The sequence below is a fragment of the Oryzias latipes genome, chromosome 19 (genome assembly GCF_002234675.1).
Source record: "Oryzias latipes chromosome 19, ASM223467v1".
In the NCBI taxonomy this organism is placed as follows: Eukaryota; Metazoa; Chordata; class Actinopteri; order Beloniformes; family Adrianichthyidae; genus Oryzias; species Oryzias latipes.
The window spans coordinates 6665198-6809376 of NC_019877.2; the positions used below are offsets into that span (position 1 = coordinate 6665198).

Genomic DNA, 144179 nt, shown 5'->3' on the forward strand with positions numbered 1-144179 from the left:
GCCCCTCTCACACCCCCAACCTAACATTACTGTTGTATCAAAAATGGCAAACAATATTTGAGCAATCCAGCCGTATACAGTTTTGAGCCAGATGCCCACTCAAACAAGGAAAATAAAGACGTCCATTGATCTATGCCTACGAATGGATGCATCAGAATGAAGCAGAGCAAGGAGCTTGTGGTCCACCCATTGTATTTTCTACATCACATCTACAAGCTTTTTCAAAAGACATGTTTCCTCTGCTCCTGATTCACCACAAATTGAATAAAGAAATACTCAGAAATTTTATTTTGAGCTTAATTTAAACTTGCACAAACATGTTAAAAGTGCCATTTTTATCGGAGTGGGTATTTAAAGTACGAGAGGTTGATTCAAAGGATGATCTAAAACTCTTCACATGTAACTCTTGACTTAAACCTCAATCAAGGAGATTCTCACTGTGGTTTTGGATAAATAGAGTTATTCATCACACATTAAAATATACCTAAGTAAGGAGTTTACAAGATAACAATTAGATTCCCTTGTTTTTTTTGTTTTTTTTTTTTGGATCTTTGCTGTCACCTGGGTTCTCTAGATGCCTCGCCTCCTGTCCTCCTCATCATTGTCACAGTAGGCTTCAGGGGATTTTCTTGTTCGCCTACAGCATTCTCGGGGGTCACTATGTATTCCTCCGGGGTTTTAAGTTCCAGAATCTTTTTTGGCATCTTTATCTGTCAATCATTTATGCACAATGCACAAAAGAAAACTTGTTTACAAAGAAAATCTTTTGTGAAATCATTTCCTGTTTAAAAGAAATCCACTTCAAGTTTTTTCTCTCTTTGTATCAGACTAATCCATCCTACAAGAATGATTTGAAACCCCAGTAATTGTATTTTTGACATATGCTTGATTGCAATATTGTAAAAAAAACACTTCAGTTCATAAAATTGTAATTAAGCTCATATTTCACAATTAAAGTAGATAAAAATCAAATAAATTTGCACGTAGTTATTAAAAGAGACTGTGCAGTAAACTTCTTTCATTTCAATTAAAAAGTGCTTTTTAAGATGAAAAGTTATTATATGCAATATGTGAAATCTGGAAAACACCTATCATTTGTTGGACTGCTTTTCAGAAAAGTTTTATCGAGTTAAAATGTAAAAACTTCTTTTGGAATTTTGTAAAAGTTTCTCTTTCTTAAACAATCCCCAAACTCTCTGTAAATTAATGCCTTCCCTCCATCTCCGTCAGCAAATCTCAACGCCTGTCTGTCCCTCTGGACCACTGATGCTTCAGTCTACAATATCTCTGCACGTATTAACAGACACTGAATCCACATGGTGCATATGGGACCATATGGCACCCGTTTTTATTCCTTTTTTTTTTTTGAAGATGACAACAAATAGTATGGATGCTGGCTCCTTTGGGGATTCCGTACTGTCTCTGAGTCAGAATGTAGGGAGAGATCAAGGCTTTACAGGCAAATTTATATTTTTTTAAAATCACAGATTTTATTCGAAAAGAGATCATTAAAAAATATTCAAAAAAAGGAAGGTCAAAAAAGGGCAGTGAGTGCAGAAAACTCCATAATTACAGTGAAAGAATGACTGCACCGAAACTATGTTGACCATATGTTGCCAAGCCAAATGTGAAATGATATCATTTTTATTGCCCATATTTGGAAGAAACATTTTAGGAGGAAATATTAAACAAGAAACTGCAAGCATGATATGAATGCAAACCACTGCCTCATGAAGCGTCTCGGAACACCAGAATTTGCCTTCAACAGGAGACGTAACTTCTGTTTTTCAGTTAATATCTATTCTCCTGTCATACCTTTTCTTTCTATTGCCATTTCAGTTGATCAACAATGAGAGAAATCTAGAATCAGAGTTGTTTCTAAATAATCACTTGTGGAGCATTAGTTCAAAATGAAAGAGCTATGGGAAAAATATTACTGGGATGCAACAGCTCTCCCATTTATTGTCAGATTTTCTTATTTGAAATTTTTTATTAAAGTTTTGAAAGTTTGTTTTCTTATTGGCCAATGTGGTTCAGGCTGAAAGCCATTGGTGCAGCTTTAGACGGTGAAACTTATGTTTAAAAGGAAAGGTGACTTATCTAACTGCTCATCTGCACTCCAACAAGGTGTTAAAAGTTAGTATTGATAGTATTTTCCGATCTTATTGACACTTTGTTGTTTTAGACATGTATAAGAGCTGGAATACAGTGGTGAGGTGTTCTGTAGGAGTGACAGAGGAATTCAAGGTGGAGATGGAACTACACCAAGGATCAGCTTTGAGCTCTTTCTTATTTTGGTGGTCATGGACAGATGAGGTTAGGTAGGAATCTCCATGGATAAGGATATTTGCAGATGACAGTGTGATCTATAGTGAGAACAGAAATCTGGCGGAAAGAGATCTAGATAGGTGAAGTTTTGCTTTGGAAAGGAGAGGAATGGCCTACAGAAGTAAATAAGAAGAATATAAGTGTAATGGTGAGGTTACAAGGAACCCTGGTAAGGAAGGACTTGAAGTACCAGAACAACAGAGTGTGGGGAAAGAAGTGAAGAGTCATGTCTAAGCAACTTGGAATGGGTAGAGGAAGCGTACAGGTTTAATTTGTGATTATAAAGTGGCATCACGAATGACTGGAAAGGAAAGCAGTCATATTGTTGCTTCAGAGAGGCAGGAGAGGCAGAGCTGGAAGCAGCAGAGATGAAGATTGTTGTTGAGGTTCTCTTTGGGAGTGATGAGGATGGACAGGATCAGGAATGAATCCATCTCAGGGAACAGATAAGATTAGATGTTCTGGAGATTAATGCAGGGAAGCGGATTGAGATGGTTTGGACACATTGAGAGGAGGAACAATTATGATGTTGGTAAAAGGGTGCTGAGGTTGGAGCTACCAGGAAACAGGCTGAGAGGAAGACCAAAGAGGTTGGACACAGTAAAGGAGGACATGAAGGTGGTTGGTGTGAGTGAGGAAGATGCAGAGAAGAGACAGATTGATGACTCACCCCTAAAGGAATCAGCCAGAAATCAAATGAGATTTCAGGGACTCATCTCAGCCTCCACTTGTTGTCACTTTGTGTTTCATTTTTACCTTTTTTGTCACATTTTTAGTTCAGTTGTGAGTATAATTCTCATCCACAAGCCAATTCTCCTGCATTTGAGTAACCTCAATTAGTAGCAAGAAGAAGTCTAAAGCAGTATAAGATTTTAAAAAAATAGACTTGAATGATAACACATTACCTACTTTAGCCAGTCATCAGCAGTGTTAATCAAATCACTTTATTTGATACGGTATCCCTCCATTTTTTTTAATTCTCCTTCTTTTTCACTCCCAAGGGAGTATTGCCTGTCAAAATAAACATGTATTTTAGAAAATTGATTGCACCAGTGCTTCAATTCTAATAACTTTCATAAGAGCTACAGGCACATTTTATATACTTGGTAATCCTTCAACTCATAAAAACAACACCAATGGCAAAAACTTTATTATATTGCTGTTACTCTGTTTTATACCAGGCTTTGGGGGAATCAGATTGATTAAGTTCACCACAGCCACCCTAAATAAATTCATGCCTCCAAGAACATGTCTACTCTACAATTAAATTGAACAATCTTCCTTCTATCGCCATCTATAGGCCAAATTTTGCACATGTCTTTACATACAAAGCACAAACTGTGATGTCATGCATCCCGTTGAGAGAACCATTTATCATTGACAGCCTTCTGACCTTCAATGATGCACTGAAGACGTGTTTGTGCTTTATAAATTATTGATACAAGGGGATCAATAATGTGACACCTTTTTCCGTGATACATTGCGGACATGTAGGTATGGATTTCATGACATGGAACCTTCTGCCAACTAAACAGGAAGTGTTTCTTTTTGCTTTAACTAAAGTAAAAGAAAATTAGCAAACCACTTTAGTTCATTTTTCTTACTGGATAAATTCACTGTCTGCTCTTGTGCAATACCAAACCATGCCTTTATAGAACTAATACCTGAAACATCAGAGGTTGTTGGTTAAAACTCTTTGTCATGCTACCAGCAGACACCAATGGGTAATAACCAATAAAACAGAAAAAATGAATTTTACATTTACATTTTATTAGAGGGAAAACTTACAGATTAAGTCACTTTTGCTTTGCAGTGTTGCATCATCGCCATCTTTGAGAGTCCATACAAGTTAACACAAGAGACTTTTAATATATAATGAGGTAAATATGTATTTAAACACCCTGCTATTTTGCAAGCTCTCCCACTTAGAAATCATCGAAGGATCTGACATTTTAATCTTTGTTAAATTTGTCTTTTGAGTATCTCCAAGGTGGCTCCCATGGGACACGATGACAGCACTGTATTAGGAAGAGGACGACAGAGGCCGAGTATTACAACCTCCATCCCTCAGTTAGAGCATTAAAGATGGGTCGTGGCTGGATCTTCCAGCATGACAATGACCCAAAGCACACAGTCAGGACAATCAAACACAGCAACAAAAATCATCTAAAAAAAAAAAGAGTGTTATTTTGTTTGAAGGAGTCACATAAAAAAAGGTATGATGTAACATGTAATGGACAAAAAAGTGGGGTACTTTAAAACACAGTGTTTAAAAGCAGTACTAAAAGGAAAATTAAACTAAAAGCATTTTCTTTTATAGACATTCTGTTGTATTTATGGTTCAAACAGTTGTTTAGTGTTCAATCCAGGTACAGAAAGACTAGATTTAGCTCCGCCGCTGCCAAGTAAATGCAATACATTTTAGTAATTATGTCAATAAATGTTTTCATAAGCCCTAGGAGTTGATGTAAGGTACAGCTTAACAGCTTTTATAGACTCCCTTAAATTGCCCAACATATTTTTCTACTTTATTTCTCTGAAGCTCTTAGTGTAACAGCAACATCTGCTGTTCAGAAAGTCTAAAAGACGTGGCGTATGAGGATGCACTACCAGCAGCAGTTATATTCCTAAAAGTGCTACTTCAGTTGTGTGCTGTAAGACACAAAAGTTCAGTGTTTTGTGTTGCGTTGTTTGCGCTCTGATTTCTCCCTCTCGCCCTTTCTGTGTCTCTGTCAATAACGGCTAAAGCTTAAAAGGCTCCTCCTGTCATGGCAGACGACAAAAATTCCTCCACACTCCACATCTGTTTTGTTCCGTTTCCGTCTTCCAAGAAGGAAAAACAAAGCTGTCTCCTGCGGCATTGGCCTCTGTCTGTAATGTCTGTGCTTTTCCTCTACAACAAAAGTACACCTCTGCGCTATACTTTCCTTCATTTTCAGTCCTCTCGCAGGAGTCTCAACATCTCCTTCTCTGTATTTCACAGATCTGAGACAGACATTGGTGTGCTCTGAATGTGGAGTGGAGTTTGTGTTTGGGTTTTTTGAAGCAAACACGTCAGCGGACCAAATACAGACCAGGATTTATTGATGGCTGCTTTGGATCAGAAGTTTAATCTGTATGCCACACACAAAAAAAACAAAGACACACTTGTAAAAAGTCTTGTGTTTAGTGTGGGATGTGTTCCTGTCATTACAGTAAAAGCTTGTTTAATGCAGTTTATTTAATGCTCTCATTAACTGCCTTTCCATTGCACATATGCGCAAAACTATTGATTTTCTAGAAATGTCAAAAAACACAATTACGCAACTACACACTGTTTCTATAACCAAAATGGTACGGTTCGGTTCAGTCTGGCTTAATGGGTCCATTTTATAATGGAAATGTTCAAAATACCGGACTGGACCCCTCAGTGGAAATGATGCTATATTGTACTGACACTGGAGTTGCTTCTTTATTTTTGAACTTGTTGTATCAGGAAAAATGTAAGTTTTAATTTTAACTGAAAAAGTACTTAAGTACTGTTAACATACAATTAGAGTTTTAAAAATACGCTTTGAAGTAATTCTTGCTTATCTGTAAATTTACTTTAAAAAGGTTATTACCTGAAAACAAAAGGTACCAACCAAAGCTCACCTTCTCCAACTCTTTTTCAAGCAAAAAAATTAAACCTTTTTTGAAAAACTTCACATTTGATGGATTCACTCTGCCATATATTGTATGTATTATTACTTATGATTAAGAATAATTATAATGGACATCTACATGTTGATGTGTATATATATATACATGTATATGGATGTGTTTACCCTTTTAATTGAATGTATCCTTTTTACATTTTTTTTTCTTTTTCCAAGTATGCCTGTCACAGTTTGAGTTTCTTTGCTTTTGTTTTTGGTTCTTTTTTGTTGTCATGTTTTGAGTTCTGCTTCCTGTTTTATTTTGAAAGGTTTACTGTTTCGTATCATGGCTTTGAGTTTTACTTTTGGTCCCCATCTGTCCTGATCGTTGTAACCTGTGTCTCGTTTGTCTGTATGTATTTAAGTCCTGTCTTTCCCTTCCTCCTGTGCTGTTCCATATTGTGCTGTTCCCCTGTTTCTGTGTAGTTTGCCGTTTTCCCTTTAGAATGTTTTGAGTTTGGTTTGCCTGCATAGCAATGGTTTTTGGTTTTTAGTTGGGATTCAAGACTTTGTTCACCTGGAACTCCTGCCTCCTCTTCTCTGCGCTTGGGTACTCCCTAACTTCCTTCCGTGACAACGTCTTGTGGTCAGAAAATGTGAAGAGGATCACCACAAACACACATACATGTGTGTGTGTATATTATTTTATTGATCCCTCGTGACATCACATTACCTATCTACTGAATTTGTGGCATTGAAATAAGCTATTGCTTTTCTTCGCTTGATCTGCAATGTGTAGCAATAATTAAAGGTTAATGTGCTCTTGAAATGAAGATTACATATCAGTTGCCGTCACTGTGTACTGAAATCATGAATGTTTTCAGAAGGTAATCATCAAAACTTTGTAAAACCTATACAATGAATTAACTCAGTAGGGGTGGGATTATATAAGCTCACTTCTTCCCACTCCTTTTCAAGCAATAAAACAAGCTCAACATGACTTCAGTTAATGATCACCATATTTAAATAAAGAAATCTGACTTTGTTTTTTTTTCTGTTTGTTTTTTTTATCGATGCATGTCATTTCTGTAATGAGTTTGAAAAATCTGTAAATTTTTACTGTATTGACTACAAATATGGAAGTAAATCAAATGGTCCTATAGCACCTACTATAGGATCAAAACGTCTAATAGTAGCAATAACATCTTTTATTTTGAAAAGTAGTCATGTGAACTTCTGTCAAAGTTAAAATATTTCATATTTTTTAAAAAGGGTATTTCTCTGTTATATTTTATTTAAGGCAAAAAATAACAATAGTTCATTTATATGTATCATAATAATAGCAATAGCAAATAGAAATCTGGTTTTGGTCGATGAGAAATGTACCTGAATTGCTCTTTATGTGTTTTACGGTTACAGAAACTTTAGTCATTCAGTGAAATTTAATTGAACAAACTTTGAAATGAAATAAATATTCCAATTTTAGTTTCATTATGGGTTAATGCACATTGTTTGCTGCATGAGAAGAAGAAAGTTGATCAATTTATTCACAAGAGATTTCACTGCAGGCATAAGAGAAGAAGCTGATTGACATCAATACATACTTGTTTATTTGTCTCCCGCTTTACATAAAGCAGTAGAAGCTCAGATGAACATTTTCTTGAGGCTAAAACAATTCACTGTCATAACTAAAAGAGAAGAAAAGATCCATAATGAATGTCTAGCTTTTGTCTGTTAGGGGTATTTGTTTTGCATCTTGCACAAAAAAGGCATTAAGTGAAATTCTAATAAAGCACTTGTTAATGATGGAAAACTTACAAATATCCATGCATCATCCAACCACACAAACTCGCCTACTGCGTTACTGCTTCCCTGGCAAATTTGTTTCAGCCTCTTTGGATAAATCTCCCACAGCTTGACACTCAATAACACCATGGTTTCCAGATTACTTTTCTTTAAAAACATTCTTTATAAAATTCTTTTTAACACTGCAGGGGGATAAATAATTCTGAATTACCCCATTAAAGTCAGATACTAACAGATTATCCTACATTTTCACCTTGAAGATTACTTTTAAACCCCATTTATAAATAATATGGATGACTGATTTGATTATTAGTCTTGGGCAGAATAGCAGAATTTCTAAACCAGAATGGGTGAGTGTAGCGAAAGCCAGGTCTGTCAGATGATTGCATCTTTTGTTATGATGATTTCTGATGAAACTGGGATGAAATTGTGGATGAAACCTGACTTAAGCTGTCAGTTTGACCCTAAGGTGGCTGTTACTGCTGGTGGTGTAATTGTTTCTCAACCCGGCCATTCTTTTTTCAAAACCCCAGTTCTAGCTGTTTTGGTTGCATTCTTAGGTGTGGGGTTGATGTTCTCCAGCTTTAATCAAGACCAAAAGATAGACCAAAGAGGTCTTTAAAGTCACACTTTGATCATTTTTAGTTCTATTTTAAAAGCGTTCTCAGTGGTATTTCAATAATGATTATGCCGTTTTAGTCAAAATCAAAAAAACTTTTATCATCCAATTTGCCTCTGAGTTTTAGGCGGGTTGTTGGCACAGAGTGAGCCTGCCCCCATTTCCCATCATCCTTTTGTTTACACTCTCTCCTGCTTGGTTTACAACTCTTCACAACCCCAACTGCATGGCATGAAAGGTCCCCTTGACTATAAAATTGATTGAAAAAAATTATTGTGTTTGGAGGAGGTGGTTTTTGGGGCAAATCGAAATTGACATTTTTTGCAAAACTGCAATGGAAACGCTTTTATCGAATAACCACAGGTAGCCAGGTTGTAGAAATGGCAACGCGATGGCATCACGATTCTTTTTAGGAACTGGTTGCATTGGACCCTGCAAAAGTTGAGCGTGTCATGCAGAATTGTTGGATCCACAGCTCCTCTGTAAAATCCCCAATCACAAATTCCCAAAATGGCTTCATCTGTAGCCGCTCCCACGTGTAAGAAACTCGCTGCTCCATGGCCTGAATAAGACGCTGACATCTCCTTTGATAGATGATGATGAGCGCTAGTGCTGTGGCAGAAATTTGAATGTATCTTCTGTGATTCAAAGTTTTGTTTACATCCGTCACCATGTTTTTAAACGATATATGGCGCAAATTGGTTTGTGTTTATTCCAGTAATTATGATTTAGTGAAATCAATGTAATTGCGCAATTGTGTTTTTACAACTTTTCTAGAATTTCGATAAAGTTTTGCTCATATGTGTAATGGAAACACAGCTAATGACCATTTAGAGGTTCCCAGGGGGTCATGGGAGAAAGTCATGTGGTCAGATGAAACCAAAATAGGACATTTTGGTCTTAATTTCATAGGGGTGTTTGGAGGAAGAAGGATTAGTACCATCCCGAGAACCCCATTCCTACTGTGAAGCATGGGGGTGGTAGCATCATGCTATGGGGGTGTTTTTCTGCACTTGGAACAGGACGACTACACTGTTTTTTTTAATTTGATTTGAAATGGTTTATTTCAAGCAATTAAGTAGAAATAATACACAAAAGCAATAAAATCATCAGTCATACATTCATACAGTAACTACTCAAACTTAGGATAATTAGACATATTAATAAATATTGCTTGGAAGGGAGTGGAAGGAAGCAAATTTATATAATCCCACCCCGTTATACTATAACCATTTTATTACATAATTTATCAATATCCGGTTCCTAGCTTTTATCAGACAGAATTAAGAATCATAAGGTATCGATAAAGCACATGACAAAGATGAATTACTTAAGTATTATGTAAAAAATAACTATTTTAGAAATCAACATGGCATTAGGGAGAGGATGACCGAGGCCGTGTATTGCGAGATTTTGGGGAGCAACCTCCTTGCCTCATTTAGAGCATTGAAGATGGGTTGTGGCTGGGTCTGCCAGCATGACAATGACCCAAAGCACACACCCAGGATAACCAAGGAGTATCTCCATAAGGACATCAAGGTTCTGGAGTGGCCCAGCCAGTCTCCAGACCTCAACCCAATAAAAAAACTTTTGGATGAAGCTCATTCCGTTTCTTAGTGACAGCCCAGAAACCGGACTGATCTAGAGAAGGTCTGTGTTGAGGAGTGGACCAACATACCTCCTGCAGTGTGTGCAAGTCTCGTGAAAACCTACAGGAAACGTTGGACTTGAACATTTACAAACCCGCAAAATCACAGTTTTTTCAAATACTTGTTTGCCTCACTGTATATGTCCTCTATCATAAGAAAAAGGCCACAAGAACATGTTAAAAAAAAAACAATTACATTACTAAAAAACATTATTTATCAGTGTGAGTCTTTAAATCTTTATCCAGACCTCTCATTTTCAAACCTATAAAAGGAAAGTTTAAGAGGTTTGTTTTTCTTTTCTTGTTTTCATACAAGATTTTTCATCCAATCATCTAACAATATCAGCTATTTTATTTTAAAAAAAAAATTTCAATTTACCTTGTAAAGCATAAAAGATAAAGCAGGTTTTTGTTCTGCAGAATTGTTCTATGAGGTGTTGTTTAGCTTGTTTCCAACTCTCCCTTAAGATAGCTCACAAACAAGCAGGAGAATTAGAACTTGCTACTAAACCCAAACTGCTGTTGTCAAGCTGTTGTGCACTGTGGCAGGAAGCCAAACCTGCAGACAGACGTTTCACTTAAAACACAAAATTAGCTTGGCTGCCGTAATAATAAAATTGAGAGAAGAATGTTGGAAGACACAAAACCCCTTGTGGCCACAGTCCAAGAGGAAAATTGTTTTCGCTTCCCAAATACGACTAAGCAGAACAGAAATCATAAAGTTGGTTTAATAGACAGTTTCTGTTAACTTTGTCTCCATGGTTACAGATGATGAGCATTTTTATAATTGAAATTTCCCACACACCAAAAAACAAGTTGCTCTGCTAAAAAAAATTCCTTAGATTTTGCAACTAAAATGTTTGTAACTTACTGAGTGAATGAGCAACCACAAATTTCAAAAAATTTGTGGTTTAAAAAAAATACAAATAATGTTTAACTCTGTGGCATTGGGTTGCATAATAACCAAGTAATAACAGCAGCATTAATTCTTTCAATAGCAAAAAGGATTCCTATAAGTATCAGGCATCAGGACTCTGGAGGGCAAAGATGAAGATGAAAGGCTTTTTGGCTTGACTAAAAATAAAAAGAGAAGAACATAGGAAAATCCCCATGGATTCACCGATTGATTCAAAAACAAACCTGATTCCAAGAATGCACAAATTTGAGCTTTAATAAAATCAAAACAACCATTAAAGTCATTATCTATTGCTGCGGTCTCATTCTAAGCTTTTAAATAAATCAGATCTCTGCTTATTGAAAAGTGTCTCTTCTCACCTTGAATAACAGAGATCGGATTGTCTTGCAGTCGAAAACAGATCCATAAATGACAGACGTATTAACGCGTGACAGAGCAGGATGTCAGTAAAGAAATATGCAAGAAAGTGAGTCACAGAAGCGACAAGACAAGTGTCACCACAGAGGAAGAGAGCGACTCATTCATCCAAGCTCCCAAACAACAGAGTTACAGACAGCGAGACAAACGAGTGAAGTCTGACAGAGGAGCAAGCAAGCTGTCGTTCAGCTGAAAGATCACAGCTACACAGATCTATTTACAGATTAGTAATGGCTCTGACTGTGCGGTATGCATGAGTGTGCTGCCGGTGCTAACAATGTCACGCATTTACCCATGCTTGCTGGAAAAACACACAAACACAGCATCACCGCCTTTGCCTTGTTATTAGGAGAGCAGCATAATGCATTCTGTGCTTGATAATCCACTCAAGGAGTTTCAGTTTAAATGCAAAGAGCTTGTATTTGTAACTCCTTTATTGCTCCTTTTTTATTTGTTTTTCTTGACTCTTAAGCAGCAGTAAAACATTTGGGAGCATTTGACATAAACTTGAATGAAACCTAAAAACTAGCAATAGGAACTGGTATTAATCCCTTTGTATTTACTGACTGGGGGGGGGGAGTGGAAAAGACAGTTTTTTGCATTGACCTGTGTTGTTGCATGTTGGTGGCATGTGCAACATTTGCATGTCAGAATTTCATGGGAAGGGAAAAAATAAATATGACCAAAAAATAAATAAAAAAGAGAAAATATGGATTTCTAGGTTAAGTGAGGACAATTTGAGGACCAGATGGGCACTTACTTTTGAATGTTTTATGCTAAAATAAAAATCTGATTTTATAAAATTAACCTTTCACGAACATTTCTTTTAGTTTAGCATTTGACAGGGCTCTGGACATAACATTAAAAATTAGTTTTTTTCTCTGCAACCCGGCACCAACTGTCCCTCAGGCCATTACCGGGCCGGAGGTTGAAGACCACTGGTATAAACCATGGCGAGGGCTGCACTCTGTTTAAAAAAACAACCTCTGACATGGAGCAAGCAGACACATCTTGCCCCATGCCTCCGTTTTCTTTCACATAGCTCCCGTTCAGTCAATCAACCAAAACTTTTTTTTCTAAAGCAAATTTCAACAAGTAACATGCAAAGTGCTTTATTTACATGTGCCTTAACACTTTGCTAATTGTAGGCATCTCTAACGAACACATGCCATCAATAAAGTTGAGTAAATTAATTGACGCGGCTGTTTCTGAGTGGGAGAATAATTGCAATCCAGCATCCAGTTGTGCCAAAATAATTCTTGTTAATCCATCCATCCATCCATCTGCCATATTTAACTCACCAAGTCAGTGTAATTTTCCATTAAATAATGATATTAATTTCACTATTCTCGCTAAAGAGGAGAGGTCTGTCTGGCTGTTTGTGTGCAGGGGGGGCGTGGCTGTTGTTCAGACAGTACGCGGCGCGAGCGTAAAATGAATTAAATCTGCGCTGGAGCGCCCCGACTATCGTGTCAACCTGCTGCTATGATCACTGTATTTTGCGCTCTCTGTGTAGAATACACTGGAGGAAAAAACGACTCGCTGCTGCAGAGGATGTGAACAGGTCAACAGGTAGAGAGGAAAAGATGGTAGAGAGGCGGGGGAGGGGCTTTGGCTTCAAACTGTCAGAGAGATGGAAACACGGGCGTCAGATCAAGACGCAGCTTTCACTGCGGGAGTTGAAGCAGAGACTTTTGTCTGGGATGATCTTTTGAACTCAAACATTTATTTAATTTGTTTTATATTTACATCATTGACAGCAATAAGTCAAAATATTGCTGTTTATTTTTCACTAAATAACTTCTTTCATGTGTTTTACTTTTCAAGCTGGAAAAATGTATAAAGTAAGATGTTTTGTTAATTTTTTTTTTGCCTAATGAAGAAATAAAACACTTTATGTTCTTATTTGTTATTTATTTATTTTTTGTTCTCAAATTATCGATAAGAGTTTTTTGAAATACTGGATCGATAAGCAGTATCATTAAGAGTAGTAGTACCGTTAAAACCTTAAAGATACCCATACAAACAATACTTGTCTGTATTTTCCATATACATTCATTTTTTCGGTTGTTTAGTTGGTGATAGTAACATATAAATAAAGACAGCAGGTAATGCAGGCTGGAAAACAGCTGCACTTTTTCAGACCATAAATAAACAATCGATCATTTGTTTATGAAAGTATTGAGGATTGGAGGATTTTTACTGTTGGTGTTGCACAAAATTAGGAAAATGCCAAATATTTTTGGAGTAATCCCTGTGATGAGTTCTGTAATTTCGTTTTTAATGTTTTATGAGCCCTAAACATGATTTTCTCAATAACAGGTTTTTAAAAAAATCAAATCCCTCTGATACGTTTCACAAAGGCACGCACAAGACCAAATACACACACAGGACTAAAGACACACACAGGACCAAAGACACACACAGGACCAAAGACACACACAATCACACACAGAACCAAAGACACACACAGGACATCAAACACAGGACCAGAGACACACACACAGAACCAGAGACGCACACAGGACCAAAGACTGTCACAGAACATCACGCACAAAACAGAAATGAACTTATTGCTAAAAATGATGTCAGGAGTTCAACTCTAAAAAAAATCACAAACGAGCAATTATTAATATTTCCTGATTTTGTTTGTTCATATTTGCATAATTTTGACAGAATGTGTTTATTATTCTGGATAAATATTCCTGTCTATTTTTATTCATATTTATGTTTAAAAAGTTAAAGTTAAGTTAAAGTTTTAAAGGTTTAAAAGTGTAGCTTTAGTGTGTTCAATAAATGTTTATCTTGTTCGGCCCGCAAACTAAAATGTGTTTTGAAGTTAGGCCCCCTCTGCAACTGAGTTTGACCCCCCTGTAATACAAGTCTAGAAAATTCATGCATGTTTTGTGTAAAAGGAGCAAATACATATAGGGCACACAAAAGCATGTTGTCAAATTGTGTTTGTGTGTGGGGGGGCTAGGAAGTTTTATTAAGCAGGTCCCTTCACTTAGTGCCCATGAAATAGCGCTCAGTCTCAAAAAGGTTGGTGACCCCTGCTTTAGGGGAAATTAGCCATCTCTTTGAACCTGGAATCTCCTTTTTAGCAACACATTTTTCACCATTTCTTGGAATGATAAATGATTGTAAACATTTTTGGTGCTCTATAGAGCACTCACAAGCACAACAGAATGAATTGGGCCAAACTCTCTGATGACTCTCATAAAAAAAAAACATAAATATATGTTTCAAAATCCCTTAACAAAAACAAAACATGTGTTGGGGATATCCAAAGGAAGTTTGGAAATTATTAAATGATGGCCACTGGACGTTTGACTTGGTGGCAAAGTATGACATTTTCGCACAAAATATTTTTGCACAAAATGGGGGGAAAAAAATCTATGAAATTTCACACACATGCTGCCAACTTAACTTTACAACCACAACCAAAGTTTGGTTGACCTTTAACCTCAGAAAGAGTCTGCCATCTTGAATTTTAAAAGAAAATCCCCTTTAGCTCTGGGCTAAGTGTTGGAATTAGAAGTTACAGAGTTTTTATAAAAGTCTGGCGAACTTGAAACCGCAACAGAAAATGGCTCCTACACCTCCAATTTTCTGACAGCTGCACCCATTGTGACTGGCTCTAGAAATTGGAATTCCCAGATAAACTCTCTTTTGCATCTTATCCTCCAAACACAGGATTTTGATGTGATTGGAAAGATTTTAATACAGAAGATTGTGAAACTGAATGATACAGGATTGAAATAAGGAATTCTAATCAAATCAAATCAAATCAAACTTTATTTATAAAATAGCGCTTCTCATGCACTTTGTGCAGCTCGAAGCGCTTTAACACTAAAAACAGTAAACACACAACATTACAATAAAAACCCCAACCCACCCTTCACCCTTCCCACTTCCCTCCATTAAACCACATGACCCATGGCTCCCACGTACAATGAATTATGACTATGTAACTGTAAAATAAATAAATAAATAAATAAATAAATAAATAAATAAATAAATAAATAAACAAACAAACAAACAAGTATGGCTTGGCTCTGCTGCGAGGAAACAGTATCTGGGAATCCTTTCATACCAGGAGCCAGCCCGGCCAACGGAACATCGCCACAGTGCCCACCCAGACCGGGACAACACCGGGGTCCCCCTCACAGCCATAAAGCTGTAAAATTAGACCCCAGCCGCCCCAGCAAGGGCAACAACTGCAGCAACAACCGCTGACCAAGCCGGCAAGCCCTGGAGGAAAAGATCCCCTCAAGAAACACTGGGGCTAAAATCATAAGATGCTAAAATTAAAAACATAAAAAAGAAGGAAAAAAAAAACAAAAAAAAAAAAAACATAAAATTGAGAATAAGATGCATAAAATTAAAATAAATACATAAAATAGCCTATACTAAAACTAATAGAATAAATTAGCAGTTAAAATCAACTAAAAGCTAAATTAAAAAGGTGGGTCTTGAGCCTCTTCTTAAAAACCTCTACAGTCTCTGCGGCCCTGAGGCTCTCCGGAAGGCCGTTCCACAGGCGAGGACCATAATGGCAGAACGAAGCCTCACCATAAGTTTTGGTCCTCACCTTGGGAACAACTAAGAGGCCAGCACCGGAGGACCTCAAGGTCCGCGAGGGCTCATACTTTTAAAGAATATCATTTAAATAAGAAGGCCCAAGACCATAAAAACATTTATAAACCATTAAAAGATAGACCATGATAGAATATATCAGATAATATTGTCAGGGTTTGGGGGGCAGGAGAGCAGGTAGGACCCAGACGCAGAGGCGGGAGGCAAATGGTTTCCGGGCAAGGTGTTTAATTACAATCAAAAGGCGCTGCAGAGCAGGATAACAAAACTAGAACAAAACTTACTATGGCAAAACATGAAACATGGCACGAAAGAGTCAGGGAAAAGACGTTAATGGACCAGGACAAGAGGAAGGGAGAGACGAGACTTAAATACAGGCAGGGCAGACAAGACACAGGTGAACATGATCAGGACAGATAGGGACCAGGAAGTAAAACTCAGGAACATGACCAAACAGAACACCTTTCAAAATAAAACAGGAAACAGAACCAAACATGACAGAACAAGAAATAAATCAAAAACCAAGACAAAAGAAACCCAAACCATGACAAATATTATGTTAAACAGATACATTTAGTGTCAGACCTGTAAGGAGGAAGCTATGAACTCAGTATATATACTGTTCATTTCTTTTGAAATTGCCCCAGTATATTATTCTAAACTTTAGTACCAAAATTTCTGCCCCTGGACTATCTGCTCTGTGTGGAATTGATGCACCGCTCAGACGTCTGGCTAAAGTTAAAACTGACTCATTGACTAACAGAGATAGCGTTTTTCTAGAATATGAACCATTTTGAAGCTTGTTCAATCTCTCGGATTCAAGTTGCTCCACTGACATGTTGTCTCTTCCGGTCTCCGTGGGGCAGCAGCTTCTCTCGCTGTCCCCGGCTGTCCCTAAGTCTCTCTGGTTTGATAGAATACTGGGGGGATTTTGTAGCTGTATTTTTTTTGTTTTTCAGGTACATTTAACAGAAATATATTCATGTTAATCCAATAAAAAAGAAGGGGAAAAAAACATAGGGCATTTCTTATTACAAGGCAGAAAAGGGCAGGTTCCCCTAGGGCTATTTGCCTATTATTAGGGTTAAGTGCCTATTTGGGTGCACGTGCCTGTTCAAAATGTTTGTGATTATTTTGTTCTAAAGTGCTAATTAACAGTTTAATATCTTTGCCACACTGTTTTGTCAATTTAGTATTGCAAATCATGCAGGGAGAACTTCATACCATAACACTTGGAAATTCTGCAACTTGTAAAAAAAAATTTGTCATATTAAAAAAAGGTTTTGTGCAAGACTAACAACTATAATTTAGCACTTTTCAAAAGAATTCATGCTTAATCAATTACAAATAAAGCAGCTGTTTGAAGTTATCCAGCATAGTAGCAGTGTGGCATTTGAAAAGTTATTATACCCCTGAGTTATCTCTCGACCGGGTGGGAGTTGGGCTGGGTGGCTGAGGTGATCACTCTCCTCCCCTCTCTGCAGGCAGAGATAAGAGCCGAGCAACCGCAAAACATGCCAAAAAAAACAGCCCAGTTCATCTGCATCTTCCCTGAGTCACACTTGTTGAGAGGACTTATTTGAGAACAGAGTTCCTCCCGCCTACTGACTGAAATGTCTTTTACAGATGAGGAGGGGAATGAAAGTCTTAAAAAGAGTAAAAAGAAGCTGAAGGGGGAAAGTGCTTGGAGACCGGAGGGACCCCGAGACCCATTTGCATTGGTTAGTGGCCTTGTGTGAGACAGCGTATGTGCTGCTTTGCAAAAAAAAAAAAAGCTTTAAAAGATATTTCACACTTTTCTAGCTGTTTGTTTCACTGTTTTAAGTAACTAATACATCCTAAATTGTTGTCTTTTCTCTGCTAATTTTTGTGAAGCTGCTGTGCATTGTGTTGCTGTGGGGAAAATACATTTTCTGTTTTTTCTTGGGTAAAAATAATGTGGATGTGATCTTTCCCTTTCCTGTGCGGTGCCAGCTGGACTCTCTGCCCGAGAAGAAACAGCAGGAGATCCAAAGAGCCCTTCATCTATTCTCCTTGGGCAGAAGTCTGCCAAAGACTTTGCAAGAGGCCAAAAAACACACCTACCGCTTCTGGGGCACACAGCCTGTTCCCAAACTAGGTGAGAAGAATGTCACCGTTCTTTGCGTTTTTTATTGGCTGGTTGACTGACAATGGAAAAAGCAATTATTCTTTGTGCTTGGTGTAAACAAGAAAAACAATTAATGTATGTGTTCTATTGATAATGTCGTTGTTGCTGTTGTTTCATTTGAAGTTTTGCTTACACTCTTCTAAATTTCCAGAGGCAGGGTTATGAACTTTTTTCCACAAACTTTGAGAATCAGACCCCTGACAATGACTTATCAATAATTTAATTTAAACTGACAAAGAAAGAAAGAAAAAAGAGAGACAATGGAAACATTTGTTAGACACAAAAGAACCAAACTGCCTAAATATGAGGCATTCACGTGCTCGTATTCATAAAGCTATATCTAGCCTTAATATTAACTTTTCACTTTAATTTGTTTAAGCCCCTGATCATATATTTATCATAGCCCTATTTTAAAAATTTTATATAACCCTAATTTTAACTGGAATTAAAAAAAAAACTTTTCATTTGGGTTTAGCCTCTAGACCTGCAACTTTCCTAACTTTAACCTGCTATATTTTCTATGGCAGTATATTATACTTCTGGCTCTAAACAAATCCTAACCTTAACAAAACCCTTACTATGGCCCTAACCTTAACTAAAAGTTTGGTTTGAGTTACAGGCAGGTAAAGATTTTTCCATAGAAACAATTGGCAAAAATTGGACTTATAGGTTTTCTGCCTGTCACTCCAGAACGTCAAAAAAAGGCAGCTGTCTCTTCAATCCTGACAGAAGACATTCTCTCTCTTCACTATGTCTGCTTTTAAAAAAATGACCGCTTGTTTTTTTTGTGTGTAACATAATAGTGTTTCAAAATTAAAAATATCACAATGTTTTCCATGCACCATTAACACTTGAAAAAAAGAACAATAATAACGACAGTGCTTCTTATATTCCAGAGCCCGTTCAGGAATCAATTTTTTCGTTGTGCTTACTGATATTGAAACAAATTTGAGAGCTACATGAGGCGATCTCAAAACGTTTGGTTGGGTGCTATCATAATTACGGTATCGTGGCTAACTTGCATGCCCGCAAATAACAGTTTTTGGGAGTTTTTTTTTACTAGCAAAATTGGGTATTAGCGTAGTCACAGAAATCTCTGTTTTAGCTGTATGAGTCTGTTTTTTTTTACGTGTTGCAAACAAGGCTGAGAGTTGCACACATTGCGAACACTAACATGTACTAACATACTAACATGTTGCTTTTTTTAACGTCTTACTAACAAGTCAGAAGGTTGCTTTTAATGTGGCTAATGTGTTAGAGATACTGTTAACACTTTACAGCAACTCACAGGGAACAGATGACATTTGCACGTTCTTGCACATTTTTGCCTGCACTGTCGTAAATAGTATTTAAATTATTATTATTATTAGACCACCTTATTTGTTTACATTCACTTGTTTTTATTGTATTCTGTTTTCTTTCTATGATTACAAGCTGCTATGGCAATGGACACATTTCCCACATGTGGGATCAATAAAGTAATTCTGATTCTGAAGTTATTGTAGTCGGACTGACTGACAGACTTATTTTTGACTCTTGTCTCGATTAATGCGCCCTATAATTTGATGCGCCTTACAATATTTCAAAAATAGACCGTTCATTTACTGTGTGCACCAGGAATAGTTGCATTCTTTTGATAACCATCCAAACAAAATGTGATCACATTTGAGAAACGTAAAATACCTTACATTTATTTTAGAGAGTGGATGAGAGTTTATTGAAATAAGGAAGAGCGAAAAGAAAATGTTCAAATTAGAATATCTTTATTGGAATCATGTGTCAAAATACTGATTTAGCTGTTTATTCAGCAATCAGTAATTTAATTGCCAGGCTACTTAAACTTTACCTTATAGAAGGAAACAAATACACTTTTGAAAGAAATCAATTATCCAATAAAATATAAAAAAAAAAACATTGAACTAACCTTTTAAAGTTGCGTTTACACAATGGTCACAGCTCCGACATCCAATAGTTCAGTTGATTTAATTTAGTGTCCTGAGGCATCACAAGTCCAGAGTTGTGCAGTAAATTATGAAAACTTCAAAAACATCCATGCTTGAGGAAGTACAGTGTGGCCAAGGCCAGATTAGTAATTACCCTCTAGGAAAAGAAATGCGGGAAAGGTTGACAAGACTGAAATGAATGTCAAGAGAGGAGGGAAGTGGTCTGCACCAGAGGCTTTAGCACAGGCAGAGGGCACAGTCAGGCTCAGAGACGTCTTTGGACTCATAAACTATATGGCTCAGAAACTCACAAAACCAGCTGTGGACTTGTTTAAGTGGGATGTTAGAGCTACGTGGAAAAGATTTCAGAATAGACACCTTACTCTTAATATATAAAGGCTCCCACTTCCAAAATGTCATTATATGTCCAACTGACTTAGTTTTTTTTTTTATCAAACATAAGATTAATTTTGGAGAAGAACTGTGTGATTTCAAGAGACTTTATGTGTCCTATTCAATATATTTTTATTGTCTGTGTCCTCAGGTGATGATGTCACAGCTCATGGTCCGATAGAAGGAATTGAAGCCAGTGTTAGGGATGAACCCTACACTCTGCCTCAGGGTTTTTCCTGGGATACTCTGGATCTGAGCAACCCCTTTGTTGTAAGATACTTTTTAGAGACACCACACATTTCATCAAACTATCCTGGAAAAAAAAAACACTTAAAAGTTTGTGAAAATGTGTTGCTTCATGCTAAACATATAAATACTTGGTAAAACCTTTGAAACAAACACACACAGGGCATATTAGCAGCTGCTCCACTTTTTGGAGGCTGATCCTAAATGTGAACACTTTTCTGGAGTTTAGCATGAAGGAAAAACTCCATATCTGGCAGCGGACAATGGCATGTACTGTAGTTGAACACGCATGTGCAGTGACTTATCAGAGGATGTTTGATTGGCTGCTCTGCGTGTCAATCAAGCGACATAATTCGAAGATGATGATCAGCTCAAGGCAAATTTTCACACACACATTGCCAAAATTAATAACAAAAAAGTATGTAAAGTATGTTTCCTTTGGTTTGGTTTCACATAGAGGTGTCAAATTGTCACATTTTAGCCCGTCGTTTTATTTTTATTGTTGGTTTTATTTTCACGTCAGACAGTTGCTTCCGTGTAATCCATTCATGTCTGATAGTGCATACCTGGAAGAGCATTATCCCATTATACCATGGTCATTTTCAAAAAAATAAATATGAATAAATTATTAGAATTTTCAGTCCGAATATATTTTTGAATTTTAAAACAATTTTCACAAAAAGTGGACAGGCGTCGCATTGTCATCATAACGGCTACAGCACGGGCAGCACAGCACACGGTCTGGCTCTTCCCTCTCTGAGCACAGTGATCATCATGAGAAGTTCCCGCTAAGAAAATGAATGACAAGTCAGGATTAATCGCACATTAATCGCATGACAGCACTAGTTTTACACTGCACTTTCAGGAACAGAACCACACCATCTAGAAACGTAACACCATATGCCTGTATGGGGGCGCTGATGCACAAAAAAACCTGACCAGAAAAAAGCAAGAAAACAATTCTGGCTAGTTCTTACTCTACCCTTCACCTTGTTTACTGATAGGATTCACTTGTTATCTCCATGCCAGAAATCAGTTGAGCTTCATCATATCAAAGTAGACAATCCAAAGTGTGACATTAAATTAGTGTTTTTAACTTTTAGTTCTTTAGCAATGCTCAAAAAATGCATTTCTTATTTCAGATGAAAGAGCTGTGCAGTCTGCTAAATGAGAACTACATGGAAGAAGATGACAACACTATCAGACTCGACTTTTCCTCCGAGTATCTACAATGGTAATCAGACATGAAAATGTGACGGTAAACTCTCATGCAAACCTGCTCTGTATCTCAAAAAAAGGGGGGTAGTTGTAACTTTCTCTGCAGCCCTCAGGCTCTCCAGCAGGTTGTTCCAGAGAGGTGGTGCTTCATACTAAAAAGCAAACTCAGGGTGGGAGTCTTTGTTGTACTTCATATTTGCTTCACGCCTTGACTTTTCCTTCGTTTTGAAGGTAGTAGCAGGGCTTTCTCCAACTACTGCCACGAAGGCGTGAAGTTACCCCACTGGCTGGGCACCATGTGGATCTGTCAGACATGGCATGCCAATTCTTCCATCATTGGAGCAGACAGCAATGGAACTTTGCAGCATGAGAACCAGATAGTTAGCACCAATGGGGGAAGATGGATGGAAGAGGAGCATTTTTATAGTCCACAGCAGTCCTGCAAGAACCACATTTCAGGACTCTCACTGTGCCTTTGAGCAAAACTATAGCCCCCTCCACAAACTCGAATGTGCACTCACCTAATACGCAGTGAAAAGGAGTTTTGGACATAGTGAAAGAAAAAAAAGATGACATCACACCGCATAAACTGTCAAAAATGAAATGAGGCCAAAATCTCTTAATGGGGCTCAAAAAAACAAAAAAAAGTTTCAAAATCCACTAACAACACTAAAACACACACATGCTATTGATGTCTGAAATTTTTTTTAAATTGTTATAAGATATACGGGGGAAAACGATTTGTTGAAGTGATCTTAACAAGCCTTCACACACACGCCAAGAGCTTAAGTTTACAACTCCAACCGAAGGTTCTGCGATCTCTGATCTCTAGAGGAAGTCGCTATCTTAAATTTTCCAATATTGTTGCCAGCTACAAATTTTAACTCTTCCTGGGGAATTTGAGCTATCACCTCCTCATTCATTGAGAAGCTGCTTTAAAAAGAAAAATGTCGGATTGAGAAGTTGTAGATTTTAATGGCGTGAATGTGGCGAGCTCGCAAAAGTGGCGTGTGCATTTTTTCCTGGAATATTGTGAAAATGTAATACATGAGTTGTTGGCTTGAGCTGAACAAAACAACGTGACGTACTATATGAACATATAAGGTTAACAAAAACCATCAGTTGTCAATTTAATTTTGCCAATTCTACTGAAAATTACATGGATGTGTTCTTCACTTCCAGGTGACAAAAAAATGTTGTTCATTTGTTTTGTACAGCTCTGAACCTCGAGGGGCGTCTGTCCTTTCATCCCTTTTCATTTATTCTACACATATACTTACAGTTTCTTTTGCATCGAGCTTGGTTCATAATCACCAAGACGTGAATACTATCATGTCCCACTCTGAACCGGATGCTTCCACATCTGTGCAGCCATATTTAAACTGCTGTCCCTCTTTGTGCATCCCCGAAGAAGTGAAGGACTGAGCACCATAAAAGGCCATTTTTTCCATTTGAACTTTTCGCTTGAACCCAATGCATCATATCAGTAACAAGCCAGCTCCTCTAATCGCTTAGTTTAACTTTCCAGCTTTTTCTGTCTTCCTCATCTCCATAAACGACATTGCCACCCTCGGGGTCTCTTGCATGAAAGCGTAATAACATTTACTTTGAAATGATTTATTAAGATTTGCCTCCCAGGAGCCAACACTGATCTTTGTTCCCTGAAGATAAGGAAAGCTGCTGTTTTCATTTAAGCAAGTTATGATCGTTTTTGCAAATGCGATTAATCTGAGTTTATCAGTTTGTATCATTGTACACCGTCATTTGTCTCCTCCTAAAGGGCTTTGCAACCTCCCAGCTGTCAGTCACAGTGGCACTGTGGAGTGAGAGTGCAAGCCAACAAGAAGTTAGTGGGCTTCATCGCCGCTGTCCCTGCAGATGTTCGCATTTATGAGACGTGAGTGGCTCACTGCTGTTTGTTCCAGCAAACATCCTGAAGCTAACACAGAAAATGTGTCGGACAGGGAGAAGCAGACGGTTCACGTCAAGCTCCTTTGTGTTCATAAAAAGCTTCGGCAAAAGCGGATGGCTCCAGTTCTGGTCCGAGAACTCACCAGAAGGGTAAACCTGCAAGGTCTCTACCAGGCCGTCTACACAGCTGACATCGTACTCCCAACACCGCTGAGCTCCTCCAGGTAGAAGCTGCTTCACGTAATCTCTAAACATAGATCAGTTAGGTTTAACATAATCCAACATTGAATAAAAGATGGAAAAAGTATTTGTTTTATCACCAGTTTGCAAGAAATTGAGGTATGGAAGGTCATGTGCGTTTTGTTTTCTGTGAGGTCTTTGTTATTCCCTCCAAATAAAAGAAACAAATCCTTTCAGACTTTGGCATCGCCCTCTGAATCCCCGTAAGCTGATGGAGGTCAACTACCCGCGTTTGAGACAAAACATGAACCTGCAGAGAGCACTTAAGTTCAACCGTTTACCTGAGGTAAACATGTGCTGCCATCTACAGACATAAAAAAAAGATAGAACTGGCTTTTGACAGTCTTAGAACTGAACATAAACCCGAAAAATACTTGGAAAGTTTGGGATTTGCATGAATGTTTAAAACTGGATTTTTCATTAAACCTTTTTTTTTTCTTTTCTCCCCAAGACGACAAAGACAAACGGACTAAGGCCTATGACCAAAAAAGATGCTCCAGAAATCCTCTCTCTGCTCCAGGATCATCTCTGCAAGTTTAAGCTTAGCTCCATCTTGTCTCTGCAGCAAGTAGAGCACTGGTTGTTGCCAAGACAGAACGTGATTGACACTTATGTTGTGGAGGTTTGACTCTTTTCCATCACAACCTTTCTCTATATGGAAAAAAAACATTTTATTCTTTTTTTAAGCATTAAAGATTGTTTTCTTGGTGGTTTTAGCATGTCACATTTTTCTCGTGATGGAGGACATATATTAGAAAAGTTAAGCTTAAAATTGCATTTCTGAGTATTTCTTTATTTAAATTGTTGAAAATTAGGAGAAGATCCAAAAATCCTATGGATTGGATGAGGACGGAGAAGTTTCAATTGCTCCCTGCTCTGCTCCATTCTAATGCAACAGTCCTGCCAACAGCATAAAAGGCGAATTTCTAATGAACTAGTGTCGCTCTGCAAAAAGTAAAGGTTTATGTTTTTAAATGTAGCTAAAAACAGCATAATCGCAAATAAAAGAGCTCTGGTTTTACAATCCATCAAAAATGATCAGAGTGGGACTGGAAGCTGACACTTTGCTACAGTGGTTAAGAATTGTTCTGCTTCCTCTTTTCTACTTGCAGGGTGATGATGGCTCACTGACCGATGTGGTTAGTTTCTACAGCGTCACCTCCAGAGTGCTGAATCACCCCGTGCACACCGCTCTCAAAGCAGCTCATCTTCTTTGCATGGCTTCTACTGGCTCAGAGTTAACCGATCTCATGGGAGATGCCCTGATACTGGCCAAATCTGTGAGTTAATTTTGCAGCAGATATTTTATCATTTTTCATACATGCTCGTATTAGAATCCATCAATCAATGTCCGTATCCTTAATTTGAGATATTTGAGGAAAAACATCAGTCATATTACATGGTTATCGAAAAGCTTGGCCTATTGAAGTTTTTGCTGGATGACAGCATTAATGCTGTTTTCTCTCACTGACAGAACGGCTTTGACATCTTCACTGCCTTCGACGTGATGGATAACGCCATCTTCCTGGAGAAACTCAAGTTCACTGTCAGCGACAAGAGCCTTCATTACTACTTGTACAATTGGATGTGTCCTTGGATGAGTCCAGACAAGGTACTCCATGCACTAATGTCTCCACCTGTCAAAACCCATCCGCGCGTCTCCTCCCAAAGATCTTTCACATCGGGCCCTTCTGTTGACAGCTCCTTGAACTGCAAAATCTCCCTGTCAAATCTTTATTCACTGAGGATTCTTTGAGTGTGTTTGTGACGCTGCAATAGAAGATTCTGTACCGTTTGTGAATTATTTTCGTCATTTATGCACACATACCCCAAAAAAGAAATATGTACTTTAAAAAATAATTGGGGGGGGGGGGGGATTACAATTCCACATGTCCAAAGCATAGAGTACTTTTTTATTTGAGAATCCAATTCTTTTTGGAGGTATTTTTTTTTATCTTCCCATCCTTCTGGAACAAAAGAAAACATTCCTATACATTTGTTTCAACTGAATTTAACAGAAAGAATCAAACTGCATATAAAGTTTCTCAAAGAACGTCTTCATGTCCTTTCATAACCCTTTAATTTTAATTTCCTATTTTACATTATTTATTTGTTTTTTACTTTTGACAAATTAAAAACCATCAAGTTAAGCCAAACAGGAAATTGTTACTAAATCAATGAAAATATCCATAAATGCACAAATATCTGCAGAAAGTAAATTAAAAAGAGTCTTATGTTAAAATGTTGCTACTAAAGTGACAAAAGAATTCATTTTCCACAATAAGTAGCAGACTAATTGGCTTCAAGATAAGAGTTTGTAGCCATTTTACATGTTAAAATCAAGTACTTTGGAATTTTCTTTGGCAGCTCTTGAGTGAGGTCAGTGAATCCCAGACAAAAAAAGGATTGGAAAAAGAAGAATATAGAAAAAAACACTAAAAGAATTCAAATGAGAAAAACATGACTTGAATAACTCATAAAGGCACACTAAACTTTTTTTTTAAAGCCTGAAAAACAAATTGCTACATTCTCTGTGGCCTACACTGCAGTTCAGTCATTTCTAACATCTAACATCTAATCGAGAGGTCTGCACCCTGAGGCCCCGGGGCCACATTCGGGTCCTTCATCCCTCCAGTCTGGCCCTTTGCTTGACAGAAAATGTTTGGGTTTGAAAATTTGGTTAGATGTAAAGTTTTGACAGTTAGGTTTAGATTTAAACATGTTAAAAACTGAGCAAAATTGTGGTAAAAGTTTTCATTTCCTGTCGGAGTGGTTCATCATTCTAAGCTTAAAGTATATAATCTTTTGCTACACAACAGTGTCTATTTGCTGTTTAGAGGCTCTGAAAGTTTATATTTTGATTTACATCAATAGATTTTAAAAAATTAATAAATAAAGATTGAATTGTACGTCGGTTTTGTCGAAGGTGCACGAGTCAGAATGATAGAAAACGTCATGTTCGATTCAGCTTTCCTGATTTTTTTTTATTCAAGTGAATCTGCTGCAGAAGAAGGATTTTATTTAACACAGGATGCAGGATTTTACTTTGAAAGGAACTTGCAAGTACTGCTGTCAAACGTAATATGTGTGTTATATTCTTATATACCTTCATATATAAGAATATAACACTGTTATAATTCCATTAACCTATTTTCTTAACCCCCGTATCCCTTTTGGGGTCATGGGGCTGTCAACCTGGCTATCATTGGGCAAAGGTGGGGTATGCCCAGCCTGTCGCAGGACCCTGTTATAATTCAATTATTATAAATATTTCAAACCTATATTTAATAAATGAAGGGCTTAATGGTCACAGAAACATAAATAAACAAATTAAATGGGTATCCCAAAAACACTGACTTCTCCCCGCTTGAGAATTCAGTTTAACTATTACAAAAAAGGATACACAGGGTCCTGACCCTTGACCCCCTCCCATCCAATGCTAAATAATAGAATTATAGACGATTCTTTATACAACTTCACTAATTTCCTTTTTTATTTTACAGGTTGGTCTGGTGTTGCCGAACTGAAAAAAAAGAAGAGTTTGATGAGCACTACAGCTGCAACAAACTTTAGGAGCATGTTCTTGTCTTTGTGGCGGAAAGAAAAAATAATAAAAACAGTTTTTTGTGGGTTTTATTTTGTGCCACCACTGTTTCACCTGATGAAGTGCACCATGGAGGTGTGATTTCTTATGCAAGTACTTGCCATGATCCTTCATGAAATTTTAATATTGCAAACCCTCTAGTCCAATATCAGCAAGAATTTTGCATGATTAGAAACTTGCTCAATGTTGTTGCTGAAAACCAGTTGTCCTCATGCAAGTGTAAGCAATGTGCAACCAAAACACACTTTGGTGTTAAGAAAATGCAAAGTTGATTGCAGATTAAATAATGTTAATATAAAAGCTAACATTTTTTTATAGTTATATTTTTTTAATATATTTTTTCAACCACAAAATAATATGTACTAACGTCCACTCCAGACAAATATTCGTTTTTTACTGAACAAAACAAATCCTGAAAAACTGATTATACTTGATGCAGAGTGGTGAGTTAGCACCAGAGGGCGCTATAGTATTGCATCTGTATAAAACAAACTCGTAAATCAGTTCCATGTAAAAGAGACAGGACAGACGGCCTGCATATTGTTTTGCAGGAGAAAATGATAACAAAGCAAAACAAATGCAGTAAAAACAAAAGACAAAAAAATAAAGGGAAGTAGAGTAAAATATGACTACTAAGCGCTTTGAGCGTGTGGAAAAGCGCAGATAAATCCAATGCATTATTATTTCTTACTACTGTTCTTACGGATATTTGTAAACGTTTTTAGGAAGTGGTAAATACGTAGAACATTTACTTATGTGTGACGTATGTCATTCAGTCGTATATTTTCTGAAAATAATGCATTTTTTAATTAAAAGTAAATACCTTTTAATATATCAACCCCAAAAAACTCTTAGCACAAGAAAATTAAAAAGAAAAAAAGGGGGAGGTGGAGTGTCATTTTTACCAGATTCACTTGAACACAGCACAATCCGGGGATCCGACCAATCACAAGCGAGCTGGCATTTTAAGTTTGAAGAGACCGGACATGCACCCAGCAGTCACCGCAGCCTCTATACGTGTTAACGTACCGTTCCAAAAACGTTTTTTTTCTCTGTTTCGCCGGAGGAATTAATTCGTCAGAGTGCACACCAGAAAAAGGCAAGTTATTTCATCGGTCTTTATATCCTTTTTATTCCGACAGCGAGCTCTCGTCGGTACAAGGTTAACTGTCTACGTGCTGAAGTTGACCTCAATGTTACCACCAACTTTTCAAAACAAAGCGCGTGCACTTCGTACCAGCTGTGAAGCCACAATTAGATGTGTAAGCTGGGGTATATAGTCTGTGTAGATGTACATTGAAGTGTAGTTGTTACAATAAAACTTCTATAAATTTGGGGTTTTTGAGGCATTTCATAGAACAACACGCTTCCTGTAATCTTTTTAAGGTTATTTACATAGGTTGTGTACTTTACAATAACTGCAGTTCCTGCAACTCACTGTGGTCATGATTTAGTTAAAAATACAGCAAAAGCCACTTAGAAGTTCTTCTTTGTTTGAGGAACTTATAACGCATGCCATAGTACTTTGTATGGTTTTTTCCTTTGACCCCCCCATGCTTTACTGTAACATACTGCTAAACCTGTTCAGTGGATTCCCAACCCTTCACCTGAACAGTGCCTTTTGCAAACACTGACACAAGGAGTGAGGGGTGGGGGGTCAGTTATACTTTCAGAATAATATTAGGTAATTTGAAAAAAGTTAGTTAAAAATCACAGATTTTAAAATGTAACCATATCAACCAGACTATTAATCATTTTAAAGTCATTTAAGTCACATGGTTTGGATGTTTTTGTTTTATTATTATAATGAATTTTGGTTGGTAATCTAAAAAGTTAGAGCATGACACCAAACGCTCAAACTGCCTTTCACTTCTATAATAACATCAAAATGCTGATGGGGTTTGCGAGTTGGTGGACAATTTCTACCAACTTAGAATTGTTGCTTACCACTATCCATTCCTAAAGAAAGTAGCTGGAGCCAAAGAGCTCCGTGCAGGAAGTGGTCCCGCCCAAATTATTCTGTTCTTTCACTGCCTTTTCTTGGACTATGTAAGGAATCCAAACCCAAAACAGAAAACTTCATTGTTTTTTTTTTTTGTTTTTGTTTTTTAGCAGAGATGATATAGTTTTAGCTACCGTAATAAATCTGTGGTAGAAGGGTCTCATTGTCCTTGTATGGTTGTGGTTTCTACTTGTAAAGTTCCTTTAGAAGGAGGTGGATTGGGTCTTGAGAAAGAGCTGCACAAACATGTTTGATTCTGCACTGGAACGTATTTCCCCTCTCCTGGACGAAGTTCATTCTACCTGATTTTTTTTTTATGCTTTTTTTTTTTTTTTCAGGAAATTTCCCTTGGACCCTCATGGTAAAGTTTTGAAAGGTTTTCAAAGTGCTGTTTGAAGACTTTTTTTTTTCTTTTTTTTAACCACAAACCGTTTCCGAGAATAGAAATTTACATTTTAAATCAGTTTATTCTAAATGGATCAGCTCCAAGAAGTTAGTAGTGGGATCTTATTTAGGTGCAAGATGTGTATTGGCTGCTGGGTAGCTCGGTTGGTAAGGTGAGAGGCTACCATGCAGGAATCCAGGGTTCATTTCCCGGAGGGGGATAAACAATGGTACGTAGACAATTACCATATCAATGGCGAGCAATGAACATCAACCAGTGAGGCCCCTTAGGCAAGGCCCTTAATGCTACTGCCTCCCAAACATGGTTAGGCTGCAGCTCACCGCTCCCCCATGGGATGGGTCAAATGCAGAGAAGAATTTCCCCATTGTGGGATAAATAAAGTATTAATTATTATTATTATTATTAATTAATTATTATTATATTGGTGTCTCCCACTTGACGCAAGAGGAGTCAAACCTTTCAGTTCAGCGTAGAGGATCCAGTAAAAGTCAAGAGCTTCAACTCAATCACGGTTGATGTAACGATTCTGCTACAAGCTTGAATTTTTTAGGCAACTTTTTGAAAACTAAAGGACATCTGTAGATCCAGCATTTTTGCTCTTCAGCATTGGTTTGCTAGTAAATTTGACAGTTTTACACACTGTAAAAATGTATGTGTTTGATTTATGCTACAAATGCTGAAATAAGTATAAGCATAACATATTATGCCTTAGCCACAAGGGGTAGATACAGGTTTTCTTTTGGCCGTAAAATGAGTGACTCTGTACTGGACATGCAGGAGGTCCACGAAATATCAAGGTTGTAGACCGCTCGTGAGGCCATAGATCATGCACATTTTTTTGACGGGCGTGCTGCAGACGAGAGGACGTAGTAAACACTTATACAACATGTAAGGGGGAAGTGGGCTAGACCCTTAATGAGAACTAGACCGAGCAACTCTTTCTTCCGCTTGCGTTCCAAATTGAAAGTACCCGCTGGTCCCAAAAAGCCAAACTCTCACAGACTTCTATAGAGAAATAAACAACTATTACACAGTCATTATATTAGTCACATTAATCATTCTTGCTCTTTGGTACCATTTGTCAATATGTTCTTGCTAATCCTAAATTTTCCTTATGATATTTTTGCTGTAGTGTAAGTTAATCAAGATATAAACTGACCAATCAGATGCCTCAATGAGAGTAGGTGGCCTTGCGTCGAACGTTCAAAGCGTTTGAAAGATTCCTCTGAGACGACTTTCAGTGGAAGGGATGTGGCCTTCTAACAAGCTGATTGGAAAGAAGGGTTGGCACAGAAATGTAGACCCAGACCAACACGGACCAATCACGGCTTACTCAGGACGTCTCGCGACGAACATAAAAATGGTGACTGAATTGACTCCATCTTCTATGGTTGACGTCACACGCAATCCATCCAGTTATCGTATACAGTCAATGGGTTAGCCACATTTTTCAACCCTCCTCAGTCCATACCCCGTGTATAAGGTGAGTAAGGAGCCACTGTCTATACCTTATTAATGACTGGATGTGGCATAAGAGAACCGTATGACGGCATCACTTGTGTGTCATAAGTGTGTGTAAAACTTGAATTAGCCTCATAAATAAAAATTTAAAAATGGCGTATACTTGTATAGCGCTTTTCTACCTACAAGGCCCAAAGCGCTTTAAAGTCACAGTCCCATTCATCCATGCACACACACATTCACACACACACATTCACACACTGGTGGAGGCTCTGCTGCCAAACACTGGTGCCAACCTACCACCAGCGGCGAGGTGGGGTCCAGTGTCTTGCCCAAGGACACTGAATACTTCACGATACACTTATCACAGTCGCAACAATTGTACTTTCCATTTTCAGGACATTCCTTAAGTCAGGGGTTTCAAACTCCAGGCCTCGAGGGCTGCCCTCCGGCTGGTTTTCCAGAAACCTTGCCTTATCTGCTGCTAATTACTTGGATCAGGTGTGTTTAGCCAATAAGGAGTTTCAACGGCAGGTTGGTTGGAAAACATGTTGGACTCTGGCCCTCTAGGCCTTGATTCTGACACCCCTGTCTTAAGGTGTTTGCATGAGTCTCAAGGAAACTGCAAGACACACCTACTCTCCTTTTAAGATGTAGCCCCACCTGTCTACAACCCTCTATGGGCCTGGACAACCCAAAAGCCTGGAGCACCCATTCGTGTGTGTGACTAAGGCAAAAGGAAAATAGTCCTGATTGGGGCTTTAACATGCCATTCTTTCCTGTATTGCATAATAATGAAGTAACAAGCATTGAGATAAATTGGCTGCAACAAGTCAAACGCAAGTTTCACCTACTTGACTCCTTTTGGAGCTTTATAGCAACTCCACAGCCAAGAAGTTCTGAAGAATAAATATTTAGAAAAAGCAGGCGGGATGTGACTGCGAGCGCGATAGGAACTCCAAAGCGACCTGTGTGAGGGTTACTCTCCAGCTTATCTCCTATTGGGACATATTTATAAACTGAGTTGGCGTTTGCAGTGAACCACGTCCAGCCTCTGCACCATAACTCGAAGTGGATTTGGTCTGCAGCGCCACATACTCCTCTGTGTGGAAACTTTGAACGGCTTTGCAGGGCGTGTAGACAGCTGGTCCTTGGTTTGTTATGCACAAATGCTGTACATTCTAGTTTTATTGAGGCTGTGTTTAACTTTTAGCTCTGTATTTAGGCAGAATTTTACGTCATAGCAAGGTTTTTAATGGGAATTATGTTTATGGAAAAAAACGCTTTCTACTTCTTTCCATTAGGGTTTTACTGCCTCTATAGCTATGAAAGATTCTTATGTTTCCATGAAATATATGTAAATAAAACATGTACAGCTGGATCTATAATTGGTATATGTGGTGATTGTAAAAGACTACATCACTTTCTTTTCAAGCAAATTGGATCAAGGATGCAATGCAATTTTGTTTTTATCTGAAGCAGATGATACTTCAGGCAAAGTTTAAATAATACTTTAACTTTTATCTTTAATGTGATTCAATAGCCTTTCATTGAAACACGATAGATTTATTGTAAATTTCATGGAACAAACATTTCACCCAATCCCAAAGCAAGTTTTTGGCAAACAGTAGTTTTTATTTTCTTGGATTTGAAGTAAATTATTTTCTGTTTTGTGGCTGTCATTACATGGGTCGCTGTTAATGCTCCATCTCAGCCATCACCCATCCCCCTGCAGGACAGCAGACCCCATAACTCCTCCAACCCCCTGCTCCGTTGCATTCCAGATGGCCAGATGGTGTCTGCTCTCCACAGTGGACACCGGAGAGCTAAGAGGGAAAAACCCCACCAGCAGGATCCTGTGGATGAGACATTCCACCCTGCTGATTTCACCCCTCCTTGTTTGGCCCTCCTCTATCTCTGGTCTCTCCATTCTGTATTTATGAGGAGTCAATGTGGGAATGAAAGGTGTTTATAAGATGGACTGGTAAAATGTTCTACTAGTCTCCTGGAGATGACAGCTTTGTAGATATTCTGAAGTGAATTTTGAGGAGAAAAATGATCAGGAATTGGGAATTTTTAAAACGGCTAATGCTGGTGCATTGATAACAGACATGTACCAATAATTTGTGTCAAAAACAAAGACTAACACAGAGACTCAATTAGTTCTAGTGTGTCTTCACAACATGCTTTTTGTACTTTGATCATGTACGTTTGACCTCAAGCCACAGTTTGTTGATGGCCATTGCTCCGTTCTTAGTTACAGAACGCTTGATCTGCTTGCAGAGTCGTGCCTTGGCACCCACTATAAGTATGATCGTGTTTTAAGCGTGTAATGTGACAAGAGTACTTTACGGTACGACTATACGTTGTAATCCATGACCAGTCTTTGGAAAGCCCCAGGCTATGTGATCATTTGAAGTGTAACAACAACAAAAAAACACGCAAGTAGCAACAAAGGGATCCATCCAGTCTGAAGCTGGAGATAGGTATCAAACGAGTTTGAGATAAATAGACCATTAATAAGCGAATGTTGGTGTTGTAAAAAAAACATACACTTGGTGTTCCTTGTAAGTGTGTTCAGGAATGAAAAGGAAAGAAAAAGTTACTTCTGTGAATTAAAAAGCATGCTATCCTTACTAACTACCAAATCCGAGTCCTTTCGTAGTCAAAGTTCCTCCTAGTTTAACTAGGAACACGCATTCAATGGCCCCACGTTTTGTACTTGCAGCCCAAAATGGTCTGAAAAACTTGTGTAGCTATGCCTAAAAGCAAGAGTTTTGAACGCAAAACCCTGAAACACACGTTTATGTACGTTTACATAGACTTTCCATTGGAAGTTAGCGCTTGAATGCATGTTGCTGAGGTAGTGTGAACGTAGCTTTGGAGTAACCGGTCTTGTTACCGAGAAGGAGGGTCTAAGGGCAGGTAGGCCCAGTTTAGCTTACTCTGTTCAACTTAGTGTAGCAATTATCTGCTGTATTTTATAACATATTTTAGGGCTGCACTATATGAGGTAAACTCGCAAAATGCAACATTAGTGAGCAATATTGACCGGCTAACTCCTTTATTTTGTTTTGTGTTTTTGCAACAATTATGACATCTAGCTATCCTCTGAACCTGCGGAATCAATCTATTATTGGCCAAAGGTCGAGCACATCCTGAACAGGTCAACGAAGATCACGGTTCACATAAAGTAATGTGCATTAGCTGTATCTTCTACAACACTAAAACAACGCTGGGCTTGTAGGATTTTTCTAACATCAAAATATCAAATGTATGGTGTCTCTGCCTTCATGTGGCTCCTATATAAAGATCTGTAAACCCATCTAATATACTGTAACCACGTGTTTGATTGGCAAACTGCAGCAGCTCTTGGGTTACTGGTTTTGTACCATGTACAGGTGGCTACACTTTCAGTTAGTCATTGATTCAATTCCTGTATAATTTTAAAAAAAAACAGCTGCATCAGTTCAAAATGGAAAGGAAATGACAGTTTTAAATGGAAACATACTTTTTTGTTGTTAAAGCAGGAAAGTTCCTAATACTGGTTGGTCTGGTAGACTTCATCCGGAGCTGTGCAAGCACTAATGTTGGCTGAGGTTTTCTGCAAATGGGCTGGACTTGGATCCATAAACTCCTTCTATCTCAATGCCTCTGACTGCTGCTTTGCTGCACACAGTGAGCACTCACGCCTGCATAAATCAGTGTTGACAACAGTGTGTTGTAGGGTTTTTTTGGGGAGTTTCCTGTACATTTAATGTTTCCTTTGAATCCAGAAACTGGTAAGCCGGAAAACCAGCAAAGAGCAGGTTTGTATAAATAGGAAAACACGTGTGCTCTCCTGTGTTTACCTTTTTTATAGCTTTTTTTTTTCTTTTCTCTGGGCAGAAGAGGGATCCCAGTTAATTCAAAGCTTTATAAACAGTTCCAGTAGAGCAAAAAGCAGACATGAATACCCCAAGCGTGTTATGGTTATGTCAGCTGCCTTTGGGTGAGTGGCCACAGTCAACAGGGTTTCTGGTAAAAGGGATTTAAGGGAGTTTGTGTCTGCGAGATAGAAAGGGAAGAGAGGGGAGGGAGAGGGATTAGACTAGAGCCCAGTTTATGCCCCCCACCCACCTCCTTTTCTTTCTTTCTTTTTCCTTGGCAGCAACTTGCTTCTTTCCTCCATAAAACCAGAGCAGAGCTGCTTCACACCCTGGAACCGCTTGCCCTACAAAGCCATCACATCCACCCCCACAAAGCCCTGCTTTTTGTTTCCCATCTCACTTTCTTTTTCTCTGACCTCTGCAGAACAATTTGCAGGAAGTACCATGTTTTTCCTCCGACCCCTTGCTATCCTTTCCTTTTCAGCCTGCACTTCCACTCTTAGCCTTCCTCTGTTGCTGAGTCCCTGCCACCCCTACTTTTCCTCCTGCCCTATCAGCTTGAAGAGTTGAGTCATGCGAGTGGGCCGCCTGTGTCATGTTGGATCATCCTTTGAAGTCGTCCATTAGTGCAGACACTGCTTTTTTTTTTTTTTCTCCTGAAGGATGAAGTGTTGTAAGCCCAACGATTAAAACTTCGCTCTGCCGTCGGTTAGAGGCCGCACGCTTAAACCTCCTTTAGTGCTTTTTAATCAGAAACATGCTCGCCACTCATTATGTGGGGGCCTGTTTGTTTGAGGTTGAGCTATAGAGAAGTGGGACACATCAGCCCCACCCCCCACCCCCCGCTCAACAAATTAGTTTTAAGCCAGTATTTGATTTGGGGCAGTTAAACTGGTATTATCGTAATAAACTTCAGGGACTTCTGTTCAGGTAGATCAGAGTGGGGCATCATGCATAAAGATGCACGCCATTTTTGTCGTTTAGATACTATACCGCTTGCAAGTACGGGTATCAGCGGCATCACAGTTTATTTGGAAATGTGATTTCTGATAATATATAGTCAGTTGGGTCATCGCATTGAGGTGCCGTTTTGACCCTTTTTCTTGAAATCCAGTTGTTTGCAGCACTCACTGACTGACTGTATATAGGAGCTGGACATATTAACACCCCCCGTCGTGTTCCAAATACATAATACCTGATGGTTCCAAGAAGATCTTTTTGTCAGTATTGGTCTGAATAACCATTTTTCCTCCCAGTTAAGAAATCCAAGACTATTCTTCATTCTTCTTTTTGTCTCACAGACATCTCATCTACTATAAAGCAAACCATTTTTTTGCATGGCGTGATGGATGCATAAATTAAGACAAATTCACAACAAGATGTCCTTTTCTCCCATCATGCATTTCCTGTGAAGATTATTCATACTTTTTATACATCTCATACCCAACAATACAACTGTTGTCAACAGCAAATGACTAAAATTCCACCAAGCTTCCGCTTGATTGAAAAGCAGACTTTTTTATTTATTCCATTCACAAGGTGAAGTCGTTTTTGCAGTTGTTAAAGTATCTGTCAGATTCATTTTTAACCAAACGAGTGTGGTTTTCCTTTCAGACAAAGTCAAAATAGTACTTGTGTAATTGAATTTGACTGTAGAAAATCTGCAGGAATGCTGCAAACAAAAAGGACATTCTTCTCATAAAGGCTTTCAAACAAACATTTTAACCCCAAACCTCATCCTCAAACTGTCATGACTGTAACTTCTGTGTTGTGTTGCATGTTTTTGAGGGAGTTGTTTTTTTTCATCCATGTCGCAAGTTCAGAATTCTTATTGGGCAACGTGTGCATAAGCACATTACTAATCTTTGGCAAGAACTAGATATTCAAAACTATGAACAGGACATTATTGTTAGAAGAATTAACTAGTCATTCAAAACTGTTAACACAATTATAATAATTTCTTACTCTTTTGAACGTTTGTCAGTAACTTCCACTGTAATTTGTTTTTATTAAAAACATTGGGCACGGTCAGGAAGTGACATATTTAACCAGATCTTCCTCTTGTATCCTGTAATGGCTCATAGAAGAGCAAAAGAGGAATAAAACCAGCTTTTAGTTAAATCCCATCATTGTAAACTGATACTTTGGTATGAAATAAATGCACCCATTTGAACTGACTGTAACTTAAACAACAACACATAGCAAAAGCGATAAGACTGAAGTTCTAAGATGTTTTGTCAATGTGACCTTTGTGATTTAGCGTAAAGCTGAGGAACAATCCAGCTGAACCCGCACGTACACCATCTCTGATCAGATGCAGGTGGTAGTTTTCCTTTCAAAACCAGGGGGGGGGGGACAATTCATCTTTCATTGCTATCTCCAACCAGTTATACCCGTCATAAATAACAGTCAGTAGAGAGGGACACTGTGGGGGTTTTGGAGGTGAGCACCATCTAGTAAAGATAAGCCTTCATATTTGCTGCTAATATTTATCAAATGACTCAACACTGTGCTTTCAGCCTCCCCTTGTTGCTTAACAAAACAGTGACAGCTTCCAAACAAGGTACCCTTGATGGGTCCACATGGACGTGTCTAACTACACTGCAGCGCTCCTTTTATAGGTAAAGACCCTGATGATTATGTAAGGGTGTCCATAGTCCTGAATCAGCATCCAAGCGTCCTTTTTGCTTCCCCGAATGGTGTTGCCCTGGATCAAGTGCAACTGTTAACATTTTATTATAAATATTTTAAAGCATTTTTGTTTCATTTCAAATTAAAGTACATCTTAAAGTGCAACAATGTTTTTATTTTTATGGCCATTGGACTCTAAAACCTTAGACTCCCTAATAGAAAAGATTGTGCCAGCAAGTGTGGGACATTATGGCTTTTGTATTATTCAGTTTCAATAGTTTACACTGAAAAGCCCATGCATGTTAGGGGCTTTTTATTTCAAAATAAAACATCTGTTTTTTTGTGTTTGTCAAAGGCAGAAAAATAATAGCATAGTAACTTTTCAGTTAAAAATAATTGTTTTGTTACATAAAACGGTAAATTATGTGTACTTATAGCACAGGCCCAAAGCACTTTCCAGTCACAGTCCTATTGTTCCATGCATGCACACACATTTACACACTTTATGGCACCAACGTGTAACACCTAAGAGTGTCATGAGGTTAAATGTCTTGCCTAAGGACACAAAAACAGGAACCAAACCTGTGAACCTCTGATCCGAAGTGTTTTCTCAAACTGAGGACTCTGGCCCTTCAGTGTGTCAGTAAACATGGTTTTAATAATCAAAGAATGGACGTTCACACACTTCGCCACTCAAATGCAGACATTTGCAATATTAGGTTTTGTGACATCAAAGCTGTGCTTTCTTTTAGGTTGAGCCAAGAGAGCAGGGCTTGTCTGAATTTATAGAGCAGCAGATACACTACTGCTTTGTTAAGGTAGAAGTCTACATCAGTGGTACATGCGTAAAAAGTCTGTTAGACATGTGTGGAACGGTCATGGAAATCCACACATTAGTGTATGAATCTAGCAAAAGTCAGGCACACTTGCGTAAGTTTTGCATAAAACTGACGTATAAATTACGTAAATCTTAACACATTTGACCACCTTAAAACCAAATTCATGTAAAGAAACCCTCGACGGTTATCTCCGCACATCGACAAAAGACGAATGCAAAAAAAGACCAAAATTTCATACGTGGAAAATGCACAAAATGTACGTAGTGGCTGTGTGACACGGCCTTTCCTTCAGCTCGGACATGCTCATGTCACGGTGCAGGGAAAGGCTCGAGAGCCGGTAGGACCCAGACGCAGAGACGGGAGGCCAACGGGTTCAGGACTAGAGGGTTTAATGTCCAACAAACAAAAGGCGCTGCAGAGCAGGATGACAAAAGCAAAAACAAAACTCACTGTGGCGTGGCATGAAACAAGGAACATGGCATGAAGACGTGAACACCGAGACAAAGGCTAATGGACCAACACAGGAGGAAGGCAGAGACAAGACTTGAATACAGGCAGGGCAGACAAGACACAGGTGAAAACGATTAGGGCAGATGGGGACCAAAGGAAGTAAAACTCAAGAAACAAGACAAGACAGGAAACCTTTCAAAATAAAACAGGAAACAGAACCAAACAAGACAGAACAAGAACTAAAACGAAAAACAAGACGCATCAAACTCCAAACCATGACGGCTCATTTCCAATTAATTTTGTCTTGGAGGTTATTAAAATAATGTTCATTCAATCAACTTTTATTTTTTACGTTAAATATGACATCACCCATTTGCCAAAGTAAATAATGAATAAATATGAATATTTATCGAAGACCATTTATGTATCCACTGCGTTTTGACAATGAAAACGTAGATAATTTCTTAAAAATATATTTACTTACATTTTTTTTGAAATAGTACTTGTTCAAACGCAAGGCATTGTGGTCTACATTCACCAGTGAATACTCTAGTGAGTATCGATGCACACTAGTTTTTCGCAGATTTCCAGTGCACTGGATTTGGGAATTGTAGATTCAGCCCCCCAAAACGTCAAATGCTCTATATAGTGCACTAAGAGAGAAGTGAATTTGGAAACAGCCAAACTATCCAGAATTTGTGGGGGGGTTTTTTTATGTGTTCCACTATTCCCTGTGGATTAGTACCGTACTTATGTGCTCTTTAATTGCATGATTCCAAAGAACTACGCGTTAAAAGGGAGGGGGGAAAAAAGTACTTTCCTTGGCTTTTTTTAAGGACCATAAGCATACTTTTGAGGTGAGAAATGTCTGTGGAAAAGCCCCAGTTTTCAATGTGTGAAGTGGTCAGAAAATGATGATGATTGGTGTTGTCGGATGCATTTAAGTGAGTGCAGTTTTTCTTTCATCCAAGTCGTTTGTGCTTTTGTGCGCTCAAAGCTTAGAGGGTAAAATCGACCTCAGCTCTGCTTCAAATCTTTCTGCTTTCTGAGTTGAACTCAGTGGAATTGGAAAAGAAACAGGAGATTGCTGTTTTAGTCAAAGAATCAAAGCGTCAATGGAACAACTTTCAATTGTTAAGAGACCTTATAACAACTTTCTGTAAGGATTTGCACCATACAAAAAACTTCTGAGTCTAAAATTAATTAAAAAGTCCCATAATGTTTTTTTTTTTTGTTTTTTTGCAATTTCTTTATATGCTTTCTTTTTCATTGTTCAATTAAGAGTTTTTCTGCTGAGGTCAGCTGTTTTTGAGTTGGCTGACTTCATTTTTACACAAGTGTTGAGATTAAAAGATTGGCCAGATTTCCTTAAAAGTTACGGGGAAAAAAAGTTTGTTTTTCTATGAGTCACTCATAAGAAACTGTTGTGCAATGATGTAGTCATGATGTTTCTTTTTATTTGCAGCCCTGCGATGCTTTTGATGTGACGTGCAGCCATCAGCAATCAACAAAAACGGCGTGGAGACCATATCAGTTGTAGAAATCCCTCTGGGCTCTTTCACTTGAACACAGCTGGTCTGCAGAATGGATGGAGTAGAAAGTTTGCAGAACTCTGCAGAAACCAAAGCTGAGCGAATCGCTCGCTACAAGGCGGATCGAAAAAGGGAGCTGGCTGAGCGCTATGGCAACACAGACGAATTCACCTCCAAATATGTCCGAAGGGACAAAAAGATCCAGGAGCCAACTGAAGCAGTGTCTTCAGCAGCCAAAGAGAACAACAAAAACCAAGACGGACCAGAGAAAGAATGTATCGTAAGGAGCCGCAGGAATAAAGAATCAGAAACTGTGGGGGATGCTGGTGATGTACCTGTTCGGGAAATAATCTCTGCTTCTTCTTACAATATGGAGTCTGGTTCATCCACAAAACTTTCTTCTCATTTGAGGTGAGTTTTGTATACATTCTCACTGGTTTGAAACACTTTATATCCTTCAAGTAATGGTACGAAACTAAACATCATCAACTTGGGTCACTCCAGTGAAAGCTGATTCACAGAAAAGCAGTAGTCCCGAACCCCCAAGGAATAGGTACTGGGGGAAAAAAAAGATGACCTAAATGTTTGTTTCCTTCATAAACTCTGAAGAACATGCTATTTTTGGAAAACTGGATTCGACCTCTTCTTGATGTATGTCAAGTCGCACGGTCACGTGTCGAAAACACAACAGCTCCTTTCTTAATGTGGCTGCGCTGAATAAATTAAAACCCACTGGCTAGCAACAACAACAACGTGACCGTGCGACTTGACATACATCAAGAAAAAGTCGAATGTGAGAGGTAGAGAGGAAATGGAATAAAAACCTTTTTGATTTATTTGGACAGTAGTTCGTCCAACTAATATTAAGCAACCGGCTGTCTAATGTTACGAGGATGCTGCTAATAAAGTTGATCAAACAGTAGATTCACTTTTATAATTGTATTTAGAAAAAAATAATTTTAGTGACTGTTTTTCTTTTTTTGTTTGTCCATTCCACCTTAAAAGTCGAACGAAGCCAAAACTGGGGTCTGATTCTTTTTCTTTAATTTTTATTTATTTATTTGTTTGTTTTTTCGAAGGGCCTATATCATGCAAAATCAACTTTTTGAGCTTTTAAATGTATTATATATGTACTATAATGTTCATTCTGACAAAAAGCAACCTCAAAGCAGTATTTTTTTATCTATTCACATTTCTGAGAACTTCTCTAAAAACCTCCCAATCCATGAAAACAAGCGGACTCTCACATTGTGATGTCACACAGTGAAGAACAGCCCCTTCCAGGAGGAGTCTGCACTGCCGGCACCACCCCCAGGCTTACACACACATCCACCCACTTTCTCCGTGGAGTTTAGAGGTTATCGGCAAAAGCTTTCCTTTTATATGCACATCCATCTCTGCAAAAATTCGGATGTTTGTTTTCGTGGGCGAAATGCAGACCTAGGTTGACATCATAAAATGGGCGGCCCCCACACGGAGCAAAAGGGCGGTGCCTCAGAGATCGCGTCGTTTTACTTCGGGGTAGAAAAAACAAGCTGGAAATATAACTTGTATTTCATAAAAATATTGTTCTTAAGTGTGCTAACTGTAATATATTATCATTAATATGGATATAGTTTACTCTGAAGGGCTTAAGAAAAATCATGATATAGGCCCTTTAACCTCCATTTTGGCCGTCATTGTTTAGGGGGGATCTATATGACATTTTAAGGCTTCATACACAACAGGTAATGTACAAATACATTTTAAACCAGCTGCAGATTTTTACAGAGGATGAAGATAAACGTTACCCTCTAAAAGGGAACCTGAGGGCATAAAAAAATTGGATGCTTACTTCAGCCAGTCTGTGAAAATATTGTCTGACTTTAACCGCTCCACGGCCTGAAATAGGTTGGGGACCATTGCTCTACAGGACACATGAAATGAAAAAATCCTTGTGTTATCCCTTTGTCAGGATTAGTCTAAAGAGTTACAGTCATAAACACGGATGGAGAGATGGCTTGACCTTTTAAGGAAATTCTTCGTGGTCCTTTCAGATAAATAGGACTACAAGGGTTTGTTGTTGTTCAAACAAAGGCCCACATGAGCAGCACCTAACCATGTTCCCTGATAACAAGCCGTGACTGTCAGGGCGAGGTGAAAGACTTCAACCATCCTTTACTGACAAATGCATTCACGGGGAGGAACGTGTCCACTCAAACCCCCCTGAGCTGTAATCAAGCAGAGAATTGTGCCGGAGGCACATAACTAGACAAGTCTGCTCCTGAAGAAGCTAGAAACAGGGAGATGCGTGTGGAGGGGGGCGGGTTCTAATGAACGGAGTTGAGATAACGTCAAAAATTTGAGGCTTGTAGGCATCCAGCTGAGCCAGGTTTTTGTGGTTGTTGCCCAGTCAAGTGAGATGTGAAGATACTTGTTAGGAATAGATTGTATCAATAGAACCTTTTGTAGATCTCTGCAGAAACATTGCTTATTAACATTGAGAAATACAGGAAACATTCCTAGGTATTTTCCAGTTACTAACACCCAACAGTTGTTTGATCTGCAAGAAAAGTACAGTTTTGGTGGTCCCAAATTTACAGTTGGGTCCACCATAGGTGACTGAATATAATAATCTATTATAATCTAACATAATTAATTATCTTAAAACGGCTAATTCAGCAAAAAATAAACGGCTTACAGCAACTATAAACTCTTACTCTCACCAAACGTCAACACATCTTCACCTCCAAACCTGCGCCTCATGCTACGTTCACACCGGGCATATGTGACCCGCGTTCAAGAATTTACATTGAAAGAGTTCGCTTGAATGCCTGTTTCCTGAGGCTGATGTGTAGGTAGCTTCATAGTGGTGAAAAACAAAAATTACATTTTCAACTTGAGTGCATAAAAACCCTCCTAAAGCTATCTTAAGAGAGACGACTGTTTGCCTCACGAATAGCATAAAGGAAATTGGAGCTCTGGCGTCAAATAGATATTAAAAACTGTCATTGTTATCCGTCTCACCCTGGTCTCCTTCACTGATATAATTCCAGTTGAAGGATGGTATTCTTTTTGTATCAGTAAAGAAAACGCTTGGAAAGGTGGGTTTACTTTCTGCAGTTTCTTTTACATAACTTGAATGTGACTTTTAGTCATAAAAGTGTTTGCAGTCTGAATCTCTGAACCAACAATTTGTGCTTCTTGCTTAACGGGCTTTGCCAACTTTGGAGGATAGAGAGCAAACAGGAAACTACGAGAACAGGAAACCGCTTCTAATTACTTGTTGTTTAAGATAACAAGTAACTGTAAATAAGTAATAAGGGTTTCCCATATACAACTTTTTATTTTTAGAATGAAGTTTGATCGCTAGCGGAGTTCAGTCTATATTACCAGACTTGTTTTTCTTCGAAGGTTCAAGCTAAGAGATTTTGAACGAGAGAAAAGCGTGAAAATATTTTTCTGATATAAATGAGTAACATCTGTATTAAGAGGGTTTAGAGCCTTAAAAGATAATAATAAAAAAGAAAGATGACTACTTCCCAGCTTTCACCTATTGCAGGTTATTTTTAGAACGTAATTACCGCGATAAAATATCGACCCGTGAATTCAAATTTTCCTTTTTGTCAAGTTTTGCAATGGTGATAGGGACAAATTACTTTTCTGCAAGAATGTTTTTAACCTTTTAGTTTTACTTCTGAGGTTTGGCTTTATTTAGGTATTTAGTCCAACCAGTAATGTGTAAAATAACCACAGCATTTAAAGTGGAGTAGGCGAATGTGGTCAATACTAGTCTAAATCCGTGTTTCTCAACCCTTGGGAACGCTGTCCTGCATGTTTTCCATGTTGCACACCTCACTCAGGTGATCGTCAAGCTCTGCAAAAGCCCGATCCTGACAGTCATCAGAGGCAGGTTTGTTCTGAACAGAGACGGCTTGAAAAAATGCAGGCCAGTGATCCTCGGGGGAACACATGCCTGCTCTAAATGACCTTAAATGCCCCCTGATTTTGACAGTGAAGCTTTCCACTCACTGTCCCCTTCAGTGTGACCTTTGACCCCCTCCCAGATGTCTACTTTGGTTTCTCCTTTTTTTGTTAAAAGGTCTCTCCTGTTACATCATGGCTGTTACCCCACAGGCAGCTGCTGTCCACATCCATTTTTAACACCCATTACTTAGAGATGACCGCCCACCTTCAGGTCCAGCACAAGCATCTCAGCCACATCCTGCAGTCTTTCACTTCATAGCGCGTTTTTAGATGATGGATGAGTGAATGTGATAGTCACACTTGTTTGTTTCTACTTGCAAAAAAGCATTTAATTTCTTTCTTTGTTTCACGATGTGACCTCATTTGTGTCTGCCTCTTTTTCTCTGCCAGGTTGATGGAAACACAAGAGCCTGAGGGTAAGACGAACCCTCCACTTTCTCTCTTAGATCATCTATTGTTCCACAAGCTGCTTCCTCATTCAAGAGCCGTCTATTACCCAGTCTGAAAGGAATAATGAGAACATTGCTGATGTCAGATCACCTACATTGTTTATTGATTTTGTCTTTTAATACACCTATGTAAAGGAGGAGTAAACTAAAGTAATGAGGTGACTAGCTTGGCTTAGTTTTCCTGATAAGGTTTTTTTTTTTTTTTTTTGCTTTGTTTTGTTTTTTATGACCTCCAGCCATAGTTCTTTTAAAAAAAATGAATCAGATAAGGGTTTTTTTGTGTGTGTGTCTTTATTGACTTTTGGCTTCAGTTCTATTTTCATTCAGTCCTTTGAGGCTCTCGATCTGCTCTGTGTGGTCTCTGACTGCAGGGTTATGAGCTGCACACATCGATATGTGGCTCAAGATGAAGCAAAAAAGGCTTTCTGATATTAATTTGATCATTATTATTTTACATCACAATTGCAATTTTAGTCTGGGGGAAAAATATAAAGACCCAACCATTCTTTTTTTCCATATGTTGTACGTTACGTACATACCGTACGTGTGACGAACATTCAGGAAGACGCTCAACAGGCATTCTTGAAAGGATTATTTTTAAACAGTTGTCGCTTCCGTGTTTTGGAAAGGACACCACCCCTACGTCAAAGTTAAACAAGTTTAACTTTGAACCCAGGTTCAATTGTCGCATCGTTTGTGCGTAGCGCCTGAAAACAGATGGAAAAAAACTTGCATACTGATGTTTGAACATGATATTTTGTACACAGAAGCCCGAAATACGCATATAAACACGTTTAAATAGACTTTTCACTGGAAGTGGCTGCTTGATCGAGTTTTTTGATGCCAGTGTGAACGTAGCGTCATGGTTGAGCATGGTTGTTGCTTCCACCATTTTTTTCCGATTGCTTCTTTTTTTGGAGCCGCAATAATTAAGATCATAGATTTTTCCCTTAAATGGGAAATCATAATTTTGTAATCTCTCTGTGGTTGTAAAGATTCAGCCGATCGAGGGATGATCTGGTGTAACATCAATTAACTGACAGCAAATTGTCTTATGTTGGGAAAAAAATCTCTTTCTAGGTTGAAAGTTCTTCAAATAAATTCTCAGCATGAAGGACCAGTCATGTAAAACGGATGCAGATACTTACAGAGTGAACTTTTAGCTCAAGTGGAGGGTTTTCCATCTCTTGACCTTTTTTTCTTGTAGTTTTGACTTTTGGTTGGCGATTATGTCAATGTAAAAGTCTTGGAATGAGCTCAAAATTACGAGTGCTGTCTGAGTGGAGTCATGAGGCTGCGATCCTTAACGTTTTATCATCTGGACTGAGCAGCAGAAGAGTTGAGAAAAATAAATCAAACTAGAATATTTTTTTTTCCCCTTCCATGGAAAACTCTTAGTTTCTCAAAAAATATATTGCTTTTGGGGGCATTTTTTTCTTACAAACTGTTGATGAATGATGTTATGAACATACCAACAAACTCTTTTTTTATTTTCCTTCCTCACCCAAATGCACCTTTTTTTTCTGCATTTTTCTATCCTTCTTGGTTTGACCCCAGAGTGAGCATGTGTATGTCTTGGTTTCACTATTGGTAGTTTTGATTATTTTATTCTCTGTTATGTTTTTTTAATTATTAATATTCTTTTAGCTGATGAGAAGCCAATGGAGACTGCCAAGAAGAATGCAACATCTAAGTTGGATTTTAAGGTAAACTCTCTTCTTCATCTTCTTCCACGCTTGAACACCCAGATCTCCTGGCAAAGACTGCAGTTGGTCAAGGTTTCTACAATGTGCACGCAATTATTTTCATTTCACTCTGAATTCCTCGCTGCCTTTTCCAGTGCAGCTGGTGCTCCCCTTTTTTTTTTTTTAACAGTCTTCCGTGAAAATTTGCTCCATTACTTACAAATTGAGCCGTCGGTTGCAGAACGGAGCTTTCCTGTACGTGGATGGAAGCCCGGCCAAAGCTAAGACTTGAACTCACACAGTCGGTGGAGGTCATAAAACTGTTGTGGGAAGATTTTTTTCAAAATTAAAAGATAAGCTCAGGGACAGAAAACTTGAGAATGTTCCTGGTCCGATGTGAGGTCTTCTTGAGCGAGCTTCAAAATGAACCTTGAAACCGGGTTTTCCCAGGCTGCTTAAGTTTCAGAAGTGGTTGGGTTTCGTTATGTTTGATGTAAATAGCCGTTCAGTTTGGCTTTTACAGACCAGGAGCAGTGCCAAGCTCCAGCAAGTGAACCCAGATGGTTGCATGTTGCGCCATCCAAGTAAAGGATTCCCTAAAAGAACAATTTGTCTATCTGTTATTCCTGACTTTTAATGTTATTTTAAGGCATCTCATCTGCCTGTCAACTCCACAGACGAACAGCATGTCTCTGTCTTCACATTACCATTTATCCTTCATTTTTTTCTCTCCATAAAGCCAGTGGAGTGGAGTGACGTTATTGTATGTTTGCTGTCCAACACAGAGGGAGAGAATGAAATGTAATTGTGGAAACTTTTGGGAAGAAACAGCTGTTTTTACTGTGAATTCCCTGACTACACTTTCTGAATTTGAAAAAAAAAAAATGTCGTAGGCGTTTTAATCCTGCTGGGAGAAAAACAAGTTGCTTCAAAATCCCTTAGATTTCTGAGTCAAACTGAAGTTATGCAATTCTTAGAAAGGGTTTTATGAGTCTGAGTTTATCTTTAAAACATAAAATTGATGAATTCCCAAGGAGGAAAACTTAAGCAGTTAGAAATGACGTTACCATTATTACCAATGTGATCCAAATGTATAAAACGAAGGTTGTTTTTCCCTCAAATATGGAAAACATACACTTTACAGCAAGAGATCTCTAACCAAAGCAGCACAATCTATCACAGAGGAGGGTCCCCTATTAAATGCTCGTGAATTTTATTCCACAGCTGCTTTCCAGCTATTTTATTTTTGGCTCACAGTTGCACGTTGGAGCACCGACCTTTGCGCAGGGCTGCTGGAGCGCTGCAGGAGTCTGCCTAAGTGAAGGGGTGGAGCCCTATTTGTTCACTTCCTTAATCACCATATTGTTTACAGCCATGGAAGACTTCAACAGAATTTCCTTCAAGTGTAAGTGTAATCCAAAGCCAACCCATCTCTACTTTTAGGAACGGGAGAAAGCGGAGGATGGAAACCAGTGTCTTCATGATGAATTAAAGCTGTTTACCAGGGACAAAAAGGAAACTTCTGCTAGGTAAGCAACTCTAATTTGTTTTTTCTATACCCAGGGTGTCTTCAGGCTGTTTCGAACTGTTTCCTATTTGCTTAAAAATTTCTGGACGCTGCCACACCAAACCCTTTAAACTAGAAGGATCCACCTCGGAAATCGCTGAAACCCAAAAACTGCAAACCGGGCTGAAGTAATGGAACACTCCGATAATTATAGATCAATTGAAATGCTGCTGAACGTTGTAAACAGCTGAACCAGATAAACCTGCAGAGCTTGCACACATCTCCTAATTCATGCACACACATGGGCACGAACAGCGGGAGTCGTGCAGGCTGTATTCAGCACTCTAAAATGTGTATTTATGGGGCAGATTTTCTACATTAGCTTAAATTTCCTCCAGTCCTTCATGTCTGCTTGTGGATTGAATTAACCTTCATAATTAAGTTCAGATTCTTTGAAATTCATGTCACGATTCCTGTCTGGATTTGGTCTCTGACCTGAAGACCAAAACTTTGAAGGCAACACTCATTTTGAATACTAAAAATGTCAGCTGTGTTGCTCATACAAGAAGAAACAGTCGATTGAGAGAGGAATATAATGAATCTGAGGAATACTAACTCTTAAGATTCATAATCAGAATCACATAGGAGCTCCTTTAAACTGTGGCACTGCCTCAGTTCTTTGGCTCTGAGCTAAAAGGCTTTCTGCCATCCATTAGAGGGTTGTATGGAAACATTACAGCACTTTATGGATGCACATGTGAATTGTTTCATGATGCAATGACTATTGAATGGTCAATAAGTAAATAAAAAAAGCTTTTATATGTACAGTCCGTTTACTGCTAGCATATATTACAAAGTGCCTTCTATTACTCAGCTAAAACTATCTTAAAGGGCCTATTTCATACTTTTTCAAGCCTTTTAGAGTAAACTATTGCCATTATTGTCATGATCTTTTCACCTTTGGGACACTAAAGAACAGTTTTTTTTTCATGAAGAAGGATGGATGTACATATTGCGCATATAAAATGAAAGAGCTTTTGCCGATCACCGCTAGCTCCACAGAGAAAGTGGGGGTTTGTGTTAGCCTGGGGGCGGTGCTGACAGCGCTGACTCGTCCTGGAAGGGGCTGTTCTTCACTTTGTGACATCACAATGTGAGAACCCTCTCGTTTTGTGGATTGGGAGGGCGTGGTCCTCGAAGAGCAGGGTTTAAGTGGAATACTTAGAGATGTGTAATCAGATCAAAATTCCGCTTTATTTTTTAATTAATTTTTGTTATTATCTTAGTCTTAAGCCACATGATGTTACTCTGCAGGGACAGCCTGTTTTAAAAACATTGTAGTTGCAGTAAAATTCCTTCTGAACAAACGATGTTTTTTTTTTTTTTTAAGAAATGTAAAACATTTTTAAAAAAACATAGAAAATTATTAGCCTTTTATTTATATCTTTTTTAAGACTGCAAGACTGAGCATTAGGAAAATACCTGCACTTTAGACAGAAATGTGACCTAAAAATAACTTTTATGACACATTGAAGCACATTTTGCTTTTTACTCACCAACTGATATCTAGCAGTAAAAGCTATAAAAATATGTAAACATGCTACTGTGTACTTACGTTCTTTAACTTTGTACACAAGGTCTGTACCCTATTGCACATATTGCACCTAGAATTATCTTAATTGGTTAGTCTAAGGTTGTTTTTTTGTTTTTTTTCAATATTTAGTTGGTTTTATGGTCATGTCTTAAGGATAATTCTTAGCTGTTGCATTATGCAATAAAATTCTATATTAATATTCCTTCTTCAAATCGTGTTTTTAATTTGTTATTTTGGCATTTTTCTGATGATGGAAGACATTCATTTGAAAATTAAGCTCAAAATTATATTTCTGAGTATTGCTTTGCGACTGGCAGAACTACTGCCGCTCTGCAGAAACTATGTCCTAGAAAACAACAGTTTTTTTTAAAATTTAGGCTAAAAACAGCATAATCCTCATTAGAAGACCATGGGGAAGTCTTTTAAAATAGATCAAAAGATGATGACTTTAACACTTTAAAGGACAAATAATACCTCTGAAACACATATACATTTGTATAAACATAATATACACTTCCTTGGTTTTAGAAGTGCTGATTTCTGTAAAATCTCCAGTGGGTATTAATTTCCTCCTAGGAGAGCAAAGAGGGTTACTGCTTTCGTCTTTCCTTTTTTTTGTAGTTTTGGAATCATTTCATTTCTGTAATCCAGCTGTGATTTTATTTCAGTTTATCTACTGCAGATGTTGAAAAGGCAATGGAGGATTCTGCAGGGGAAACTTCCACAGATATCGAAAAAGCTGAAGCCTCTGCCAAAGAAAAGGTCAGTTTTCTTTTATATATTAAACCTAAAATTTTAGCAGGAGAGAAACAGACACAGTTATAAATGTTTCCTTGGCTAAATCATGAATCTGTAGATTTTTAAACTTTTTTTTTTTTTTTAAGGATTTTTGCTCTTCTTGAAGAGCCATGTTGATTTGGTCACATCCACTTCTCTGTTGACTTTTCTTTATCTGCTTCCGTTTAGTGTTTTAACTTTGAACTCACTAATTTTGAAGTGCAAATACAAACGCACTCTTCCTCACTTGCACAAAGCAACTGTAATCTTTACCGATCTCCATGTGATGAAATTATTACCGCCTAGACCTTTTTATACAGGCGTCGCAGTCTGGAGTTCATTAAAGCAAAGCACCTAGCCTACATGCCACCCTCACACTCTGCTAACCCCCAAAATCTGCTCCTGCACTTACACCAGCATGCCATCTTGCCCTTTGGTGGGTTTGTAAGCAACCTGGTGCTGCTGCTTTTCCATTTCTTTATTGATTACAATGAAAATATGCAGTCCGTGCACAATTATGATGTGTTTTTGTGATTTCAAATTGGCTGATTCATCTGATTTCTGCAGCTTCCCAGTTCCATCACAGACAGAGATGTTCCACTTGACCAGGAAAGAGGCGCCTCGCCGCCTCCCAGTCCTTCCCCTTTGTCCTCACTGCAGCACCAAGACTCTGGAGCTCAAGGCATCAGGGGGATTTTGAAGAAAAGCCGCTCCACCAGCGTGGAGTCCGACCAAAGTGAGGATTTCACATCTGAGCATGTGCAGTCCCAGCAGAGACGCATCAGCCTAAGTCAACTGGAGAGCGAGGAGGAGGAGGAAGAGGAGGAAGAAGAAGAAGAGGGGGAAGAGGAGACCAGTGGGGAAAGTGAAAAAGAGGATGAATCATTAATCGATGACCTTCCTGACGGTGGGGGCTTCAGCCGGGTCAGAGCGCCGAGGGACGGCAGCAGCAGCAGAGAGAGCTCCGAGGAGATGCGGAGCTCCGAGGAGATGAGGAGCACCTCGCCTGATGAGAGCCTGGAAAAGAGCTCTACCATGTCTGAAGACGTGGACGAGCTGGAAAACAGTCTGGAAGGAAGTATGGGCTCGTCACTTAAACAGAGGTCAGAACGAGTGCCAGGATGCATGGAGGGGGGAGGTTCATGGTTATTATTGTTCCAAAAGTTTGTTCAATTTGACAGACCTGCAAAAGTTGGCAATTAAAAAAAAATAAATTCCTTACATTATTTCAGTAAACCACAACACCTTCAGATGTTCCCACTAATCATGCTTCCTTTAAAGAATAGTTTTTTCATTCATCGTTTTATTCACTCCCAGGTCATTATTGTAAATAAGAACATCTTCTTAATTGCTTACCTGGTTAAATAAAAAAAAATCTATGACTTTTTTTCCCCAGACTGGCAGAGCTTTCTAGTGGAGAAGACGATGTAAGGGAGAAAAAAAGCAAGAAACCAAAATCGACTGAGCTTATCCAGACGCCGCTGGCTGACCGCTACAGCAAACTCCAGGACTCTGAAAATGCCTGGAAGAAGAAGGTTGGTGCAAGCAAACATTTGGGTTCTACTAGATAAATAAGCTCTCAATAAGAAAATAAAAAAGAGGAACTCAAATGTAATCAGAATTGCAACAAATATTTTAAAGGTTTAAAGATAAATCCCATTTAATAGAGTCTCAGTTTTCAGTTTTGAAGTGAAATTAGACTCATTTGAAGCTCAAATCTACTTTTTTCTTTTCTTTTTTGTATTATTTAGTGACAAGCATTTAAAGACCAAATGTTTTCAAAGCTGTACAGCTTGATGGCTCCAATTTAGCTCAAATTTAAGCTGGTCCATCACCTCCTGTGTTGTGTGGGGAGTCTATCTCATGGCCGTCAGTTAATTTGCATGTATTTGTGCTTCTTGAAACTTGTGTTTCATGTTTAGCTGTGGTCAAATAGAAAATGAGGCTTAGACCACTACTAAACTAATTCCTTCTGTATTTGTACTTCCTCTTTCCTAAATTAAAGAAAGGGTTCCTCCGTAAGCAGTGGAAGATTCTATTCAATGAAACATATGAACATGTGGGATTTCCCAGTGGTGCTGAGAATCACATGCTGTACAGTAGCTCATATCCTGGATTTTCCCAAAATTGGAAATCCAACACTCTACTATAGGATATGTCCAAAGTGAAATAAAAAAATCCAGAAATATGAACACTGAGATTTAACTGCAGTGGATTTAAACCAATCGACTTTCGGCCTGTCGGTATTGGATGAAGTGTGAAGCCAAACCAGAAATCCCCTAACCTTAAATCGACTTCACGTCTGGGAAAATGCGAGCCAAATCCTTAAAGATGATGTCACATAACATTTTTGCCAAATGTCTTCATTGTTATAAATCTGTCTTTGGGGATTTAGTGCTTTTTATTAAATTATTCAGGATTTAAGGCCAAGCTTTTGTCAGGGACATCGCACATTTTTCTTCCTATATGTCTGAGCGCGCTCCCTATGGATCATGGGTGTGGAGCATGCATCAGCTGTGGCTGCTACTGTGCAGAGCTGGGAGGTAAACTCCTCACGAATTTGGTTTAGCCAAATTTTTGTGGTTTTTATTCTTTGCCTCAGTGTGACCTATATACATTTTTTCTCAACAGCAGGCTGTTGTTTTTCATATTTCATTTGCACAATTAGAGCAGACGTTTTTGGTCTTCGCCTGAAAACGCAAAAGACCAGAGAAAGTGGTCATGATTACATCCAGATGCCTCCAGTTAATGCCGCGTCGACTTTCCGTAACGCCTGGTGTTGTAAAGTGATGCCGAGTCATAAATTTGATTTAAGGACGTCTGTGTTCCCTGACGGCAAGAGTCAAAAAGCAGTATCACCATTGAGCAGTACAAATACATCACAAAGTCTGACATGTATTTAGGGGGGAATTATGGAAAGATTACTTAATTAAAATGAGTTTCTTAAATACCTCAACTTTCAATCATTATTGTGTGCATTATGAATTAGAAAGTCTTTTCATCAAGTGTAATTCTGTATGATTGAAAATTTTTCTATAAAATTTGCTAAGGAAAAAAATGTAGTTAATGGCCCACTTTTTAAATTACAGTTATGCAGTTTTTAGCTCAAATCAGAAAGCCTGGGCGGGACCGTTGGTACGGAGCAACCCCGACTCCTTTACCCTCCATGTCGTAAAGCGGAGCAGGGAGAATGTTTTTACCTCACTAATAAGCTTTTTTACAAACAAAATGTTTTTGTCGGCTCCTAATTTGCAACAACTTGAATAAAGAAATGGCACAAAAGCATCTTAAAAACACCAATCGGACGGGTCTTTATATCAGATTAAGATAATGTGAATTTCTCTTTGTAAATGTGTTTCTAATGCACCTTCATCACCTGTTTAAATGACCCACCTCTGCATTAGTCCTCTAATCTCAATCTGGGTATCTCGCTGCTGGATTTGGGTAATAACCCTGCTACTTCCTCCTTCCTTCTCGTTCTCCTCCTTTATCCCTTATCTCTTAGTTCTTACTGTCCTCCCTGCTCCTATGGCTTCTGCAGACCCCCTCTCTCTGACTTTGACACCTGCCTGTCAACCTTTCCCTCTTCCTCCAGGTGAGTGTGTGTGTGTGTGTGTGCGTGTGTGTGTGTGTGTGTGTATACTCAGTTGCTGCTTCATGGTTTAACCCTTCCTCTTATTTTTCCTCTGCTGTGAAATCCGAGCCGTCCCTTTGGTTGCTGGTTCCCCTTAAATGGGTTTTGCTGGTCCGCAGCTGGTTCATATCTGTCAGTGGTTCAGCTGTGCTCACACTGAACAGTTATAAAAAAAATGTGTTTCCTGCAGTGGTTTGGGGGCCTCTTCTCTCTGGGGTCCTGTCAGGTGGAGGTATTTTCTTCTGCCTGATTGACTCTAGAGACAACTCTTTAGTAAAGAAAAATGACAACATGTACTTCTGCGTAGACAAATGCTCTGGTTGGGGCATTTTTAATCATCATTCTTTTGACTATTATGAATTAGATAAGAAAAATATGCATTAACAGAAATATGTCTCAAATGAGCAGATTTGCAGACTTACTTGAATGGTAGATGCCAGTCTTCTTGTATAACTGTGGGTCAGGATGTGGATGAAGTTGATCCCTGGTGTCTTGTTTTAAAGTCTGAGTGAAGGAAACTCCGACGTCAGCACCTCTCACAGCTTTGTAAAGCATTTACAGGCTGCACAGTTACCATGGTGCAGAAATCTGGTAAAATAAGCAAAAACCTGAGCTTTCATCTGATGTCAGGCAAATATTGGATCTCCAGTGGAATAGTTTGGATAATAAAGTGTATCAAATCTGTTTGAAGAGGCAGATGCAGGGAACAAAAAAAATCTGCCAAAATGGTTACTGTTTCAGGTTTTGAAGAGGCTAAAATGTGTTTTTTCTGTTTTGAATTTGAATTAGTTTTTACCTCCTGAAATAAGAAAAACTGAATTGAAAATGAAATTGAGACACTCCAAAATAAGTCAACACATTTAAAGTAAAACATCAAAACAGCTGATTTAAAAGTAAATCATCCACATTTGGGGTTAAAAAATGAAATGCATATCAAAAAGTTTTCCTACTTGGCTGTATTGTATCCTTTCTGAAACGAGCCTCTAGTGGTCATTTACGGAACTGCAACAATTGTACATCCTTGTTGACTTCAACAATTGCAATGTGGGGACTTAATTTTATCACCGTGTCAAATAATTACTGCTGGGAACTTAGCATAACAATAACAAGCATAACAATTTCTCATGCTGCAGTGCTACTAAGCACAGTTCCATTCAGACATCTTTTTCTCTTGAAAGCTGCAAACATCTGTAAATGTTTAAACCGCCTCAGTGGGACACAAAGATGACGACAGTCGGCAGATCAAACAGATCATCACTCATTCCCAAAGAAAATCTGTTTTGACTGTATCAAGTTTTGAGTGTGTTGTGAAGCAAAATGTACTAAAAAATGGAGTTTGCCTTTTGTATTAATGAATAGTTTTTTGCTGCTTTGATGATTAGTTGTCAAACTGCCTTTTCTTTTTTGGTGAACTTACTCAGATAGATAGATAGATAGATAGATAGATAGATAGATAGATAGATAGATAGATAGATAGATAGATAGATAGATAGATCTAATCTTTTTTTGGGGAAAAACACTTATATATAATGAAAATGAAATGTAATATACAAGGAAAAATCCAGGAATCACATTTAGGATCATAGGTTTCCAATCTTTGGGGTGGAAAAATAATGATCCGTAAACATAAAAAAAGACAAGTAGCCTGCATTAAAGAAAACCTCTCACTTATTTTTAATGGTTGACTATGAGTGAAAAAAGGAATAAATCACACAGTGTCATCAAGTAAACTACAAAAGTAGTGTTTGTGTTTGGACTATCTAACAAAAGCTGAAAACTATTGGTTTTGAGCAGAAATGCGACAATTTGACAAAGCACCATGAGCCATGGACACATCTTTATCCTCCATTTTTCACTAAAATCTCTCATTTTCATGCAAATCTTTGCATCTGTGTAAGTGTGTATTTTGTGAAAACCATAGTGTTTAGGGGATGTTTCACATGAATCCAACAGAGGTCCAACGTGGACCCGGAGCCCAAGATGTCCCTGGCAGAAAGGATGAAGATCCTCAAAGAGAAAGAGGAGCAGTGGAAGAACAGAGGCAAAGGAGCCGCCAACGACTCCACCCAGTTCACCGTGGCTGGACGCATGGCCAAAAGAGGTTAGTTTGTCTTTAAATATTTAAATGGAAACAAAACATTCAAAGTTATTTTGAAGTTGACTCAAATAAATGAAATAAAGGTGAAATTAGGGAGTTGCAAATTTCCATGTTTATTTCAATCATTATCAGATAAAAAGATACAGATCTTGTTGTGTTGTCTACCAGGTCTAGTTTCAGACACGGGAAAGGACGCCTCACCAATCATCTCTTCTAAGAAGGCGAACGCCACGCCAGTCAAACCACTTGAAGGTGCCTAAATGAATGTGAAAATTGCTCGTTTCCAACTTGAGGGAATTTTAAAAATCTCCTTCTGGTCTAACTGGTTGGTGGTGCGGCGATTGTCTGCTTGAAACAGCAAATCAGTTTTTAGCTGCTGATAAGAATGCTCATAATGTATGTATGTGTGTGCGTGTGTGTATTTGCGTGTGTTTGGACAGAAATATCCAGCAGAACTGACGTCAATGTGGAAGGAGATAAACGCCTCGACAAGCTGGAATCATTCTTAGACAAGCTCCACAGTAAAGGTGTTACCCTCATACTTCTTGTTTTTTATCTTGATAAAAAAGTTGTACACTTGTGAAACATTTGTATTTAAAAAACATTAAAAAAATACATTTTCTGAGGATAAAAGTTTATTTTTAAAGAGACAATTTTTCAGATTTAGATCCTGGGTTTAATTTGTGAAAGGGTTCCTTTATCCAGGCTAGAAGTGGAAGAAAAAAACATATTGAGAGTTAAAAGAAAACATATTGGCTTTCTAAAAGTAGTTTAGATCTAAATGTCCCTTAGATTGGAGGAAAATATTAAATGAAAGCGATTTGATCACTTAGAGACGCCCTGAGACTGAAAGGCTGAGTCATACCTAATGCTCTAAAAATGCCTCTCTGCTTGACACTCAGGGGTTGGGTTGGCGGGTTAAACCATCAAATGGTTCCCAAGCGTGGTGGTGTGTGCAGCTCACCGCCCCCCAGGGGTTGGACCTAACAATTTTCACACACAGGTGTGTGACCTAATGTGACTCCAAAGCCTCATTTCTATCTTTTATGTTCTTTGGGTCCCAATCCGCTTCAGAGTCTTTTGATTTTGAGGATCTATCAATAGCAAAAATATATAGGACTGATTTATAACAATAATCAAATAAATATCCAATCATTGATCAGGATACAACAAAAGGTTTCAATCTAGTCTGAAACTACGTGATCAAGCCTAATCATCTGACTCACTTCCTCTGTTAAGTTACTCTATTTGCTTGAGGAGCATCTCTGCAAATCTAGTTTAACTTCAGAAGGCTCATAATCTGCAGTGAACACTACAAGAAAGTATTTCTTGGAAAAACTGTGCAGATCTCGTTCTAAAATAGGTTTGTGGTGTTTATCCAGGCCATCTCACTGCAACCTTGTCTTTGTTCAGTTCAATAAAAGCTCGATTAGGTTAAAAAAAAGCATCATTCATCAGAGAAATGATCCACTTTTTGTTCCATCCTCTCCGTTTGCTGATGCAGGCGCGGGCAAAAGCAAGACGTCCACCATCGAGGTGACTACAGAGAACGAGAAGGAAGTTATGACGCTGGACGATGAGGAGACCTTTGGAAACTTCTACAAACCCGTCTCCCCCTCAACACTTCTGGACTCTAGTGTGATTTTGACTGAGGAGGATCTGAGTCAGGTTCAGGCCACAACGCCAAAGTGAGTTTTATTCCTCTGTCTGATCATTAATACCTGACACATATGGCTATTCACAGCAGAGTCACCTGCATTTTCTTTTTAAATATCGGTACGTTTGTATTGTCGCGGTGAAAGGCTTACCTCAACTGTAGCGGAACACAGGCGAGCAGTTCGGCCGGCCAGAAAGAACCAAGGATCCAGAAACCCTCTGCGGGCGCTCGCTGCTCGCAACGACATCCGACAGGTCTACACTGAACAGAGGCTGAATGTGGCCTCAGTGGAAACCAAGAGGATCCAAGTGGAGCGCAGTAAGATCAGCTTAACTCATCTTTGGCAAGAACGTTTGGAAGATAAAGCTACTTTAAAGACCCAAAAAGGCTACGGTTATTTGATTATTGCTCGTATGTTGTGCAAATATACTAGATCTCTCCTGTTTTTCATGAAGCTAAATGAGCATCAATCTGTTACGGTAGTTAGGCGTGAATATCTATTATTGTTATCTTTTATCATTAATATGATTTGCTTATCAACATAAAACATCCATTGCTGTTCCCGTATTTTTTTAAACAAATTTCTCCCAAAATTGCGGCTTAAACTCCAGTGTAAATTACATATGATTATTTTCTTCTTTATAGTCCCAAAAATACAATCTTTCTTTATTCAAATCATTGTGAATCAGGAACAGACGAAAAAAGGCCGTTTGAAAAGGAACTTAAAAACGCTGGGCGGTCCATAAGCTCTCTGCTCCGAGTTCTCAGTAATGGGGGAGTAGAAAGGGGGGCGGGTTTTCTCCGTCCCAATGACCCCGCCCACAATTTAGAGGCAGATGTCTAACTAATGTCTGGAAAAAAAACTTTATTTTTTAATTCTTACTAAAAACTGCATAATTATAACTAAAAGACCACTGGAACGCTTTAAAAAAAAGAAAAAATCAAAATCTTTAGCAAAACTCAAAAAAGAGATGTGATATTTCTATGTTCAATTTTAACTTACTGTCAGTTCATGCAGTACAGTCTACATGAGGAGAAAAAAACTGTTACCCAATATGAAAACACAGTGGTTTTAAAAAGATTGAAACATTTCAAAGTAAAAGCAGCTGCTGCTATGCAGACTTAATGACCGTATTGTTTTGCTTGCAAATTTTCCAGTCAGTTCCTCTTTCTGAACACTCAGTCGAGCTGTGACCTTTCCAATCTTCTGTCAAGACTAAACATTTTGAAGTTCACCTGAAGCTCCCCCCTCCCCCCCAACTTTACTTACAGAGACTGTCTGGTTTGGAGTCAGAAATCTGTCTGTGCTTGCTAGCAGAGCGCAAATTTACCGTGAAATTTTCCTAAAGCTGTTGTCGTTTACTTCCTCCTTCAGTGGCCAAACACTCCAATCTGTCCGATGTGGCCTTGGCCGGCCTCGCCAGCAAAGAGAACTTTCGCAAGGTCAACCTGCGCAGTGTGAAGTCCACAGAGGTCGTGACCAACAACAGCACCCTGCCTTTCCACAAACTCATGCTCATCCGCATCAAAGGTCAGAAAACACAGAGAATGTCTTAATTACGAGGCTTCATCCATAGAACCCATGAATTGGGTTGTAAAGCAGTGGTTGTGGTCTGCAGGTCGGAGGCACGTGCAGGTGCGCTTGGTGGAGCCCACAGCGCACTCCCTGAACAGCGGCGACTGCTTCCTCCTCATAACCCCAAAACACTGCTACATGTGGAGTGGAGAGTTCGCTAACGTCATTGAGAAAGCTAAGGTACCTGAACGCAGCAGGGCAGCTTCTAGACTTTGCTCTGACAGGCTTAGGCAGGTGGTGTTGCATTAAGATAAACGTCTTCTTAAACAGGAAGGAAAACTGCTCCAGTAGAAACATGTTGGGGGTTTTTTTGACACCCAACCAACCTGTCAAACAAGATTATTCGTTTGTATTTATACATCATATCAACTGATAAGGGCTGATATTTACCCACCATAAGAAGATGGAAGCTTTGTTGTCTTTTTTTCTATGAAAAATCCACATTTTGCATCAAACTGAAAATCCCTTTCACTCTGACAAATTTTGACTTTCCTCTCCAAAATAAAATAAAAATTCTGTGTTGCATTTTCACAAAGGCAACACACATGGTGTGCATGTGGCTCTGAGCTTTTTTTTGTCTCTTAAGCAATGGAAGACACCGTGTGCCCATTGTGCAATTGCACATGCCTCAAAGCAATAGCAGACAGTCAGGCATTGATCAAGGCTGAGATACATCACTAGATCCAACATGCATTTGAAATGCGTTCAATCAGCTGCCTGATTGTTTTTGTTTGTTTTCGTCCTGTCATAAGGCCTCAGAGATGGCGTCGTTTGTCCAGACCAAGCGGGACCTCGGCTGCAAAGCCTCTCAGGTGACGGTGCTGGAGGAAGGCATCAACGCTGAGAGCAAATGGGCCAAGGAGTTCTGGAGCCTGCTGGGAGGAAAGACCAAATATAGAGGTAAACACCTGAAGCTGTAAGGTGAACCTCTCTGCTGCACTCATCCCATCGTCCACAGTGGGGACTGAACTGATTTGTGTGCACGGTACAGGGGCGGGGGAGCCGGAGGAGGACGAGCTTTACGAGAGCGGGGTGTTGGACTCTAATGGAGTTTACAGGCTCCAGGGAGACAAACTGGTCCCTCATGAAGATGCGTGGGGCTCCATCCCGAGTGTGTCCCTGCTCAACTCTAAAGAGGTAACATCATGCGTGGAAAGTTAAAAAAGCACAGTCATTTACCGGCTGCTGCGACTCATTTCAAACCTGATCTGTTCCGCCCTCCTGCTGCTACCAAACAGGTCCTCGTGTTTGACTTTGGCAGCGAAGTCTATGTGTGGCACGGGAAAGATGTGCCCTTGGGGGACAGAAAAGTAGCTGTCAAGTTGGGCAAGCAGCTCTATGCCGCTACCTACGACTACAGCAACTGCAGAGTCAACCCGTTAGACGCCTCCTCCACCAACCAGGAGGTACCACAGTGAGTATGAGACCCCCTTATCCCCTAATCCAAAACATTTCTAGAAGAAAAGGAGCTGCTTCTGCTGATGTTCTGCTTTGCCTAAAATGTTTTAATTCCTGTGTATTTAGAGCCCCCTAGTGGATCTACAGTGGCAGTGCAGCTGCACTGGTTTGGGGGGGGTAATCATTTTCATGTCTCTGTGGCATGTAGGAAGGGGGAGGGACGTCCGAGCTGGACTCTGTTTGGGCGACTCTCGGAGCACAATGAGACGTCGCTGTTCAGGGAGAAATTTCTGGACTGGGCAGAGAGGAAGAAGGAGGAGGGGGCTCAAGCAGAGGAAGTCAAGGTAGATGAGCCTGAACATCTGGACTGTAACATGCTTTGAGACATATTTCTGTGCATTATGGGATCATTTTCTTATTTTTTAATGAGAGGGTGCAGAAAACACCTTTTCTTTGCATTTTTACAATCTAAAAAATACCTGCAAGGTGTTGTTATGTTCAAAAAACAACCAACAGACGAAATACATGAAGTAAGATTTCAGATGTTTCAGGGCTGTAAAATAATAATAATACATTTTATTTATAAGGTGCCTTTCTGAGCACTCAAGGTCGCCGTACAACATATATACAGTAATTTAATTACAATGAGGAGTTAAAACAACAACGATTTAAATACTCATTTAAATAAAAATATAAAAAAACATGTAAAAAGTTATTATTACAGTCAATTGGCCATTTGGAAGAGATGAGGTACTAGAATTTTGATTTAAAATCCTTCACTACACACTATACATTTTTTTCAGACGCACATTAGCATTTTTTTAACTTTTCTTCAGTTTAAAATCTCAAAGTTCAAACTTTCTGAGGAAAAATAAGTCCATGGTTAAGTCGACTAAAAAACGTTTCAAGAGTGACGAGGTCACGTCTGCCACTTAAAGACCCACTCTGACGAAAAACATGTTTTTAGTCTTTAGCGTGTTCTTGTTGCATTTTTGTGATTTTGGAGGACATATATGAAGAAAATTCAGCTTAAAATACCATTTCTGAGTATTTATTTATTTAAATCGTGTGAATCAGGATCAGCCAAAAAAAAGCCTGAGTTTATCAGTCGTGTATAGAATACGCGGGGCGGGCCATAAGCCCCCTGGTCCCCTTCCCTGTACATCTTAGTTTCTCTCATCCTGGAAGACATCTGGCTCTTTTTTTGGACTGATACTGTTGGGTTGGGGATGTGAAGAAATTATGTCCTAGAAAAACAAGTTTTTGTGTTTTGGGTAAAAATTGTGTAATCATAATCAAAAAGCCACCGGGAACGTTTTGAGAAAGAAAATAATCGCTGTGGGACTTTTGAGATTTCATAGAAAAAAATGTTCAAACTAACTAAAAGCTTTGTTTTATCAGAGCCCGGACCACTCCATGCCTCGCTCCCCCCTTGACTTGGACCTGCAGCCCTGCGATGCCAAGGCCTTGCTGGATAATGAGCCGGAGCCCGGGAAGACGGTGCTGGAGGGGGTCAATGTCCAGCGGGGCCACGGCCTGGTGAGGACGGAGGATGGAAGACAGGCGGAGCTGGCCACCGTCGCTGTAGAGGCCTGGCACATCAGGGAGCACGGGGAGGAGGAGCTGCCTGAGGAGAGCCTGGGCCAGCTGCACGAGGGGGACGCCTACGTCATCCGCTGGAAGTACTCCATCACCACACTCGGTGAGTCAGGCTCCTGCTGAAAACATGACTGTTTAAAATAAAAGAAAACATTTAAGAAAGTCAAACTTCTTGTTTCATTATCTGAATTTCAGTTATACGTTTATGTTTAATGTAATAAATGTCAAAGTGATTGCGAACTCAAGCACTTGAAGGACAAGTTTCCTTTTTTCGTGTTGATAAAGTCATAAAAACTGCTTGTAGTTTTACTCCTGTGACTCCTTGGAATCCTGTTCTTCCATTCCAGTCGGGAAGCGGCAGAAACCCGGAGAGCTGAGCGCTGGAGCTCCAGGTCGGGAGAGGACGGCTTGTTTTTTCTGGCAGGGCCGTCATTCCAGCATCAGCGAGAAAGGAACGTCTGCTCTGATGACGGTGGAGCTGGGCAGCCATCGAGGCTCCCAAGTGAGTTTCCTTCATCACAGACACACAGTTTAAGACCCACTCTGTTAAAAATGTGTTTTTAACTTGCTTTTGTGGCATTTTTCTGTTCGTGCAGGACGTGTATTTAAAAAAATTAAGCCCAAAATTGCATTTCTGAGTATTTACTGAAACTGATGCAAATCAGGAGAAGAAGAAAAAAATGCAGTTTTTTTTTTTTTTATCTTGTATTTATGTAGAATCAGTAATACCTGTAGGGCTTAAACCAAATCAAGTTTACACTTCCTTATATTTTCAATGACTACCTTGTAGGTTTTGGTAAGTCAGGGAAAGGAGCCGCCCTGCTTCCTGCAGCTTTTCCAGGGAGGCTTAATCATCCACAAGGGCGGCAGAGAGGACAGCGCAAACAACACAGGTGCAAATGATGGCTGCTAATCCTATGGCTCATTTATCTTCTTTTAATCCATTATTATTAAATTTAAAAGCTGTATTTTTTTCATCAGAGGGCTGGAGGCTGTTTTGTGTCCGAGGGGAGGCTGAGGTGGAGGCCTCCCTGGTGGAGGTGAGCTGCCAACATGCCAGTCTGCGCTCGCGGGCCAGCTTGGTGCTGCTCAACGCTCAGAAGGGCCAGCTGTACATGTGGCACGGGTGCAAGGCGCATGCAAATGCCAGGCTGGTGGCCAAACGCGCGGTGGACAAACTAACCCAGAGGTGAGCTGAAAATGAGCGGGTGAAGAGCTTTCATGTGAGTTCGACTGCAGCTGGTGACCTTCTTTATTCATTTATTTATTTATTTATTAATTAATTAATTTATTAATTTATTTATTTATTTCCTGTTTCAGGTGTCCTGTGGAGTTGGGACTGAACAGCAGCAGGAGGGTGAAAGTTGTTGAGGTGGAGGAAGGATCTGAACCTGAAGAGTTTGTGAAGGCTCTAGGCCCACAGGATAAAAAAGCTTACGACTGCATGCTGCAAGGTCAGGCTACTCGGACAGCTTCTTGGTTTGCAGCAGCAAGAAAAGCTTCACAAATGAGAGTCTGTGTGATCTTTACAGATCCAGGGAAGTACAACTACACTCCTCGACTCTTCAGACTGAGTGCCAAGTCTGGACTGTTTGGAGGAGAGGAGCTTCTGTATCCTGCCAGGGTTATGGAGGGTGTCATGGCGATGCCTTTCCTGCAGGAAAACCTCTACTCTGTGCAACAACCAGGTAAACACAGAGAGGAATCATTAAAGTGGAGAAATACTTCCAATATAACTGCTGCATTTTTTAAGCTTTTGTGTCTCTTTCTGCTTTTCCTCAATCTGACAACAACAATGTTTCATTTATTCAAACAAAATAAGGATTATTGACATCGCCTTCAACTTTTTCCCGACCTTTTTCAAGCCTTGTTTCTGCTGGACAACCGCATGGAGGTGTACCTGTGGCAGGGCTGGCAACCCGAAGACACGCAGTGCACCGGATCAGCAGAGATACGCTGGGACACCGAGAGGAAGTGTGCCATGGAAACCGTACTCCAATACTGCAAAGGTTTGGCCTGTCTTCTATGGATGTCCTGTTTAAAACTATATACATTCATTTTAAATCAAAATTAAAGTGTGTTTTCGTCCAGATTCTGCTGTATTTCTTTCTCTAATTAGGTGAATTACCAAAACATGCCACTGATCGGCTCCCAGGCCAACCCTTCTGTCAAAATCTAGAACTCCTTTGTGTAAAAGTTTGCGCACCACTGCATTAGGCTGCAATTTTAATTTTAAAAAAAAAAAGAAAAGAAGAAGCTTAGTGTAGAAGTGTAGTTCATTTGGCTAGTTTGTTCCTTTTTAAGAGTCCAATTTCCTGCTCTATTTTTCTCTGAAGAGAATACCTTTTTTTCATAGCAGTATCTTTTATTTTATTTATTCAAAGGCTCCCTGCAGCTCATGTTTGGTTTGATTTCCTAATCTTGAAATCACTTTCTTGTCCCACACTGGCGTTTAGTTGAAGCTAAAATAGTTAAATGAAATGTTTAGGTTTACTTCTACAAAGACTTTTAGTTCGATTTTGTTTTTTTTGTTTTTTTAAATCCATATCTAATGTTTTTCTCTACATTAGTTTTAATAAATAATGTATGCTGATTTACAGAGAAGAATCCTCGGCGCCCCCCTCAGGCCTACCTGGTCCTAGCCGGCTGGGAACCTTTGACATTCACCAACATCTTTCCTTACTGGGAGAAGGATTCTACTATTCCCACAAAGGTGGATGATCTTCGTCTTGTTGTGTTGCAGGTAGGACAAAGGTTGGTGGATTTATTTAAAAAAAAACTGTTGTGTAAATGCGTTTACAGGCCGTAGGCTCCAAGACCAAAGTGGTCCTGGTGAAGGAAGTTCTCTCCAAGCTCAGTAAGCAGCAATACTCCATTGAGGAGCTGACCCGGAAGCCTCTGCCAGAGGGGGTGGACCCCCTACGCCTGGAGGACTACCTGTCTGATGAGGATTTTCAGGTAGGATGCAGTTGCAGCTTCTGATAAATAATCCAACACAAAAAAAAACAAATAATTTATAATAAATGACATTTATTTTGAAAGACCCACTCCAATTTTAAAATGATGTTTTTGGGAGTTTTTAACATCTTTTGACACTTTTGTGATGATGGAGGACAGACATTGCATTTCTGAGTATTTCTATATTACATTTGTTGAGAATAAGGGGAAAAAAAGCTTATTTATGATGTAGAAAATACGCTGGGCGCGCCACAAGCTCCCTGCTCTGTGCTGTAACAACAGGGAAAGGAAGGGGGGCGGGGTTGCTCTGCCACAATTTAGAGGCGAATTATTAATAAACAAATGCTCTGGTAACGCTGTGAAAATAGATCAAAAGATGACCGGAGTGGGTCTATAATCTTTTAAAAAGTGATTAACTTCCCTTTTTTTTTTAAAATATTTTATCATTTTTGATTTAAACAAAGAAAATCGTGTCAGATATATTTCTTCCATCTTTTTGCAGACGCTTCTTGAGATGAGTCGAGTTGAGTTCAACGCTTTGCCAAACTGGAAACAGAAGAATCTGAAAAAGAGCAAAGGTTTGTTTTAAAAATGACAAAAATTGAGCTTTTAAGTCACTTTGTACACCTTTTTATTTTTATTTCCAGTGGAACACTTCATATTTCTGGCATAGAAATCATCTCATTTTTGTAAAGACCCTCTATGTACAATTGTGTTTGAATGATTTATGTTTAATATTTTAACCAGTTTTTATGTTGCCAGAAACATTTTAAAAAACACTTATTCAATTATTTCTTTTTTTACTCCTTTCGGTGTGATTATTATTGCTGCCTTTACACTATAAATATGTAATATACTGTTAATGTTTTAGATTTCTCAGACATATTCATTCCTGTCAGTGTTTGTGATAAAAAGCTAAGCTTAGAAATTACTTACGTTTCAGATATCAGTCAAGAAAAATTTTAAACAAAGCAAAAATTAGGTTTTTGAATTCCAAGGCATTAAAAGAGGAGATCTGAGTCGTCATTTATCGCTGCCTGTGATTTTTTTTATTGTTTTTTTGTAAACAAAGGTTAGCTTTTTGGGGATCTTACACACTTCCTGGTTCAGTGCCTCTTTGTTATTTGGGACCAAGTGTTGACCCTTTAACACTTGTTATAAATGTTTTTTTGTGAGCTCCCGTGTGCACGTCGGGGTGCATCTTAAAAAGTATTAGGTGTAAGTATGAGTGTGGATGAGTAACAAAACCTGCCCTGTCTGTAACCGCTTATTCCTTCTGAAACTGCCTGTGTCGAGTAAAGGAATACGTATCTGCAGTATTGGACTCATTTGTTGTATTAAGCATTTTTGGGGGATTTTAAAATACGGAAAATTCCACCTGAATTAAAAAACCATTTGTACAAAACAGTCTTCTTTTTTTTTGACGGATTTGACCACCAAAATACATGTCTCACACACACTGATCTATTTTAGAATTTTTGATCATGCATTTTTTGTCCGAATTGATTTTGATCATCATTTAACATTTGCTGTGGCGAGGATGTGCTTTCACTTTATGCGCATTTGTCTGATTACCTTGGATCTTAATGCCTGTCTAAAGCAGAAGGACAGGGATCATCAGGTCCGGTTGCTAGGCAATATTTATTCTTTGAGATGTTTACACAAAATCTGGTCATCAGCTCCTAATATGAGAAACAACATTTCCAATTTTTCCTAACTTAATGCTTGGGGACACTTTGATTAATGCATTATATGGATGACATGTTATAAACATCTAAACAAGCTGAAAATAATGATATTGTGGCTTTTTTCATAACATTTTTTTATAAAATGTTCTGCTAAAATATCTGACAAAACTAGGTTTTTGGGTGGCCTGGATTCAAATGAACCTCCAAAGTATGGATCAATCTTACCGGTAACACAATCGAGTGTAAAAGACTTGCTCTGACTAAGAATATGTTGAAGATATTTATTAATTGTTGGTTATTCTAAAAATGTTAATAGTTTATTTATTGGTTCTAAAGTTGATTTTATTTGTTCAAATAATTCATCTAATCTATTCACCTGCTTTTTGGTTTAATCTGTGGGAAATCAGGGATTTTTTTAAAAATGTTTTAAAATAAAACAAATTAATATATAACAACTTGTTGATTCTTTAATCATGTGGATTAGATAAGAATAAAATGCAACTAAGACTGGAGTTCAAAGGAAATGCTTTTCCCCGAATTTGGTCTCCAGCTTAAGGATTTTTCCCAGAATGCAATGCCTAAATTGAGCCACATTGAAGGTATAAGTGTGAGGTTATTTATCTGCAATAGTCGGGTTGGAGCGTCTCATGTCTTTCGCCAAAGCACAGGTATTAATGATGCTCTTTCCTAATATTCCTCAAATCTTTTGAGTGTTATTTGTTATCTTTATTTAACTACACGTTTGATGGCTTTCACCGTAAAATTGTGAATATCCAGCAGGAACACGGCTATTGCTGCAAATTCTATGGAGCCAAGGAAGTGACAAAAAGAAAACTGTTCCCACAAATGAGATATTTGACTACAAATGAGTATTTTGTACAAAAAAATTAGTACAGTTTCCTGGCCACAAATTAGGTTTTTCTTTGCAATTAGTGTGCAAAAATTACTATTTTGTAACCACGTATTAGTATTCTATTGACACAAATGAGCATTTTGTAAGAACAAATTAGTATTTTGTGGCCACAAAGAAAATTTTAATTTGGTTTTTTTTTAGACATATTTATATTTGCTGGGCTCAAATTACTACTTTGTGCACACATTAGTATTTTGTGGGTACAAAATTGCATATTTGACACAAATTAGTATTTTTATAAGTTTCTACTACTTATTTGTGGCCCCAAGAAACTAATTTGTGAGCACAAAATGCTAATTTGAGAGCAATAAAATACTAATTTGAGCACACAAAATGCTAAATAGTGAACACAAATTATTAGAGGGGCCTATATCATGCAAAATCAGTTTTTTGAGCTTTTAAATGTATTATAATGTTCATGCCTCACAAATAATACCAAAGTGGTATTTTGATCTGCTCAGGCATTTCATGAGTAGTTCTCTAACATTCCTCTCACATTGTGACTTAGACCAGTGAGAGTAGCCCCTTCAGGAAGAGTTTGCACTGCCAGCACCGGCCCCAGACTAACACACACACACACACACACACACACTTTCTCAGCGGAGATGGCGGTGTTTGGCAAAAACGCTTTCCTTTCATATGCACAAGATGCACATCCATGTTTGCAAAAGTTCCGATGTTGTGGGCGAAACGCAGACGTGCTGCAAAAGCCAGCTCTAGGATGACATCATGAAATGGGCGGCACCCACACGGAGCGAAAGGTGGCGCTTCAGAGATTGAGTCGTCTCACTTCCTGTTTCGAAAAGGGCTCAGGAAAAAAACAAATTGTTTTAAATTGTTCTTTAGTGTGCCAAAGGTAATATATTATTTTATGTATGGGTATTGTTTACTATAAAAGGCTTGAGAATAGCAGGATATAGCCCCTTTTTAATTTGAGGGAATGTCACGTCCAGGGCTCTTAAATCCAGCAGAGGGTGATGTCTGACAACATTCATTTTCTTCTAAATCTGCAGTCTTTTGGGCCATAAATGACAGACATGAGTGTTCACCATTCATGCTCCAATTGTCCATGTTTACCCCCTTCATGCCTGTCTTTATTTCCAGTTATTAAAAAAAAAAAAGTCTTTAATGTTTGTTTTTTCATTAAGGTGACGCTGAATAAAGTGGGGTCCAGTATTCAATGGTATGTTTTAAAGCAGTGACGTGAACGGGTTACATTGCTCTCACATTTTTAAAGATATTTACAGCAGACGACCAAGATCATGATCGTGCACGGTTGAAAACGCACCAGATTTCCTCACATTGATTTCCAAATCAAGCGGTTCTGCTCGCTGTCATTGTCAGACATCCGGCAGGAAAGTTGTTTCCACAACAGATGGCAGGAGGCCCTCAGCACGCCCTCAAACAGCAACTGGGCATCCAGTTTGTTTATCATACGTCAACTCTGTCCTGCCAGCATTAATCAACCGTCTCGCTCTGCCTTCTGGCTCAGGTGCCACAGCAACCCACAGCACAGCCCACGTGTGGGAAAACACTGAGGCTCCTAATACAAAGCAGATTAGCTTGAGGGACGCTTTTCTGGATATGAGATGAATGAGCTGGTTATGCAGCTTCCACGAGAAGAACAGCCGACCCATTCGATCAAGCTGATGATAAACAAGCCCGAAGAGTTCCCCAGCCTGTTCAATACTTTATGAATAAATTTGAGCTACAGGGCATGATGTAGAGAGGACGGGAAGGTTTGCTGTCATCCATCCAACCCTGAGTGTGTGCAGAACGGCATCTTAGCAGTTCCATGCAGACATGTTCAATATTATAGCCAGAATAATTGCAGATGGTAAGGTTTCCCTATGGGTGGAATAAAAAATATCAGAGAAATTGAATTTTGTAACAAAAAGAGTTATTTCAAACGCCAATGTGACCAAAATAAGAATACCGTCTTGGCCCATCTTAATAAATCCTCATAAAACCTAGAATTAAGTAAAACCATGAATTTGACGAACCAAAATTGACAGTGCAATTTGAATTTTTTTGAGTCTTAAATCAAGTTTTTCTGTTGTCAAGAGTTTGGAGCAAAAGAATGTTGACTCATACTAATAAGAGCTTCCTTAGTTCTAGAGATTAGCTCCTAATGAGACAAAAAAACTCAACTGTGCTGATTTTGAAAGAAGATGTAATGCGAAAAGGAGCTAGATAAACTGCTAACCAATACACCACTATGCACCTTATCGTCCATTTCAAATGTATACTTTTTGGTGTGAATCCAATTAAGAATGTTGTACCAATATATTCAGCATATCTGCTTAGTTTAAAATTAGTTTTTTGTCTTGCTGTGATCTGCCGTCCATCTTCGTTTTTTATCCTCTTCCACTAGAACTGAATCACTTTGGTCATCTTTGCATTTGAACTCTGACAAATCCCCTCGTTTCAACTTATTAATAAAAAATAGAAGTTCTTTTGTTTTAACAAACAAAACTGAGTCCTTTTTACAATTTTTGTTCAGTATCCCCCAATTAGTGAGGAAAAAATATCCCGATTTGTGTGTAGTCGGCTATACAGGAGTTTAGATTAGATTCAAGCTCACTTTTTACTGAACATGTGTGAGTAACTCAGCAGCACATGTTCAGCGTAAAAAACACCAAATATTCTTGTTTCCAAAAGGAAATCCATGGCCTTGAAAAATTCATTGTGTACTCGAGAGTGCGGCACTGCAGGAATCCTGCAATAACCTTGGATTTCTGCACGTGTCGATGTGTTTGCACTGCGGACACTCGGCAGGTGATAATGTTGTTAATCGATGCTGCTCCCTGGTTTGCACCCCAGCAGCGCTCCAAGTCTCATCTTTGCTGCTGAGTTGAGACTTTTTTTCAGGCCAAGAAATACTCAAACGTGACATTTTAAGCTTAATTTATGTTCTCCATTGTCAGAATTATGCCACAAGAATATTAAAACACCATTAAATCAGCGACATAAGCACAGAAATGCTATCAAAAATATCTTTCATGCTTAATGTTTGAAACTAAGTTCCTCAAAATCTTTGAGTGTATCTAAAATGTCTCAACCTTTCTCCATTAAAGCTTCCCTCACAGAATTCCGACTTTCAGAACTGATTTTCCAGGTTCAGAATGGGAGAAATGAGTTTTAGTTCCTGTGGAAACATATCCTAAATTGGGCTTGTGGTGTTAAGAGTGGGGCTGTTTTAAAAAAAAAAAAAAAAAATACAGTACATATAGCTTTTCAACTCACTAATTTGATGTCAGAAATAAATCTTCAAGAAAAATATACAACAAATCCCACGTCCCTGCGCTCAATTTGCTTCTCGATAATGAGCTTAAAATCCTGTAAGCAGTTTGTGATTCATTTATTGCTGCAGAGGAAATAGAGATCATATTTATGAGAGTCACCTCGACACCTGAACACTTGTCATCAGAGAAATTGCTGGAATTGCTCTCTGTAGACAGGAGTCAAAAAAGTTTGTCGAAACAGAAGCCCTTCCATGATAAAATGCCAAAAAAAGGGAAAATGAGACAATTTTCTCAGCTATTAACGTCAAATCTTTAAGTTTTAAACAATTTTGAATGGGATGCAGTGTTTAAAACAGCAGTTTCAGGTCACTTTGACTTAAGACCATCAAATTCTGGGTAGAAAATGTGAGGAACGTGAGTAAAAAAAGGCAAAAACTTCACGTGTTTAGTTTTGCACTTTAATAGCAACAAAGCATGGTGGATATTCTCCAAAGTCAGTTTCCACTCAAACAGCAGCTTCATGAATCTTGAAATACAAAAACAGACAATTTAAGCATCCGATGCCCCAGCATGCATTGCTTGCGGACACATATTTAGGTGTACCCTGTTCATATACCTTAAGAGTTTTTTTTTATTAGAACAATGTCTGCTATAAGTAATTAAGATGGCCTTAAAGAAACTTAATTTGTTTTAGCTGCAAAAAATCTATAAAAATATAAAAGCTAAATGCAAAGTCAGAAGATTAAGAGGGTAAAGCAAAAATAGAAAGTCAAATCAAACTTTATTTATAAGCTATTTTTCCTTTCCCATACATAACACAAAGTGCTTTCAGCTTTCAACTAAAAGCAAAAGTACACGCACACACACACACACAAAAACTGTCAAACTCTTTAAAGCTTTGTTCACACGCGTGCTGCAAGCGACCATTGCTAATAGAAAGTCTGTTGTCAAGTCCATTGAGGGCGCGTTAAAGTTAAACCAGTTCAACTTTCGACCAATCAGGGACACGGGTTTGGTAGTGACGTATGGGTGGTCTCCCTTTTATTCACATTAAATAAGTCAGTAGATAAGTCAGTAAACCAAAGAAAGAAAAAGAAAACAGTCAGTCAAGTCCATTTTTCTACAATTTTTTTATCATATCAAACCCAACTTTATTTATAAGGCACTTTTCATACATGTATAGCCCAAAGTGCTTTACATTAAAAAAAGTTTTTTCATCTTAAGAACCACAAAAGACTGTCCAACTTTGGAAAACGTTATATTTTTGATCAAGCTTGTTTTTATCACATCGTTAAAAAGTCACAACTAACAAAGGTAATCGATCACTGTAAGAACAGAATTGCTCCAAAACTAAAGAAAATGAGCCTGCTTAATTGCAGGTACCCACGTTTTCATGTACAAGCATGTTTAGATGCAGTACGTATGTAAAAGATGCACAAAAATTAATTTTGAATTTTCCGTTGCCTTTAATTAATTTCCCAGACATAAGATCTTGTGTACAATCTGTTGTTTTTGTTGAATGAATGAATGAATGAATGAATCTGCACATGTGGACAGGATGAAGCGAGATACCACAACCACAGAGAGGTGAGAGGATGTAAAATGCGTGCACTCAGGTAAGCCAGCAGGCGTTTCAAAATCACCTTGTAAATATTTAAAGCCGCAGCCATGAGGTTTCGCTCTCCTCAAACTGGTTTAATTATTCAGATCACACGGAGATGTACAGTAAGGTGGGGTTGAGTACTTTTTTTTTTTTGGCTGTAGCAGTAGTTTCTGGAAAGATCTTCAGGAAGAAATAGTGAATAAAAGAAATGGTGCCCACTGATGCGAAATCCCCCTGAAACAGTGGCATGACAATGTGAGTTGTTTGCTCAAGAATACAAGGAATTCATACAAGCACCATCTGCTTCACTTGACCTGGAAGCACATTCAGTCTTCTGTTTGCCTGGAATAGGATTGTGTGCTGCGCAGCAGAGGGAGAAGGGGAGCTCTCTGAGCTGCTAATTACTGGCATCAAGCTGCATAAGTCAGTTGCTGCTTTAGATATTAATTTTTGTCCCAGGAGAAAAAAGACTGTTTGGATTATTATGTCAGTAAAATAAAACAAGGGATGGCTGTAGCTCTCTGGACTAAATTGGTTGAAACCCTATTTTATATAATAATTTTGTGTATTGTATTTGATTAAAGTGTGTTATGAATGCTATGGGATGAATACAAATTGAAATTTAAGATTGCCTAAATGTCATATCTAATTGGAAACAACACCCAAACCGTCAAAAATATTTCTCAGACTGGAGAGAAGCCAGAAAACCCTAAAAGCACAGCTATAATTCAGTCCTGGGCCTTCCAGCTGTGAAGAAAACACAAAATTCAACAAAATGTGGTTAGTTTTGCTACCTTTTAGTAAATGTCCACCGACAATTGACATAGATAAATCAAATAAAAAGAAAACCCCTATAACTCTAAAGTAGACCTCTGCTACATTTTTAACTCTATATAACTATTTGTATTATATTTTAATATATATATATTTTGAGATCTCTGTCTCATTATCAAATAGTTGCAGGTTTTCTCCCCGTAGTTCATCATCCTTCCACTAGGGGGAGTGAAGGGCTTATTTAAAACTGGCTGCTTCCATGAAATTCTATTTGTCGGGAAAGGTTTTGTTAATTTTTTTTAGAACTTTATGGCAAGAATTACTCATCTATTGTTATTCCTTTTGTTTTTTATTGACTCCTTGGTATATTGAAAGAAGGCTAAATCTGTTGATAATTAAAATTATTGTTAATACAGTTACAACATGTTAAAAATGTGTGGATCGTATTCGAGACATTGGTTAAATAAGGTGCTTTTTTTCCTGAACACTTATGTCAAAATCTTTGCATCTTAAACTATTATAATTGTGAGAAAGGACTTACTAAATCACACAAAGTATCAAAAATGACGGTAACTATATCTCATATAAAAGATTAAATTACACATTTTTTAGTGGATTTCATCAAGGAGTTTAAAAACATCTATATTCCAAATAATAAACAGTTTCATTTTTTTTTCTTTTTTAAATTTCTTACTGTTAAATTGTTTGTGCATCACCTAAAGATTTAAAACGCCCAAAACGGTAACTTGATAAGAACCAACTGTAACCTATATCATCAGACGTTATTGATTATAACGTGTTGTGTCCTGACAAACTATTTAAAGATAAAGATAAATCATATTTCTCACCTATATTTACTAAAAACAGCCTTCATTAAAAGTGCAAACTGTCATGCCTTCTGTACAGATCTGAGCTCAGAAGAAATAAGAAATGATTTAAGGTGTTTTGTGCTTTTGTTCATCTCATAATTGTCTTCTTGGCTCTTCAGAGAAATGACTGTGACAGGGAGATGGTTCATCCAATTCTTTTCCAAATCTATTCTGATACTCTTTGCTACTTTCCAGAGCATTTTCCAGGATGACCTTGCAGATGGTTTTCACCAAAATCACCCAAAAACCTCAGAGCCCATTAGTGAACTGGACAGGCAATCAGTGATTAGGAAAAGCACCCTCATCACCAAGGGCGTTACTCATCCTCATCATCACTATTTGCTTCCATAAAGCAGAAGATGCAGGGTAAAAACAGGACAGTCCTTAGAAGGGGTCCCCCGGACCCCATGTTCCCAGAACACAATCGAATACTTTCTCCAAATGCACAACGCATATATGGATTGGATGGATGAACTCCCTTGAATCCCCAAGCACTAAAGCCTCAGTCACAACTGCCCTAACAGCTAAATACAGGCTGTCTGTGGGTGACAAATGGATAAACCTGTAAGGGGCATGCAGGTGACCAAGGTCTTAGACCGCTCGGATAGCCCATAGAGCAAAAAGTCCATGTACATTTATACTACGGGCATGCTGTGTCATGGTTTCAGTTTGTTGTGTCTTGTTTTTCACTTTAGTTCTTGTCCTGTCTTGTTTGGTTCTGTTTCCTGTTTTATTTTGAAAGGTTTCCTGTCTTGTCATGTCTTGAGTTTTACTTCCTTTGGTCCCCATCTGTCCTGATCATGTTCACCTGTGTCTTGTCTGCCCTGTCTGTATATAAGTCTTGTCTCTGCCTTCCTCCTGTGTTGGTCCATTATCCCTGTCTGGTGTTCATGTCATGCCATGTTCCTCGTTTCTTGTCCCTCGCCACGCCACAGTGAGTTTTGGTTTGTTTTTGTCATCCTGCTCTGCAGCGCCTTTTGTTTGTTCGCATTAAACCCCTTGCCCTTGAACCGTGTGCCTCCGCCTCTGCATTCTGGGTCCTACCGGCTCTCAAGCCACCCCCGCACATGACATGCTGCGAGCGACAGATCAACACGTGAGGGTTTTTGGGACTTTTCAAATCTCTTAGTGCTATTCACGTGATAAGTGTGCAGTCTAGATTAAAAATGAGAAAATTAGACAGAGTATGGTGTCCATGGGCATCCTCCAGGTGGCCTATGGGTGCCATGTGTGTCACCTGCACACCTAGTGCATGTAACATTTGTGCAAGGTCAGTAAGGGGGCATATTTTGCGTTTTACTAGCAACTAGAGTGAAATGTACTGTAAGGGGACCGTTTAATAGTGGCACCCTTATGTCATAAGTTTGCAGAACTTAGATTAGCCTTACAAATAATTCACAATACAATTCTCACACTCACGACAATCGTACGTTCCATTTTTAAGGCTTCCCTTGTGGCAGACATATAAACCTTAAGGCAAGACCCACTCTCTGCAACCCTCCCGGACACCCCAAACCTGTACAGTTCAACCCCCCCCTGCATGTTACCATCTTCAGATGTACAGCTGATAAAAAGGATGAAAAACCCACTGTGTCTCCTGTATCAGAGGTTCTAATATTGGACACACTCCTCACCAGTTTCTTGTAGCAGACTTTTCCATGAAGGCTGAGAAGTGTGATTTTTCCCCCCCATAGCTGGAGGACACCTTCCGATTCCCCCCTCTTGAAAATGGGGAACACCGTCTGAGTTTGCCAGTCAACCCTTGTGCTATCCTAGGCACTTTAAGATTTGGAGTTGGGTCATCTAGACCCACTAGACAGTGCGCAGAACCTTTTTTCTTCAATGATTTGTGATCTTCACTGGTGTCCATGGATTACATGAAATCTTTCCACCTTTATCCACCTTTGTCATGGTAGGGAGAGCACGTCAATGTAAGGGTGGGGTCATCTAAGATAGCACAAGGGTTAAGGTAACGTCCCAGACCGCCCAATGATACAACAAAAGCTCATCACCAGGGGTGGAGCTACAGGGAGGCAAGAGGAGGCAGCCCCCCCCCCACTACCGCTACCACACACTTGCCCCCAATTTTGGGGTCAATATTAGTATCCTTATTGACAAATATTAAGAAGTCATCAAGATTCTTTAAGCATTGCAAAAATAACAAAATAAATCACTATTTTTAAAATAAAATCTAGTCTACGCATTTTTTTAAATGCTGTTCTCTTATGCCACCATTCCAAAGACTTCTGGCCCCCTCACACCCCCCCATAATGATTGTTCCTGGTTCGCCACTGACGCCTCCTGATTTGTTGCCACCAGGGAGCATTTTGACCACCTCTGTGACTTCAGCCTGGGTGATGAACTGGCCCACTTCTGGCCTCTGAAAAGGAGTGGAAGATCAAAGAGCTTCTTTAAGAAGTAGTGGCATGTCGATGAGGGCCATAATTTTGCTTGTTTGAAAGCAATAAAAACTTATATTGCCGATCGTACAAATAGATTATTTAAAATTGATACAATTTGATCTTTTGGATTCTTTTTTTACATTCTGTTTCTCACAAATGAAGTGAATCTGGAGTTTAAAAGGTTAAAAAATAACAGTTTAAAATGTGTTAGTTAAAGTAAAAAAATGTATAAATATGAGAATACGTGAAAGAAAATGAAAAAAAACAGAAAAATGTAAAAGAGGAACTCCATAATATATAAATAAATATTAATGAACACAATTCAGCCTGCAAAGAGACTAACCAATTTGCCATCTCTGTAAAAATACTTACACTCAGATTCCCCCCCAAAAAAAAAACAAAATCATCAAAAACAAGGCATTTTTCCATCTCAACTTTTTTTGCAGTATGCTTGTCTGCGTGACCAAATAATTACACAAATACAAATGTACCCACGCACACACGTCTGAGTGACAGAAGCCCTGCAGCATCGACCATGATATCAGTCCTGTTTCCCACAGATGAGACAGGAACTGCAGATGACAGATTGATTGAAAGATCCTCCTCCGGCCCTCATCCATCATGTTGGCCTGTTCATCATCTGCTGCTGCACTCATTTCATTTTCTGGAAGGAGGAAGAGAAAATCCCCTCCTGCCAGCCCTGACCGCCAAGACACCCAGAGAGGCTTTGAATAAAACACAGTTACAACTGTATTACAACTACCCTTCCATTAAAGAAGCAAACCACGACTCATTCGGCTTGTAATCCATCAATGTGGTTTTCTTGACTAGAGTTTACTGAACATTAAGCTGGCAGAATTCTCTCGGATTATGAAGATGGCTGAATCTCAGCAAACACTTGGCTTCTTGTCAGCTGAAAGTTCTGTGAAGGTTCTTTCAGTCTCTTAGAGAAACTAAAGGGAAAGAGACATTGTATTTATTTTATTATATGTAATTTGAGCTTATAAGTGTCTTTGTATTAAAATGTTAATTCCTCACCAAAAACAACACCAAAGCGGTATTTTCGATCCATTCGCTGTTTACGTTTTTCAGTTGAAAACGACAAAAACAGTCCGACTGTCATATCGGAGCAATGAATTCAGGATTAAAACCTTCAGTCTTTGCTTTCTAAAGCTGCAGACAAAATGTTTTCTTTATACAACAATAAGCAATTGTGCTTCTCATGAATGACTCTTAAACGAAGGCAGAGAGGAAGCCCCTACACACTGTTAAAAATAAATCACAAAAAAGCTCTGCCAAAAAGATTTTTTTGTTTAATTTGTCATCACTTTTCTCTATTTTAATTATTTACATCTTTTAAAATTCACAAATTCAAATATAACATACCTCTTTGATTAAAAAAAGATGAAACGAGGAGAGGACTTTGCTTTCCGGGAATTAACATAAGTCCTTCTGGTAAATATTACAATGCAGTGAAAGAGCACAAACGTCATTTCTCAACCACAATGTTTTGTGGGGAATATTAAGTTAAATCTTTGGGCTGTTGTTTCTCAGACTCAGGATTTATTACAGAAAAACATTGAAGCTACTTTTGTTAAAAACAACACACAGGTGAATATTAAAAATATAAACTTTTTATAGTTTTGACAGATTTGTTTCCCAGTGATTTCAAGTCCACTTTTTTAACCACAACTTTTCCCTAAAATTAGTAAATGGGGTAAATGGGAGCAAAAAAAAAAAAGATTGACAGTTTAAGAGATTGACATTCACGTAATTTAACAACAGAAAATGTGTTAGATACAAAATTCTGCACAGCGAGAACATGCAAACTCCACACAAGGCACAGCCAGGTTTGAACCAGGGCCTGCGAGGTGAGACTTTTAACCAGACAGCACCTGGTGTGAGCTACCTGCTAAGTTACCCCTTGTGCTATCTTAGATGACCCCACCCTCACATTGACGTGTTCTCCCTACCAGGACAAAGGTGGATAAAGGTGGAAAGATTTCATGTAATCCATGGACACCAGTCTTTTTTCTCTTTCGGCTTTTCCCATCAGGGGTCGCCACAGCGAATCATCGTTTTCCACTTCACTCTATCATGGACATCTTCTACCCTAACATTAGCCAACTTCATGTCCTCTGTTAAGACATCCATATATCTCCTCTTTGGCCGTCCTCTTGCCCTCCTGCCAGGCAGCTCCATCTCCAACATCCTTCTACCAATATATCCACTATCCCTCCTCTGAACATGTCCAAACCATCTCAGTCTGGCTTCTCTGACTTTGTCGCTAACACAGGCAACATGAGCCGTCCCTCTGATGTACTCGTTCCTTATCCTGTCTAACCTGGTCACTCCTAAGGAGAACCTCAACATCTTCATCTCTGCTACCTCCATCTCAGCCTCTTGTCTCTGTCTCACTGCTACCGTCTCTAACCCATAGAGCAGAGCTGGTCTCACCACTGTCTTGTACACCTTTCCTTTGAGTCTTGCTGGCACTCTTCTGTCACACAACACTCCTGACACTTTCCTCCAACCGCTCCAACCTGCCTGCACTCGCCTCTTCACCTCTTTTCCACAATCCCCATCACACTGAACTGTTGACCCCAAGTACTTAAACTCCTGCACCTTCTTCACCTCAGTCCCCTGTAACCTAACGCTTCTACCTTGATCCCTCTCGTTCAGACACATGTATTCTGTCTTACTACGACTGACCTTCATGCCTCTTCTTTCCAGAGCAAACCTCCACCTCTCTAGCTGTTCCTCCACCTGCTCTCTACTCTCACTGCAAATTACAATGTCATCCGCAAACATCATTGTCCAGGGAGATTCCTGTCTTACCTCGTCTGTCAGCCTGTCCATCAGCATAGCAAACAAAAAAGGACTCAAAGCTGATCCTTGGTGTAGTCCCACCTCCACCTTGAACTCCTCTGTCTGACCTACAGCACATCTCACCACCGTCATACTTCTCTCATACATGTCCTGAACTACTCTGACATACTTCTCTGCCACTCCAGACGACCTCATACAGTACCACAGCTCCTCCCTAGGCACCCTGTCATACGCCTTCTCTAAATCTACGAACACACAATGCAGCTCCTTCTGACCTTCTCTGTACTTTTCCATCAACATTCTCAAAGCAAAAATGGCATCAGTGGTGCTCTTACGGGGCATGAAACCATACTGCTGCTCACAAATCTCCACCTTCTTCCTAAGCCTGGCTTCCACTACTCTTTCCCACAGCTTCATTGTGTGGCTCATCAACTTTATTCCTCTATAGTTGCTGCAGTTCTGCGTGTCACCCTTGTTCTTAAAGATCGGGACCAGAACGCTTCTCCTCCATTCCTCAGGCATCTTCTCACTCTAAAATCCTATTGAACAACCTTGTTAGAAATTCCACTGCTGTCTCTCCTAGGCACTTCCATACCTCCACAGGTACGTCATCAGGACCAACGGCCTTTCCGCTCTTCATCCTTTTCAGAGCCTTCCTAACCTCATCCTTTCCAATCTCTGCTACTTCCTGCTCCACAACAACCACATCTTCCTCCCTTATTTCCCTGTCATTTTCCTCGTTCATCAGCTCCTCAAAATACTCCTTCCATCTTTTCTGTACACTCTCTTGGGTTGTTAGCACCTTTCCCTCTCTGTCCTTAATCACCCTTATCTGTTGCACGTCCTTCCCATCTCTGTCTCTCTGTCTGGCTAGCCTGTACAAGTCCTTCTCTCCTTCCTTTGTGTCTAACCTGTCATAAAGCTCATCGTAAGCTTTCTGTTTGGCCTTTGCCACCTCTCTCTTCACTCTACGCTGCGCTTCCTTGTACTCCTGTCTACCTTCCTCAGTCCTTTCTACATCCCACTTCCTTTTAGCCAACCTCTTCCTCTGGACGCATTCCTGTACTTCCTCATTCCACCACCAAGTCTCTTTACCGTCTTTCCTCTTTCCAGATGACACACCTAGCACCTTCCTACCCGTTTCCCTGATAATTTCTGCTGTAGTTTCCCAGTCCTCTGGAAGCTCATCCTGACCACCCAGGACCTGCCTCAACTTCTGCCTAAATTCCTCACAAGTTTCTTCATTCTGTAGCTTCCACCACTTGGTCTTCTTTTCTGTTTTCCATCTCTTCTTCTTCCTGACCTCCAGAGTCATCTTACACACCACCATGCGGTGCTGTCTGGCTACACTCTCTCCTACCACCACTTTGCAGTCATTAACCTCTCTCAAATGACCTCGTCTACATAGGATGTAGTCCACCTGAGTACTCCTACCTCCACTTCTGTATGTCACTCTATGTTCCTCTCTCTTCTGGAAGTAAGTGTTGACTACAGCCATTTCCATCCTCTTCGCAAAGTCCACCACCATCTGTCCCTCCAGATTCCTTTCCTTCACACCAAACCTGCCCATCACCTCCTCATCACCTCTATTGCCCTCACCAACATGCCCATTAAAGTCTGCTCCAATAACAACTCTCTCTCCTCTGGGAAAACTCTCTATGACCTCATCCAACTCACTCCAGAATCTCTCCTTCACTTCTAACTCACAGCCAACCTGTGGCGCATACCCACTGACTACATTCACCATCACCCCTTCAATTTCTAACTTTAGGCTCATCATCCTGTCTGAGACTCTTTTCACCTCTAGAACACTGTTCACAAAGTCCCCCTTCAGAATCACTCCTACCCCGTTTCTCTTCCTATCAACACCATGATAGAACAGTTTGTATCCTCCTCCAATACTACGTGCCTTGCTGCCCTTCCACCTTGTCTCCTGCACACACAGTACATCTACCTTCCTTCTCTCCATCATGTCTGCCAGCTCTCTGCCTTTCCCTGTCATTGTGCCAACGTTAAGAGTCCCTATTCTCAAACCTATGTTCCTGCCTTTTCCCTTCTCTCTCTGGCCACGGACCCTTCTGCCTCCCCTCTTTCTTCCACCAACAGTAGTCAAATTTCCACCGACACCCTGTAGGTTAACAGCATCGGTGGCGGTCGTTGTTAACCCGGGCCTCGACCGATCCGGTATGTCTAAAGTGTTGTGGATGATTCGCATGGTTATTTTGGCAATTTTTTACGCCGGATGCCCTTCCTGACGCAACCCTCTCTATTTATCCGGGCTTGGGACCGGCACAGAAGTTACTGGCTTGCAACCCCTGTGGCTAGATCCATGGACACCAGTGAAGATCACAAATCGTTGAAGAAAAAAGGTTCAGAGCACTGTCTAGTAGGGTCTAGATGACCCAACTCCCAATGTTAAAGTGCCTAGGACAGCACAAGGGTTACATGTGTTTAAGTTCAGAAAATACACTAGACATTAAGATACAGAGCTTTTAGGCATGTCTCACAGAATTCTGACTCTGGATATAAAAAAAAATTCTAATAAATTCTTGCATTAAAAAACTTTCTTTACAAGAACAAAATGTATTAATGTACTGTACCCAGTATAACTAAAGTGAGCTTTTCTTTGACAGCAATCCACTTTGCACACAAAAAAGCCAGCTTCAAGTCAAAATATGTCAAAGAGACCTTTGTTTAAATAAATAAATAAATAAATAAATAAAAAACTTTGTAATTGACCCATTATTTCTATTAGATGCTGGAGCTCAGCTTTTTTGGGATGTTTTTGTGCTTACCATCTAATCTTTGCTAAGCCACTGTGTCCTCTAATGCAGAAAAATGAGCCTCACAACTGTTTCAGAATGAGTGTCTTGATGTGGAAATTGAACCTGAATCATTTTTATGAAAAAGTCAACCCTATTCTGCTGCTATTTTCCTCTTTTCTTTGCTTCCAATCCACTTTATATTTTAAAAGAATGCATTTTCTTGCGTTTAAAAAAAAAGCTTCCTTTTTTTTTTCTTTTTTTTCAAAATGAGAAATGGGAGCATTACTAAAACCATTGGAGGCTTTAAAGTAACAGTGTGAGCTTTAATGGCCACAAGTTCGCATTTTGTGTGCACAAATTAGCAGTTAATTAGCCTTTTATAGGCAGTAATTAGCATTTTGGTATCATCACCACCTACTACTAACTTGTGTACAAAAATTTACTAATTTGCAATAATGCAAATTACTTCCGCACACATTGCTAATTTGTGCACACAAATTGCTGACTTGTGCGCACAAATTGAGCATTTTTAACTGTAACACTAACTAGTGTTTTTAATCAGTTCCTACTACTAAATTAAGTGCAATAAATACTACTTTGTGCACAAAAATTGCTAACTTGCGCACTTTAAAATGACTAATTAGTGCGGACTAAATGCTAAGTTGATTACAGAAAATACTTCTCTGTGGCCACCAATTATGAATTTGAGTGAACAAATTTTTTTATTTTTTATTTTTTTATTGTCATATCCAGGGCTCTGTCTTGTTGCCCACTTTTCTTTGCATGAATCCATATTTCCATATCCAGTGAAAGTTTGAAAGAATTTTCCGTTATAGTTTTATTTAGATGACAATTGGGACACAATAATTGTAAATTTCATCTTTGCCATTAGTCCTGTATGAAATTTGTCATTCACCGGTTTACACAGAACTTGAAGACGATGTGCAATAAAAGGTAAAATAAATGTCTTTGATGTTTAGAAAGTCAGAAGTATTTTGATATTTTCTGTCAATTCCTTTTTAAGAGCAAACCCATAACTGTTACATTCAAGAACAACATTGATAAAGGAGTTTGTGAACAATTTATTGTACATGGACTCTAAAAGTATCTCTTTTGTCAGCTTACCTATTTATTTATTTATTTAAGTTAAGTTAAATCAACAAAAAAATGTATCAAAAATGTATGTATTGATCACAGCCATTACATTTTTTCTTTTAATTCACAGGGAGGTTCATGGTTGTGCCAAACACCAGACTACTATGTTCTGTAATGCATCACAGATATCTAAGTAGTTTTAAAGCTGATAATTAAGGACAATTGAGAATGCAGGCAGGTTGAAGCGGTTTTTATGATGCCTACAACTTGTGATGAAGTGAAGTGAAGAAGACTGCTGGCTGAGGAGTACAAACAGTAAATGTAGGTCATGAAAATTGGCATAGATTTCTTTTGCCATCCTTCATCTAAAGGGAACCAGCAACCTTGAAATGTTCTAAACAAATCAGCAATACAAAAAGGAGTGACGTTAATACATTAATAAATAAAAAATTCAAAACCAGAGCAAAGAAATTGAAAGCTTGTAAGTGGACGAAAGTGTAAAGTTTCATTTGATTTCAAATTCTAATATCTAATAAAATCCGAGTTTAAAATAAAAAAAAAAAAACCTGCTTAAGGAAATCATTTCCAAGGAGAGGACAGATGAATGACAAACTCAGGTCTTTTCTCTCAATCCCCTTAACTATTTCAAGAATTGGACATTTCTGGCTGTCAATATTTTATATCACTCCCCCTTGGAGCATCAGTTATGTTGGAAAAAGAAATATTTGCTTTATTATGTTCTTTCTTTCTATCTTTCTCTTTTTGTCTCGGGTGCTCATGGGATATAACAGTCACTGGTCCACTGGTTAAGACACCTGCTGTCTTATTTTTTCATATATATTTTTTTCATTCATCTCCATATATTCTGTGCAAATATGAGTTATTAGTCATTGAGCCAAAGAAGCCCTTAGGCGAGTCTTCTTTTCCTCCAGGCATTGGTTGAGATGAGTTTGAAGAAGACCTGAAGAATAATTAAAGTCTGTTTAAGGATTTAATCAATGTAGTCCATAGAGGTTGGATGTAAAGTGCAGACAAAAGGACATGTTTTCATAATTCATCATTCATAGGGGTTGCTAACTCCGATCCTAGCCAAATATCAAATTCCTTCAATTAATGACTTAATTTGTTTGCATTCATTCTAATATATCATCTATTTTGTCATATTCCACCCTTTCTTTGTACTGACAGAAGTATTCTCTGTTTCAACTGAAACTAATCAAATGTAGCTCATCTGAATATCGCTAAAAATAGATCAATAGCAGACTCTCAGCAACTCCTGCTGCTTTTCAAAAAAAGTGGCTGTTGTTTAATTCATGCAAAAAAAAGCCAGTTTTACAATCGGCGTACTGTTGGCACACATTTCCCACATAAGCTTGATAAAAATAAAGTTTGACCCCAGAGTACTTGTGTTTTAAATTTTTAGAGGAGGTCTTGCCCGAATATGGAACTACTTTGAGTTTTTTCTCTGTTGATATTTATCACTATACAACAATCTTCAAATGTTTCTCATCTCACTGTCTATATGTGCCTCCTGTGATTTTTGCACAACCTCATTCTCCTACGCAGATGCTGTGAAATTGCTTTTGCGGTTATTTACCTTTGCCTGAGATGTTCTCTGCACACACATCCATACACAGACATGAAGCACAGGCATTTCCAAAAATGATCTCCAAATGTTCAAAAGATATAAATCATCCACGCACTCTGACCCAAGTTTCAGTGTCTTTGGCAATAGAGCGAACTATGTCTCACTATCTGAACTGGTCTTTTGTGTGGTTTCAGCTTTTATCCTTACCTTAATTGCTGTCTCTCTGTTTGCCTTTCTTTAGTTTTTCTACTTTTTCCCATTTATTCCTATTGACAGTTGTTCAGAAACAGTATCTCTTTCACTGCATCTCTACTCTTTTTGAAGGAAAAAAAAAAAAAAAAAAGTTATTTCTAAGCTGGTCCCCTACATCTTTATCTGAAGTTGTTAGGATCCTGGGCTCATCCTCACACCTGCCACCCATCTTCTACTCAGCCTGCAGCCTTTATAAGGAACCACCGCCCTTCAGCCAACATCAGTCCATCTGCTTCATGTGGTTGAGTAGTGACTCCTTAAGCCAAGTCTTGAGTCTAGTTTTCATGCTAAGTGCCTCGTATTTTCAGAAGATCTAATCCGCCTTTATTTCTGCCTCTTCAGGGATTACCACCAGTTCTACCTTCACCCCTGGTCACCCATTGCAGTTCATCCGAACATCAAGTCAAGCTCATCTCTTCTTCAGTCATCCATCCAAGCCAAGAACCATACTACTAGTATGGCAGACTATTAGTTCGCCACCAGACCCCCCTGACATGTCTGGCGTCCCACCCAGGTACCATGACCTTGCGGCTGTTTTTTGTGAACAGAAGGCTTTTGCCCTTCCACCTCACAGACTCCACAATATTTCCATTGATCTTCTCCCGGGTGCCACCCTACCCTCCTCCCAGCTTTTTAGTCTTTCCAAACCCGAACTGAAAGCAATGGAACAATATATCAAGGAGTCCTTAGCTGCAGGCATAATCAGACCATCTTCTTCTCCCCTGGCAGCTGGCTTCTTCTTTGTAGAAAAGGACATAACTCTTTGTCCCTGCATTGATTACAGTCAACTCAATAACATTACTTTTAATAATATTTATGGATTGGATTTATCTGCGCTTTTCAAGACACTCAAAGCGCTTACATTGTGTCCATTATTCATTCACTCCTCATTCATACTTGGTGATGGTAAGCTACGGTTGTAGCCACAGCTGCCCTGGGGCAGACTGACAGAGGCGTGGCTGCCATTTCGCGCCTACGGCCCCTCTGACCATCACCGGGATCATACATGCACATTCACACACCAGTGGAGCCACACTGGAGGCAAGGAGGGTGAAGTGTCTTGCCCAAGGACACAACGACATTTTGGCTGGTGGGAGCGGGGATCGAACCGCCAACCCTTCGATCATTGGACGACCCGCTCAACCACCTGAGCCACTGTCGCCCCAGAACAAATATCCCTTACCATTCTTAAATTCTTCTTTTGAATATCTCCAAGGTGCTTCTGTGTTTACCAAACTAGCCCTCCGTAACGAATATCACCTTGTGCGTGTTCGGGAGGGGGATGAATGGAAGACGGCTTTCAACACCCCCCTTAGGTCACTTTGAATATCTGGTTATGCCGTTTGGGCTAACCAATGCTCCAGCAGTATTTCAGGCGCTGGTAAATGATGTGTTGAGAGATTTCCTTAACCGATTTGTGTTTGTCTACTTGGATGACATTCTAATTTACTCCCCCTCTTTGGATTCACATGTTCAGCATGTTCATCAGGCTCTCCAAAGACAGGTGTTGTTTAGGTGTCGACAGCAACATCTCCGGTGTTGAAGGATTAAGTCCTTTTCTTATTGGGATTGTGGTGTTGGCTTTGGTCATGGCGGTGTTCTAATGTCATCTCATGACTATAGTCATGTTGTGGTCGTGTCCATGTTTTGATTGGGATTTGGCCCTGGCGTGCAGCCCAGAGCAAAACACTTTTTACAAAAGATCTTTCATTAGTCTATTTAAAGACTGTTTTCTTTTGATGCAAATCAATGAAGCATGTTGCCATGTTTTTGTTCTTTGTATTTTTTTCCCTTTACCACCAATGACTATAAGATGTGGAAGAGAAAGAACAATTGTAGAAGCTATCAGGTATTTCTTGGCTTTGATTTAATGGTTTTTCCGAGAATCGCACTGTCTGACCTTCAGGCGCATTTAATGGAACATCCAGTTCTCTTTTTCTAAGTAAAAAATGACAAAAGTCATGTTCAGAAATACTCTTTGAAGCCTCTGCTGACTGGGTTGCTGCAGAATTTGCCTACCTAAGATCCCCACAAATACCTTCTTTTATCTAAATGTGGAAAACGGTCACAAATCAGTTGCAACCTCTGTCTCCGCCCTGACAGGAGAAGCTTTGAGAGTGACGGTTAACTCTGTAATTTTGACGAATGATGTGTGTCAGTGAAACAATAGACACAGAGTTAACTGACATGTGACATTAACCCACTGAAGGATAACCGATCCTTGCTGGGGCCTAGAGGAAAAACTGAACTGAAGAAGCTGACATCATCCATAATATGAGAGTTTTGAAGATAATATTGGAGGTAATTCCTACAGTTCAAGAATTAGATCATAAAAAATAGAATCTTCACAGATTTTCAAAATGTAGCCAGAGCTTTTTCATCATCTGGAGACGACATTCGTGACATCAAAGAGCTATATTCTTCACTCAGCTCCAAACCTTCTGTTTATTTTCTCCACTCAAAGCCAATTTCTTTCCTCAGGAGTGTCATCTCCTCTGTGCAACTAATGTGTTGCCTTTCATGTCGGCGGAGACGTTATCTGTGAGCTAGTTTGTGAGTTTAAGCAGCAAAGCTGGAAAAATACAGAAAATGATTAAAATGGCTAATTATTTGGCTTTTGACTTAAATTTTTCAAAGTTACTGGAAAAATCTTTCTCCTTTTTTTTTTTTGGGTACAATTTAAGCAGCTAATTCTATTTCTTTCTTCTTTTTTGCTTCTCATGTCATAAGCCAGTATGGTGCATTGCAATTGTTTACCATCACAGGACTTTATAACAGCCCCCATCATCACAGCATTTCCTCTCAACAAAATGCCTTTCCCATAACTGTGCAATTCCATGTCAACATGTTTCGGCGGTAAGATAATTTGCTGTGAACCCTCCTGTCAAGGGGGTTATCGAAAAATTAAGGGAAATGTTTTGCAGGCGTCCTAATGATTGCTGCATCTGCAGCCTGCCTGCCGTTTTTTTTTTTTTTTTTTTTTTTTGTGACCCTGATCTGTCTCAGCATGACCTCAAGGTCATCTCAGAGTGCCTGTGCAGCGCTTTCATGCACAGGGAACAAACCTAAACTACTTTGCAGGTTGCTTTGTGGATGAGAATGAGGACTTTACATGCTAGGTGGAGGATTCTGCATCGAAGAGGAAAAACTTCCCTTTTTTTCAAATACTTTGAGGTTTTTTTTTAATATCCAGTTAACATTTCTTGGATGCTCCTGACCCTTGACCTTCTTCACGGTGTAACCCTTCACATTGCAGTTTACAACTACTGAAACAGTTTAAGTGTTTTTGTTTTTCCAGAAAAATGTAATTATAAAAAGAAAAAAAGCAAGATTATAGTTTTCAAAAACAGACTGTTCCTAGATTTTAAAAAAAGGAGCATCCTTAATATATATTTTTTAAATTACATCTAAAAAAAATGTATTCTTTGCTGCAGTGACCTTGTTAATGCTTGGGATGTTTCTGAAGAAATTCTTCAGCATTTTGTAAAACACTTCCATCATCCTCTCTGCTGCCCATATTTTCATGGGAGGACCACTCAGACGATCATCAAGTGTTGCGTGTGGAGCTGATGTGATGGACCACTCCAGGAGCGATGTGTCCTGTTGCCCGGCAACATCAACACAAGGGCTCAATTTCATGATTTCATTTCCTACACATAACACTCCATGAAATTGCAAATGGACAAAGACATTGTCCTTTTCCCCTTGAAGCCAAGCAAGAAGAATCAAATGGACCATGTTAATCTTGTTTTTATCTTCGACGAGAAGCGGGGTAATTATTTTTAATTTGTTCTTATCCTTGATGCCCAGCAAAATTGAGGGGAAAACAATATTTATAACTGCTCATAAACTTTAAACGTTACCTTTCCTTGTATTAGTTAAGAAAACTTGGATGTAAACGTGTAAGCATACATTATATTTCCAACTTCAGCCCTTCCAGAAAATTGGATTATGAATCCGCCCTCCAGGAGTCAATCAAATTTGTATAGAGTGGAAAATTACACAGTATGACCGAACTCAAGAACACCATAAAGAAGACCTTCTGCTTTGGACTTTCTTTATTCTTTATTAGTATTATAGCTTGTTGTGACTCTGAAAGCTTACAAAGTCAAAGCTTTGTTGGCTCATCTTTCAATCTGTTTTCAAATTCCCAGTTGCCTTTTCATTATAAGTATGCCGTTTCTGGCCACAAAAAAAAAAATTGAGTGCAAACATTTTATTAGAAGAAAGGAAAAAGATTCCTTTTTGTTTTGTTTTTTTTTCTTTACAAATAATTGCCTTATTTTCTGTCTAGCAAGAAACGTACTCTTATCAATAAAGTTATTTCAATGCAAATTATTCTTAGCAGGGGCAGAGCTACAAGGGGACAAGGGGTGGGTTGCTGCCCCCTGAGGAAAAAGCTTTGCCCCCCCCCCACCCCCCCCCCCCCCACCATTCTTGATCTAAAATTAGTATCACTATTGACAAAGATTAAGAATTCCTCATTAGGAGTTTGAAATAGCATCTAAGCTAAAAGAACTGCTGTTTTAATACTAATAACAATAACAATGATAAAACACATATTTTATCTTTTCATTTGTAATGACCTTCCACTCTGCTGTTCTATTTTGCCACCCTTCTGAAGTCTTCTGGCCCGCCAATGGCTCTTGGTTAAAGAAAACATGTCTTAGTGACTCAGTGAATTTTTTTCTTAAAGATAGAATTCTTGTTAAGACTATTTTTCTTAGCCCATTAGTAGTTTTTTATTTATTTAAACATTTATTTATTTTTTGCTTATTCAAAGAAAAAATCTGCCAATGAGGCATGACGTTTTGTTTTATTAGGGGGCCTGATTTTGTAATATAGTTTATTAGAAATTTACCCATGAGTTTTGGGCGGGACTGTTGGCGTGAAGCACCGTAGTGCCCCTTCCCCTCCCCAATGCCGAGAGCTCTCTGTTTACATACTCTACCACTAGCTTATCCCTAACCTAAGATTACTGATGCAACAAATATGGACAGGTGCTAACATCTAAACATCTCTTCTTAGAGTTGCACCTGCTTGTATTTTGTATCTTTATCTTGTATCTTGCATCTTTATTGGAGTGTGACTTAAATAAAGGAAATCTGTCCCCATTGCTAAAAAGCACATTTACATATTTCCTTCCTGATAGTCAGTTGCGTGTATTTTTTATAATTTCCTTCTCGTTTAAAGTTTTTCAAACAGATTTTTAACAGAATTCCTCTTCAAGAAAGCCTAAAGTGATCCACTTTAGAGAAATATTCTGAGCAAACAAGAGCTGCAGAAATATAGAAAATACAAATAAAAAAATAAAAAAAATACATAAAAACAAGTTTTATAGTTTTTTTTATACACTATTACGATCAAAGTACGATCCTAAAAATAATCGCTAAATAGGTCGTTTGACAAATGTGTCATTTCCCCCTTGTCTTTGTAAACATGCAAACCCATGAAAGGTCACTTGCTCATGCATATGATGCATTTACGCTGGGTTTTACAGCTCTCATGGACACCTCATCCCCTGTGGTTAACCACTGATCCTGCCTCTCTCCTCCGCCGGCCTACAACCCATAAAACATAAACATGCTGAAATGCACAAACCACGCTTCAGCGAACATCCTGTGTTTCCTACTTCCATCCACTGCAGGGATCCATGCACAGACACGCACCAAATCAATACAGCGTTCTGCAATGACACTCAGACACAACTTGCAAATGTACCAATGAAATTTCACTCTGTTTTTTTTTTTTTTTTACTGTACTTGAGGCTGCAGCATGTACTGTATACTGTTTAAAAATCCATGCACGCTTTAGGCTCTTGGGACTTTATGCAGGTATACTACAGAAACACTGTAGATTCAGAGGGACTGCAGTGGTTGGAGTTTTAAAGAGATGCATCACCGACCGAGCTGTAAAATATCTGCATCACGAGGACAAGTCGAATTTGGGGACTTAAGATCCTACACGTTCAAAAATTCCTGCCTGAATTCCACCAAAACTGATGTTAGGATGTTTGTGACAACAAAGAGTTGAACCAAAACCACTTTTATCTGCAGGGGCAACTGCAAAGAATCACACAAAAGTTTCTGAATTTTAAAATGTCCCAGATATTGCAGCCATAATAGAATTTATTAAAAATCCCTCATGTACATCAGAAAGCGTCTTTTAAAGGGCCTATAATATGCAAAATCAACTTTTTGAGCTTTTAATGTTCATTGTAATGTTCATTCCTCACAAAAAACAACTCCAAATCGGAATTTTGATCCATTCACAGATTTCTGACTATTCCTCTGAAAACCTGCTCTTTGGGCATCAGCCCCTCCCAACCTGGGTTCTCACAATGTGATGTCACAAAGTGAAGAACAGCCCCTTCCAGGAAGAGACTGTGTTGCCAGCACCGCCCCCAGGCTAACACACCCACTTTCTCTATGAAGCTAACGGTGATCGGCAAAAACGCTTTTATTTCCTATGCACAAAACGCACATCATCTTTGAAAAGTTTGGAAGTTGTTTGTTTTGGTGGGCGGGATGCAGACAAACTGCCCATGATGTTCATGAATGGCATCATGAAATGGACGGCAACATCACAGACCCAAAGCTGGTGCCTCAGAGATTGAGTCATCTTACTTCCAAGAAGGAAAATGAACTGTGAAAAGAACTAATATTTCATTATTTAGTGTGCCAAAGGTAATTTATTATCATATACATGGAAATAGTCTACTCTGAAAGGCTTAAGGCCCTTTAAGTTGCTTTCTTTCTTCATATATATATATATATATATATATAGATATAGATATAGATATAGATATAGATATAGATAGATATAGATATAGATATAGATATATAGATAGATATAGACATAGATATATAGATATAGATATATATATATAGATAGATATATAGATATAGATATATATAGATATAGATATATATATATGAATGAAGAACCACCACTGTCACCTGGAAAGTGAAGGTGACAGTGGTGCCTGTGGTAATTGGAGCACTCGGGGCAGTAACCCCCAAGCTGGAGGAGTGGCTACAACAGATACCTGGAAAGACCTCAGACCTCTAAGTCCAGAAAAGCGCAGTGCTAGGAACAGCTAAGATACTGCAGGACCCTCAAGCTCCCAGGCCTCTGGTAGAGGACTCGAGCTTGGAGGAGAAACCACCCGCGGAGTGAGAGAGGGGCGCGTTATATATATATAAATTCTTTATTTTGAAAATAATAAACTATAGTCTCACTCATGGTGTTTTTAAACTTACTTTGAAACCCTTTCTCATAGTTTTTCTGCATTGCTTAGTAGCTTTGTGGTGATTATAAGCACGTCTGCAAACAATTTCATGACTTTATGAATATAGAATATGAAATATTCTATAATGCTGGTGGGAGATATCGTCTATAATGCACATGTTGATCTTTTTTTTTTTCCGCAGTTCTTATAAAAGATTTTTGATCTATTTTTCCTCCCATTTCCCTTTTTTACAGCACGTTTAGATTGCCCCACTCTTGAAGCCGCTCGTGATCAGACCGTTCCCTCTGCTTGAGGATGAAGAAACAACAAAACCTTTTGGTTTCCAGCTCCTGCGTGATTGGCTGTTTGATTGCAAAAGAAATTTCTCTGCAACTATTTATGGCTTGCTATAAAACTGTGTAGTTGATGGTGGTTGCCATAGAGATGACACCTGTTGACCAGCCTGACACATTTTTACTGTCAAACTGTCAGACAGACAGACAATTTTCAAATACAAAAAAAGTCATATTTACAGATTAAGGTTCTGTAATTATGTGCATGTTGTTTGCATTATGTATAAGTAAACTGAATGCCGATATGTTGTTGATGCAAGTTCTTGATACCCAAGTGGCTGCTGCACATCATTGTACGACGGTTTCATTTTTTTTAAATCATCTTTGACATCATCTCCACTTTTATTAACATCACAATATGAACATTTTTCATTTCCATCAGCACCTCAGATGATCCTTCACCACAGCCTCATTCATAAAAATGTGTAGTATCTTTTAATTTAGGAGTGTGCATACTGAAAAGGTTGAATCCGTTGATAACACGTGATCACATGTTGGGGAAAGATTGATAAATTACCCAACAGTACTGACCACTTCAGTCAAGATCCTCTGCTTGTGATTGGAATGGTAAACATCCTGATTTTGAAGGTCTAAGGGCATATAGTGGTGGTTGATTTGTGTCTGAATATGACATATTTTGCTTCAAAGCTGCACTGTAAATGTTTTTATTGGGTTTTTGCGCTGTTTTTTATTTTAAAGATGTTTAGATCGTTAGAGATGATGATCATTTTAATTATGGATTTTTAAGCAAAAGAGGTTCTCAATTTTATTGTTTATTCACAATTGTTAATTTTATTCATGGACTTTCTACTTTTTCTTACTAGATGCACTAAATTTATGATTTCTTTACTTTCTGTTAGAGGAAAAAAGGCACAGCAATTCTGGAACTGGTGGTTTTGCTGGGTAATTAGCACAATAGACTTGGACTGCTTTGACCTGCTTTGAAAAGTCCGTCGTCCATCTGTTTCTTGGTGCTTAACTCAAGCCTGTTTTGCAGGAGATAACGGTGAAAATCTCAATTGTTGAAAGTAAAAAGGCAAACGTTTCACCATTCAGTTTTCATAATTTCACATTTTCCTCTTTTATGCATTTAAAGATTATTGAAAAGTTAATGAATTTCAAATGAATTCACAGAAATTATGCATATTTGGAATTTTTGGGCTTTTACCTCTGGTTTGCTTTTCTGCAGAATGTCTTCATGTCATAAATGACTGTAGAAGGCTGATGATGCACTCCTCTTCTCTGCAAACACTGGAAAAAAGTGTCCTCCTTTAACCCTTGTGCTATCCGAGGCACTTTAACATTGGGAGTTGGGTCATCTAGACCCACTAGACAGCGTGCTGAACCTTATTTCTTTTTTGATTTGTGATCTTCACTGGTGTCCATGGATTACATGAAATCCTCTCCACCTTTATCAACCTTTGTCATGGTAGGGAGAATACGTCAATGTGAGGGTGGGGTCATACGATAGCACAAGGGTTAAAAATATGGAAAACAAGATAGTTTTCCCTTGCTATAAGTGAAAATTCTGCCAATGGAACTAGTAGAATTAGAAATCTTGAAATTAACTATAAAGAATCATATTCAGTTATATTGCTGAGATGATCAAAAAGATTATGTCTTAATATGGTTTAAAAAGTTGTACATCTTTTAAGTAAGTGCATGCTTATACTTTTTGCCCTAAAAAATGTCACTTTTTAAGTGCTACTGTCAGGTTTTAATAAGCTGGACACGAAAGTAAACAGGGATTTAGTTAGAAGTTGTGCAGTTTCTTGAACGTAAAAATGGAGGACTGGGTGGATGGGTCAGGTGATCAGGTGAAGCGGCTACTGGCAGGTGGGTAGTTCGTCCAGAGTAACCTAATTTTCGGATTATAAGACGCTACTTTTGTCACACGCTTTCAACCCTGCGGCTGATTCAATGATGCAGCTAATTTATGCATTTGTTTTCTTTTTTTTAAATGCACTTTTTCTAATGGCCGCTAGGGGCGCTTGAGCAGATAGTGTAAGACTTATACAGGGGGAATACGGTAAATGTGTCGAGGGAGGGCACAAGTTTAATGTAAATTCCTGCTTTGTGAATGAATGGTACGAAGAGACCCTCATCATGGAAAATGCAAGAAGAAATGCATATGACGCAGCTTTCAAGTTAAAAGCAATCGTTGAAAGCAGTGTGAAAAAATCCACCATCACCAACGGGTTTGGAAAAACCAGTCTGCTGCATGACGGACAGGACAGTGCAATCTCAGGAGAGTATTTGCCTCAGGATAAGAGTGAAAAACTGACAACAACAACGAAGGAGACACTGAGAGAGTGTATGGAGAAGAATATCTGACGCTATTCCAATCAGACACTGAGGAGGAAGACTTCCATGGTTTCAGTGCACAGGAGGTGCGTGCCGCGTGTTAGTTAGTGCTGCTCTCAGTGACTTTTAAAGGGATGTTTTTTTTAAACCAGCCCTGTTAGTGCTGTTACTACCATATTGCTGCTGTGTTACTCCCACGTCACAGGCACTGTTTGGAATAGAGCTGTGACGTGTGTGATTTTTGATCACCGGAGTGATCAAGCAGTAGGAGTTGCAGTGTAGCCCCCACTAACACAAAATACCCCGGCGGCCTCTTTGCAAATGAATACTGGTACAAGTAACAATTACAACGCAGTATTCTTTACTAACAAATAACAGTAACAACTAACTACTAACTAATGAACTAATAGGTGTTGTAGAATGAGTATGTGTATGTGTGTCATTGCGCTCCGTGTGTAGGAGGAAGGAGCGGAGCAGCGCCAGAGTGAATGAGTGAGAGCGCTCCCTCTTGCTCTGCATGAGCTCTCCCCTCATTCTTACACACATCCTCATTCTACAAAGCATGTTTCAATGTGGGCACATTTGGCTTATAGACAGGTGCAGCTTATGTATGTACAAAATGTTTTATCCTTTAAAATGTAACGGGTGCGGCTTATAATCAGGTGCGCTCTATAGTCTGGAAATTACAGTAGTTCTTTCTAGGGGAGGTTGATGGCGCTGAGGAGGAGAATCCAGAAGGTTTTGGCGTGGCTTGGCTTGACTTAGCTTGATGTGACTTGACTTGGTCTGACTTGTCTTGGCTTAGCTTAGTTTAGCTTAGTTTAGCTCATTTTAGCTTGGCTTAGCTTGGCTTAGCTTGTTTTAGCTTGGCTTAGCTTGGCTTAGCTTAGCTTAGCTTGGCTTGGCTTGGCTTGGCTTGGCTTCCACACGGCTGAAGCAGAGATTGGTGTAATCTTCCATAGAGTAGCAGACGAACCGACAATAGCTGGAGGACGCAGATGAACAGATAAAGGTTTGTCTGATTAGATGCAGAACAGATGACCCAATCCTCAGACAGGTGCACGAGGGCGGTTCCAACACCTGACAGCTACAACAGTCCAGATCCATTTTTCTGGAACAATTTAAATAAGAATAGAAAAAGTTGACGATAAAGTTGTATAAATTATATGCAAATTTGTCCAAAAAAGAAAAACTTGTTTCATTTCTTAAGATAAAATGTTTTCAAAATTAAATGACTAAGCAAGATACAGAAGAGTTCAAAAGTTGTTACATCTTACTAAAAAGATACTAGTAAGCTAGTGTTGTCTTATATGTTGTGGTAAAAGATGTTCAAACTAGAAACTAAAACTAAAACTTGAAACTAAAAAAAATAATTTTTGTGCAGTTTGAATGTAGACTTTTTGTGACAGTTTTCTTCTACATTTTCACAAAAATTCATCCATCCATCTTCCTCCACTTATCCGGGAGAGGGTCGCGGGGGCAGCGGTATAAGCAAAGACGCACAGATTTTCACAAAAATACACTTCAAAATGTATGACAAATGCATGTTGACTTTCAAATTCACATGGAAAAAATGAGTAGCATTCTATAATAGCAGTGTTTAGAAGGTGTTTCTGGAAGAAGTATAACGAGTTGATGATGCAGCCGGCTGGTAACGACCAAAGCTGGACCTTGTACTGTATCTGACGTGCGTGGGTCACAGTCGACAGAGCTGGGACGCAGAAGCAGAAGAAAAAGCCTGGCATGAACAGAATGCCCGTGCCGTATGTTGGCGATGGAGCAGCTGATTAACATCTTGAATGTGTTATACAGACGAGCGTTTTGGTTTTTTTGAAACTTTGACTCACCGTGAGAGTTCTGTTTGAGGATGTGCTGGGACACAAATGTTTGTGTGTCATGTCTCTACCAGATGGAGCTCTTGACAGTGAGCGGCTCTGTGTGGGGGTGTGAGGCAACATTGAAATGATGTCACAGAGTCCTCTTCCTGTCTATCTTTAATTAAATAAACTCCCTCTGCTTGTCTTCCTAATTCCATCAGATCCGGATCCCGTGGCGTTCATTGCAGGGGCAGTTGGAGTGCTCGTGTGTGTGTGTGTTTGTGAGAGAACGGGTTAAACGCAGGGATGAGACGACCAGTGCAGGGAATTCACAGCCTTCCCCGTTTGACAAATGACTCTGTCAGCTTCTGGAAGGGCAGCGGCCCTCCATCGACCCTCAAGGTGCCCTTCTTCCAAACATTCTGCTGTGGCTCTGACGTTCTAAACCCCAAGTGCAGCAGTCTTCATGGGGCAGATCTGCTGCCGGGGTCTCAGGGGAGCCCACTTAACACATTTATGTTTTGCAGTGTGCACCCTCCTTTAATAGGGTCAAATAAAAAAAGGGCTTTTTTTTCTACTCTCATAACGTTTTAGCACAATTTGTAAAAAATAAAAAAAAACAGTTCTGTTTTATAATTTTTTAAGTTAGATGCAGGTTTAAAATTAACAGTGTAATTTTAAATGTGACAATTAAAAAAATAAATAGATAAACTTCAAGATAAAGTTGTATAACTTATATGTATATTTGTCAAAAAAATCTTCAATAACTTATAATAAAATGTTTTCAATATAAAATGACTAAGCAAGATACTGAAGCTATTTCCTTAAAACAAGTTGTTACATCTTACTAAGAAGTTACTAGTAATTTATTTGTGTCGTATATATGGTGTTAAAAGATATTCAAACTAGAGACTACACAAAACTAATTTTTAATGCGTATTGTTTGCAAACTTTTCGTGACACTTTTTCCTACATTTTCACAAAAATACACTTTAAAATGTATGAAAAATGCATGTGGATTTTCAAATTTATGTAGAAAAAATGAGTCCTAAAATAGCAGTGTTTAAGAAGGTGTTTCTTCTGCAGAAGTATAAAGAGTTGATGATGCAGCCGGCTGCTGAGGTTTTTTTCTGTAGGGATATAAAAGGTATTTTGCTATTTTATTTCAAAATGTTGTATTATTTAACAGAAATCTTTGTTTTTGTGCAATATTAGCACTGCAGTGAGGTCACAGGACTTTAAAATAATAAACCTTATATTAATCTTTAGAGAGAAAAAAACCTGACAACCTGAGGAAAATCTTTAATCAATTTTCAAAATTGTATTTAAATGACCAAAAACTACAATCCCTACCCCTTTACTTTTGGTAACATTAAAAAGCCCCAAATCTCCTCCAGCTTACAGCAATCCAAAATGAGTTAATTCATGCAATGATTAGGAGATATTCAGGTTTTAACATTTCCTCTACAGAGCAGTGTGCCTAATAATTTTGAAAAACAATTAACAAAATTCAAAATATGTTTTTACATATTTAATAATTTCACTGTTGGGGAGGTGTTTGTTTTGTTTTTGTTATTTATTTTTTTTTGGTCATTTTATGCTTTCAGAATTTGACATTAAAGTAAATTATGACGTTGGAGTTTTAGAGAAATTTTAAAAGAAAGAACTTATTTTAAATGTCATCCTGACACACATTTGTGTAAAGTTGTTTTTTGCTCCAAAAGGGGCTCAGTTGAATGTGGGAAAGAATGTAATCTAAACCAGTGATCTGAGCTAAATGGATCTGCTTTAATAAGCTCATTAAAGGACTTTTTAAGGCCCTCTGATGCCTATGGGTTCTTAAACACACACATAAATGACAGTTAATTAATGTAACTATACATTTGCAAGACAGATCTGTTTGGAAAAGTAAAAACTGTCAGGTGCAGCGAGAAGCTTTAGATTCCACTCACTAGTTGTGGTATTTTACTTTTCCCTTGGAGAAATCCTAAGTTGAGAGAAGGCTATTTTTTTCTCCCTGCATGGGAAAGAAAATGGCTGTGATACGAGGCTTGTCAGGGCCTAAGAAGGCTTTGAAACAAAGCTATACCATCATCTTTATCAAAGAAAAGCAGAAGCTCCGATGACGGGGGAAGCCAACCAAAGCCTCTTATAGTCAGAGGACGTCCCGGTTCCCACAGGCGGTGCCATCCACAACACTGAGCTGACACTTGGTGCCAGCCTGTGGCTTTGAAGAGGGTGAGAAGTACTGGTTCAAGATTGGTGAAAAACTGCTTTTTATTTCACCTTTTTCTCACTTGACAAGTTAATATGGAGTCCCCATTCAGATTTATTAGAATTTGGAAAAGTATTTAATATGACTGATTTTATTTTAATATTTAGGAGCTTATCTGAGTGTTTGTGTTAACCTGGAATCGATTTTCCAGGTTACATTGATCGGTTGTTCACATAAAGCAGTGACAAGATTTATTCTAAAAACTTTATTAGCATCTATGTAATGTGGTAGTTAAACCTGCATTGATGGATGGTGCACAAGAAAAGAAAATGGACAAAAATCTAGAAAGATAACAGCAATATAATGTTCTTGCTGATCAGAAGTCAAAAAAGCTGCTAAGAATAGTTTACCATCCAGTTGTTCAGAAAATGTATTAAATTTTTCCCATAATTATTATTTTTTATAAAAGATATAACTACAGTAGCTTCTGGAATTGAATTAAAAGAAAGCTTTATTTTTTTATTAAACCCATTTCTGTAGATTGTTTTTTTTTTAGTTACTTTGGCTTTCCAGAAAGTTTTGATTATTATTGCAAAAGTAATGAAAAGCCTGAGATGAAACCTTTGGGGAAATGTTCCATATTTTTAAATGACTGTCCCATAAGGAGTTCAACAGAGACTACGGTCGCGTATCCCAAAATGCCATATTGTGGCAGCCTACATTTTTTTTTTACCGAATTTGGCAGCTAGCCAGCCATACAGGGACATTTGTAATCAAGAGGCGGCAGTTGCAATTTTACATGCTGTGTGGTGGCTGCCTAAGGAAAAGTCAAAATTTTACTGCAACCGGTCGATTTTTGTGACATCGATCAATGATCGCCCGGGGACATTTGGAGGTCGTGCAGTGCCAGTCCAGTTACAGGAAGGCAGCAGTGTGATATTTGACTGATAGGAGGGTCTCCAAGGTCCCAAAAATCGTCTAATAATTGGCCGATTTCAGACTGCCACCCCCCTGCCCCGTGCTGCCGTCCCACTGCCTTCATCCGATTGTTAGAAATCCTACCGTAGCAGCGCAGGCACTCAACGATGGCTGTTGAAACCGTGGATCCTGCAGACTTGAGGAGACGCCATTGATGCAGCACTGATGCTCTCCATCCGAGACTCCTGCTGAAGTTGCAGCACTCAGACCTGCATTTTGGGTGCTGGGGCTTTGTCCCTTCTGGGTTACTTGGGAGGCGTGTTGCATTTGTATATTCGTAAACTGAAGACATTTGCACATCGTCAAACCAGAGCTGCTGCCAGCCGTTGATCCGGCGGCCACCGCCCTACAGACACACAGCTGTCGCCGGATATCATAATGGTGTCATCCCCGCTAAACTGACGCCTGACGGCTGCCATCTACAGTTAATCTAGAAGATTCTGCCGATGCCTCCCCATCGCTCAGTAGCAGCTGTATTTGTGAGCATAGCATAAACAAGCAGTTTATTAAATTTATAATCAGCTGTCAAGTGTTACTAAACCTTTTCATAGGCCACAGAGAATTTTTTTTTAATAAACTATTTCTGTTTTTGCTGTTATGAAACAGCATTTTAAAAATTTAAATCAGAGCTTTCATTGTTTTAGCCCACTAACAGTACTAAAGCATCTCATCTGCAGGATCTCCTGTTGTGAGGAGCATTTGTCAACAGAAAGCTGTAGAAAAAAAAAACAAAAAAAAGGGGGACAGCACTCCCCCACTCGCTCTCTGGTGTTTATCTGTGGAAATGACAATTTTGACTGATGGTTTGACTGGGACAGCTTCATGCTCATATGAGCTTCTCCCACCTTACAGCTCTGCTCTAACATGATGGAGGAGGGGGTTTCTGACACAAATCGATCATCCAACAAGCATTCCAGCTGAAGCATCCTGACATCGTCATACAGAAAATGCAATGTGAGGCATCGATAACTTCAGGAAAGTATGTGTTCTTATTTCCACTTCCTTTTCTTTAAAAAGATATACACATTAAACACATTTTTTGCCTCTTTCCTTCCAGTAAAAAATAGTTCCAGGGTCACTTCCATTTTGAAAAGGTAGTTTGTGTTGGCGTAAGCGTGACTCCCTGTATTGTAGAGGGATGGGGGGTCTTTGTTTGATGGACTTTTGGTCAAAGAGATCCGATGGAATTGAGCTTAGCAGTTATGAAAGCAGATGAAAATGGCAGCATGTAGGCGCAGAGTGGCTGCTTAAACACTCTTATCTAATTGCATGACGATGAGCAGGCAGATACGGGAAAATTAGCTGCAGGCATGTCTGAATGCGTTGATGCATGCTTTTCCCACAATGCCATTGCATCCTCTGCCCACAATGCCATCACCTTAACGGGAAAACTAGTTTATTGGTTGTGTGCTTTGCAGCTTTCGGTGCCTCGGTGTGCTTTTGTTTGCACATGCTTTACGAATGTACGGTAATTGACATTTTTTTCAAATACACACGCAGTACTAGCGTGTGATACTTCACTGTCTGTGGAAGAGCCCCTGCTTGTGCAGCTTTGCAGTTGTGGTGACTCACACTGGAAAGTTTGACATGGAATATGTTGTGGAAAGCCAACACAACAGCCCACTGATATACATAACCAAGTCTCTGACTCAACTTTGAGGCACTAACGCACTGAAATTGCACTATTCTTATACTGAAAAGCATAAGTATTTTTCATAGCTTTCATAGTATTTTTTCTAGTATTGCTTGTGGCAATACTAGAAAGAGCCGAGGATCTAGGGAGGGGGTATGGAAATTCTTTAGCCGCACTATTTTCTAAACAGTTTTGAAGCACTTGCCCCCTCTGGGCTCCAATCTGAAAAATTAGGGATGTGTCCTGTGAGCTGTTGCTGCTGGCAACTATGGCAGTTGTCAAAAATTTCTTTAAAAAGTTGGAGGGTCTTTCTCCATTTCCTTGCATCAGTTGCAGCGCCTTGCTTTGAGTTCAGCTTTGAAATCATGAAGACTTGCATGTCTTCTCTCATAGCAGTGGAAAACATTTCAAACCAGATTCACAAATTTCTGTGATTCAGGAGGTGGGAGGTATAGAACACACTGTGAGGGATGAATGACATTTTGGTGTTTTTAACATGTTCTTGTGACAATTTTCTGATGCTGGAGGACATATATTAGGAAAATTAAGCATAAAATTACATTTCTGAGTATTGTTTTATTCAAATTGTTGTGAATTAGGAGCAGACAAAAAAGAGCCATTTGAAAAAGCGCATATCTGAATAGTGGGTGGGTCACAAACTCATTGCTCAGTTCCATTCTGACACATCTACTTGTAGAGACTTAGATCCATGTACATCTTCATTGTCCTCCATCTGGCTCAAAACTGCACGGCTGGATAGCTCTAATATTCTTTTTGTTGCACCAGTAATGTTAGTTTGGGGGTATGGGGGGCTGTAAGCTAGAGGGAGACCATATAAACAGATGGATAATGCGAAGTGGGGGCGGGGTTGCTCTGCACCACCGTACCCATCACAGCTCACTTTTAAGATAGCTCAAAGGTAATTAGTAGGTTGGGGGCTGTAAGCTAGCAGGAGACAAAAAAAAACAGAAGTGGGGGCGAAGTTCCTCTGTGTCACTGTTTCTGTATCAGCTCACCTTTTAAAATAGCTCAAAAATAATTAGTGATGTTAGATTAGGGCTTTGCGGGGCTGTAAGCTGGAGGGAGACTGTATAAACTGATGGATAATGGTAAGTAGGGGCGGGGTTGATCTTTGTCAAAGATCAGGTTCAAAACAACTTAACTCTTGTGCTATCTTAGATGACCCCACCCTTGCATTGACGTGTTCTCCCTATCATGACAAAGGTGGAAAAAGGTGGAAAGATTTCATGTAATCCATGGACACCAGTGAAGATCACAAATCATTGAAGAAAAAAGGTTCAGAGCACTGTCTAGTGGGTCTAGATGACCCAACTCCCAATGTTAAAGTGCCTAGGATAGCACAAGGGTTACAGATAACCACTTTACACATTTTATGGATCTGTTTAATAGGTGGGTGTCAGATAAATGCATCTAGACATTAAAGAAAAACACAATTAGAAACAACAGACCACAACAAGAATCAAGTTTCTCATGCACGAGGGAGAAGAAGCAAGTATGACAGAAAACGTCCACCACGCTTCTCTTCTCAAAAGATCTGCCTCTCCCCCCGTGCTGCTTTTATCAAGAACACAAGTAGGAGGTACAATTTCCAGACAAAGAGAAAAGTTCCTTAGGGGGTGTCGTATAATGACCTATTTAGTGGATTCTAAGTTCAAACAGTTTTCCTTATCAGCTCAGGACAGTGTGTCGTAAAACCTCCTCATCCTAGCTGGGATGAGAAGCAGATAAACAAACACAACAGTTTTTTTTGTGAAAGCATCTGATTATTTTCCTTAAATGTAAAACTCGTCTAGTATTCGTGATAGAAAAACAATGTAAATCCTAACACTTTATTTAAATAGGTTTTGCTGTGATCTGTGTATGGTACATGGTGGGCCATATACATAATTTAATCGGCTTTGTGCGTGTGTGTGCTCATGCATCTTTTTGGGCCTAATGAGGGCAGATTTCAAAAGAAGAGCCATGCAAAGTGGGCAGTTGTGTTTGTAACTGCAAACATGCGCACCCAGAAAGATTGGCTCTGCTTACAAAAAGCAGGCGTGAGTCTGAAAGCTTGCGGTGTGTTATGGCACCGCTAAAGCCTCTGATTATTCATCTTGTTAAACACACAGGCCTTGATTCATTTGTTTAATTAATTAGTGAAGGATTCATCTGGAAAGAGCCTTCAGCTGCGGGGAAACAGATTTAAAACTTTTCCGTTAACAACGCTGCAGCACATTTTAAAAAGTTTGCATTTGTTCTTGGAGTTATAACAAATCTTTAAGACCTTAATATAACTCTAATCTTTTACAATGTTAATTCTTTGTATTCACAATGTGTGACAATATAATAAAATCATTGCAACGGATATTGCTTCATCATTTAGTAGATATTCATCCTACAATAAACCCCATAGAATACATATTAGTGGATATTAACTCAAATTAAGACTCCATGTCAGTGACTCAGACAGCTTTACAGCTCTAGGCAATTTAAAACATCAGTGCAGTCCTATTGCATGTATTACACTAGTTTTGCATCATATTTGTGTAGATGCAGCAAAACGTTAAACAAAACTTTTGCTTAGCTTTTTTGCCTCGTGTTAGCACAATATATATATATATATATATATATATATATATATATATATATATATATCTTTTTTTTTCAAAGCTGCATTTTTTGTTTTTTGCAATTTTTATAAAGATGAAATGTTATAGGTTACAGGTTTTTGTGGCATTTTTCTTATGATGGCGGACATAAATGAAGAACATTAAGCTTAAAATGTCTTTTCTGAGTATTTTTCTCTATTCAAACTGTTGGGAATCAGGACCCAAAATACCATTTGAAAAAGTTCCTGTGACATAGGTGCTAAAATCAGCGGGCCATAAGCTCCCCAAGAGAGTGTGAACAATGGATGATGGGAAATGGGGAAAGAGTTGTTCTGCACAAAATGTCCTGCTCACTACTTAGAGCCAAATTTCTAATTAACCCCTTCCACTCTGCAAAAACTCTTTTTAGAAAACAATACAGATTTTTTTCAATTGTGGCAAGAAGTGGCATAATCAATAGAACACTGGGGTAATAGATCAGAACGTGATCAGTGTGGGACTTTAAGGATGTACAAGAGAATTGCTGCCAATTTATTGCTAATTTTCTTCCAAATATGTGGTGTTTTAAGCATTTTATAGAAATCAAAAAGCTGGCTCTTATGAATGAATGATAATTAACATTTGGCTAAAGGGTGAGTACATTTTCCAAGCTTCACACCTTCAGAATGAGTAGGTTCATGTTTGGATTTTAGCCTTTTTCTAGGTTGATGTCTTTGTCTTTTTGTGCAGCATCTCATGGACAAGCACATTTTTTCATCCTTTACATTATCTTATCCACCATGACCCCGAAAAATAGGACAGAATATAAATGACCAGAGTAAAGCAGTTGTTTTTCTCACAGTCGTTCTGCTCCTGGTAGCAAAGTAATCATCACTTCACATAAGCTGATCCTCTTAACGGCCTCTTAAATATTTAATGCTGTAGCCTCAGGTCAGGTTTGTTAAAGAATATTTCTCTTTAAATGTGGCTGTAGGAACTGTGACAGCATTGAGCTTAATCTCACTGCCAGGGTTTAACCAATCAATCGGCTCTCACATTATCACCAAAAGGCTTGGTCACCTCTCCTGAGCCGCGGCCCTGTGCAGTGACATATCCACCCCGCGCTTTCATTTACCAGCTTGCAGAAATCCAACAATGGCTTCTCAAATAGATTTTCTCAACGAAATGAAGCAAACCCAGCGTCAGCTGAAATTCTGCTGTACTCGATGATTTGCTCGAGCAACTCTTTATTTCCTATCGAGGGAGAGTGATGCTGCTGACACAGAGCGCTCAGCGGTAGACTTGTCTGCGCCAGTGGTGCCACAGAACATGGTTGGCCTTAATGGGTTGTACATTTTTTACCATTTTAAAGAAGTTTGCGGTTTAATTGAATTTATGTTTTATGACACTGAACTGAATGCAAGTTCAGCTGCTTTGATATTAAACTACAGAAATGAAGGGGAAAAAAGTCAGTGTGGATACAGAAGGTGACTTGGTGCTGTTTAGCACTCAGTATACCAGAATTCCACAACCACTAAAATGATCATGACAGTTATTTTGACTTCTCAAACAATATATGCATATAACTTACCGGTATATTATATTAAAAAGTTCAGAGAGTGTTTGGAAGAATAGTTAAAACAAATCAGGACGAATAAAAACTATAAAATCTGAGTCCTCCCCTGTCACCAAAAAATTATATCTTAATTTTTTTCATTCAGGGGTGGAGCTTAAATATTTTATATACATAAAATATATATAATGTATATATACAAAACATACTAAAATGTGAGGGTCCTATTGTTCCATAGTTTGTTATTACAAAGAAATGAAACTATTTAGGGAACTTCTAAGAAACTTTGTGCAGGATTTGGTGACTCCCTGCTGTGTGCATTAAATGTCTCTGCAAGCTATTAAAAAGACCACACCACAACGATGTGGGCCCTACTCTAACATTAGTAGAAATAACATATGTCATAGTATAGAAATCAATGCCTTAATGGGTTTGAGGAAAAAAAACAAAAAAAACACTATCATATTTCTTTGTTCCAACCCGACTCTTTACCCCATTCCTATAAATGAAACTTTCAGCACTTTTCATTGCTCCTTTCATTTTTGAACCCTTTAACACCAGAGATGTTGCTGGTGATGCCTAGTTACCACACATGAACAGTTTATCCTCTGATTCTGTCGACGAGAAAAGTGGCTTTTCATATCAGCTTTGCACCCATGTGTAATACATGACGGCGCAAAGCCATTTCTCTCTGTGACAGAATCTGCCGATTGACGTTGATTGCATGAGCACTTTACGTCTTTAAAGTGTTGCAAGAATCATTGTTGCTGGAATTACATTAAGTGCAGCATCCTTCACCTTCGACATATCCATGTGTTTAGTAGAGATTTTTAAACTGTAGAATGTGTTTTTGTACTTTTATTTTCTTCGTCTTGTTTTTTATGTCTGAGTTAGTCGAAAACGTGCGGCACAAATTACATTAGATTAGATTAGATTAGGTTAGATTAGATTAGATTAGATTAGATTAGATTAGATTTGCTTTGCTTTGCTTTGCTTTGATTTCATTTGATTTCATTTGATTTCATTTGATTTGATTTGATTTGATCTTATTTTATTGCAGTGCCTTCAAAAATAAGGTTGCAAATAAAAAGTTTAACCCTAGAACACTTTTGCTATAAGAAGTTGCACCATCACTTTTGCCCGGTAATTTTTACTCAATATAACATACCCAACAAAAAGTTCTAGAGTGGTTATCTTTTATTTTTCAACTGTGCTATGTGTAACAAAATTAAAAAAGTAAAAACATAGGAAGTTCCTAAAAACATGCTAAAAAATTACAGAAAAATTAGGAATTTGAGAACAAAAAAATCCTAAAATATAATAAAATGATATTAGAAACTTGATCTTTGGTCCACCCACTTCTGGGACATGTGAGACTTCCCTGGTGAAGGCACAGACTCCTTGACACACGAAATATTGAAATTCATGTAAAATGTTTTTGGTGAAAATCATCCGGCGATAGATGTATAAGGCTGCCATTTGTGACAGGAAAGAGTTAATGCCGGGGGTCTTTTTGTTAGCATCTTTAATTCTTCCCTACATTGCCTATGATTGATTTAAAAGAAATTGTTAATAAAAAGGGGAAAACAAGTTTCTGTTCCTTCCTGGGGTTAAGAATCAAGACCTTTTTAACATTTAGCTGAGGCAAATCGTTTTCATTGAGAGAGAAAAAAAAGTAGAGATCTGCAGAGTGAGCACCTCCAGAAGGTCAATTGAGACTTAAACTTACTTGAGGCAAAATTCCAGAGTATTTCCCCTGACAGTCATGGCTCTGCAATTTGAAACAGGCAGTTTCTATGGAATGAGCCAGCAGTGGTAAACCTGATGAAATCTGAGGTGGTGATTTGTGTGAGAAGAATTTGTAATTGATTCAGAAAAAAGAAATTAAAAGGTTAAATTAGGGTTACCTGTATTTGTAGGGGTAAAATGACTCTCTGACATTAAGCTCACACCAATTGACCATTTTTGGGCTGTTTAGTTTTGTTAAACATATTTAAAGCTCCCTTGAAGTCTTGTGAAGATCACTCTATTTTAGCGAACCCTGGTATGGTTCAGTACAGTGTGAATGCAAACAGGCTGCAAACTAAAAAGCACAATTTGAAGGACACTTTGGGTGAAATCAGCATTTAGTGGTTGGATTTAAAATTGCCATCCTCTACTCCTCATTGGTCATTTCCTGACCACTCCTACCAGGTTAGACCTTTCACACCAGAGTTGTTGTATATTAGTGAAAAGCTACTTTTCTCAGCTTTAGAATCGGTTGGAATTCCGTTCATTGCATCAATGGTTAAAACGGTACAGTACTTTAAAAAAACATCAACAATGAAGCTTAAGTTCTGACGTTAAAAATTTCACCAGAAAAATTAGATAAAATCTATGCAATGGTTTTTGGAACAACATATACTTAAAGCAAAAGAACAGCACAGAAAAAAACAAAAATCCTGACTCACAGATGAGAACTGTCATGCTGTGTCAAAGGACGCGTAGATCTTACTTCAGTATAGACATTTTCATCAAAAACACTACTACTTCACTGAAAGAAAAATATATAGAAATATTTTGGATACATTTTAAAAGAGGTTACAAGCATACATAATTTATATTATAGAAATATTTTATCATGCACAACCCCTTTATGTATTTTTAGTGCACAATATCTGCTATCTTTTCAAATTAAAAACACTTTGAAAAAGCTTTAACATCCCAGCAGTTTTTTTTGTATTCACATTTACTGATAAAATCAGAAGAATCTAAATCACGTAATCAAATCGACAGATTTGACTAACTGATAGAGTGGACGCTTGCATAGAACCACCTATCTCCACAGAATATAGAATCAGATTAAGTCTTCTCCAAACACAATTTGTTTGCTGTAATGAAAATGAATGGAAGCTGCCTTCACAGACCGTACCACAGGAAGCCATCGGAGAACGCTGAGATTAAGTCCAGTAACGTCATTAGAAACGCATTCTCCAATCTCTGAGACATTTTAAAGCTTTATGTTACGTTTTTATTCTTGTGTCTCTCACTTACTCAAAATTTGCATTCTGGTATGTGTGACCGTAGTCTAAACAGACTGCAACCGCTGTACCATGGTAAAACCAAAGAGCTGTCACAGGACACCTGGTACATTGTAGACCTAAACAAGACTAAGAAAGCGTCTCTGTAAGAATTTTAAATATTTCAAAGCTTCAGCCTTTTAAGATTTCAACAAATCACTTTGATAACAGAATCAGAACTATTCCTAGCATTTTCTTGAAATATTTTTTAATCTTTTCCTTGAAAGATATAGCACAGCTGTGACATATTTCTGTGTCTAACAAACTGACGCAGATATCATGTGGCTAATAACACACTTGCCAGTCATGGGTGATGACAAAATAAGATGCAAGTTGGCAAACATCCTCTGTCTCAGCTGTCACAGATTTGACTCATTTGTCGCTGAGCTCTGATAGAGCCTGACATGACCAACCAACTGTGTTAGTGAAGGAGAATTTGCAGTAACAGTCCTCATCAACACCAACCATGAGATATGCAGTACAGTGATTGTTTTGCTAAATCGATCAAACGCATGTATTTTTTTAAATATAGCAAGACAATAAAACTGCATCAAAAGGGACCAGAATTCTACCTTCATTTGCTATTTATTACATTTAGTAGAAATGGCAAGCATCTTGGTAAAAATAGGGTGACATGAGCTAAATTGGGCCATCGGGTAAAATGGGCCACATAAGGTTGGAGGATCTCAGCTTTTTAAACATGAACAGTCAATGGATGCATATAAATTCAAACAGTAATCGACATGTAATAATTGATTTGATTGGTCTGTGGTTGCTCTTGTGGGCGGGGCAAAGCCTCATAGTAAGACTACACCAGAAAACACCCTGACATACCTAATGGTAACTGTTATTGATAAGGTGATAGTAGTGAATAAAGTAGTTAGTAAATAAAACTAAATTTATATAGAAATAATGATATACAATACTTTTGCTGATGGCTTCCATCAGATTTAGATTCCACCAACTCAGTGGCCATGTGGTTAGAGTGTCCTCCCTGTGACTAGAAGGTTGTGGGTTCAAACCCAGGCCCAGTCATACCAAAGACTTCAAAAATGGGACCAATGACTTTAAAAATGGGACCAATGCAATGACTCTCAGCATTGCCTGCAGCTCACTGCTCTGCTGGAGGATGGGGTCAAATGCGGAGAACAAATTTCACACACCTATGCGTGTGACAGAATTAGGAATTTAATGATAACATTTTAATTTTTTTAAAGTTTTTTTTTAACTTAATGTTTTCCAGTAAATTGAGCCACTATTTTATCAAATATTATAATAACTTGGCTTATTTTTTAAAAAGTTTTAATATATTTCAAGATGTGCACTTTTGTAGTGACTTCCTAAAAAGAAAAGAAAAGGAAATCGAGATGCTTTCTTCCTTAAAATCTCAGCAGCCTCATCACTCTAAAAGAACTATAAACCAAGACTCGATAGAAATAGAAAATAGGAAAATAATTGAAATAGCTAGTAACCTCCTATTAATGCTAAAATGCCTCGCTTGTGGTAGCTAATAGTGAGTTATTCGCCTTCAGATCAGAAGTTCATTAAAAGAAAAAGAAAACTAGTGTCAGAATAAAAATTTGTTCGTTAGAAAGTTTTTTTTCCTTTTATCTTTACATCAAATCATCTGCTTCATGACATCTTCAAACTTTCATCCTTTGAGCTTCTTTTTAAGCATTTTTCTCCCCCAGAGTCAAGATTTGGTTCATTCCCATCTTGCAAACATTTTAATGATATCTAAATGCATTTAGTCATCATTTATTTTTGTCTATAAGGGTTTGCATCTATTGTGTATGACAAATCTAAAAACAATTTGCAATAAAAAAAAATATTAAAGTCCAGACAGATGGCAAGCAATTATTTTAAAATTATTTTAAACTAATTTGCTTTCTTGTATAACAGCAGATGTTTGCACAATAATGACAATGAAAACATTGGAAAGCTTACCTGTTAATTTGTTTTTGTCTTAGTTAGGGGCTGTTAAAGCTAGTAGAAGCTAACAGTTTATTCACAGTGTATGTCAGATGCTCCATTATTGTTGTCTAATAATTGCTGTCACAGGTGCAGCTGCAGAAGTGGTTGATTACACACTAACTTGAATTCTTGTTAGTGCATTGAGGATTGGCAACAAAAAAAAACAATATTAATATAAACGATTAAAACAAAATAAATCAATTTTTTCCCTCTCATCCGGGTCTGGGTTGTGAGGGCAGCAGTCTAGGCAAAGAAGCCTTGACTTTCCCCTTTCCCAGAGCAGCCGAGTGACGTAGTGTCTCCAGCATGTCACGGGTAGTCACCCATTGAGACGTACCTTGACCCTCCAGGAGGCATCTGAACCAACAGCACGAGCCAGCTCAGCTGACTCCTCTTGATGTAGAGGAGCTACTACAAGCTCCCTCCAGGTAATTGAGCTCCTCACCCTACCTCTAATGCTGCGTTTACACTGGGCACTCTTGAACACACTACAGCCCATTCTTGAAAGAGCCCATAATGTTTACACTAGATGAGCTATACCACACGAATGTCTCCTATTGTCAGAAGAGTCTTAGTGTCAAAGCGATGCAAATCCCATGAATCTTGCTCCAGGCCTTTCTTTCACAGTTTTAGTCAGATGCATGAAAGACTTTGTCATTTAATTACGGCCGGCCACAAACAGCAATTATTAATTACTTCTCCATGAATAAGTTTCAAGCGGTTGGCACTTGTGTGGATTAATTGGGGACATCATCCATATGTCACTAAATCCCTGATTGGTGAAGAGGAATAGTTAAACCTTGTTTAACTTTCAAAGCTTGTTTTCATTCATAAACCTCAAAAACAGTCATAGCGTAGCGAAGCATATACACACATTTACATAGACTTCACAGGAAGTGGTCCTTTGAATGTGCGTTGCCGAGGGTGGTGTGAAAATAGCTTGAGGGAGCGTCCAGTCCCCCTGTGCAGGAAACTCGTGACATGGAACTCACGATTATTACAGGTATTACAACAAATATCGACCAGAAAACTCTCAATCTGGCTCAGGCCTCTTTTCAGCATGACAGACTGGCATAATGAGTTCAGCTCAGGGGGCCCATTCCATCAAATTACGCCCTTGCTGATGCCAATGTCTTTGCCCACTTCGAAAGACAGGAAGACAATGAAGTGCTGTTGGAACATTTCAAATTTGCCATCCAAGAGACCCCAAGAAGGTTTGGTACCCCAAACTGCAGCTCATCCTGTAAAAGTCAAAACCACAGTCAGGGACCTGTACTCTGCCTGAAGGTGCAGGGACACAACCCTCTCATCCAACAGTGAGAGCTTGGCGCCTGACATGGGAGCTCAGGAATAAGCCCACTGGAGCCAGTGAAACGTCCCTTGAGGGATTTAGTTTTAGACCTTAGGTCATGCTTAAAGGTGAGCCCGGTTACATCTAGCCGGTACTCTCAAACTTCCATGCAAGCTCAGGCTCTTTCCCACCCAGAGAGGTCATGTTTAATGCCACAGAGGAATCCACCTTTGGATTCCTCGCCCAAACCACATTGCACCGACTCCTTTTAAGCTCTTGTTAAGGTGCTGGGCCTGCGGAGGAGAAAAAAATTAATGAATTTCGAACTGATGGGTTTACACAGTACTGTTTGTGATTTAGATTGTACATGGAAGAAGCAGTTAATGTTCTTTTTAATGTAATCAATCTTTTGTAGACATTTTTTACTCTGACTTACATTTTTATGTTGAATGAAGTAAAATATCCTCCAGGTGTTTTACATTAATAGAACTCAAGGTTATTCAGTATCGCTCTACAGTTGCAATAGTGAATAAAATCATGCTTTATTGTGAAAACCCCATTAAAAAGGCTCAGGGCTGAGGAAAGCAAATACTAAAGTCAAATTTATGATTTTGATTTTTTTTTCCTGATATTCAGTGACCTTTATTTAAAGTGTTTAAGGTAGTCCAGTTTGTTCCTTAAGTTATAATGTTCTTGCAGAGGATTAGAGGTCTTCTTTTAAACCATGGTGGTCTCCTTTTTTCTTTTCACATCTTTACTCTGAAAAGCTATAGTCTTTTGATTTCTAGCTCAGGAGACAAAGTTTTGGGAGGTTTGGAAGATAGCATTGCAATCCTCACATTCCTTTCCTGTTTAGAAAGCAGATACTTTTAAAGGAGCTTGTGTTTTATCTACTGCCCCTTCTGCTCCAGCAGGAACAGCTTGTGTGCATGAAACCAAATCCTATTTATTTAGGATTCCCTTCCTTATGGTGCCCTTTTACTCTGGATATTCCAAAATGTTTGCTTATGTTGATTTAAACAATGTTTGGCCAAAAAATTCTTTCAGTAAATGCTTCAACTCTTAAGGCTTTGTCACATAGCTACTATGTACATTTTCCACATCTTCCACATGAAATTTTGGTCTTTGGTGATACATGCATGATATGCGTGATTCATAAGTATATTCGTAAAGTATTTCTTGTGTTCGTCAATCGTCGATGTGCGCAGATGTCAGTTGAGGGTTTCAACTGACAGGTTTACGAACATTTTACAGTTTATACACAATTATCACGTAAATCTAACGCAATTGTGTGTACTTTTTGCGAGACGCAAGTGTCTGCTTTCCATGACCGTTCAACATATGTCTAACAGACTTTTTATACATGTACCACTGATGTATAACTTTTCTATATACGGCGCACATATCACGTTCAAACTACGTTAGTGGTTCATTAATGAATTGCATATAAACAGCTCAATAATCACACGCAGTTCATTTTTTATGGTAATTTACTTGTTCTTTGCATGGTTTATTCTTACTTCTTTCGTGGTATTGATTGGGTTCATTCATGATACATCTGTGAGGAGTGAATGAATAATAAAAATGTAAGTGCTTTCAGCATCTGGAAAAGATCAATCCAATTCATTATTATTATTACTATTATATTCACATAAGACCAATTTTCATCTGTGCAAAATGTATGTTGTGCCTGTGTGAGATGGCCTTCAGATTATTTATTAGAACACTTTAATTTCTTCTAATTTAACCTTTATATTGTGTTTGGGTCAAAATTGACCCGTTTTCAAGTGTGAGAGTTATATTGACCCAAACACAATATAAGGGTTAGAGCTTTATAAGAATGTTTAGGTTACAGATTAACCAATAACAGTAGCGCTTCACTAAAATATAAATCAAGAAGCAAAAGATTTCAATTTAATATGTCTTTCTTATTGGTTGAAGTGTGTAATAACAGTTGTGCGTGTTGTTGGTCCAGGGATGTTAATTACACAAACCTGCGTTTTCAAGAATGGTAATAGAGCCAGATTGCAGAGAATCTCTCTTTGAAAAAAAACATATTTTTTTAACCCGAGGACATCACAGATGGCATATTGTCTTGTTATAAACTCAGCCAAGTGTGCATGATGCTTTTTTGCCTTTTTCTCAAGGGCATTTTAACTCTTCTCCCCTTCTGCAGATTATTACCTCATGAGTGGTATCACTAACTGTAGACATCGGAAATTAAGAAAAACTTTCATTTGTTTTCTTTGTTACTGTTTCAAGATGTCCCACTGTGCTTGAAGGTTGCCAAACCTCCCCCGGGACACACTTTTAATGCTTTTTTAAGCTTTATTAAGTCTCCTTTTATAGACTTGGCTCAACTTCTGCAGCAGATACAGGGTGAAAGAAAGGCCATAAACTGTATCTGTCCAGTGATTACTGTATGCTTTAGAACTGCAAACTGCGAAGTACATCCTAACTATAAATATTGTGATGCCTAAATTTCCTCTAGTGATTACTGTAAATGACAAAATAACTCTAAGTACAACTATTCTGCTCATAACCACAGATGGCCATCTCTCACACTAGCTAGAGACAACTCCCTTAAGAAAAAAATCTTAGCGCTAACTGCTTTAGCAACTGCTGGTCACAGATGGGCAGTTCACAAAGGGTTCAGGAGGATTGTGGAGATGATGGATCATTTTTCTCTTTTTGCTTAGTTTCAGGATCCTTACCCATATTTCCAAAGTGGGAGTGATTCTAACGCTTGAGGCTGCAGACAGTTTTTCTGCTGCTGAGTGAAAGTGAGTGAATGAGCAGTACATTAATTGTTGTTGTCGGAGTGATTCCCTTAGGGACATGCTGGGAACATAATGCGGAGCTAATTGATTGGAACTGCTCCCAATTGATTGGGATACTGGAGCCGCTGTAATAAACTATATATGCCATTGCCACTGCTTCCTGGAAAGGTTCAAACAAAAGCCCTTGCCAATACAACGTTGCCTTCCTGAAATTGTCGATTTTCTTTTTTTATGCCGCCAAAGGAATAATCTGCTTGCCAAGTTATATAAGTGGGGGAGAGGTCAGCGACCGTAGGAGCAGATGACTCAGTTTGCTGGCTTTCCAATTTGTCCCCCAAACCGTGCGGTGATTAACCTCACCCACAGGCAGTAAATCAGCCCGGCAGCCATTGCACAAAAAAGGAGGATTCTGCACAACTCGTGCCATAGCTAGTGCTGCAACAGTTCTCTCTGAGGACAGATTGGCATTGTGGCCAGTCTAGGACATCCGTCCTTAGCATGGATGCGGTTGCCAGATTGAAGAGAATGTTTACTCAGCTGTTAGACTGTATTTTTTTTCTCTGATATGGAAAATGTGCTAGACACCAATGTACTCTCCAATTCTGCTACAGCCACGGCAAATCTGTTCTTTGTTTGGCCATCTATCACTCATGGTCATGACAAGCTCTTAGTCCTAAAATATTAAGCAGTAATTAGGAAGCTTTGCCTCTGATTTTCATTATTTCCATACTTTGTCACATGATTTAAACTGGTATTAAAAAATGTCCATTAATTGACTCACTTTAACCCATTGCTCCATTAGATCTTTGTTCTTAGTCTTTATATTCTAATTTGTTATGAAGACATTTTAATCCAACTTGACTAAAGGTACAGAGGATCCACTGTTGCCAGATTGGGCAATTCCTGCCGAATTAACCCTTGTGCTATCCTAGGCACTTTAACATTGGGAGTTGGGTCATCTAGACCCACTAGACAGTGCTCTGAACCTTTTTTCTTCAATGATTTGTGATCTTCACTGGTGTCCATGGATGACATGAAATCTTTCCACCTTTATCCACCTTTATCATGGTATGGAGAACACGTCAATGTAAGGGTGGGGTCATCTAAGATAGCACAAGGGTTAAACGGTTTTGGTTCTGAATATGCAGGCAAAGACTGCTTTGGGTGGGTTGACACCATTTGGGTGGGTTTGGTGTCAGTTCAGCAGTTTTTAATCCTAATCAAAATACTTATCAACCGGGAACATGGGGTTAAGGGAGGCACGTGAGAGAGTACCGCAAATCGTCCTTGCCATCATAAGCAACTAATGATAAAATAAATGTATAAATGCAATATATATGGGTTGATTTTGTGCCTTTAGTTTACTTGGCGTATGCGGAAAATGCAACACTTTATTATTTTTATTTACATATTTTTATTTATTATCAATAAATCAGAAGCGATAAGGAGTGGTTCAAACAGTCACCAGTGTGCTATAGCTTGATGGTACCCGTAGGTAAGCTGCTGCTACAACACCTGTAGTAGCGAAGGTAGTTCACCAGCCGGTGCACTGTTGACATTTTCCATTACACGACCTCCCTTTCCATTTAATAGTTAATATGTTTCATCATATTAATTTAATTTTCAGATCTGACATAAAACTGCAAGGAAAAGACACAAAGTGAAGAAACAGCTGTGTTTTTTGTGAGAAGAAAACAATAGATGATTTGTTTTTATGAATGTATAAAAGGTTTTGGGAATATTTTTACTTTTGGTGTTACACAAAATTAGGAAAACACCAAATAGTTTCTGGAGTGATATCAAGTAATATAAATAAAGTTTTTAGAAAGATATAAATTCAAATAGTTTGGCAGAAATGTTTTTATTTTTTTGACTCTAAAAGTGTTTGGAGCATCCCGACGGTCCAGAATGGCAGTAGGGCTGAGGTAAATGTCATTAGAAACCAATCAATGCTCTATTTTTCTCTGTCTTTATCAATTTTTAATGAAAAGATGCTATTTTTTCGTCAAACTGAATCGGGCCACTCAAGGGCAAAACATACATGCTGACTTTATTATTTTTTTCTCTGTGCACTGGCTTGAATGCACTTACTTGTGGCCTGTACACTTTGTGCACTCCAACAGCTCACGTTGTCTTATCTCCCTGGAGTTGATTCCTGGCATCAAGATATAATAAAAAAAATTGAAATATTTATCAAATTCCGTCCGCTGGAAACCTCCACAACTCAATAAGCTGCCTTAGTGCTGCGTTAAATTGGTCCGTGTGTTCTGCTAATCAGATTTGTTTGCGATGAAAGCAATTTGTTGTTGATAGGATGCACATGAACAAAGCTCAGTAAAAGCCCACGGTGACAAGAAGATTAACACCAGTGACTGAGATCATTTAGAAAAAAAAAAACAAATTCTTGCAATATTTTCACAGAAATATTTCAATTTTAATGTCCACGATTTACAGTTTGCACAGGACTTAAGGCTGATTGGCGAATCACTCTTTAAACAAAGCTCTCCAAAGTTTTGGGGATGGTTAAAATCAGAAAGAAGACCAGTGAGTGGATTGTTGTGCCCCAGAAAAAAATCTCTATTCTCTTAAAGTATGTACAGTTTTTTAGAGCATGATGACGCTTCCCTGTTTTTTTAATCCTCTCGGAGGATAATTAATTCAGCTCATGTGGTATTTTGTGTTACTTATGTAATTCAGAAGGGGGAAGCTAAATTAACATGATGGAAACAAACACTGCCTGAGAGATGCAAGGCCTTTTAGGAGATCAAAGGTTTGGGTGTTACTTAGCAAGGAGCTGTCTTTGTTTCCTCTTTTCAAAGGTAAAAAACCCAAAAATAAAAATAAAAACCGGGAGAATAGTTTCTTTGTCACTTACTATAAAACTTAGCCGCATTAAAGCTTGTAGCGGGACCAGGGAGTTGTTGAAAACACAGAAATTAATCTTACTTAGGGGCAAAGGAAAACCATGATGCACTCTTTGTAATGAACAAACTCAAAGTGTTTTTTTTTCTTAAACTTCCACTGTTTTTTGTCAATGTTTGTAGTGTTATAACTCCATTAAAGACTCACTCCAATGAAAATCAGGTTTATGGTGCTTTTAATATGTTCTTGAGGCATTTATCTCATTGTGGATGATATATATATATATAAAGAAAATTAGGCTGAAAATTGCATTTCTGAATATTTCTTTATTTTAATTGTTGTGAATGAGCAGCACATGAAAAAATGTTGTTTGAAAAACCTTGTAGCTGTGACTTAGGTGCCACAATCGGCATCCCACAAGCTCCCTGCTCCGTTCTACTCCAATACATCCACTTGCAGACAAATAGATCTATGTAGGTCTTCAATATAGACTGGAACTCTCTACAAACAGACAGTTTAACTCACAAATATCTAGGCCTCAGTTTTACACCATGATGAAGGACCTGGACATAAAATCCTTAACTTGTACCTGCTTTTATTATTTTAATATTTTAATACTTTTAATATTTTAGTATTAATGGTTTTTTAAACTTGTAAAAAACGTCCAACCTCTTGTCCAAGACTCCCTTTGAAAACAGATCAATGGATCTCAATGTGAGTTTCCTGGTTAAATAATGATTAAAAAAAATACTAATAATTAAATAAAATTCCTCGTCCAAGCTGGGATCACGCTCAAAACTGTACTGTTAAAATTACCTCCCGCAATTTTTGTTACTCCAGTATTGTTATCTGTGAGCTAACCAGAAAGAGTGTAAACAACGGGATGATGGGAAACGAGGCCTGCCACACTCCACACTAACAGTCCCGCCCACAACCTAGAAGAGGATTTCTGATGAATTACTGAAGCTCTGCAGAGCTATGTCCTAGAAAACAACAAAGTTTTTGGATTTTGGCAAAAAAATGCATAATCATAACTAAAAGACCACTGGGAATGCTTTTATAATAGATCAAAAGATGAACGGAGTGGGACTTTAGGGGTTCACCTTAAATATTCAGGTCATCTTTGTTTGTCTGGAATTCTTCAAAGCCAAATGAAGTCATACATTAGAAAGGAAGTGTGTGCGTCCCCTTCTCCCAACGTGTGCTTCTCACTTATTAAAAGATCAATCAAATATTTATGAGAGAAGCGTGTTGCTCACAAGAGAGTCGAACACGGCGACATGCAGTTTAGCCATAAATGATTCTGTCGGCTTCACTAACTATTTGCTAGAAGTCTTTAACAATTCACGAGTCCCTCCTTCTCAGAGAAAGAAAAAAACATGCAAAGACAATTACTTCTTCAAAGCAGCGCTCACATCTGGAGTAGGCTAAAATGATATTTGCTACTGGATGAATTGGAAATCAAGGCCCTGGAAACCCAGTCAGGCTTGTAAGATGTACCAGTAAATAAAATCAGGTTTAGTCACATTATGAAAGGAGCAATAAAAAATATTCCAGTCAGGGTCATAGGCATAATACATTACAGTTTATTTGCTACAAAATAAAATTATTCATTTTCTTTTAGACATTACAAAGCTCAATGGGTTAAAAAAGTTGAAACCTTTCCCTCTTTCGTCTTTTCCTTTAACTCTAAATCTCGGTAAGGAAAAGCTCCCAAAGCCCGATTCCAGGGGAAATAAAAGAAAAACCTCAGGGATGTCCCCATAAAGGAGGGATCTTCTTCCAGGACGGACAGGCGATGTAACAGGGCTGTTAAAGAAGAATTAGCTTATCAAACTCTACAACTACATGTTTAAATAGTCCAGCAGATGGGCTTCATCCACATGGAACTGGGGGACAGCTGGGGGCGTGAGACGAGCCAGAGGCGAGGTCCACGGCAAAAGACAGGAGCACAGTCTAGCTTTTTATGTAAAAATAAGACTCAACATCAAATAGCTTTTTGTCCAGCGGCTCCTGGAAAAGGCGAGGCAATTGAGATTCAGCAGAGAAAAGCCCAGCAAAATTTACTGTGTTGCTACAAGCGAGCCTGTGGGCACGAAAACCAGATGACGCCTGGAATAAATGATGCTGGATGATCCAAAGGAGCGATCAGAAAATCTATTTGATTCTCCTGTCATCATTTGGATGTTTTTGGATTTTTTTGTGCTTTTGAATAAAACATTATCTGGATCAGTAGAAAGTGCTGGCAAGTGTCTGCTTCTGAGGCAGTTTTTATTGCTCACATACAATGGGTTTTCTTTTCTTCCTTTTTTTTTTTTTTCATGTTGTCTGGCCACAGTCTAATAAAGGTGGAAAGCTCCCACTGCAACTGTTCAGTGGTTTAATGGGCTCTTCATCCTGGAGAGAAAATGCTTCACACATCTTTAATGCTAGAAGTATCCAGATATATTAATTAATGGCTGCTCCATCCTGGTTAATGTCTGCACATGTCAAGAGGTTAAAACGTAGCTTGGCTTAATCCTTAGATCTGAGATGAGCATACAATTCTTGGCAACGCTAATGGCATTGCATGGAAGTGACAAGTTTTTTTGATTCTCATTGACTATGCATGAGCATCTGGTCAATGTGGATGTGTTATCTGTTCACTCTGCACCCCTTGAGAGACTCCTGATGTGTTCCCCTGAGCACAAAACAAAAACTCAGACATGTGACGTGCACGGCCATGCTTTGCCCGCGTGGCGGCAAGTTCAGCCTGAAATGACACAAACTCCAGGTGGTAATGGAGATCACATAATTGTAGGAATGATAAGCATTAGATAAAAGAATATTGCTGAGAGATGTGACGACCTTGTTTTTATCTCGGTCCTACTTGTTTATTGATAAAAAGCTTTTACATTTACATTTCAAGTCATATGAACTTAAGGAAATCAGCAGGGTAGACAGAACCAAGTTGGTTCATAACATAAATTAAACAAAGTAAGGGATTTATAAGCTTTATGTTGAACTCTTGTGATAAATATACAAAAAAAACAGCAGTTTAAAGACCTACCCCAAGGAAAACTGTGTTTTGGTGTTTTTAACATGTTCTTGTGGTATTTTCTGTTGATATAGGACATTGATCTCAAAATTGCATGTCTAAGTATTTTTTTATTCAAATCGTTGTGAATCAGGAACAGACAAAAAAATGCAGTGGAAAAAGCTTGAAACTGTGATGTAGAAGTTAGCTCCAATATCGCTCGCTATTTTTGCTGCACCGCTAATGTTAGTTTGGGATTGTGAGAGGCTCTAAAGTAGCGGGAGAACATGTAAGCAGAGAAATGATGGGAAGGGGGCGTGCTTACACCATGCCAACAGTCCCGCCCACAATTTCGAGGTGAATTTCTAATGAACTACTGTCGCTCTGTAGAAACTATGTCCTAGAAAATGACTTTTTTTTCTTTTATTTAGCCTACAAACTGCATAACTATGATTATAGACCACTGGGAACGCTTTTAAAATAGAGCGAAAGATGACAAGAGTGGAAATTTAAGTTGCCCAACATAAGATCTTTTGTAAATGACGGTTGTTTCTAACACCTCTTGTTGCTCTTTAAGTGCCCTCAACAGTTGTAGCCTCTAACTTGGGGCGCTTTCACACTGAGGTGCCTGGTTCACACCGGTCATCCTTAGGTGGCCTACTTAGCTTGGAAGGTGCGAAAACTCAACCAAAAAAAGTCTACCACAGGCCAAACAGAAAGATATTAACACCTTTGCACTTCTCCAACTTGTCTTTTTCTCCAGTTAACAACACTAGCTTTTATTTCATCATTTTTTTTATTATTTAGAATATGATAACAAAAATGCATTATTGTTATTTCTGTGTATACAACTTGTGTAAAGTTTAAACGTTAACTTTTGTTTAACTTAACTTTTTTTTTAAGCACAAAGGGCTACAAGCATAAAACATGCAAGCTAATGTTTTTAAGACTAAATTTACTCATTAACGTTTTTCTTCTTTTCTTTTGTTTTCGCCAATTTACTCCGAGACATTTTGATTTGACTTTAAAAAAAGTAAACTCAACAATGGAGTCGACTTTTTTTGATTTTTTTTTGCAAATTGAATCTTTGAAGTCCCAACTAAAGTAATTTCTTCATTAAAGGCTGTTTTGTTTTATATATTGTGTGGTTTGCTGATATGATCAGATTTCACTCAAAGGCCCCATTAAAGTAGTGAAATCAACAGTAACTTGGAAAATAGCATTACATTTTAAACTTTGTGGAAAAAAATCCCCAATTGTTCAGCACAAAGAACCAATTCCATACTGAAGTTGTCTCAAGGTGCTATACCAAGGGTGGGCAAACCTTTTGAGTTGTGGTGAAAAGATTCTGTGGTTTAGTGAGGTTTTGTTGATGTTGGTCATGTTTTTGGTTTCCTTTTTCTCAGTTACTCCAGTTTCAGGTTCATGATCCACAGCTGTCTTCAGTTCAGTTACAGTAATTACCCTCAGCCTATTTAAGTGTTTGGTTTTCTCTTCATCCTTTTCAGGTCGTCTACTCTGTTCTGTTTTGGGACTTGTTTGTTGCACCCTGGGTGTTGTCATGTTTCACTTTATTTATTAAATGTTTTTTTCCGTCACAGAGTCCAGTCTCCTGCATTTTGGGTCCTTCACTACCAGCTCCTGACATGTGGGCAACAAAGGGTTCTAAAAACTGACAGAAGGGCCGGACCAGCAATGTTTTGTAATCTACATCATGAGAGAAATGATAGAATCTGAACAAAAGCATGCTTTAATTTTGATTTGAAAATTGATTTTAAAACAGAACATTTTGGAATTATTTCAAATCTGTGGCTTTTATTCTAATGTTAGTGCCCATTGAACCAATAGGTTGATGTCCCTCAGGTAAAAACACAAACTCAGAGAAACGCTGATATTGTTCATATTTTATGACTGATTCAAATTTTTTTACAATTATCAAGTCCGTTCAGACAACTGTGTTGTGATATGGGCTATATGAATAAAATCCAATTGAATTGCGTTCATGTGGTGTTGGAATGATCAGAAAAATGCCTGAAAATTCACGTGAATGTCAGAAAAACAACAAATCTTCCAACGCCACATGACGGCAGAACAACTTCCTGCACCTAAACAAAGGATCTATGGGGAGACACCAGAATTAAAGGGAAAATAAAAAATTGTAAGTATTAATAATGCAATTTATTCCAGTTTGGCGGGCCAGATTAAATAGTGTAACAGGCCGCATTTGGCCATAGTTAGCCCATCCCTTTGCAACACACACACAAAAAACAATCAACTGATCTCATTAAATTCTAATTGCCATGATAAATCAAGGTCTAATATTTGAAGCTTGCTATAACCCAACTCAGTCAAGATAATTCCAAAACGGCCAATTTGTCTCAACTGTATTTTAATGAGAGACCAACAGATTACATTGAAGAGTTTCAAGAGTAACAGAGCAAATAACTGACATGAAGTATGTTAAATCTCAGCAGATACAAAAACAAATAAAAAAGAAAAAAATTTAAATTGAAAATGCTCCTTTTATGGCTTTAAAAGTGACACTTCTTCCATCCACTTGTGTTTTGAAGAACTTCCTCACGCCATTACTCTACTCCACTGTCATCCTCCGCCAGGGGCTGTTCTCACAGTTTGTCTTCAACAAACAATCGATTTACATCTCCTTTAGATGAAATATTCATTTGTAAAATGATATTCTATTAGTGTAGCAGTGAAGTTAATGTAGCAGAGAAAAAGTATGCTGTTCTGTGAAAAATCTCCTGATGGGCTTCCCTGGAAGCAAAACTTCTTCACTGTACTTAAATAAAAAACACTTTTTTTAGCATTGCTGGTGTTGATTTGCAGTAAATTTGATTAAAGATATCGGTCACTTATGTCTGTTAAGATGGATTTATAAAAAGCCATGCCACAGAGCCACATTTTACGCATTTACGTATGAAATTTTGGTATTTCGTGATACGTGCGTGATATATGTAATTCATAAGAGTTTCTTGCGTTCGTCATCCATCGATGTTCAAAATCATTGGTCGTTTGAGAATTACGCAGTATTTTGCTTTTATACGCAATTATTACGTAAATTCTAAGCAATTGTTAGATTTTTGCAACACGAACGTATGTCTACTGGACTTTTCACACATTTACCACTGATTTTTATCGCGTATTCGGCGCATGTATCACGTTTAAATTACGTAATTGACGCATGAATCACTAAAGAATTGCATATAAACAGCTCAATTATCACGCACGGTTCATGTTCTACGTTGATTGCTGTGCTGTTTGCGTGGTTTATTTGTACTTCTGTGGTTTTAACACAGTTCATTCATGATACATCTTTGACAATTTCACATAAAGACCTCAATTTTTCTCACTTTTTTTCATGTATATTCACGTATGACCAATTTTCATTCGTGCAATATGCGTAAAATGCACAGTACATAGTGCCTGTGTGACAAAAAAGCTTTTAACTTTACCATTAAAAAAAGTTACAAAAAATGATGTAAATTTGCACACATTTCCTGCAGGGGAAGTGCGATAAAAAGAATAATCAATGAATATTCTCCGTAATTACTGTGTGATAAATGTTCTCCAGGGTTCCTTCCCTCATCGTTTACCGGGGTCGACCCTTATCTTTAACTGAACGGAGGTCATTTTTTTCTGTCGATAAATTAAGAACGCAAATGTTTCTGCTTTCCTCTGCAGTGCGATTAATAAGTCCTGGACGTCCTCAGATGTAATATGGCAGGAAATCCTTTTCATCTTGACGGCCACATCTCAGTTGGGAGGAGCACGTTGGTAAACACTGTGACTTATGTCGGCTTGAAGACAACATGATTAGCTGAATCCGCAGCTACAGATGAAGGTCAGGGGCTTTCATTTCAAGTAAAAAGAAGGTTGAGTGAAACCGGTTAACCTTGCAGCCGGAGGATTGGAGTTTGTTTTACTCTTATCCTCTAAAAAATTCCTCCATAGCCTGGAAAATTCCAACGTGAAGACATAACTTTGAAAATTTAATAAGGGATTGGTTTTGTCATTCCAGCAGGTGATGCATGGGGTGCTGTAGCAGACTAGTTGAAATTTTGAACACAGTTGGCATACACAAGTTTCAATCTCCCCAACAGCATGGTACTCTCTTTACTTTATGGTCAACAAAAGATTTTTTTTGTTAATTAGAAGTAGTAACATTACTTTTGATTTAAAGACCCACTCCAATCAAAATCATGTTTTTCGGTGTTTTTAAGATCTTGTAGTATTTTTCTCATGACGGAGAACATATTCTAAGAAAATGAAGCCTAAAATTCCACTTCGGAGTATTTCTTTATTCAAAAAAGCTTGTTTTGTGATGTAAAAAATATGCTTGGTGGGCCACAAGCTCAGCAATGGGAAGATAAATGGGGGTGGGATTTCTCCTCACTAATGGACCAGCCCACAACTCAGAGGTGAACGATTTTTGGATTACAAAACCACTGGGAGCTCTTTCACAATAGATCAAAAGATGATTGGAGTGGGTCTTTAAATAAACAGCTAAACATATCTCCTTATGTCAGTATTCCTGCAAACCCATCATTTTAAGTAAAATCTTTTTCTAAAACTGATGTTGTATTTGTTCTACCATTGCCAAAAAGGTGATACCTAGCAAACCTTTTAGATGCCAAAACTGTCTGTTTACTTGACAACTAGTGATTTTTGTTTACACTGGTGTGGTGGGCGTGTCACTGCTGGACAGCAGTGATTTTATAAATCAAGGTCATCTGGCAGTTGGAGCAGGTGAGAATGTACACCTTCTGTTGACTGCTAACACTTTGATAATGCTATAACGTGACAACACCACGTCACTTTGATGCTTTGTCATAGTGACGATTTTGTGGAATTGCATCTGTTGTTAGTAGACTGCTTTGATACAGCTATGACGATGCTTTAGGGTCGCTTTAAACAGTGCTTTATCGTAACCTTTCATCTTAACGCTATCACCACAAATGTAAATAATGAATGAGCAAAAATCATCTTGAAACATGCAGATATTTCGCGTGTTATCAATTGCAATTATTCTCCCATTTGCTCGCTGCGGAGCAAACAAACATATACCCGCATGTACAGACCTTTTACGTAATCAATGTTAATCAGCTGATTCTGGCTTGGAGCAAAGCGACTTTGCGCCATTACTTAACATGTTACAAACATAAAATGTTCATAAAGCCCCTTTTCTCCACAACAGAAATTGCTGCAATAACCTCATTTGCGTACCCGGTTGAAGAGTTACGCTAGTCAAAAGAATGTCAACACTGGCGCTATAGCACCTGTGTCAAAGGGTTAAAGACCTGAAAGTCAAAAAATATGTATGAAATGTATTTATATGTATATATATGAAAAAAGCTTGCAAACTAGTTTGGTGTTTGCACTAGTCTAGAACTGATCTGACCATCTGATCCTGATTGTTTCCTTACCAACAGACAGACAATTACAGTTGAGGGTTTAGCAAATGGTCAATAGAGCTTCATTTATAACTCCCACGCCGATGGTTGTTCAAATCAAAAATAAGGTACAGCAGTTTCTAGCAACAACAAAGCCTTTCATGTGGTTCTGACCTGAAATAAAAAGAAAAAGTTCAGGAATAGATGTGTTTGGATTCAGTGGGGGACACAGATGGTGATCTATCAAAAGTGACTCAGCATGAGCAGATGCATGGCTTATGTTTAATCTGTGGCAAGAGATAGCTTTGAGCTTGAAAGTAATGTAAAATACAAAATAAGGAAAGGATAAAACAGGAAATCACAGTAGTCTTTAGTGGTGAGCAATGCCCGTCAAGCTTGATTTAGCTTTTTTTCCTGAAGGGTGGGGGTCAGCGATTCATTTTGCGAAGTTTAGCGGGCAGGTTGTCCTCCGCCCAAGTCCCCGCCAGTGAGATCTGGACTGATGCTTGGGCTGGAGCAGCACAGGTGTTACTGCCTCCTGCCTGTCTGTGTTTCTCCAGATCTCCCTCTTCCACGTCATCTGTGAACAACAGCTGCACCAGCTCCTCTGGATGCACCTGACCAACGCCTGGAATGGAGCTGGAGCCCACCCTTTGAATGCTAAGTGGTAGATCTCCCGTGCTGGAGGCTTTACCTCCAGGCAAAGCAGGCCCCATCTTCAGCCCTTTCCATAACTTGTCCTCTCTGGCAGAGCTCATGCGCTGGAGTTTCATAGGCAGCCTGTAGGCTTTCTCTTCCGTGTGCTCCGCATTGTCGGCTGACAGGAGCCTTTCCCGCCGGCTCGAACGCCCTCCATTACCTAATAGAGGTGAAGGGGGAGTTGGTGCAACTGGTAGCGGGTTGGGCGACGATAACGATAACCTCTCCTCTTGCTCTTTGACGCTGTAGGGAGGCGTTGGGACCTCAAAGGTGTTGTGGAATTGGGAGTAGTCGACTCTGAAGAAGCCCTCTTCCAGCGACATGACAGGGAGGAACCGATGGCCCCACAACACTTCATCCTCAGTGTAAGAAGTCCTTGCTTGGCACGTCATACCTGCATGAAATAGAGGTGACAAATTTGTATTCTTAGGTTAAAATGGGGGAATTAATAGCATGGATTTATGAAAGAAAAGATGTTCAATAATTAGATCTTGAAATAAACATGTCTATGAAGACTCTCATTCATCCAGGTTGGTTCCATTGTAGTAGTTTTAGGGGATGTCATCTGGACTTGGTTTTAAAGTTTGAAGAAGTTTCGCCTCTTATCCAAGAGGCTTTGTCAATTCTGAATTAGCTTGTCTAAGAGCTGGTATATATGCGCTCATTGGGGAGGAGTCAGACCTGAAACTGGATGGTATTGTCAACTTAGTCTACATGGTTTCGGGTCATTAAGAGTTCTTTGTCCTCAGCTGGGGGTTGGGGAGCCAGTGACTCCCTCTCCAAATTGATCATCTCTTTCAGCTGTTAACGACCCAGGTGGAACTGGTTTGGTTTGTTTAGGTTTCAAAACACTGCTGTAGATGGATGGAAGAATAAACCTGAGACCGCCATTCTTATTAAGAGAAGGTTTATCCTTCTTGACAAAGATGGCTTGACAAAGATGACTCCTCGCTCAAACCATCCTTTCTCTTTGGCTAGAATTCGGACTTCGAGGACAGTGAAGTCGAACTTTAAAACCAAGTCCAGATGACATCCCCCTAAACCTACTACAACCATCTTGAAATAAACCATTCAAGATTTATGATCTAAAGCAGAAAAAGGCTGCTTCACCTCAGGTTTAAGAATAATGAGACAAACTATTAGTCAAAGGAGCTGATTTTTGTAATATTGTAATAAAACAGTCTTATGGTGCTCTCACCAGTGGTCTCCACGATGCCCTCCAGTATCACAACAATCTCAAACTGCTCGCTGGTGAGGGATCGCTGTGAGAGATCAAAGAAGGGGCTGTTGTTGTTGATCTCGTGACAGATGGTTAGAGGAGAAACGAGGAAAAGCTGGTCTGCTCCAGTGCCGAATCCAACATCCAGCTCACACTGATCCAACGGTAGAAACTCTCCTTCAGGAGTCTGACGAGACTGGAAACACAAAGAGTCAGGATTCATTAAATTCAAAGAAATCCTCTGTTAAGTAGTAAAGCATTAGTCACATGCACTCACACATGGGGGTTTGCCTGTACGGGTGCTAAAGGGTTTTAGTTGTCTGGGGCCCTGGAGGGCTGCCTCCTAAAAAGAGCGCAAGTGTGTCTTGCAGTTCCCTCGAGGTCTGTGCAGCCACCTTTAAGCCCCGTTTATCCTTCAGTGATTAGCCGTCGCATCAATCGTATCCAGAGTAGCACAGTCTAGTTGATACTGATGTTGGCTGGTTTTGCTTGCAACTGTCCGTGTTAACTGCGATGAACTACTGAGTGGCGTTTATACTTTTCAAGCGACACGACTGTCTCCAGAGTTTATTTTTAACATAAAGGACATCTTGATCGTACACTTGCTACATCTACAAACGTGCAGGTACATGAAAAGCAGAAGGAGGAAGTGCTGTCTACTAAAAAGAGGCAGGGAATACAGAGGCGAAGACATTTTTCAAAAAATACTACGAATTGCATTCTCTTGTGCTGCAAGATGTGAGATATAGCTTTCCAGTAACTTGCTTTATTTTCTGTCTAATGTTCTGCCCTCTGTAAAGTTAGGTATTTCCTAAGTTCTTCAGTTAAGTTTTCCTCATCAGCAGTGTTTAAAAATACCTTTTACTGGACAGTTTTCTCCGTCATTGCATCTCTAATCAGTCGAAATAAATTCAGGTAAAATTATGCGATTTGCATGTGATTTTACACAACAACGGGAGTCAAATTCAATTCAAGGATGATGTCATCAACAGGTGTTGGATTTAGCGGCGAGCCCTGTGACCAATCTGAGCGATTACAAATCGTTTGGCACTACGGGACGTCATAAAAACAATACGTACGATTGTCATGTGTGTGGTAAGCGTATAGTGCAGTATTTGTAAGGATAATGGAAGTTGCACGCACTCATGACGTACAAGTGGTGCTGTCGTACGGTGCCCTAACGCCACACTCCACCTGAAGGGGAAGCTGTGACAACGGCCCAAGTTGTTTGTGAAGTTAGGGTGAGAGTCTGGGTTTGGATGTTAAAAACAATTGATTACAGTAAGCAGCATATCCGAAATAGTACATATTTTTAAAACTTAAATAATCTGAACTTGTGTGCTGCATATGTGTTGCATTTTAAGTGGTTTGTCTGATTTTTGCATATTTTAAGGGGAAACATGAGGAACATCATAAAATTTGTGATGCATACTAAAACAAGAGCCTCAAAAAGCTGAACTGAAGTTTATCATGTCAATAACACAATACACCCACGCTACACAACTGGTGTGCAGGCAGTCATAGTTAGGAGCGTTTCCAAGGCAACCAAAAGGAAGTTTCCCATCACATCGACAGTAACTGTCCACTGTTGTCAACTTTATTCCCATCATGCATGAAAATGAGACGTCTTCTCTTTTTCTAAGAATGGAAAGAGGAGAGGCATTTAAATGTCCCTAAATGAGACCTTTAAATAGAGAATGGGCTCTAAAGGTCCATTTATGAAAACACACAATGAAGTTAGGCTTCCACAGATTAGGACAAAAGCCTTTCAAAACTAGGGTGAGGATTTTGCTCTGACAAAAAAACAAACTATAAGAATTAGGAACTGTTGATGGTTAATAGAGGAGGCGAGGAAAACACAAATGTTCCCCACTCTTAAAGAAAAAAAAATCATTGATTCCATCTAGCATTTTGACTCTAAATAATTGTGATAAAAGAAAAATAATTTTCTTGACACAGTCCTAAATTAAGAAACAGCTTTTTTATTATGTGAGAGAAAAGCTAAATGACCTTAAAAGAATTTTCATAGCTGCTAAAAAAAAGTTACTGATGGAAGCATAGCTTTAGAAAGAAAACATCCAAAGCGGAGCAACTAAAATAAATCATTTCTTCTGATTGAGCTTAATAAAGAATATTTCTCTGAATGCTATACTCATCTTGCTGACTCTTCTAGTCATGAGCCACTTGGTCCACAGATGGTAAACAGGCTGTCATTTGTATTCACAGTGATACAGAGGACAGAAGGGTGTGACATTTCACAGGGAGACGTCTGTGCCCACAAATCCCTGGCTCGCCTCTGTGAAGTGTCACCCATCATGCTGATTTAGCGTTGGGTGCTCCCATGTACAGACCTATGTCACATGTCCACTAAAATCTAATCAAAAAGTCCTTCAAATAAAATTAAAAAGGGGCCAAAATTTTTTTCACTAAAGAAATGCAAAAATAGAAGAAAAACATAAAACTTTTTAAAGGAATTAAACTAAATTGTGGTATTTTTGGTTGTTATTTTCCATGGTGTAAGACAGTAAAAATGCTGGTTTTCTTCTACAGAATGAAACATTTCACTGCATTAAGTGGACAAATAGTATACTGGTACTTGTATAATCTTTAACAGGGATGCTGTAATATTAACTTTAGACCAAGGGATAAAACTTTGGCTCCATTTTTTAGGAAGGTTTGAAAAGAATCATTACTAGAGCCTGATAACTTACCTCTGGATGGCTTTTCATGCAATGGAGTCAGTCCCCAAAATGTATTAACTAGGGACGTTCTGGTCAAGTTTTTTTGGCCTGGATCTGATTCCAAAATGTCACCTGCTCTAACGCCAAAAACATGAACCATGAAAACAGCTGTGCAGTCATTAACGTGTGCAACAGCTTGTAAATCAGCTTTGTGCTTTTCCAACTCACGTGCCCTCAGATTTGCTCAGACAAATGCTTATCTCGCCCCACCTGTCTTCTGACCGGCAATCATTTCCAAACACAAGGTAATTATTACAACGTTTGCATTTAACCAAGGCGAATTTTGCTTTTTTTTTTCCTATGGTGCGCTTTAATTTAAATCGTTCGTTTATTAAGGCTGATGAGATAAACTGGCTGTATGGGCAAAGTCACAGTAACAGCGCTGTGTGAATGAACCGATTCCTTAAGAAGCCATCGGAAAAAAGCTCATTATGAGAAGCGATTGCCACTCAAACCCATTTTTTTTTTTAAATCGGAAAAATACAAACAGACAACAGATCAAGTGCTTGTTGTTGTCACACCCCCGCATTGCCTCTGTTTTTCCCTCCACATGCGACAGTTGGAACTCGTACCCCAGGTTGCCGACCGCTGGTTTAGACAAAGCTCTGTGAGAAATACTGAAAGGTCCTCCTTTTAGCTGTGTTTGAATTCACTTTATACTTTTCCATGCTGAATATCACCCCGGACAATAGAGTTACAACAGCAGCTATTAAAGTGTCAACAAGTAAAAATCAAAATGCACAAAGAATGACACCAAACTAATACATGTGCAAGCATGGAGTTTTCTGATTATAAATTATTATGCAGCTATGCAATACTTAATAGTTCTTCAATTTGCATTTCTGTTAAAATGTTTTAATCCCATCATTCATGTCACTTCTTTTCTTTGCTGTGTTTTTTCTCATTGGTTCTTGGAATAGTCTGTTTGTGTTTACACTGATACTAAATTTCTCAGAAAGTTTAATTTCAAGGAAGAAGCCCTAAATTTTTAGGCATATCCAAATTCTTCAGTTTCTGTAGAAGTTACATCTTTCAAACACCTCTGTGTAAAGTTTACCAATAAACCTCAAATTTCTTGTCATACAAGTTTCAGTATTAGAATTAAACTAATTTGAATGTAAAAAGGCCATGTTGTACGAAAGGTTTCAAAACTCTTAAAGGCAATAACGTTTTCTTTTTCTTTTAAAATTGTAAAATGTAATGTATAAAACAGCTTACATTTCGACAATTATTGAAAGACTTGAATCATTTTAAAATTTGTTCCCCAATAAGCAAAACATCACCCTAATGACTAAAGTCCATTTTAAGGTAGGTAGGGTGATCAACATAGTCTTGTAAATCAAACATTGTGTGAGAATGGAAAGGTGTTACATACAACTGTCACAGGTAAAGGATATCCTGGACGAGCCCCCAACTAAACATAGTTAAAAGTCTTTATCAAATTAAATATGTTCTAAGTGAATGTTATGTTAAGATACTAGTAATTTGTTTATAAGCTACTTTAGCACTTCAGTCATATAACTAGGTTGTAACTCTGGCAAGAAAAAAGAGACAATTAATAGTTTTAACAAGGTGAAAAGCTTGTATGCTCCCCTTAGAGCCGCTAAACAGCAAGAGCCACTGGGGAAAATTAATGGCCTTTGGAAGAGGTCCTGATATGGATGGAGTGCTTAATTTACGGAGTCACCTGAGAATAACGGTGAGTGAAAGCAGGCCTTTTCCCCGGTGACTCACTTCCTCCTGTGTGTAACTGTATGTGTGCGTACATGTGAAACTGATGCAGAACACCCAGGCAGTGAAAAGAAGCACATTTCCTCTTTGTCCCTGTCATGGAAATTATTTCACGTTTGATTTCTAAATTAAAGCCGATTGATTCTGTTTTTGTCCCCTCTTCCTTCCCTTTCCTGTGCTGTTGGCTCACCTTGTCCTTCAGCATTTGGCAGTGGCAGATGCTGCGAGTCACACTGACATGTCCGTCTGCTTTTAGCTCTTATATCAGCCATCTCCTGCTGTAGATCAAACTACTGAAATGAGCTTCTGTTATCCCTGACAAACACTGCTCTGCTGTCTTCCTTTGTATTTTAGTTCCCTCTCATTAGCGACATGCTTCCTGTTTAATGCTTTGCACTGCTTGGAACACGTCATTATTTTCCTTGTTCAGATTAATGTGCTACATCTACCCTTAGTGGGAAAAAAATCAACATATAAATCATAACGCACCAGCGCTTTGAGCTGCCCTCTCCATTGTATGGATTTATTAATGAGTACTGCATTAATATTAATGTATATTCAAGGACTTTTATCTTTTAAATTCTCATGCATTATGGATGTTGAACGTGTCGTCTTGCCAAGAAAATAGGGTTTCAGCTGATAATTACATTGGATATGTGTTGGCACAAAATTACAGACTAATTGCAGTGAAAAATAGTATTCAGCTAAATCCAACCAACACTCTTTATTTTTGAAACACATTCATTTGCATTATCAAGTGCCCCAAACCATTTAAGAGAATTTCCATGCTAAGGTTATTAATAATAATAAAGATTAATAACTGACCGTTACAACATCTTGATAGCGAATTTGGGTTCTTCCTGTTTTTTGTATCCTTAAGCGATCAAAGCTTTTGCAACTAGTTGGTGTTTCTGCAGAGTCTCAGGGAAACTGCTAAATTAAAGTAGGCATCCTGCAGCCTGCGGCTTTTCTGCAGAGATTACATGTGATGTAGAAGTCGGTTGGAGTTAGGGAGAAAAAGTTATTTAGCCTGCCATTCCCCTACAGGTGGGTGTACACTGTTCACAGTTGGGGGTCAATTTCCAACTAGCCGAGGGGTGTGGCTTTTCTTTTCCTTTGTGCAAAGACTCCTGAGGCTCTTTGAATTTCCCCTGTGAATAAAAGGTGCTACATAACCGAATATGCCTTATTTTGTTTGCCTGATTGATCCTGATGTATGGGTCTGTGTAATTTTCTTAAAAAAGGTTATTTCTACAAACAAAATCGAGGTCCTGCAGCTTAAAGGTACGTTCACACTGCCCTCAGCAATATGTGTTCAAGTGACCACTTTCAATAAAACATCTATGTTTTATTGATTATATGTGCTTTCGGGCTTCTGCGGTAAAAACTCTTATGTTTACATGGAGCTATGCAAGTTTCTATAACCATTTTTGGGCTGTACGTACAAAACTCGCAGCCATTGAAGTTGGGTTGGAAGTTAAACCAGGTCGAACTTGGACCAGTCAGGGACTCTGATTTGGTAGTGACGTATGGATGGCGTCCCCTTTATTTCATGGAGGTGCCAATTGTTTGAAAATTGATCATGGAGGAGAAAATAATATTTGCATCTTTTTGACATTTTTCACCAAGTCTCTTCCTTGTAGGTGGCAGACACGCGCAAGTAGAATAGTAGAAAAAGGAAAAGCCCCTCCCGGCTTGTCCAGTGTAAAGACCATGGGCTAAACGTGCATTGGCATGTTCGCCCAGTGTGTATAGCTTCACTCGTTAGAGTAGGAGACCGCTTGTAAGTGTTACAGTTTAGAGGATTTGGCCAATGAACCATCACTGATGACTTTGACCCAAAAAGTTAAGAGGCTTCTGTTGATGCTTGTTTGGGGATAACCTGAGGATGGACAAAAAAAAAGGTATGCTGATGTGTATCTTAATATAAACCATCACTGAAGTAGCAAAATTATTTCTAAACTCTGGAACCTTGGAAAAAAATGTAACAGCATGAGACCATGAACACTGCTTTACATTCAGACTGTTAGCAACTGCCAGGTTGCTTCCTTTTTGTTTACTCTAAAGAAAATCATTTTTTTAGAAAAATAGTGTTTGATAAATGCTTAAAACACGCAATAAGTTCCCTATAAAATGGGCATAAAATAAAACAATTTGAATTGCACAACTGATAAACCAATTTAGTTTAAAAATAAAAAATTGTTTAATAGTTTGGTAACAAAAAATTGATTATTTTAACTAAATTGGTTAACAGTTTAAATTCAGTAAAAATAAGTATTAAACAACTAATGTTTGATACTTTCTGATTAAAACAGAACGTGTACTTGTAATTTGGTACTAAAAAAAAGATTCCTGTTTTTTCATAAATATCAAACTTCCTGCTCACATAAAAATCTGGATATGAAGGGAAAGGCACATGCAGCAGCTGCCCTGACATCACAACGCTGCTGAGAATTTCAGCACTTCTTGTGTATAACATATCAAACCAACACCAGCAGTCATGGACATGTTGAGGCTAAAAGTGGGAACACTTATCAAAAATTGTCTAAAGTTGGCAGTTCTTTCCAAATCCATCATAAGAGGTTTATTTTTGGAAGTCTAAAGGGCTCAGAAAGGGGTCTAATACTGATGGACAACTGGCCAGAATAGAACATTTCTTTTACAGCTTTGACTACCACAAAAGTCATCCAGCGTAGAATTTGTGTCAACTTATACCAAAAGATAACAAATGACTTTTGTTAGAAATGTTTTCCTTCTAGATTCCAGAGTTACCAGGTCCCATAAAAATGTACAGCCCACACCTCACGCCTGCTCCTCACTGCCCCGGGAAGTTATTGCTGCTGCCAAGTCACAAAGCATTTAAACAGCTCCACCGTAAGGATTTACTGTTACATGCCTCATTTCTCCAGTCGAGTCTGTGTGCAGGCCATCCAACAGTGACCGTTAATGTCACGTCGCACAATTGTTTCCAGAGGTGTGTGTGCGTTGTGTGCTGGTACAGGGTCAATACACTCTCCATACAGACATCTAACAATCTGACATCAAAAGCCACTTGAGCTCCTTTTTTTTTTTTTGGTAATCTTAATTATTGGGGCAAATACATTTAAAAATGGAAAAATGTCAAGTTTAGATACTTTTTACAATTTAAGTTCAAAGATAAGAAAACTCTGATGACCCAGCATTGTAGCAGCATTTAAACGCATCATCTATGCACAAATCTGTAGACGTGAAAAGAGCGTCACAACCCCTTGTGCCCTTTACCTCAAATCTGTGCGTAAATGTGTTTTTTTCTGTGGATCAGGCGATTGGTCCATACTTAAGATTTATGCATAGGAGCCGTTTTTAAATTCATAGTTTGTTTTAAGCTGCTGTAATTCTGTTGTGCATGCATGAACTGTATTTTGTATACATTTTTGATATTGGAGAGTACATGTGAATACACAATTGCAACTACACACAGTTGCACACAAAATTTCTGTTTGAAAAAGACTGTACTTGTGATGTAGAAAGGGAGGACCTGCTCCGCTCAATTCTGATGCGTCCACTTGCAGACAACTAGATCCATGTGCGTTTTTGTTTTCCGCGTCCGAGCTGGATTTGGCTCAAAACTGTACTGCTGGATAGCTCCAGTATCACATGAATTTTGCTCCAGGCATTTTCTTTCTCAGCTCTATGCTGATATATGAAGGATTTTATGTCTTATAAATCCAGCCAGGCAGAAACCACAATTATCAATTTCTCCTCCATTATCATGTTTACAAAGGTTGGCACTTTTGTGTTTTGAAAAGGACGCTACACATACGTCTCTACCAAATACAAGTCCCTGGTTGGTCAAAGTTCAACTGTTTGGCATGAAAGAAGTCGAAAGTTCAGCTGGTTGGACTTTCAGCTTGCATTCAGAGAACGGCTGGTTTGTACCTGAAGCCAGAGAACAGAGGGTTTTAAACATGGAAGCCCGAATCACAGTAGGCGTTAACATAGACTGTTCATTGAAACTGGCCAACTAAACACGAGCCGTTGCGAATGCAGCTTTAGATTGTGAGGAATGTGAGGGGCTGTAAGCTAGCGTGTAAACAGAGAGCTCACAGCAACAGTGAGGGAAAAACGGGGCCAGTTGCTCCACTCCAACAGTCCCGCCCACAACTCAGAGGTGAATTTCTAATGAACTCCTGCCGCTTTGTAGAAACTCCACCCCAGAAAGCAACACAGTTTTTTGATTTTGGCTAAAAGCTGCATAATCCTAATCAAGAGATCTCTGGGAACGCTATTAGAATTAATCAAAGATAATTGGAACACAAAAAGAGGAAGCCAAACTGTCCCAGCGCTCATCTTGAATTTTAAAGACGTATGGAAGTAGAAGTAGTGCTATAAAAAAAGATAATTCATTTGACATTCTACCATTTCAAAAGGAACAACATTCATTAGAGGGAACAATTAGAGTGCTGAAGTGTGTGACTAACTGCTGTCCTCTGTGGCCAGAAAAGCGCTGATGGTACCACAATTTTTTCATGATTAGCCCTGTGATGGCTTTTTGATTAACTGCAATTGAGACGCCATATCTTCTTCTTTTTTCCTTTTTTTGTCTTTCAAGACTCTTAAATAAAGAAGATAACGGAAAGAAATAAAAGCCATTCGCCTGAAACAGCAGACTTAACAAGTTCATTACTTTTAGCCTGTGGGGTGGCTTGGAACTTTCCAGTAGGATGGTATTTTCGAATGACTTTTTTTTAATGAAATGATGAAACAGCATTAAAGAGAAAATTTTAATTAAAAAAATGTTTTTGGATGGCAAACATCATTGCATCATAACTGCAATAAAGCAGTGATGCTCAGTGGGTATCAGGAAAAGCATGAACAGTACATAAGGGCACTAACAAAGCTTTTTGCAGTGTGCTCCACTGAGGCTTTTTTATATTAAACTGACAATTCTGCACTTACTTGCTGTAAGCAACACATCTCTTCCAGGTGTGAGATGGAAAAATGCACTTCGGCACTGAGTTTTTAGTCCATTTTCCTTGTGAAGTTGCTTGATGCGTGCTCTCCTTTTTAGCTACCAGCTGCTACCTCAGCTCTGCTTTCATCATCCAGCTTTTCTTAGCGCTGACACCCCTTAATAAAAGTCTTTATTACTGTCAGTAGCTCACCACCTGCAATCTTTAGAGCGTTTTAGGGCAAGGGAGGCTTTGAAAGTTTCAGTCACTGGGGCTCAGAAAGCACAGAACATCTTTTGTTAGTTTCGTAATCAAAAAGCATTGTTTTGTCTCCATGAGGGAGCAAATCATTTTTGATGTGGACACTTGGAACAAGTGGGGGAATGTGCAATCATCCAGTTTGAGGAATGCTCAGAAGCAACGCAAATGCATGATGAATTTAGTTTTTATAATCTTCAGGGACTCAGACGTTAAAATGTATCTAATGGTAGAATGACAGACCCTCAGGGATGCAGTCAATTTAGGAGATGAATAGAAATTCAATGCATGGCTTGATGCTGCAGGGGAACATAATGGACACTTTCAGAACAGATTATGATCCAAACTGCTGTGCAATCAGGGTCAGCTTTGATCCCAAGACTTTCGCAAGAGGAACCCTGGTTCGGGAGACTGCTTCAACATACCTTGATAAGTTTGCACCTGATCTGTGCGGAGACCATGTGGCTGTTCCGCAGGTTCCCAACTCGGAACATGAGGCACAACTTCCCGTCCCGCTGCGAGATGACTGCGTCCTGGCTGAACATAAGCGTCTCTGCGCGCTTCTTCGGCTGCGACATCTTGATGAACATGCAGCCGATGAGGAAGGCGTCCACGATGGAGCCCAGCAAAGACTGAAAGAGGAAGAGGATGATCCCCTCGGGGCACTTCTCCGTTATGTAGCGATAGCCGTAGCCGATGGTCGCCTCGGTCTCGATGAAAAACAGGAAAGCCGAGGGAAAGTTGTACACGTTGGCGACGCACGGGGTGTAGGACGAGTCGTGGCCGGCGTGGCTCAGATCACCTCGGATGTAAGCGATCACCCACCACATGAAAGCCATAACCAGCCACGCAACTGTGTAAGTGAGGATGAAGATGAGCAGGTTCCATCGCCACTTCAGATCCACCAGCGTTGTGAAGAGATCTGAGATGTACCTGCTGGTCTCTCCTCCAAGGTTACCGTGCTGAACATTGCAGCGGCCGTTCTTCTCCACAAATCGCTGCCTCTTTTTCTTCACCGGTGCAGAAAAAGTCACAGTGCGGTTGGTGTTCACCATCTGATAATCCTCCCCAAATTTCCTTCGTATAGCGGACATTGCGTCTGAGCGCTCTGTACTTATCCACAATCAGTTTTTTTTTAGTTAATTCTCCCCCTCCTGCCCTAAAGCTCGCAACAACATTCAGCGCACTGTACTCGCATCCTGTGAGCTGGACGCGCGCCCCTCTCCTGTAAAGGGAGATTCTGCGCAATGCAAGATCCTTTTTACGCAGAGTGCTCTCCGCCGCGCGCAAACTTTTCTTGGAGATCTCATCCAAAGATTGTGTACAGTGGATCCTAAGGTGCGTTCACGTGCACAGCAGTGCGCGCTCCCTCCCACGGGTATCACGTTGAGTTGGGAGGCAACTCCAGCTCCGCTGCGTGGATGTGTGGATTTTTCCAAACGCACAGTGCACTTACTTTTTTCAAGACAACAGTAGAAGTTAACTTGAAAACTTCTATTTACAATGAAAACTAAATAATATATTGTTTGATGTTCTTATTTTCTAACTATTGAGCTCATTTGGAGATGTGTTGTGCCAGCGAGTGAGTGCAGCCTACTACTAGACTTCCCAAAGCTGTTTAGTTCCCCCTTGTGTTGCCTTAGTGCAGTGCTTCTCAATTATTTTTTGCAAGGCCCCCCCTAGGAAAAAGAAAATGTTTCGCGCCCCCCTTAAGAAAAGTGGAAATTAGAATTAGAGAATTTCCCCATTGTGGGATGAATAAAATGTATCTAATCTAATTTGACCCCCCCCCCCCCCCCCCACACACACACACACACACACACACTCACCGCTGTGACAATAAATAAGATCAATATCTATAAAAATTGTGTAAGTATACCTAAAATTGTATCTTTTAACATTAACAAAAGAAAAAAACAATATAAATCCACTTTTTAACTTTATTTTGCCAGTTATAGTCAAAAACAGAAAATAAGCTTAAAGAGTCTGAAATAAAAAAAATCTGTCGTTGCTTATTTAAACTAGAAACATTTTGACCAACTGAACCATTTGATGCTGAGAAAAATAATTCAATCAATAGATAATATTGAATGTAAATATATCTGAAACATTAACACAGCAGCATCAATATATTTAACGTTTATAATCAGAAGAATTAGGTAAAAAACATTGTGCTGATTTTTTTCCTAAACGATTGATTGTTTATTTATGATCTCATAAAGCGTGCCTGTTTTACTGCATTACCTGCTGTCTTTATTTCAAATACTGACACCAACTAAACAGCAGGCAGACGAAGAATACATTTATGGAAAATAAAGACACGTCATAAAAATGTCTGTAATAGTTAATGAGAAATGACATTAATAGCAGAAGCTGAGTAATCTAAAGGCACGCGATGATCCTGGTATTGTGCAACAGAGGCAGTGCTTTGCGTGCGCGTTCCATCTCGCAGCCTGAGCCCACTACCCCTCCCTTTCCTTTTCACATACGTGCGCCGCGTGTGACAGGAGCAGCTGCAGGGCGGCAGTTCACAGGTTTCACAAACACTGTGATATAACAGATAATAGTAAACTGATGGTGGCGCAGATTTTTTTTCCAAGCACTGAGCCGCTGACACCACCGCCCCCATGAAATTTGCGCCCCGGGCAATTGCCCGAATGTGCCTAAAACCACTACTACTGCGTGCCCCCCCCCATCCCGGCATCGCATCGGGAACGTGCCCCACTATTAGAGAAGGACTAAGGCTAGGTGCTACAACCTGGTGCAAAGTCACTGTGCAACATTGATACGATTTATACACCAGTCCTGACGCAACGTTTTCACAACTGCACTCACCAAAACAAGACTTTTTTCCCCTCAGATTACAAAAAATCCCTAATTCTTGCAGACAATCAAAGAAAAGAAGACGACAGGAAATTTGGCACTTAATGGTGGTGTTGTTTATGGAGGACATATATTTTAAAATGACAATAAATCTCCTTTTGGTTAAAGGTTTCAGAATTTCTCTAGCAAAATCATCATTTTTGTCTATCAAATAAGATACGTTTCTAATATTTATGTTGACAACAATTGAGAACAAAATACAAAATCCCTGAGATCATGTGATCAGGGTCTGCTGGTTGTAAGAGAACTCGGTTAAAGACTAAAAATGACAGAGCCTTTGCAGCAGTGGCTCCATCTCTCTGGTACTCCCTTCCCCTCAGCCTCAGATCTGCAGACTTAGGTTTTTAGCTGCTTTTAAAAAGAAACGACTATCTTTTTAAAGTAGCTTTTTCTTAATTTTTTCTTCTTTTTTTTTTTTTACTGTGGTTTACTGTGTTTCCTGTGTTTTATCATGTTTTACTGTGAAGCACTTTGTGATTTTTATCTTGATAGGTGCTATACAAATAAAGTTTGCTATCATTATTATTATTATTATGAGAAATAATGTAAATAGCCTGTTCAGATAAAAAATATAATGGATTCAAATCATATTCTTTGTAAGTCCTAATTTAAAACTTGGTTTTTGGTCATATAACATCAGTGTATGCTTGCCATGAGATCATTTTAAACACCAACAAAGAATTCAAATCATCAAACTTTATTAATCTCCCAGAGTTAACTTTAAGTCCCACTCCAACTGTGTTTTTATCGATTGTAAAAGTCTTCCCAGTGGCTTTTAATAATTATTTTTTTGGACATATTTTTTTCAGAGCAGCAGTGGTTGATTAGAAATTCACCTCTAAATTGTGGTTGAGACTGTTAACATATAAGTAATTGCTGCTCCTATGATCCATTTGTTTACACTTTCTCCTGCTAGCTTACAGCCCCTCACAACCTAACATTAACGGTGGCAGATCAGACAAGTAAAATGAAGATGTACATGGATCTAATCATCTACAAGTAGATGGATCAGAATGGAGCGGAGCGGGGAGACTTTGACCCATTTCAGTTGCTGCATCACAAATACGAGCTTTTTCAAACGGCAGGTTTTTATCTGCTGCTGATTCAATAAGATTTGAATAAATATTCAGAAATGCAGTTTTAATCCTAAATTATCTTATATATGTCCTCTATCATGAGATAAATGCTACAAGAACATTTTCCAAAAACACCAAAGAGGATATTTTTTGTAGAGGGTTTTTAAGGGCACAATAGAACAGGAAAACATGTAGAGTGGAAACTGAACTAAATAGGAATAAACAAGTGCATCATCTTTAGTAGAACCCTAAGTGATTTTTTTTGGTCATACTTTTACACTTATCCATAACTTACTCATCACCTCACCTTCTATTGCATTTTGTTTCAAAGTACATTTTGTTTTACATGTTTTTTTCATTCTGCTGGTTAAATAAATAGCAATTACAAAAATTGTATCCAGTGTTAAAAATCCCCATTGTACTAACTTAAAAGAGTCGTGTAGTGTTCATAGATTTATTTCAAGGCCAGCAGACAACATTTTTATTTTTATATAAATTATTTTTATATTTATTTATTCATTTATCTTTTTATACCACATACTTAGTTGAAAAAGAATAAGTTAATGACTAAATTTCCTCAGACCTCAAAACGGTTAAAAACATTTTATACTTGGTTATAAAATGTGTTCATTTTAAATGTTATAATGCACCCCCTTAGCAAAATGTAGACTATTCAAGTGTACGACGTAGAAGCAGTTTATACTTTTACTTTTCAAATACTGTCTAAAATTGTACACTTGCAATGTTCCAATTTAGTCTGAAGTGTGATACACGTACATGTGCACGTACATGGGCTAGCACGGTCTGCAACCTGAGGCTCCGGAGCCACATGCGGCTCTGTTACCCCTCCACTGAGGCTCACTGGCTAAAGAAAACACAAAATAGTTCTAATCTCAAAACATAATTGTTAATTAGTTAGAATTCGTTTCATTTTATTCTGTCAGATTTGTTGATTTATGGCTAAGGTGGTCTTATTCAGGAAATTAAACTGTGTAAAGTTTTCTTTTTACACCACTGCTGACATTAAATCAAAAAGGATTATGTAAACTTAGGTAATTTATGTAAAATTTTTGATCTTTTGAAGTTTGGTTGTAGATGTAAATACAGTTAAATCACTTCTTTTGTTTTTATTCAGGCTGCAGTAGAAAGTTGAGAAAAGGATGTCGGCTTATCAATGTGGGCTTAAGGTATAACAACAGAAAATGCCATTTATGACTTGTGTTGCAGCAGAACCATTCTTTATTGGAAAGGGTGTTTAATTTGAGAAGGAAGTAATATGACCCTCTATCAAAAAAAAAAATTAGATTTTGTATTTAGAAAAAAAAGTATATTTGTTATCTATATTTCTGTCATTGCCCTGAAACTGATTGGCGACCTGTCCAGGGTGTGCTTCGCCTTTGCCCACCAGACTTATATTTAGCATAAATGTAACTGTAACATAACTGCAAAGCAGTACTGTACTTTTTTGAAAGGTGAAATGAAACTGTGACACCTGCTGGGTCAGAAAGAAATCAGCCCAAAAGGTCTCTTTTAATGTTGAAGGATACAGACGTCCTAAATGTGACATACTCAATGAAATAAACTTCTAGTATACTACTTTTTGATATGTATTCTTTTTGACACTATTGATAGATGGGTAGACTTTATAGTCTGTTAAATGACCAGAAATTCATCTTTCAACACTGGGGAATACAGTTAAATAAATAAAATGATATAATTCTTAAAATAGATTTTAAAAAATAATAATAAATAGGCTGCATTAAAAATTAAAAAGTATGTCAATCAGATTCA

General features: G+C 38.7%; 3 protein-coding genes across 3 annotated transcripts; 2 read left to right on the plus strand and 1 right to left on the minus strand.

Moving 5' to 3' along the window:
- Positions 1–17475: 17475 nt before the first annotated feature.
- Positions 17476–27686, plus strand: LOC101164598 (glycylpeptide N-tetradecanoyltransferase 1). Its single transcript, XM_020712240.2, has 11 exons — positions 17476–17671; positions 17925–18069; positions 20587–20705; positions 21824–21915; positions 23680–23796; positions 23864–24034; positions 24228–24336; positions 24502–24672; positions 25163–25330; positions 25525–25662; positions 27554–27686. The coding sequence occupies exons 1-11, from the start codon at positions 17564–17566 to the stop codon at positions 27575–27577; spliced, it is 1362 nt and encodes a 453-aa protein (XP_020567899.2). The 5' UTR covers positions 17476–17563; the 3' UTR covers positions 27578–27686.
- Positions 27687–28612: 926 nt separating this feature from the next.
- LOC101164848 (supervillin) lies at positions 28613–67147 on the plus strand. Its single transcript, XM_020712239.1, has 30 exons — positions 28613–28753; positions 40778–41255; positions 45201–45226; positions 46907–46965; positions 48388–48473; positions 50714–50807; positions 51390–51925; positions 52219–52357; positions 56410–56557; positions 56723–56806; positions 56995–57081; positions 58059–58242; positions 58357–58529; positions 59587–59742; positions 59831–59967; positions 60540–60687; positions 60779–60924; positions 61026–61201; positions 61394–61529; positions 62587–62887; positions 63132–63286; positions 63575–63677; positions 63766–63973; positions 64105–64238; positions 64317–64472; positions 64650–64793; positions 65385–65497; positions 65587–65742; positions 66245–66320; positions 66390–67147. Exons 2-30 carry the CDS (start codon positions 40897–40899, stop codon positions 66413–66415), a joined length of 4446 nt encoding a protein of 1481 aa, XP_020567898.1. The 5' UTR covers positions 28613–28753; positions 40778–40896; the 3' UTR covers positions 66416–67147.
- A 52842-nt stretch (positions 67148–119989) lies between these two features.
- LOC101165104 (G protein-activated inward rectifier potassium channel 1) lies at positions 119990–139889 on the minus strand. The gene is made up of 3 exons (XM_004080277.4): positions 138855–139889; positions 128748–128964; positions 119990–127943 (listed from the first exon to the last, which is right to left on the minus strand). The coding sequence occupies exons 1-3, from the start codon at positions 139521–139523 to the stop codon at positions 127279–127281; spliced, it is 1551 nt and encodes a 516-aa protein (XP_004080325.1). The 5' UTR covers positions 139524–139889; the 3' UTR covers positions 119990–127278.
- Positions 139890–144179: the final 4290 nt, after the last annotated feature.

Bases quoted from the DNA above. Each gene is read 5' to 3' on its own strand.
- LOC101165104 (XM_004080277.4), bottom strand. From the start codon at position 139,523: ATGTCCGCTATACGAAGGAAATTTGGGGAGGATTATCAGATGGTGAAC. The intron at 128,965-138,854 runs GTATGTTGAAGC...TTGTGTTTCCAG, and splicing joins TCAGGTGCAAACTTATCAAG to TCTCGTCAGACTCCTGAAGG. The intron at 127,944-128,747 runs GTGAGAGCACCA...TATTTCATGCAG, and splicing joins GGGCATCGTGGAGACCACTG to GTATGACGTGCCAAGCAAGG.
- LOC101164848 (XM_020712239.1), top strand. From the start codon at position 40,897: ATGGATGGAGTAGAAAGTTTGCAGAACTCTGCAGAAACCAAAGCTGAG. The intron at 59,968-60,539 runs GTACCTGAACGC...TCCTGTCATAAG, and splicing joins ACGTCATTGAGAAAGCTAAG to GCCTCAGAGATGGCGTCGTT. The intron at 63,287-63,574 runs GTGAGTTTCCTT...ACTACCTTGTAG, and splicing joins GCAGCCATCGAGGCTCCCAA to GTTTTGGTAAGTCAGGGAAA.
- LOC101164598 (XM_020712240.2), top strand. From the start codon at position 17,564: ATGTCTTTTACAGATGAGGAGGGGAATGAAAGTCTTAAAAAGAGTAAA. The intron at 24,673-25,162 runs GTTTGACTCTTT...TTCTACTTGCAG, and splicing joins TTGACACTTATGTTGTGGAG to GGTGATGATGGCTCACTGAC. The intron at 25,663-27,553 runs GTACTCCATGCA...TTTATTTTACAG, and splicing joins CTTGGATGAGTCCAGACAAG to GTTGGTCTGGTGTTGCCGAA.